Source organism: Ixodes scapularis, unplaced genomic scaffold (assembly GCF_016920785.2).
Source record: "Ixodes scapularis isolate PalLabHiFi unplaced genomic scaffold, ASM1692078v2 PGA_scaffold39__5_contigs__length_11793443, whole genome shotgun sequence".
NCBI lineage: Eukaryota > Metazoa > Arthropoda > Arachnida > Ixodida > Ixodidae > Ixodes > Ixodes scapularis.
Genome location: NW_024609867.1, coordinates 9819827 through 9964005, shown reverse-complemented (window position 1 = coordinate 9964005; position 144179 = coordinate 9819827). Strand labels below are relative to the sequence as shown.

Genomic DNA, 144179 nt, shown 5'->3' with positions numbered 1-144179 from the left:
AAACAACTTACAAAATGATCAGTTAAAATATATATATAAACAAAAAAACAACACGAAGCATTCTGTATAAATATGCATACTTAACGGTTGTACATGTCTGGAATTCAAACAGAAAACAAGCGAAGTTAAAAGATATATAGATATATATACATATATTTACAAAATTTTTACGGGGATTTATTTGCTTGGGTTACCACCCTCAGGCGGAGACACGCATTATCGGATCTGTTTGCAAACAATGCTACTGATGTACCAAACAGGAGTCGCCAGCTATACACCATTCCAATATCGTCAGCCCGGCGTGCGACTTCCTCAGCCCAGCTCCGTTTTCCTCGCTTTGGAATCCGAGAAAATCACGCGCCATGGAGCCTTTCTTTTAACGACGCACGAACGCGCGAAAATCATTCCGAAAACGGCAGCGGCCATAGAGCCTTTCTTTCGACGAGGTAGAGGGGCTTAGAGCGATACACCGGGGGCTCCTGTCTGCACACAGAAGGGTTCCCACCAGGCCGCTGCTATTGGGCGCGTTCAGTAGCGGCTCCCTCAGCTCCGAATGGAGTCACTCGAGTCGGAGTCCCCGGAGCGCCTACTGAACGGCAAAAAAAAACAAAATAAAAACAAAAAAGAACGCGACTCTAAACCTGCTTTTACGCAATTTCTGCTTCCTCCCCTGTGCCACACGGTCTCCGAACAAATTGGAAGCAGACGATGGAGAGCACGATCGCTTTCATTTGACTCCGGTATTGAAGAAGTTTTGACAAGGTCTTTGAAGAAAAAGCGAGTGACTGTACACATCAGCGCTGCTGCTCGAAGCGACGCAACGCGATCGATCCTTTCGCTTGGCGTTCCCAAAGGCCAGCTACTGTTATTAAAACCGACAAAAACGTCGTCAGCACACGCAAAATATAGAGCTCGCCGAATCCTCGCCGCCGGTTGCGTTACTTTTAAACGGCCATACGTTCGTTCTGCCTTTCGGAACGAACTTCCTATAAAATGTATTCGTATGCCCACGGGAAGTTCGGCCGCGTTTGGCGTAAAGGTTTCGTCGGCCGAAGCGAGCGTCAGCCAACGTGTGCTCCGATTTAGCTACGCAAACAAAACATTAATCGGGATGATGTTGTGGGTGAGTGTCCAACCGGCTACCGAATTCGCGTTCATACCCTGCCTTGCTCTGTTCAGAGCGGACAGGACTATAGTCGATATGCACCGGGTTTCCGTGGAACGGCGATCAAGACACGACGTAAAATGAACGTTTACGTTGTTTATTAGCATATTCAAACCAAACAAAATACGGTCCAATGCATTTTCCGAAAAGAGGCTTACTTGGAAAAGAAATTTGAACACGTCATTCGTCTTACCTTGAGCACTTTCTATTAACAAAAGCCAGGAAACCGCACACCCACGACACAACCGACGCACCTTATCCCGCCTGTTTTTTTTTTTTTTTTTTTTTCTCTTTCAGCGTCGGAAATTGTCAGCAGTCAGGAAATAACGTCATCTTTAGCTCTTTTGACTCTACGTGCACCGTCTCCGGACTCGGTGCTCCAGAGCTTGACTACGAAGCCCTGGAGTTACGTGCGCCGGAAGTGACATCTGGCCGTCCAGTGGAAGGAGTCAGTGACTCCTTGACTCCGGGGCCGCTACTGAACGCGCCCATTGCAGGCAAAGGTGACAACTCGTCGCGTTACCAAACAAAACACGTGACGTCACAGAAAAGATAGCAGCGCCCAGGCAAAGTCTGGACCCATCTGGGCGAAGCATTGGCCGGAGTTAGTCAGATAAGTTGTTTGTGGTCGTTGGTCCAAGCGAGTTGATTTCTCATGCGGGAGCCGTCACATGAAGCCGGTCGAAAGCGATTTTAGAATTAGGCATGGACTCTCAGGCATTGTTTTGCGTGCATAACGAGTGCTTACAGTCACTTACAAACTAGCTCACTCTATGTCCCATGAAGAAACCGAAACTTTTCATGTCAGCGCCTTTAAACTACCTTTTTTCAAGCAGAAGACGAAGATTTTTCGCAGGATCGGAACAACGCTCATGGCGGGCATTCTTGGAACTCCCTTGTGTCTACCACGGCGGCAACACGTATTTTCACTAGGCATGAATGGCTTCCCCGACAAGGCGGACGCCCCGGGCTAGCTCCTCAAAGGTTTCAAAAGGGGCGGTTGATTGAGCAGACGTGGTATCTTGGGTGGCACTGTCTTGCGGCTCGAGCTACTCTCTTCGACACGGGTGTATCCGGGTCCGCTCTCTTGAAGATCTCTTTGACACAAAAGTACTCGACTCGACTTTGTCCGGGTGCTGTGTCTTTGCCTCGAGCTTTCAGAGAATCTGTGTCGGGTATCCTGCAGGCAGGAACTGCTCTCGTAGCCTTGTGTGGAGGTCCGCCGGGCTGGTGAAGGGGGCTGCGACCCTAACCAGCACCTGCCACTCGCTTGTAATGCAAGCGGCTAAATGTGATCGACGATGAAGGCTTCCGAAGAGCCGGAGGGACGGTGGTACGTCTGCAGCTCACACATAAAGTCTGCAACGGACTTGACGTCGTCGCACCCGGTGTAGACTGGCACAGCCAAGTGTTAACGGGGCTTTTATATGGGGACTCCTGCTGGCCAGGCGTGAGGGCCAGACGCTGCATCACGGAGGCGCAAGTTTTCGTGACCTTCGCCAAGAGGTTCCTCTGCGGAGATTCTGCCATTTTTTTATCACCTTGCCGTGGCGGCATGACTGCAAACACACCCGAAAACAACACTACCGAGAAAGTAACACGAGCGAGCAATATTTTTCTGCGGTGGCATAACAACCACATGAACACCAGTACAGCCTACGCCACATGACATGGAAGCACGGAATGGTGATTGGAAACGCGGGAAGTGGGGAAAAGACTTACCTCCCTACTGAAAAAAAAATTGGCGCCAATATGAAATTAAAAGGGTTCATACCGGTAACTGTTTAGCCATACCGGTCACCATTTTGTCCAAGGGGTCGCCTCTATAACTCAAAAGGGTCACGCGCATGAGCCATAACGGTCACCTATTTGGGCAAACAGGCCACTCTTTTGGCAAACGGGTCACTCGTCTGGGCAAATGGGCCACCCGTTTGGAAAAAGTTGTCGCACGTTTGCTCAAACCGGTGACCATGTTGCACAAACCGGTGAGCGCCTAACTGTACCGGTTTAATCGAACGTCCCTCCGAAACCCGTTTGATACTGAACGTACTGATCGGCGGCATGGGCACGCCTGTTTCTGCCGTGGGAGCCTGTTTCGAGAAGGCCGGGAGCGCCGGTTCATTGATTTCAAGTCGTCCGCGTAATGCAAGCATTTATATTTATATTTGCATTGCGCTGATGTTTGCTTATACTGCAAGTGCAATAAGCGAATTTTTTTTTTTTTTTTTACTTATCACGCGACGTCGGCAAGCCGATATTTTTGACAGAACTTTAAAACTTTGCTGTTATTTGATGGTTTGCCTGATTTTACTTATTCAGCTCAAATTTCTCTCGCAGAAGACGCAACCGCGTGAAAGAATTATGATTCTGGACTCCGATTCACCTCAAGTCAAGACGCAGCGAATGTAGCGCGCGAACACGTGGCTGCAAGAACATCGAGCATTGCGAGAGCACGCCCGCAGTTGCAGCAGCCAAACTACGTGCTCGCGCTGAGTGCCTTCTTCGCTCGGGCACAAGCCGAGCTTCTGGAAAAAAATTGGGTTGTGTGTATGTTTATACAGCCTACACTCTAAGAAAAAATGGAGGAAAAAAGTAGCAACGGCGCGTCTTCCTCCCTTCTACTGACGCGCCCCCAACCGGACACGAGAAAAGGGGAGGAACGAAACGTTTTTCGCCTTCTCCAGGCAGACGGGAGAAAGCTTTCGCCCTCCCGACTCATCTTCTTTCGGTTTCGTTTTTCGAGCAGGTCGCGCACGTTGTTTAATAAATAGCTGTTGAGTTCATTGAGCTTCAGCGGCAGTGAAGGCCGCCTGTAATTCCGTCTTCTAGTCTAAACGTGCAGAACATTTCGGTTGCAATGACGCTTTTATCACTAATTTTATCAAACGAGCAAACGAAGCCGATAGAAACAGCGAAGTTGCGGAGCAGTGCCAGCAGTGCCACGTACACTGGGGGATGGCCGTCTCCGGATTGCGGGACTCGCGCGCGCGGCGAACCGACGGAACAACAGTCCTACAGTCGCTACAGTAGCGAAACCACGCGGAACGGTGTCGACGATGGAAACCGCAGGAACTGCGTCCAAGACAGGCAGGTTTTGCTGCCGGCTGCCTGGGTGCCTTCCGCGCTGAGTTCGGTTCTGTTTTCCGATGCCGAGTGCAACCGGCGTTCAACGTGGTTCTGTATTTGTGCGTGTCAGCAACATAGCTGCAACATCGTGATGGCAGTGTTGTGGGTTGTGAACAGAAGACTGGAATTATCGCCGATGTGACCGTGTGTTCGCGTATCAGTGGTGTAACAACAAGATGAGATCGTAAACTGTCGGGCATTGATGCCGTTGGTCGGGCCGTGATGAGGGGGCGGGGTGTTGCAGGTTGACATTCCGCTTTACATTAAAAGTTTAATACCACTTGAGGGATTACGTGCAATCGATCAACGTGCGGATAGTCATGTTGGAACGCTGGTTTGAACAGTAGAAGCTCCTATCGCTATCGTACAATGTCCAATATGACTGTCGGAACTGTCTCGTCCCCGAGAGCGATTGCGCTCTGGGGCAAGGACTGAACAGTACGAAATCGTGACGGAAAGTACGTATATTTACAGTATGGAATTTCGGCATTAAAAAACAATAGAAGGTAAAATCGAAAAAAAAAGATGCCCTTTATTTTGCTGTTTAAATATACTACGGTTCCTGGAGAAACTGCCTTCCAAGTGGCGCGCTGGGATGAGCGCTAGACGTTTTTAGGCTCGCCACGGCGTAGCTCCGTACACTGAACACCTGCCGCAAATCGCGGCTTTCACTGCATTCAAGTTGGTCGAAAAGCGATTTCTCAGCATGTGAAGTATCTCTTCCAGCTGAGTGAATATCCGCTTTACAGAGATTAATTCAAGACGGCAATTGCAGCTTTGCGCGAACAGCACAAATAGAAAAACCACTAGAAATATAGGCTACGACGTGCCGTGTGGGGAAACAAACTCATGGCTTCGAACCGCATTATGGCGGCTTGATTTATTGGCTTTCAAATAATTACGGCTTGATCGAGCGTTTACTTTTAATAAGAGATTCATCCCTTGAGCCATTTAAAATACTTTCAGAGGTATGACATTGCTGGAAAAAAATCAACATGCTGGGAATATTTTTTATTGCTTAGGGGGTCACCGAAAAGTTCCGTACGTTCAAAACGACCAGTATAAAAGACGGAAACGCAGAGCACGGGTGTAGTGTCCGGGTTAGTGTGGTGTTCCGTTGTATTGATATCTGTGTGTGTGCCGTGTATGTCCTCAATGTATGTTCACCTAATGCTTGTAATATGTGTAATGTGTGTGTATAGTAGAGGATCCCCAAGCGCAGGAGAGAGCGGCTCTGAAGCGCAGTAGTGGCCTGAAAAGAATAAATTATTTTTTGTAGAACATGAATTGGGCGGTACTTAGCGCCACCTAGCCTAGCTGCTTGCAATTACTCTGCTTGACCCCGCCATCTGGTGGCTAGCGATTTAACCTTTCACGCTACGCGATAAACAGCGGCTTCGAGTTTGTTCTTTCGAGAGCGGCTTTTGGTTTCGCGGATTGAGTTTGCCCTTCTCTGTGTTGTGCGGTTGACGAAGGAATCGTGACTCGAGGAACACCAAAGGTAAGACTCAAAGTGCGCGAACTGGGTATCGGTTGTCTCCGTTTAACATCGCAGTGCTGTCGACGAGAAGACTGAGTAACTTCTTTCGAAACGCAAGTTTCTGTACCTGTGTGGGGAATCTGGCTTCGGAAATAAACACAGTTTGCGGAAAGCTCGTGTGACGCTTTTATTTGCTGCTGCTCTCGTCCCGTACAAGAGACGTAGCGTCCTGGTTAAGCCTTATTGGGCTCGTTTTGCTCGATTCGGGGCCGCCATATTGAGATGCAAGCGACGGAGGAACGTTGCTCCCCTGCTTCAGGGACGAACGTTTCTCCTTTTCTAAAGGAACATAGGTTACAAGACCGTTCCTCCCCTAAGGGAGGACTATCCATACCCTTTTTTCTAAGAGTGTAGAACTTGGTCTGCCTCACAGGGGCGACGAGTCTCCCAGCTGTAGATGAGCAATCTAGCCAGTGCGGTACAACCCCTAGCCTGGGGTCTTTAACGTGCACCACTGGCTGGCGCTATTTCCAGCGTTCGAGCCTGCTGAAAATCGCGAGATTAGCCTGCTTTCCGAGGCTGCAAAGACGTCGTGCTGGAATGCTTGGGTAGAAGGTTCTTGTGTGTCTTGGCAAATACTTTACTAAGGGGAGTACATTCCACTCCTCTCAAATACAATAGCCTCGGCGTGGGCAGATTTTCTGGGCTTGGCGAGAGCCATCTATCGTCAGGTAGGTCTCGGCTATCGAGCGGTAAATGATAATGATGATGATGATGGTTGTTTTACGTACCAAATTTATTATTGTGGAAACGTTCGAGACACGTGCCGCGCGCCACTTCCAGAAAGAATATGGCGTCTAAAATCTAGCTCAGTGCAACGCCAAATACTTTGCTGCGCTGTGCCACCATGATCTTCCCAAGGGTTGCACGTGCCTCGTGCATCGACCCACCTTGCGCTACTTTTGAAACATGGAGGGACTTTAGGTGGAATCGGAGAGGACACCGCTGCGGCCGCCGCGAACATCCACGTGTACATGCGCGTGGACTGACGTGGACCTTCCCTCCGTCAGGGCTAGATTCGGCGCTGTACGGGTTCTGTCTTATGCAAATGAGCGGAGTAGAATGTATTCCCCCTAGTAAATATATGGTCCCGGTATCCTGCGCCCTGACCGCGCCCCCTACCTCCTCTCTGGTCACCTCCGTCACGTGACCCGAGGGGAAGGAGGGCACCACGCTGATAAGCATATCCTCCGAGACCCGAAAGCGCGCGCACTACACTCCAAGAAAAAAGTTGGCCTCAAGGAACTAACCGCAGCATTTGGTCCTCTGAACTCCCAGTTGCTCCCCGAAATGACCATCTGGTTCAAGCTAGGTACCGGTGCGCAAAAGCTGGGGACTAACTGCGCTCGACTGGGACTAACCGATAAGCGTGCGCGAGCAAAAGCAGCCTTTAGTCCTCCTCAGACAGAGTGCATCTGTATGATTTAGTCCCCGAAGGCAAACGGAATGTTCGCCAGGAGGACGGATGATATTTCCCTTGTCTTGAGGATCGGCAAGACTCAGCCCAGCACGGCTTAAAGTGCTGACAAAACTCGGACGAAACCGGCGAAGTTGTTTAATGTGCCACGAACGTACCCTATTGAAAATAATTCTAAAGGGCCCATCAGCCTTGAAGGATTATGGGAGCTCACAGACCTTCAAAACCCTTCAAAAATACCCTTCAGGTATACCCCTCAGAAAAAAACCCTCCAGCCCCATAGCCCTTCAACCCAGACCCCTTAGCCCATCAACCGTTTAGACGCCCAAATGACTGTGAACCATAGACAAAAATTCAGTTCAAAACGTTATTGAAAATTTATTGCGGACATTGAGTTTTACATGCGTATTTAAACTCAAAAAGACGATAAAAACGAACGCTTGTTCACACCCGGGCGCAAGCAGCAGTGGACGAAAGAGATCGCATCAAATAGGAACAACTGACTTCTTTATCGCAACGAAAAATATCTTTCAAAGTACTCACAATGCCGTTTGGTAAATTCCCGATGTACGGCAGTTCAGCTAATAAAACGGAGCAGGTGCACCTCACGTACACATACAGAGTCTCAGTAAGCACGTTTAGCGAAAACCACGAACTCGCGAGCAGATCCCGTCACCGTTGAAAAACTTCCGAGCACAGTCACGGTTTCGTTCATGATGTCGTCGGGGAGGCCTCTTCGGAGTATTTTTCGCTCGCTGGATGCTTCTGAGGCCGGTCGGACGAAGAGGCGGAAGGAACAGGGCGGGACAGCGGCCGTCATCCGCCGTCCCAGGACCCATCGTGCTGTGATCCCGGTGCGCAGGCACTACATCCGGTGGGACGCTGATACCGACTGCCACGCTTGCTGCGATCGAATGCGCTGAACACGATGGCGCTCCAGCGGTGTTGAAAGCGGACAACGCCGAACTGGGGTTCACCTGCGGAACCAAGGAAGAAACGGCACGGATTAAAACAGACCAAGGGGCGAGCCCTCAAAGCAGTGCTTACCTTCTAGGGATGGAGGAAACCGGTGCATTCCAGATCTTCAAGAAACAAACCGCCCGCGAGCGGAAAGAAAATGGCTATAGCGGCCTCCTGACTTCCTCGGCTTCCTCACACCACACTCTCCCTCCGACTATGGGAGAAGCGTGCTGTATTGCGGTATTGCACCCTCTCCCAATTGCCGGGCGGAGAGAAGCGCAGCGTGTGTGTGTGTAGGCGTTGTAAAAGAGGGGGGGGGATTTGAGTTGCCTGTTCGTGTTTTTAACGACGACGAAAAAGAGAGGACTTCCAACTCTGGTGAAAAGCAAAATGGCTTTGTTTATTTTTTTTTCTTTTCGGGACCGTCCCCCGCGGGGAAACCGGCTCCCGGGACGATCGCTGCCGCTTCGCCCTTGGAACCTCCCCAGCGTCTCTGCATTTGGGCAACGCGCTGCTCTCGGCTTGCCCTTTATTATTATTATTATTATTAGTGCAACAAGTAAAGCTTTTTCGCCTCAAAACGCCGCTCGGTCAACAGGCCCGCGTCTTGTCATTCTCCACATGGGGCGATCGAACCCGTAGCCCCCTTGGGGCCCGAACACCCGGCCAGTGACAGACGGGTCGAGGAGCCCAGTTGTGTTCGATAGAAGAGCAGTAATAAAAACTGACTGTACACACATACGATCCACATTCTCCAAATAATTATTTGTTTTCCCTTTGCGAAAAATACGTAGCTATGTTCTAATTTTGCGAAATGTGTTTTCTCCACCTAGGCCGTGGTCCCACAGACATCTTAAGAAGCCTGAAGGTTTTCCCGACCCCATTAGAAAAGTTCTTGACAGGTTTTCAGACATTTCAAGGCATTGTAAAGTAGAATCAGACATTTCAGGAGTGCCTGTGACGGGGCCAACGAACCCACCAGGAAATATCGGTACACCCTTCAAACATCACACAAATTCCTGAAGTCCCCTTCATACCCTTTAAAAAAATTCCTGATGTCCCTTCAGAGCGATTTTCAATAGGGTTCAGATATTACATGGTAGAGCGTCACGCGTTGTGCGAATGCGAGTTAACGAATATGTTAACTTTACTTCACCCACCTATCTTGTCAAAAATGGTCTGTTGACATTTCACAAGTCCCACTCACGTAATTCGCCTTCGCGCAAAAAATGATCATTTATCCAAACGCAACACCTCCAAATACTGACACTTTTTTCTCTTAAATGAAACTTAGGAGTTTGTGGAAGCCGGGCTTTCAACATCGGAGTCTCGCAGTCAGAATAAATGGTCACTTCAATCGCTAAAACTGAGTTACTGAGAACAAGTCGAGCTCGTCTCTGCGTCTCCCCGTAACCAACCTTTCTGGGTAGTCTAATGTCGAACAAAAAACCCCCACCAAACATTGATGCACGGCAAGTTCCACTTTACCAGCTCATTCAGGGGCAGTATCCAGACGTCTTCATGCCATCGTCGTCGCTGTTTAAGATAACATTTCAGATGAACAACGAAGAACAAACCGCGCTCGGAATGTCACCCATGGCGACGCCCTGCTAATACAAAACAAATGCAAACTAAAAAAAAAAAGGCCCCCAAGAAAACTGAAGAGAGAGAGAGAGAAAAATGTACGACACTTGACCAGCGTGTTGAAAATGGCGACCTTCGACCGTCTCCCGTCTTTGGGGAATTGGTGTGTCCGTGTGTCGCGTGAAGTGGGAGGGGGAAAAAGAGATTTTCGGGTGCGCGCCCTTCTCCTTCCCACAAACCCCCGACCCCGCATTCTTGCGTCCTCGCTCGCGCGGGGTGTAGGGCAGAGAGGGTCCGTCGGGAAAATGGGAAGGGGTCTTTGTTTAAAAAGAACCTGTTGTTAGTACAGGCTTCGAAAGAACCTAGAAGCTGAGTTCGACGTGGGCGCGTTGGTAAGGTTGGTGAAGTCGTCTCCTATCATTGCGGGATCCGGCTTGGATTCGTGGTGCTGCAAGACTGCACTTGATCCGTTTTAAAGTCACAAGACAAGGGAACTCGATTAAGGTATGTCAAAATACTTCTGTTTATGGTATATTCATTAACTGCGGCTTCAGGAAGTGTTTTATTTTTAGCGCGTTCTCTAGCTTCCAAAGCGCGCGCCATGCTCTATTGTTTTTGGCACCATGGTTGCTTATTTTGTTATGCAGCACAGAGACCTGATATTCAATAGTATTGAGCAAAACGCCAAATCTACCGATGTTTTTTTTTTGTGTTTTGCACACCCTGGCAGGATCGCTTGACCATAAAGGCCTGTCCACATAAGCAGCAGAGCGCTATCAGCAAAGCGCTGATCTTGCGCTAAGCGCGTGCTGACAGGAGCTTTCACCAGCTTTGTATCGCACCGCCAGAACTGTTGCTCATGGTACACGAAGAGCAGCTCACGACACGGGAGCAGCACTACTTCAGCACTTCGCTGCGTGTAAGAACCGGCCTTAATGGATACATTTATTCGATTGTACAGACTTTCGCGTTGATGGCGGGAGCTCCTTCCGTCAATTTGAAGCATAGTTCGAGCATGCGCACGCTGGGTCTGTAATTCGCAGCGAACCGTCTACTAAAATCTAATATTGCGCTGGTCTGCTGTCAACAGATCGCATGTTAGACACGAGCCATTGTAGCACTTTTGTAGCCTATTGTAATTTTATTATGTGTGCGTTATATCTCATACTTTTGTTGAGCGATCGGGTATTTCACGCTGCCCCTATTGCTAATAATCCAAATTCCTCGCAAACAGACAAGAAGCTGCCGGTGCCCCAATAAACGGTGCCTGGACCACGACCGGTTCGGACAGACATCCCAGTGTTCAAGCCATCGTCGACTCAAGTGCACTCTTTGGAATTTGGCTTTATTGTGGATTCTACCGTTCAGGAACTTCGACTTCAGTCATCCTTGAATGCGGTGTGTATCTACGAGACAATAAAGCTACGTTTAACATGAACTGCACAATTTCGTTTCGAGGATTTGCGGCTCGGGACCAAATGTAAAGGATAAAACTTTAGTCCCAGGGGTCTAAATCCAAGTGCGCAACGTTTAGACCCAGGGGTCCAAGCGCAAGGGCCTAACACTTCGTCCTGGAGGTTCAATTGAAACGGTGTAACAGTTGGTCCCAAAGGACCAAGTGCAAGGGCCTAACAGCTGGTCCTCGAGGTGCAACTGAAACGGTGTAACAGTTAGTCCCAACGGTGCTAGTGTGAGGGACTAACGGACAGGGCGGAACAGTTGCTCCCGTTACAGTTGCTCCCCTAGGGGACTAATGGTGGTGGCAGCGCATTTGGTTCTCCGAGGGACTAAGTCGCGCTCCCATTTTTCTTAGAGTATAGCAGCGGCCTTTTTTTCTCTGCTTGTTGTTTCTTGCACTTCTAACTTCGTTCGTCATGCTTGCTTCGATCTGCCGCCTTACCCCGAGGTCTTATTAGGATGTCTCTCGTAATGTATTCGATGTGCACCAAAGCTATCAGTGTTCGAAAAGTCGTACGCGTATACCGGCAACAAACGATTTTACAAAAAATTCAGGAATTCTTGCGGTTTGTTTGGGTTCGACGAATGACAGGTTGTGCGCCGGATGGTATTTCAACTTCAAGAAGCCCTTAATTCACCTTTTTGAGTTGGTGTGGTTGTCCTGTTTTGACCATGTCGACCTATATCTTAGACTAAATATTTCGAGTCTGCTATTACACTCTTAGAAAAAAGGGTAAGTATAGTCCTCCCTAAAGGGAGGAACGCTCTTGACACATATGTTCCTTCAGAAAAGGAGAAACTTTCGGCCCTCAAGCAGGGGAGGAAAAGTTCCTCCGTGGACTGCATCTCATTATGGCGGCCACGAATCGAGCAAATCGAGCTCGATAAGGCTTAACGAGAACACTAAGTCTATTGTACGGAGCGAGAGGAGCAGCAAATAAAAAGCTAACACGACCTTTCCGCGAACTGTATTTATTTCCGAAGTTTCTTTACCCCTGCAGGTAAAGAAACTTAGGTTTCGAAAGCAAGCAGTCACTCAGTCTTCTCATCGTCAGCACTGCGATGTTCAACGGAGACAACCGGCACCCAGTTCGCGCACTTTATGTCTTACCTTTCCTATTCCTCGAGCCACAATTCCTTCGTCAACCGTTGCGTCAACCGCACATCATGCAGGAGTGAAAATCATTCGCCCGCAAAACCAAAAGCCGCTCTCAAAAAAAAAGTAAATCCGAAGTAACCTCTTGGCTTACCTCAGCACGGTAACACGAAATTATGGCGTAGCCGCGTAGCGTAAAAGGACGTTAAATCGCTTGCCACCAGATGGCAGGGTCAAGCAGAGTAATCGCAAGTAGCTAGGCTAGGTGACGCTAGGTACCGCCCAATTCATGTTTTACAAAAAAAATATTTTATTTTCTTACGCCACAATTGCGTTTCCTTTTCTTCGGGAATCACTAACACATGTAGACATTTTACGCACACTACAACCATTAGGTAAACATATATTGAGCGCTTACACAGGCATCGCACATACAAACATCAATACAACAGCACACTACTCCGATCACTACTCCTGAGCCCTGCGTTTCCGTCTTTTATACTGGTCGTTTTGAACGTACGGAATTTTTCAGTGACTCCCTAAGCAATAAAAAATATTCCGACATGTTAATTTTTTTCCCGCAATGTCATACATCTGAGACTATTTTTAATGGCTCAGGGGATGAATCTCTTATTAAAAAGAAAACGCTTAATCATGCCGTAATTATTTGAAAGCCAATAAATCGAGCCGCTCCAATGTTTGTTCAAAGCCATGAGTTTGTTTTCCCGCACGGCCCTTCGTAGCCAGTATTTATATTGTAGTGTTTGTTTTTCTATCTGTGGTGTTCGCGCACGGCTGCAATTGCCGTCTTGAATTAATCTTTGTAGAGCGGATATTCACTCAGCTGGAAGTGATGCTTCAGGGGCAGAGAAATCGCGTTTCGATCAACTTGAATGCAGTCAAAGCCGCGACTTGCGGGCAAGTGTTAACTGTACGGAGCTACGCCGTAGCGAGCTCGAAAAGTTCTAGCGCTCATCCCACCGCGCCACTTGGAGGGCAGTTTCTACAGGAACCGTAATATATTTAAACAGCAAAAAAAAAGGATAGCGTTTATTTTCGATTTTAGCTGTTTTTTTATGATAAACTTCCATTGTAAATATACGTACTTTCCGTCATACTTTCGTACTGTTCAGTCTTTTCCCCAGAGCGCAATCGCTCTCGGGGTCCGGCAGTCACATTGGCCACTGTACGATAGGAGCTTACCGTTCAGACCAGCGTTCCAACATGACACTCCACACGTCGATCGACTGCACCTAATCCCTGAAGTGGTTTTAAACTATTTAATGTAAAGCGGAATGTCATCCTGCGACACCCCGCCCCCTCCGATCACGGCCCGACCAGCGGCATCAATGCCCGCCAGTTTACGTCGTCTCATCTTGTTGTTACACCACTGATACGCAACCCACGGTCACATCGGCGATAATTCCAGTCTTCTGTTCACAACCCACAACACTGCCATCACGATGTCGCTGACACGCAGAAGCACAGAACCACGTTGACGATGTTGCTGACACGCAGAAATACAAAATCACGTTGAACGCCGGTTGGCACTCGGCACGGGACAACAGAACCGAACTCAGCACGGAAGGCACCCAGGCAGCCGGCAGGAAAACCTGCCTTCCTTGGACGCAGTTCCCGCGATTTCCATAACGTCGAAAACGTCGACACAATTCCTCGTGGTTTCGCGTTTCGCTGCTGTATTTCCGCGTGTGTCCCGCAAATCGGAGACGGCCGTCTTACCCAGTGTATGTAGCTCTGCTGACACTGCTTCGGAACTTCGCTGTTTCTAGCGGCTTCGTAGCTCGTTTGATAAAATTAGTGGTAAAAACGTCAATGCAACCGAAATGTTCTGCACGTTTGGACTAGAAGACGGAATTAAAGGCGACCTTCGCTGCCGCTGAAGCTCAATCAACTCAACATCAATTTATTAAACAACGTGCGCGATGTGCTCAAAAAAACGAAACCGAAAGAAGATGAGTCGGGAGGCCGAAAGCTTTCTCCGGTCTGCCTGGAGAAGGAGGAAAACGTCTCGATGAATAATAAGGACTTTAATTTTACTTTCGTCGGTGTGTGTTTGTTTATGTGTGTTTTAGTAAATAAAAAAAAAAAAAAAACTTTACGAGAAAAAAAAAACAAAAAAAAAACCCCGCTCCTCTGGTGATCGAACCTTTGACCACTTGGTCAGCAGCGCGATGTTTTACCCCGGCGCCAACTGAGCAAGGTGGAACTCGCCCTCCTCCTTTCATCTGAACTGCCGTTCCTCCCTTCTCTGGGCAACTTGTCCGCAACAAGGAGGAACAGTCCGTGTTGCTACCTTTCTCCTCCTTTTTTTTCTTACAGTGTATTTTGGTATGTGCACTGCAACCTATACGCAACCTACTTGTTGGCAACAATTCACTTTTCTTCTACGCGTACTCTTTCAGATTTTCTATAGAATTAGGCAGCGTCTAGTTTTGCGGCAGTCGGGAGAATAGTCTCCCCGAAACTCTACCACTATAGTGTAGAATTACCTAGGTTCTTCTTTGCATTCCGATCTTTTCAGTTTTATAAAAGCTTAGAGTGCCAGCTCACATTTCACTGATCGTTTGCACGTTTGTACTTGTCGACGGAATTGGTTGTAATAAGCATCTAGGATAATTGAAAACAATTGTTTTTGTCTGCTTTCCTGCTCATTTGCAAGCACCTGCGCCAGCACATTTTGTCTATTGGTTTCCTCTATGTTATAAATAGGCTTTTTATTATTTTCGTGACCTCTTAAACCACTTTATGATAACCAACCTTCCAAACAATACCCATTTAGGGCTAGCGAATAATTTAACTAATTATTCGAAGGGCACGTCCGAATGCCTAATCACGTGCCAGGTCGAACGGGCACCCGTATCAAACGGGCAGCCACATAAAATGGGTACCGTATCAAACGGGTAGCGTTTCAAACGGACACCGCATGCAACGAGTACCATTTCAAACGGGTCCTCGTATACCCTAATGACGTTTGATTTAAACATATCGACAAGTTTTCTATCCGTTTGATTAAAACGCGTTGACCAGATTGCCACACGTTTGAATTTCAAATGGTTATCTTCAGAAGGGCTAGAAAAGAAACCAAGCTCCTTAAAATTCCTGCACGTGGGTAGCGTACCACGCTTGGGCGCCGTTGTGTTCGGTTTGCCTTGCTGGATACCCGTCCCGGGGAAATGACATAGAGCCAACGCTTTTGACAAGAAGGAACTACATTTAATTGAACAAGGACGGGACGATAAAAAACACTAACATTGAAACAACATGTACCCTGCGGTGCTTTAGTCCGGGCACCGACTAGTTGTGCGCCGCCTCTGATCAGTTTTATCAAGGCGGCGCGTGCGATGCGCGCGTGGCCGGATCGACTCCACCACCAATGTCTTGTTGTCGGGCAACTCGGCTGCGAAGGCACCAGGGTGCCCACAGAGGCTAAGGGTGAAGTGCGCAGCACCTCCACCAGACTAGATGATGACAGCCGAGAATGGTCTAGAACTTTCCGGAATACTCAAGATTGATAAATCAAAGGACTGAACCAATCAGTCTTGACAATATAACAAACCTGGCAAAAGATAATTTATTTCAACCAGAAAAGAAGCTGCATTGCTTTTAGTGGCATTCTCAACGAATAAGTCCTCTCTTTCGATGTTTTGACGACTTCCGTGGGCGATCGGAACTGAATTAGATGTGGGACTGCTATTCTTGTAATGAGCCACTGCAGACTCACCTCGAATCAACGTGAACAGGAGGGCGCTGCGGTAATACGCGCCCCAATGATACACGCTCAATGAAACGTACCTACTGTTTGCGATTCGCGTGACACGGTGTTGATGAAACATTTCCTTTGACGAAACGCGCGGCAGGCCCGCGAAATCAATACCAACTGAGCACCTGTGCTACGCGAAAGCGCACGTCGACGTCAGAAGAGTTTAAAAAGCAGCATAGCTTCCTTTAGCACGGCACGGGAACTACCAGCTTCAAGGTTGCTCTTCGGTGCACCGCAGAACCAAAGTGAGCCTTCAGTAATTTGAAATTGCCGTAGCTAAAGTGTGTAGCCAAATAAATTGCACACGTTTCACTGCAGGGCTCAGATACAGGTATTCGCATAGTGAACAGAAGCATAAAAACGCCGTGTTCACATTAATCCTAACGATATCCGAATTAGTCCAAAGTCCACCCACGGCCAATTGTCTCTTTCCTGGTAATATCCCAGTAGATCGCCAGCGAAATGTGCATTGTTCCTCCGTATTTCCACGTTATACCTACGTGAAACTCCATGCTTAACTCTGAAATCGCTTTCGACCTGCTTCATGTGACGGCTCCCGCATGAGTAATCAACTCGCTTGGATTAACGACAACACACAACGCATCTGACAAACACCGGTTAATGCTTCGGCCCAGCTGCGTCCAGTCATTGCCTGGGCACTGCTATATTTTCTGTGACGTCACATATTCTGTTTGGTCACGTAACGAGTAGTCACCTTTGCCTGCAGTGGCAGCGGCCTGGTGGGGGTCCCTTCCGTGTGCAGACAGGAGCCCCCGGTCAATCGCTCTAAGCCCCTCTATTTCGTTGGAAAAAAGGCTCCATGGACGCTTCCGTTTTCAGTGTGCATGCGTACGGCACGTGCTTTTCTCGCGCTCCAAAGCGATGAACATGGTGCTGGGCTGAGGAAGTCGCACGCTGCGTTGACGATTAGAACGGTGTATAGCTGGCGTCGCCTGTTTTTTTACATCAGTAGCATTGTTTGCAAACAGATGCGATAATGCGTGTCTCCGCCTGAGGGCGGTAACCGAAGCAAATGAATCACAGTAAAAAAAAACAATTGTAAAAAATATAAATCCATTTCTTTTAACTTCGTATGTTTTCTGTTTGAATTCTAAACATCTACAACCGTTAAGCATGCATTTTTATACAAAACACTTCATGCTGTTTATATATATATATATATATATATTAACTGGGCATTTTGTAAGTTGTTTAAAGTTGGATATGGGACAAAGTTTAAAAGAAATTGTTGCTTTTAAAAAGTAATATTTTGTTTTTAAAATTTGTTCGTTGTTTTTTTACTTAGCTTGATGTAACCATTAAATGCGTATATTCAGACCAAACAACTTTGTGTTTTGCTCTCGAAAACTGAATATATTGCAACATTTTCAACACTGGAATGAACCAAATTACAAAACTATTTTTATCGTTTTTGAAAATATCTTCTTTCTAAATTGTCTTGTCTGCTGTGTAAATTCTAGACTATCTTTAACCACTATGTGTACATTTTTAGATCTACTACATCTATCAGGTTCTTTTAAAGATAATTCTGCTAACGATTCAATATATTCGATTTATATAGGAAGCATAGTAAAAAAAATTATCGAACTTATTTTTCATAAAATTTGTATTCATTACTACTAACACACACACAGGTTTCGCGTTTTCGTGTGGTAATCTGTTTTTTTTAAAAGATAAGTGGATATATGCTTTCTGCGACGTATCTGCACCTAAGAAAAACTCGAAAATGTGTGACAAGACCTATTGCATAATTTTGGAAAACACGTTAACCTACTAAACAAAATATTTATTTCGCAATCTTTTTTAAACCTTTCTAAAAAAAAAAAAAGTGCTTTTAACACTTGGGTGCGGTTTCCCCAGAATTTAGAGGTGTCGCAAAAAAATTAAAGGTACACTTAAAACATATTGAAAAATGTACTTTCCCATCACCAATAACACGATTTGTCTTTTGCACCAAATCCGTGGGTGTCGAATTTAGACCTGGATCGTCCAACGTGGAATGACCCTATAGTTAAACTTTCGACACATTAACATAGCATTGATAGGGTAGATTAGGCCGTGAACAATTTTTTTTGTGTGCCTTCAGCATTACAGTAGCAAGTAGTCACTTAACTCACGACTATGTTCTATCAATCTCGAGGCAGACCGAAAAAAAAAACGAATCTGGGCTGCCTTTGAATAGATATAAAGCATGCTTCATTTAAATAAATTTGTACCTACAGTTTTGTTTTGTGTCCACAAGGAACACAGGTCACACTGAATTGTCCGCGAGGCTACCTTTTCCTTCGAGAAGCACACTCCTCGTCTCGTCTCGATATCTTTTTGGAGCCGGGATACCTTACAAGCGTTTGTGCCACCACGCGCATGTTCCAATGAGCCTTGGCAATTACGCGAGCATCTCCACCACTCTTTTTAACGTGAAACTTTTAGAAGCTAAATTTCAGGTGAAATGAAGCCACCAAATTGTTACCCGAATTTCCTCGCTAAATTTAGCGGGGAAAATGACGTCACGGGTTTTATTATGTTATACCACCTGTACACAAATAGTTTCCCCCCGCTGACTTTAGTGGAAATATGGTCACGTGACTTATGCGCCAATTCAGTTTCTTCGTTAGATTTAGCGGGCAAATTGACGTCACGTGACCTCGACATCGGTTCACTTTCGCCGCTAAGGTCTGCGAGGGTTCGTGCCGATCGACTCTCGACCACGTCTCGAGAAGCGAACGCGGGACTTTGAGGAGTATCTTCGGTGGCCTCTGTCTTTGGTGCCGACACTACACCAAAGCTCCCCATCCATATCACCTCGACGGGGGAAAACAACGACAAATACGCCTACACTAAGCGCGTCAATGCTGATGAGCGACAATGCAATGAGAGTTGATTTGGTGCCGGTCGTCGGTCCAAGGAAAATAATGATTTGCTGACACCGATCATCTGTGTCCACTCCACTAGGTAAACGTTACACAATATTCTAATATTTGAGAGAGAATACCGCTAAATGGCTGAGTGGAGTGGTGCAATGAAATGGACGAAACCCTAGCGCGATCAGCGCCAAGAGCGCGTGCAGTGACACGCTCTTTTTCGGACGAGCCCCCACAGCGGAAATGCCTAACAGGAATGTCTCAGGGTCCGTGCACCACTGAAATCCGGATTCTACCGCTTGCAGGCAGTAGTTCCTGTCCCTCTCGAAGACTGGAAGTCTTGTTTTCCGCCGTTGGTTCTTGCGCTGAGGCTGCGTCATGCAGCGTTCGTCCCACTGGTCACGCCAAGCGCTCGCCTGGCGTCCGGTTGCATGGCCGCCGAAAAGCCAAGTTTGCTTGCTGTCAGCACCGTTCGTGCTGTGCTCCGGACTCGCCGCTCCGTCGCATATGGTAGACGAAAATCCTGGCTTGCTTGAACTGGCAACGTCCGTGTAGTATGCCGGACCCACCGCTCCGTCGGTTGTGGCAGGCGAAAATCCGGGCTTACTTGAACTCGGCGACGTCTGTGCGGTGTTGGAGCTGGCCGCTCATCCCAAGGTTCCGTAGCTGAACTCCCGCTGTCGACTGCGCCAGTCACGGCTTGTGGTTTGGGCGCCGTGGGACCCGGGAAGGCAGGGAGCCAGCCTTTTGGGGGGAAAGCGTTTTATTCCGGTTCAAAGTCGTGCTTGCACCAGCTCCTGCCCACCGCGTTCCTTTTCTCTCCTCGTGCACCGTCTCCAGCCTCGGTCCTTTGGTCGTCACTTCGTCTTTTTCTCGTCGCACCAATCAGCGCACACCACGGGTAACAAAAATATAACAATCACAAAGCCCGATAACCCGTCGGCGATGGCGCGCGCTGAATCCGCTGCCTCGTGCATGCCGCATGCATGACACGGGCACTTCAAAATAAAACATAAAAATAAGCGTTAGGAACGGAATGGCTAGATGGCATCATCCTAATAAAAGCGCACATGAGAGCACTCTACCCTAAACTAAAGGAAGTTGAGGCACCCGGATATTCACTATTGGCATAGCTGTGTGCGCGGCTGCTGAGCGCGTGCTGAAAGCGAGCTTCAGGAGTGCATTTGCAACGTGCATTCCGGACCATCAAGATCGCCGGACTTAGTACGCTAGTAATTTATCTCATTCTCAGCATGCGCCCTAAACATCGCCATAAAATATTGCGCCCTGTGAGTACCCCCTTTAGTAAGATATATAAAGGTGACTATAATAGCTGATGGCTGTGCTGCCGTCTGCGTCTTCCTAAGAACAATCTCACACCGGCACCGGCACCGTTCACTTTTGATTAATGAACTTCTCAGTGAACCTTCTTTCATTCATGAAACCGGGTAGTGATCTTTCCCAAGAGTCTCCAGTTATGTTTTAGGCTATTTTTGTCCGATTGTTTTCAATTTGATTAGCAAAACGATAGTGCACACACTAACGAGGATGGGACCTATCTACTCGCGTCTTACCTTGTCCTCCTAAACTCTTATCAAATTAATTCCAGTTTTAGAGCGCAGCTCTTAGGGGCCCGTCTCCGGCTTGAGCGGCGTCGGCGTCGCCGTCGGCGTAATCGCGCGGTGCATTATGGGTACATTTCCCCGCTAAATCTAGCGGAAAAATTTCCCCACTAGATTTAGCGGACAAATTTCCCCACTAAATCTAGCGGAAAAATTTTCCCCGCTAGTTTAGCGGAAAAATTCCCCGCTATATCTAGCGGAAAAATATTTCTCCGCTAAATTTAGCGGAAAAATTTCTCCGCTAAATTTAGCGGAAAAATTTCTCCGCTAAATCTAGCGGAAAAATTTCTCCGCTAAATTTAGCGGAAAAATTTCTCCGCTAAATCTAGCGGGAAAAATGCCCCGCTAAATCTAGCGGAAAAATTCCCCGCTAAATCTAGCGGAAAAATTTCCCCGCTAAATCTAGCGGAAAAAATTCCGCGCTAAATCCAGCAGAAAAATTTCCCCGCTAGATTTAGCGGAAAAAATTCCCCGCTAAATGTAGCGGAAAATTTTTCTGGGGGGTCACGTGACCCCCCAAGGTCACATGACCCCCCCCCCCCCCGCCACGAGAGCAGGTAATCCTCAGTACCCTTCCCTCCTCCTCCTCAAGAGCTGCGCTCCAATTCGGTGTTACAGGGAGTTGTAAGCGGCTTTCATTTTTTTTTTTTGTCTTCAAGAATTGATTGTTTTGAAAGTGAATAAAAAATTAAAAAATTATTGCTAAATTTTGTTTTCAATGCACTTTTACTAATCATAACTTCACATATGTATCGCTCCACATTTTTGTTTTCAGAAGTCACTTATGAATCGTTCTTTTTTTTTCGACTATACTCGAAGAGCAGTGAATAGGAGGCGCGTCGCCCGGCTGCTACCGAGCGCAGCTGGTGGCCAACCAGGGCAACTTTTGGAAGGCCATGTCATCGAACGATCGGATACTAGCGCTGTGTCCGAGTTCAGAACGGCGATCAGAGCTTCGAGCTCGAGATCGGGTCCCATGATCGCGGAAGCGGACCGTCTCAGAGTTGCAAACATTCCAAATTAGATGGCGCCACTTGTCAGATCAAACTTTATTGCCTCGTGGTATAGCACAATGAGGTCGAATTAGGCCAATGTTCAAAATATAATTTTACTGATGGTAAAAACACTACTTTTTTCAAACTTTGCTTTTTTGTTGTCTTAGTTACACGCTACGTATAGGCTTAAAGCATGTAGTTTTAGACCAGACACCTTTTGGTTTTCGCTTTGAAAACGGAATATTCTATAATATTCTCAAAACTGACAATTAGCAATATTGCGAAAACAGCTTCACTTTTATTAAATATTCTTTTAAATTGTATTTGTTTGTTTTTGTGAATTCTATACTATCTATAACCGTAAAGCGTTTTTAGACCGACCACCTCTAAGTGTTTTATTTCGTTGAATACTGAATATTTTACGTTTGTAAAAACTTTTTTTGAGGAAGCAGTGAACATTGTTTTTGTAAAAATAAGTCATTTAAATGTGGTTTGGTTGTCTTAAGACTAATACACATCAGTTTTAAATATTTATATGATAGAGTGTTTTTATAATATAAGGGGAATCTCAACTTTCTATGACCCCCGCAGGGGGCACCTGTGAAAGCAGGTGTTTGGAGAGTGGCGTCTCCACGGACCCCGAGCCATGCGGGTTCGCCCGCCCACGTCTGGCTGTGCGTGGCCTTCCCATGTCCGGGGAAAAGGGCATCCTGGTGGTTGCGTCGAGCCCGGGGTAGGTTTGGACCCTTCGGGGCCCCCCGGGTGAGGCAATACACCACTTCGGCCCCCGCTTCCCGTAGACGGGGGTCCTGGCTTGGCCCGACCAGGATGATTCAGTCAGTCGCCATATCTTCTACTATCCCCTATTATCTTTCTCTTTTCCCTACTCTTCTTTCATTCATATTCACCATCTTTGGCGGCAAAAGCTAACCTTGGGTGGCGATAGACCCCTTGTCTGGACCCACACTAGGTTATAGTGTCTTGGCAGCACTGATAGCGTAATGTCGTCAGCAAAATCTTTATTGCTAAGGCGCATTACCTATCCCCATGTTGGGCTCCGTGGTGGGTGGTGCGCTACGGACGCCGAACGCCTCCCCATTTTTTATGGGTTCCTAACTAAACCAAAAACCTGAACGGGCCCTGAAAAGGGTCCGGACCGAAGTACACGTTATGAAAGCATTTGCACCCGTGGAGAAGTTTCCTCGATTTGTTGTCATGCATTCTGAAATGGAAAAACCTTTATCCAAGCTATCCCCTTTCCTGGTTTCGAAGACTCTTGAATCTGTAATCGGAAAGAAGTTTAAAGCAAAAAAAATGCCATCTGGAGATCTCCTCATTGAAGTTGTAACCTCTCAACAAAGCTCAGACCTGCTGGCACTCAACTTGATTTCCGACTACAGGGTTACTGTATCACCCCACCGCACTTTGAACACTATTAAAGGCGTAATATCAGAAGATGACCTTGTAGAATCCCCCGAAGATGAAATTGTCGATGGCCTTCGTGACCAAGGAGTCATAGCTGCAAAGCGAATTTCTTTTCGCCGGGACGGTCAAGAGATTAAGACAAAGCATGTCATTCTGACTTTTGAGCTGAGAGCACTCCCAGAATCTGTAGAGTACGGCCGTATGTGCCAAACCCTCAGCGTTGCTTTCACTGCCGGAGGTATGGCCATAGCGCCCAGAGCTGCCGTGGAAAGACAACATGTGCCAAGTGTGGCAAAAATGATCACCCTGCAGTGAATTGCTAAAATCCACCTTCCTGCATCAACTGCAATGAAGCTCACCCTGCTTATTTCCGATCTTGCAAAAAATGGAAAGAAGGAAAAGAAGTTATAACAATCAAAGTGAAAGAGAACATTTCGTTCCCCGAAGCCAGGAAGCGATTCTCCTTCCTGCAGAAAGGGCCTTACTTTTTGGTGGCACGTGCAGGGTGTGTGTTATCAAAGTCTTCGGTAGGAACCCAGGTCGGTCCCAATGACCTGGGGATTCCACCACCTCCCCCTGCCTCAAAAAGATTCGCTCCACGACTACGTTTGTCGTTGGAACCAAAGACACCACTGGTGCCTCCAGACGGTGCAGAGGCGAGGGATGCCTCTGTGCTAATGGCAGGGACACAAGAGGAGAGGTGGCAACAGCAGCCTCAGGGAGAAGGCATTGGTGCCTCCTCCATTCCAAAGGATGGGCCATCGAACGATTTGCATGCCTTGGTTGCTCAGACCCCTCCCAGGAAGAAGGAGGGTATGTTTCGTTTTAAGGCTTTAGGAGAGGCCTCGACATCTAAGGAGGTGCCCGTACCAGCTGCTCCCTCAACTGTTCAGCCTGAGACGCGGATAGAACTTGGTGAACCTCCTCCCCCTCCTTCGGTCCCGCCTGATGGCGTCAGACTTAAAAAGTCATCCCAGAAAAAGCTCAATCCGCGTGTAACCGCACCCAAACCGCCCCAGGGCACCTAGGGCAATTTCCTTTTTTTGTTTTGCTGTTACTTTAAACCATTTTTAACATGAACATGTATAGTTTTACACAGTGGAACTGTAGAAGTCTCCTGCGAAATATTGATGACATTCATTTCTTTCTAGATGAGCTACAGCCCATTGCTGTGTGCTTGCAGGAGACATATATTAACAACACCCATACAAATGTTTTTAATCGTCACCGTGTTTTTAGAAAGGGTCGGGATTCAGACCATTCTTCTGGTGGTGTTGCCATTGTTGTACGGAGTGGCATGGCATGTGTGGAAGTTCCTCTGCGTACAACACTAGAAGCAGTTGCGGTACGTGTTCTTGCCGATGGTCTCATTACGGTTGTGTCCTTGTATTTACCACCTCATTGTCAATTGCATCTTCATGAACTTCAAGGATTAGTTCAGCAACTCCCAACGCCTTTTTTAATTTGTGGTGATTTTAATGCTCACAGTCCCATGTGGGGCAGAAAGCGCCTTGAGTCTCGTGGTGCTGTTGTAGAAAGGTTTTTACTGTCCTCGGACGTATGCCTTTTAAATCAGAAAAAACGAACATTTTATAGTTCCACTCATAATTGCTTCACATCCATCGACCTCTCTATTTCATCACCATCGTTACTTCCCTGTTTTTCTTGGAAGGTTTTAAACAACCCTTTCGGGAGTGATCACTTCCCGGTTGTAATTGATAGCCTCGTTCCTCTGCCGACTATTTTAAGCGAACCCCTAGGTGGAAACTGGACAAAGCCGACTGGGCACTCTTTAAACTTGATGCAGTGCTTGACCCATCAGTTCTAGCAAATTTGTCACCTGAAGAAGCCACAGTGTATGTTACTGAACAAATCATAAGTGCCGCCCAAGACGCCATTCCTCGCACCTCTGAAAATTTACCCAAGAGGTGTAGGCCTTGGTGGAATGATTACTGTGCCACCACAAAGAAAAAGCAGCATAGGGCATGGGATACCTTTCGGAGGCACCCTACTACTTCAAATAGGATAGCATCTAAAAGATTAAAAGCAAAGGCCCGATGGACTAGGAGACAAGCTAAGTTGAAATCCTGGACCAAGTACATTTCCTCCCTAAATAGTTTTGTTTTGGAGAAGGAAGTTTGGGGCAGGTATAAAAAAATCAAAGGGATTACCGTTGCTTTGTTATTCCTCTATTTAGCTCCCCTATTATTTCGCTGAAAGATGTTGCTAATGTGCTTGGAGAGCACTTTGAGAATGTTTGTAGCATTATCGGACGGAATTTAAGCGTTTTAAAGCAAGTGCTAAGTGTCACCGTATACCGATGTCTGGTTGTAGCTCTGAGCCATACAAAACTCCTTTCACAATGCAAGAACTAGAGGTGCCTCTGGGCTCCAAGAAGAGGTCGGCTCCAGGCCCTGATGGAATCTACTATGAAATGCTCCGTCAGTTGTCTCGAGAATCACTGAACACACTACTAGGGTTTTTCAGCTATCTGCGGGAAGAAGCTTACTTTCCTCAAATCTGGAAACAGGCGCATGTAATTTTTTTGCTGCAAGCTGGGAAAGACCCTTCGGACCCACGTAGTTACCGTCCAATCGCGTTAACGAGTTGCCTTGGCAAAACCTTCGAACGCCTCATTAACAGGCGGTTAATGTATATTTTGGAGCATAACCACTTCTTCGCTAATAACCAATGTGGCTTTCGAGAAGGGCGGTCTACTTAGGACCGCATAGTCCGTCTGGAAACAACAATACGTGAAGCTTTCGTAAATAGGCAACATTGTGTCTCTGTTTTCTTCGACCTGGAGAAAGCATATGATACGACATGGCGGTATGGTATCCTTCATGATTTGTATGCTTGTGGTGTGCGTGGTCGCATGTTGCGGTGTATAACCAGTTTTCTCACAGGTCGCTCTTTTCAAGTTCAACTTGGCACCACACTATCCGACCAGTATGTCCAGGAAAATGGTGTTCCGCAAGGAGGTGTGTTGAGTGTCACCTTGTTTGCCGTAAAGTTTAATTCGTTGTCAATGGTAATTCCACCTTCCGTTTCATACTCCCTCTACGTGGATTATATTGCCGCGCGCGCAGCTGGCCAAGTAGGCAGCGCGCGCGTGTCTTAACGGTTATCGCGCTTGCTTTCCGCGTTGGAAGCAAGGGTTCGAATCCTGGCCGCTTAGGTACATTTTTTGTTGACTCTGTAAAGTAATGTTCTGGTAAATTCGAGAACCATGTTGCTTGTTCGAGGTCGGAATGTTCCACACGCCGAACCTTCCACGCCGATTATTCCAGAAGCCCACACGTGTACATAAGGGGCTCCGCGTGGCGATCTGCATTCAGTCTCGCCCCAGCGCTCGATCCTGCGTTTTCGCCGACTTCGACACCCGCGGCGCTCTGTTATTATTCTTTGTACCCCTTTCATTTTTGGCACAAGTTCGCCGCATTAAACGTTTATTTCTTTCTGTTTATTTATTGTTTTTTTGGTCACCACCCGTGACATTTTGCTGGAGGTGCGGGGTAACGCATGCTCGCGCAGCGTTCCCCTCCGACGGCCCCCAGTGCAAGTCCGACGCCAAGCCCACGAAGAACCAACGAAGGCACTACCGAGATCCGGTTCAGTCGTCGCACCCAAGGCCTACACCCGGAATTCGGACTTCTGCCGCCCAGGACCAAGCAGCCAACGAAGCCGACGATGGCCGACCAGTCGCCGACCCCCGCCGCTCCTGCCGTCGTCTACCTGCCCGCCGCTCCCCGTACGCCGACTCCCTTCCACGGCGAGATCCATGAGGATGTCGAAGACTGGATCAAGCACTACGAGCGTGTGGCGCGGCACAACGGATGGACTGCGGAGAGGTGCCTCCAGAACCTCTACTTTTCGCTGGAGGGTACTGCGAGGCATTGGTTCGAGAATCACGAGGCTTCGCTTACGTCGTGGGACATATGTGTGGCCGAGTTGCAGCGGACGTTCGCCACCCTACACCGACGGGAGAAGGCAGAAGATCTCCGAATTCAAACGCAGGGCCCCGAAGAAAGCGTCGCAAGCTTGGTAGAAGATGTCCTCCGCCTGAGCGCCCGTGCCGACCCACGAGCCACAGACGACAAGAAGCTGCGGGTCCTCATGCGCGGGGTGAGAGACAACATCTTTGGAGGCCTCGTGCGCAACCCGCCGGGCACCGTCGAAGCCTTCGTCACCGAGGCGACAAACATCGAGCGCGCCCTCCAAGCGCGCGCTTCCCACTACCAGCGATATCCAAGTGTCGCTGCAACCGCGCTGCTTGGCGGCGAGAACGCTCCTGGTACGGACATCCGGGAAATTATCCGGGAGGTCGTCCGGGAGGAACTCCGCCAGTTGCTGCCAGCCGCAAGTCGTCGAGCGACACTCTCCATTGCCGAGGCTGTGCGCGAGGAAGTACAACGGGCGCTCCAACCAGAGCTTCCCGTCACCACGGTGGCGCCGGAGGAACCGACGTTGAGCTACGCTGCCATAGCCAGACGACCGCCGCAAGCTCCCCGCCAAGCCGCGGCGCCACCCCGAAGAGACGCCCCAACGCCGCAGTATCCCCGACGACAGGAAGATCAGGCGCACGTTCACCCAGACCGACCTGCGCCGAGGAAGACAGACGTCTGGAGGACGGCCGACCGACGCCCGCTGTGTTACCACTGCGGGGAAGCTGACCATGTGTACCGCCGATGCCCATACCGACGACTCGCGCTGCGCGGATTCCACCCAAGCGATCCGCGCCCCGGGTATGGTGAACGCCCTCGGGATATTGACGAGTACTTGCGACGACCCCAGTCCCCCGAGCCTGCGTCCCGCCGAGAGTTCCGATCGCCTTCACCACGACGTCCAGCTTCGCCGATGCACCGACCCCGACGTGAAAGCTTGTCGCCCCTCGCTCCACGCCGGGGAAACTAGGCGCGGCAACCCCTGGAGGTGGAGTTGCCGAAGACGACCGACGCCAAGATCCTCCACGAACGTCGGAGGGCCCCCACTCCAACGCTACCGGAGACCGAAACGACGCTCCTGAAACGGTGTCCAACAACCTAAACGTCATCATCGACGGCCACGACGCATCGGCACTCGTGGACACCGGAGCAGACTACTCAGTCTTGAGTGGGAGGCTCTCCCGCCGCCTTCGAAAAGTCACGACGCCGTGGGATGGACCTCAACTACGAACCGCCGGAGGGCACCTCATCACACCAGTCGGGAGGTGCACTGCTCGCGTCGAGATCCACGGTGAGACGTGCCCTGTGAAGTTCGTCGGTCTGCAAGACTGTTCGAGGGACGTTATCCTTGGAATGGACTTTCTCTGCGAGTATGGCGCCGTCATCGACCTCGCTGCAAACCAGTTGACGCTTCGAAAGCCCGTCGTGCCGTCGGTGGAGATCAACTTGACGTCAACCGCGATCCGAGTTATCGCCGACCATGTGAACCTACCGCCGCGGTCGAGTGTTTTTGTCACCGTTATAACCGACGCAGCCATGCACGGTAAAGCTCTTCTGGAAGGCAGCGTCCAACTGCTCATCGAAAAAGGAATTGGTGTCGCAAGAGGCGTGAAGGATCTCCAAGAAAGACGTACAACGGTTCTTGTGACGAACTTTCGAGAGGAGCCGCAGCACCTAACGAAGGGTACCACCGTGGGCCACATCGAGGAGCTTCAGGCGCCAGCCGTGGTCGCCGCAATCTCCGAGGAAACCTCGTCGCCACAGCAGACGAGCACGACGCCGCCGCCGCTTGACATCGACCCCGAGCTCCCAGCTCCGAAGCGCCGGCAACTGGTTGACCTCCTCGCCGAATACAGTGACTGTTTTGCCAGGACATCGAAAGTTCGCCAAACACCAATGGCGAAACATCGCATTATTACTGACGACGACGCACTCCCTGTCCACCAGTCGCCGTATCGAGTCTCATTAAAGGAAAGGAAAGTGATTCAAGATCAAGTCCAGGAGATGCTCGACGACGACATCATTCAACCCTCAAGAAGTCCATGGGCGTCCCCAGTCGTCCTTGTAAAGAAGAAGGATGGGACCCTGCGGTTCTGCGTGGACTATCGTCGACTGAACGCTGTGACGAAGAAGGACGTCTATCCGCTCCCCCGCATCGACGATACGTTAGACCGACTGCGCCACTCCCGAGATTTTTCGTCGATGGACCTGAAGAGTGGTTACTGGGAGATTGAAGTCGACGAACGTGACCGGGAGAAAACTGCCTTCGTCACTCCCGACGGACTGTACGAATTCAAAGTGATGCCGTTCGGACTTTGTACAGCACCAGCCACCTTCCAGCGCGTCATGGACACCGTGCTGGCAGGTCTGAAATGGCAGAGCTGCCTCGTCTACCTGGGCGATGTCGTGGTATTCTCACGAGATTTCGACGAACACCTCAGACGACTTCGAGCCGTGCTTCAAGCCATCAAGACCGCCGGCCTGTCACTCAAGCCAACAAAGTGTCGGTTCACCTATGGGGAACTAAAGTTTCTCGGCCACGTCGTGAACAACAAAGGTGTTCTACCTGACCCCGAGAAGACCCGCGCCGTAGCTGCATTTGCGCCGCCGTCTGACAAAAAGGCAGTAAGAAGATTTCTCGAACTCTGTGCCTATTACAGGCGCTTTGTTCGAGACTTCGCCAAACTATCCGCACCGCTGACACACCTCACTAAGGACGCCGTAAAGTTCGAGTGGACAGAAGAACACCAAAGGTCATTCGACGAGCTCAAACGAAGACTCCAGACGCCCCCGATTCTTGGCCATTTCGACCAGTTTGCTGAAACCGAGATCCACACCGACGACAGTAACACCGGACTGGGTGCGGTTCTAGTCCAAGTGCAGGACGGTGCAGAGCGAGTTATCGCACACGCAAGTCGGGCGCTGTCTAACGCGGAGACGAACTATTCAACGACTGAAAAGGAGTGCCTTGCTGTCGTCTGGGCAATAACAAAGTTTCGCCCATATTTGTATGAAAGTTCTTTTCGTGTGGTCACAGACCACCACTCGCTCTGCTGGCTGACGAATCTGAAGGACCCCTCCGGACGCCTCGCTCGGTGGAGCCTACGACTGCAGGAGTTCGACATGACCGTGGTGTACAAGTCCGGCCGGAAGCACAATGATTCCGACTGCCTGTCAAGGGCCCCAGTCGAGGCCGGTCCTTCCTGCACCAAAGAGGACGACGATGAGTGTTTCCTCGGCGCTCTGAATGTCAGCGACACGGCTGCACTCCAGCGAGACGACCATGAGCTGCGAGCACTCATCGAGCACCTAGAGTGACAAGGAAGCGCCGTTCCGCGCGCTTTTGTACGAACACTGCCAACCTTCTCCATCCGACAAGGTGTGCTCTACAAGGAGAACTTCAGCGACAACAGCACGGCGTGGCTGTTGGTGGTCCCTTCCAGTCTTCAAGAAGAAATTTTTCAAGCCTGCCACGATGACCCGACGGCGGGACACCTTGGTTACAGCAAGACTCTTGCCAGGATACGTGAAAAGTACTACCGGCCCAAGCTTGCGAAGACACTGCACCGCTACACCCAATCTTGCCACGAGTGTCAACGACGGAAGAAGCCACCGACGAGACCGGCAGGACTTCTTCAGCCTATTGCGCCGCCATCTGCCCCATTTCAGCAAATCGGTATGGATTTACTCGAACCTTTCCCAACCGTCGACGCAAGGAAACCGATGGATCATCGTCGCAACCGATTATCTCACGCGGTACGCCGAGACAAAAGCCCTTCCAGCAGGAACGGCTGTTGAAGTCGCGATGTTTTTCATCGAGTGCATCGTCCTCCGGCACGGCGCTTCCGAGGTACTGATCTCAGACCGTGGATCATCATTCATGGCCCAGCTGACGCAGGAAGTCCTTCGTCTCAGCCACACCAGCCATCGTCGCACCACGGCGTACCACCCGCAGACCAACGGGCTAACGGGGAGACTCAACAAGACCATCGCCGACATGATCTCCATGTACGTCGACGTGGAGCACAGGACATGGGTCGAGGTGTTGCCGTACGTCACATTTGCCTGGAACACGGCCGTACAAGAGACCACCGGAGTGACACCTTTCAACTGGTGCATGGGCGCAAGGTAACGACAATGCTGGACGCTATGTTACCCCACGAACCGGCAGTCGACGCAAGCGACGACGCCCAGGTGGTTGCCCAAAGGGCAGAAGAAGTCCGTCAGCTCGCCAGACTCCGGATTAAGGCTCAACAACGTGTCGACACTGGCCGCTACAACCTTCGTCGTCGGGACGTCCACTTCCAGCCCGGAGAGAGGGTGGGGGCATGGACACCGATCCGCCGCCGTGGTCTCAGCGAGAAACGCCTGAAGCGCTACTTTGGACCCTGCAAAGTGCTTCGTCGACTCGGGGATCTAAACTACGAGGTGGTGCCCGACGGAACACGGACTTCCTCACGCCGCCCTCCACGACCGGAAGTCGTCCACGTCGTGCGACTGAAGCCGTACTACGCTCGATAGGACTGTGGACCTTATGTGTTCCAAATGACTCTTTAGTTTACCGTCCTTTTTATTTGCTTTGTTCTGTTCTTGGGTTGCATCGGGACGATGCACTTTTTTTTAAAGGGGGGAGTAATGCCGCGCGCGCAGCTGGCTAAGTAGGCAGCGCGCGCGTGGCCTAACGGTTATCGCGCTTGCTTTCCGCGTTGGAAGCCAGGGTTCGATTCCTTGCCGCGGAGCTACATTTTTTGAATGGAAAGCGCCGAATAAACAAGGACCAAGAAGGGGACAGAGACGAAGCGCACTCACAACTGAAGGTTTATTGAAAACAACATTGACTATTAATACCGTCTATCAGGGTGTTGGCTCAAAAAGAAAAACTCTTTATCAGTTAAGTGCAGTGACGGCGCACTAATACACAGACTCACCCCTTGCTCTTTTATGCGGAATGCCTCGTGTATTTCTCGCGCTGTTTTGTTTTCGTATCTGCCCAGAACTGTTGTTTTTTCCAATTCCGGGCTACATGGGCACCTATCACAATGCACCGCAAGATTGCCCGACGGGGACTGTTTGACTGACCAGGCATGTTCTCTGGCCCTTTCATTTATGCAACGCCCCGTTTGGCCGACATACGATTTCCCGCAACTCAATGGTATGTTATACACCACTGACGTTGCACACTCCACGTATTGATTAGCGTGTTTCTTTTGACACACCTTACCCTCTCCCTTTTTGTTGTTTATTTTTGAACACAAGTGAGACAGCTTATGCGGCGCTGAAAACACCACTGGCACTTCAAAATGAGCCGCCACTTTTTTTAGATTGTGCGAAAGGTTATGAATATATTCTATTCCATCCCGCATGATAAGCTGTTCCCAGCGGTAAAAAACTGCATTGAAGAAAACGATGAAATATGCTTTAGAAATTCGAGCGGAGTAAGTGTGGAATCTTTTTTAGAGTTACTAGAATGCTATCTTACCTCAACCTTTGTGTCCTTTGGGGATGGCGTTTATGTTCAAAAGCGAGGCATATGTATCGGTTCCCGTGTTGCGCGAGTGCTTTGCGATATATTTTTGGCTGGATGTGATAAGAGAATATGCAATGATATTGATAAAATGGGGAAGTTCACAATCTGTCGGTATGTCGATGATTTCTTGGTGCTTGCCCCTAAGTCCGTTACTGTTACCATGGACTTAATCAGCGATGTGTTGGATTGTTTTAACTTGAATTCACACGGATTGACGTTCACCCATGAAACTATGACGAGGGGAAGGCTTCAGTTTTTGGATTTGAGCCTCAACTTCGAAGGTGACCATGTTTGTTGGAAATATGAGCCGCGAACTAAGAAAGGGGTTCTGCCCTTCAATTCTGCGCAATCCAAACTCGTTAAAAGGGGAACAGCATCGTGCCTAATGAGAGCCTCCCTTGCAAAATCATGCCATGTCGCGGAAGAAAGCTTCCTCACGCAGGTGAATCGTCTAAAACGAGGAGGGTACCCCGATCGCTTCTTGGTGGAAGTAGCGGATAACCTTGTTTCCAAGATGAAAAGAAAAGATGACGATCATATTCCTTCCAGACAACTAACAAGACCGGCGGTGATTCCTTATATTCATAACCTTTCGCACAATCTAAAAAAAGTGGCGGCTCATTTTGAAGTGCCAGTGGTGTTTTCAGCGCCGCATAAGCTGTCTCACTTGTGTTCAAAAATAAACAACAAAAAGGGAGAGGGTAAGGTGTGTCAAAAGAAACACGCTAATCAATACGTGGAGTGTGCAACGTCAGTGGTGTATAACATACCATTGAGTTGCGGGAAATCGTATGTCGGCCAAACGGGGCGTTGCATAAATGAAAGGGCCAGAGAACATGCCTGGTCAGTCAAACAGTCCCCGTCGGGCAATCTTGCGGTGCATTGTGATAGGTGCCCATGTAGCCCGGAATTGGAAAAAACAACAGTTCTGGGCAGATACGAAAACAAAACAGCGCGAGAAATACACGAGGCATTCCGCATAAAAGAGCAAGGGGTGAGTCTGTGTATTAGTGCGCCGTCACTGCACTTAACTGATAAAGAGTTTTTCTTTTTGAGCCAACACCCTGATAGACGGTATTAATAGTCAATGTTGTTTTCAATAAACCTTCAGTTGTGAGTGCGCTTCGTCTCTGTCCCCTTCTTGGTCCTTGTTTATTCGGCGCTTTCCATTCAATGATGTACCAACTAGCCCATTTATCTATTTTACTACATTTTTTGTTGACTCTGTAGAGTAATGTTCTGGTAAATTCGAGAACCATGTTGCTTATTCGAGGTCGGAATGTTCTACACACCGAACCTTCCACGCCGATTATTCCAGAAGCCCACACGTGTACATAAGGGGCTCCGCGTGGCAATCTGCATTCAGTCTCGCCCCAGCACTCGATCCTGCGTTTTCGCCGACTTCGGCGCCCGCGACGCTCTGTTATTATTCTTTGTACCCCTTTCATTTTTGGCACAAGTTCGCCGCATTAAACGTTTATTTCTTTCTGTTGATTTATTGTTTTTTTGGTCACCACCCGTGACAATATTCACATTTTGGTTTCTTCTTGTAATTTGTCAAGCTGTGAGCGGCAACTGCAGCTTACCATCAACAAAATTAGTAAATGGGCTGACGAAAATGGGTTTAAGTTTCCACCTGAGAAGACTATCTGTGTGCCATTTTCTCTGCGTCGGGGGCTGTTTCTAGATCCAGAAATGACGTTAAACAGGGTTCCTATTGGTGTAAAAACAGGGCATACATTTTTGGGCATAACGTTTGATAAATAGTTAAACTTCGTTTCCCACCTGAAGGACCTAAAAAAGAAGTGCCTTAAATAAGCCAATATTCTTAAAGTCTTAGCGCACAAGTCATGGGGATCCGACAGAATATGTCTGCTGCGCCTATACAACTGCCTTATCCGGTCACGTCTAGACTATGGTGCTATAGTTTACGACTCAGCAAGGCCTTCTGCACTGAAAATGTTGGATCCTGCGCATCATCTCGGTTTAAGGCTCGCTACAGGTGCCTTCCGCACATCGCCGATTCCTAGCTTGTACGCTGAATCTAATCAGATGTCACTTGGGCACAGACGACGTTATCTTGCTTTGACTTATGCCTCCAGAATTCTGTCCTATCCAAATCACCCAACTTATGGTTCTTTGCAAACTTATCGGTTTGCTCGTCTTTTCGAAGATAAGACCAGGGTGGTACCGCCTTTAAGCCTTCGCCTTGAGGGCATTTGTACATCTCTTGACCTCACCCTTGACGAGACCGACCTTTTGCAGAAGGGTGAAAATGAAGCTCCGTGGAGTGCGTTGCCCGTCTTTTGTGATTGGTATTTTACTAGATTTAATAAACATGACGTCCCCCCAGTGGTGATTCAGCAAGAATTCTTTGAGGTGCTGAAGAAGTATGGTAACTACTCCCAATTTTATACTGATGGTGCCAAATCCTTTCATTTTGTAGGATCAGCAGTTTACGCTGAAGGATTCAGTAAGGTTCAGCGTCTCAAGGAATGGGCAAGTATTTACACGGCAGAGCTCTATGCAGTGTTGATGGCCTTGGAATATATTCTCACCAGCAAGACGATGAAATCTATTTTATTTGTGGATTCTCAAAGAGTGCTCACCACACTTTGCTCAGTGAAGGGAGGTAAAAATAGACTGGTACAACTTGTCCGACCTAAGGTACAATGTGGTCTCCGGCTTGGCCGAGACATAAAATTTTGCTGGGTGCCTAGCCATATGGGAATGCTAGGAACGAGAGAGCAGACGAATTAGCCACTAGCTAGCTCTAAGCACCTACTGCCAACTACCTCACAGATCCCATTTCAAGACATAAAGCACTTAGCAAAATTATTAGTTTTCAACTATGGCAATCGGAGTGGAGTCTGGAGTGCGAAAACAAACTTCGCAGGATTAAGCCAGCACTTGGTATGTGGGAGAGTGCGTCCCACAAAACCCGCCGCCATGAAGTTTTTTTGTGCCGTCTTAGAATTGGACACTCCTACCTTACCCACAGACATCTGCTCAGGGGGGAGGCCCCACCCCTGTGGGATGACTGTGGGGAGCGTTTAACAATTTCACATATTATGTGGCTGTGCCCAGGGCTTGAGCAAGAACGAAGTACACATTTCCCCGAGCTTTTTTTCGCACCAGATTCCTTCTCACCCGGCGCTGCTATTTGGGAAGACTATTTTAGTACCGTTTGATCGTGTCATAATTACTTAAGAAAAACCGGCTTCCTACTGGAGCTGTAATTTTAATTCTATGTCTTTTAACCTTGTCGTATGAACCCTTTTTTAGATATTTTGTATACGAAAGTCCTGAGTATGTCCCAATCAAACAAGCTTGGCGCTGTATGGCCATAGTAGCTTTGCGCCATAAAGCCCGTAATGAACAACATCAACTTTCTATGACATTTTTATCGCATCTGCCCACTTAAGGACACTCGGAAATGCCTGAGATATTGTACTGGATAATTCAGAAGAATATATTGACCTACTGATAATGTTTATTTCGCAGTCTCGTTTCAAACCTTTTCATATCGTTCCTTACGCCTTGTAATTTCTTTAAAAAAATCGGTGTCGTCGGATATGCAAACAACAAATTGTTATTGCAAAAATATTTGGAAAGAGTACTTTTACATCACCAACAACACGCAGTGTTTTAGAGCGAAATCCTGAGGGTTTAATTTGGGCCTGAAGAGTTTTGCGTACAATCGACCCTATAACCACCAGTCGGCTTGGTCAATTACTTTCCGTGCGTTGTCCCAGTCCAGCCCTCCAGCAGTGTCTACGTTTCTGCAAATGGTGACTGATCAACAAAGCGCCAAGGCGCAATCTGTACAGCAAAGAGGTCATTCAGGATAAGGAATCTTATACAACGGAAGCAGTTAACTTTCTCTGTACAATGCCTCCGAAGAGAGCTTTGCCCCATACATTTAATTGGGCATTTGCACAAAGACCCACGGAGGACGATTGCGCTTCGCGGAATCGCAGGAGCTTTAGGGGAGAGTTCTGCGGTCAGTACTTTAGTTATTTTGTAGGTGACCACTTGGCGTTTGGAGCTCTATTATGGCCTCTTGAATGGCCAGTATTTATTGCACGGGCATTTTCCGTTAGCAACCGTGCCTTAGCCGAATGGTCACAACAAAAGAACGGCCACAAAGTAATAAATGTGAAGGTGCAAATGAGATGGTGTAAATTAAACATGATTCCCAAACCCCGAGACATCAGACAACGCCATAGACACTCAAAAGTATCAGAATGACATTCCAGTAAACAAAAGGACAGGTTTCTGATTGAGAATCGGAGGTTTTTACGGTGCCGTTAATATTCAGATCCCCATCTAAATATACACACTGAATGTTCAGAATGTCAAATTTTCCCCTATTATGTCATCAGTGTAACTCATCATTGTTTGTGAAACTAAAACGCCACCTGCAGGCTGAATCGGGACAAATCATGATGGTTAACTGGGACATATGTGAAAAAAGAGGACATATGGGGTCACATATCAGAATCTAGCACGTTAAATATCCCAGAGAGCGTCAGCAGAGACAGCATATATGTTCCGACGCGAAAAATCAGTATATGTTTCACTGGAACGGTGCAATGTCATAGCGCCTAGCATGGATTAGTTTTGTTATCGAGACATTCAACGAATTCCATATTTTTCTAAACGTTACTTGGGGATTGCGAGAATATGTCCTGTCCATCCCGACTAGAGACAGACCTGGGAGCATCGTTTAACGTTTACTTTGTTCGAGCGCAAACATTTAAATATAAAATTGTGTGCTATCTACGCAAAATAAACGTTTTCGAAACACGTGAGATCCATTTTCGTAGATAGGAAGCAGTACACTCGGAATGGGTTCTAAAATAGCGTTCTCCAATGGCAGCTATACAAAGAGGTAAATTGAGAAAATGTGCGAAAAGCTCTGGGTAGCGGCTGGCATTACCGTTAATTGTTGTGCTGCGCTTCCGCAAAGCTTGGCAGAGAAAGAACGCCACGCAAAGTAGTGTCCAGTTTTCTTTATTTCGTTCCTTTCTTCCGATTCAGCACCAATGCACCCTTCAATCAGCGCACTGCCCGCTCAACACAATTAGAACCACAAAGCGACGGACGTGACAGCACTTTGCAGGAGGGGGGCGCGCCGACGACACACACTAGTGTGTCTCAATTCCAAAGTTCTGATTCTTTCGCTGGAGCCGTAACTTTAGCCTTTTTCGATGGTATTGTTAAACGAGTCGCACGCGACCGCACATTGGTCGGAAGAGAGAAAAAGCTGGAGAACGGGGGGAGTAGAGAATATTTACCATAGAAGGTAATAGATGCGTGCCCGTGGACAAACCGTGACAAGCCACGTAAGGATCGTGTACATTGTTGGGTTTCTTGTTTCTAATTTACATCTTAGCGGCAAATAGCGGAATAAGAATCCGCCGCTTTGGAAATACCTACAAATGAAAACACCACAGCTCTCTTTGCCTTTTAGTTTTTTTTTTTGTCTTGTTTTTTTTTTTTTTCAGTGATAACGCGTGTTAATGGTGAAGTGAATAATGCTCCATTGTTCCATACCTCCGAATAGTTCGCATCGACAAGGGCCAATGATTTCGATTAAAGTTTTTTTTTTATAATTATTTACCAAAACCGCGCTACTAATCAGGCGTAAAAGATTGATCACCTTGAAATACAAAAAAAAAAAAGTTGTCCAGCTCACCGACATAAATCAGGACGCCTAACGTTGACAAATATTCTGAGTTGGAATTTGTGACTCCTGGATATGAATGTTCAGGCATGTTTTCTTGAATAGTAAGACTTTCGTCCCGCAGACATATTTGCATCAGATTACGTCTTGTGTCGTAAGCACTTGCACCACCCGCCTTATATTACAGAGTGACATCTCTGCGATTGATGACATAAGATTTCAGCCTGTCGGTACTGTGTCAGATCTTGCATCCTTCTTCAACTTCATTGTTCTCGTTGATGTCTTGCTTCTTTTTTTCTCAGTAATTATGATGGCGCGTAGCAAAACGCCAAACTCTCCCAAATTACTCCGGGCGCCATATGCTTAGAGTTTCAAGGTGGATACAGCCAAAATGCAGAAGAAATTTCCTCTTTGTATTGTTACGCCGCAGGCATTCAACACGCACAAAAGTCGACACCAATCTTTATCCCTAAATTTATATAATGCACGCAACGAGCCATCGGTCAAGCTTGTGTAGATAAAACAATTATGTTTGTGAACGAGTGACGAACATCTGGTTTAATTGCCATCAACTTCCTCTACATCATCGTGCTTGCATTAGAAAGACCGTAGTTTACTGGTATGTGTATTTATTTTATTTATTCATTTACCCTAAGGGCCCTTTTGGGCATTCCATAGGTGGGAATTCATACAAAAGGAACACGTTGACAGTAGTGATACACAGAAAACAGGAAAAAAAAAAGAAAAAAGAAAGGAAAGCCGCGGCACACAAAAAAGCAGTACATATAACCACAAAGTTCAATTGCTGCATTTCAATGGTAACATTATACAAATACAAAAAGAAAACCAAGGACACACTGCAGAACTATGGCCTATCTGCGACAAGGGGTAAACAGGATTATGTTTTTTTTTGTGAAATGAAAGGAATCAGGGGATTTAAAAAAGCCTGATAATCCTGTCTCACTGCGATATTATACGGTAAGGCGTTTCATTCAGAAACGGCAAGGTTAAAAAGAGAATATGTATAGGTTAGTGCGTGCCAAAATTGGGGTTACTTTGTTGGGGTGGTCTCGCCGTGGGAAGATACGGTTAGCTCGAACAATGTGTGTTTGACGGAAAGGTGTAGAAGAGTGATTTATTTTATTAAATAAAGAAAAACGGGCGATTCGCCTTCTGTTTTTGAGAGATTCTAAATTTAAGGACTCTTTTATACTTGTTATACTACAGGTGGCTGAATAATTGCGTGTCATAAACCAGGATGCTTTATTTTGGAGAGACTCTAATTCATTAACTAGATAGGATTGGTGGGGATTCCAAATAACTGACGCATATTCTATTTTGCTTCTTACAAGGAATGTATATGCCATTAGTTTTGTTTTTGTGTCAGATAAAAACAAGTTTCTTCTCAGGAATCCCAGGGTTTGATTAGCCTTCCGTAATATTATCTCAATATGTAATTTCCAAGATAACACTACTGTGAGGTGAACACCTAAATACTTCAATCATTGCACCTGTTCTATATCTACACCATTAATTTGATAAGTATGCTTGGGAGTGTTGGTTTCTGTAGTGAACGTCATATGTTTCGTTTTATCCGTATTTATCTGCATTTGCCAATCAACACACCATAGTGAAATTTTGTCTCGATCTGCCTGAGGTAATGCGATATCAGAGGGGGAAGATATACTTCGATAGATGACACAGTCGTCTGCAAAAAGTCGGATCGTGGACTGAATTTTTACGTGAATAACATTAATGTATCGTAAGAAAAGGAGTGACCTAACTACTGATCCTTGCGGTACACTAGATTTTACGGCTATTGGGGGGAGAGGTTATGTTATCAATAACGACACACTGATGTCTATTTGAAAGAAAGTCTGAGATCCATTTAATGACACCCGTTTCTATATCAGTATCTGTCAGTTTTTTTATTAACTTTGTATGTGGAACACGAACAGAGGCTTTAGAAAAGTCAATAAAAAGTGTGTCAGTTCCGGGGGAGGAGTGAATGTTTTTATGAAGGTCCATAATTAACTCGAAAAGTTGAAGTTCACAGGAACGTCCCTGTTGAAAGCCATCCTGGTTTGAAAAGAGAAGGTTGTTAGTCACGAGATACTTCATAGTCTGAGAATAAATTATGTGTTCCAGTAATTTACATGAAACGCAAGTAAGAGAGATGGGTCTGTGTTTTTGAGGGAGTTGCGATTGCCAGGTTTGTAAATAGGGATGGCATGGGCCAGTTTCCAATCGTCGGGTAGGGCTCCAGTAGAAAGTGACTTCTGGAAGAGCGCTCCTAAAAGTTTGCTGGATATGTCTTGTTAATTTCAGCAATTTTGTGCGTATTCCGTCCGGACCAGGGCTTGAATTTGTTGGCAGTCGATCTATTGCATAGGCAACTGCCTCACTGGTGATGATAAAAGTGTCCATTTTAGCGGACGTTGAAGATATTTACATATTATTAGTCAAGGGCATTTCATCCGTGAATACGCTACCAAAGAAGGAGTTAAATACCTTTGCTGTCTCCAATGTGCTCAAAACACTACACCCTTCTGAAAAAATAGAAAGGCGTAAATTCTTTGGTTTAGGGTTCACCACAATCCAAAAATTCTTCGGGTTGGTTTTCAAGACGTTAGACAGGTCGCTGTTAAAGAATTTAAATTTGGCTCTCTTGATTTCTTTTTTGCAAGACCCTGAATGTGAACGATAAGACTCCCAGTCGTCCTGGGCGTCCGAACGCTTGGCTTTTGAATAAAGTCTCTTTTTCTTATTTATACACCGTCGCACAGTTGTTGTGAGCCAGGGATTACTGGCACATGGTAAAATATATTTTTTGGGGATACATATCTCGTTCACCTCAATCATTTTATTTCAGAAAGACACCCAGCTGTCATTTACTAATCGGCAATTCAACAAAATAAAAAAATCGAAAGAAAATTCAGACAACATATTTGACGTTTTTTGAAGGTCGGCCCTTGTATAATCAGATATCTGTTTCTTCAGAACGTCACGTCTCTGAACTGGGGTAGTAAAAACACAATGTACCATCTTGTGGTCGCTGACATAATCTAAAACATCAACATCAATAGAATGGGGATGAGTAGTTAGAACTAGATCTAAAATATTGTCGTTACGGGTTGGCTGAGTAACAATTTGTTGAAGCTGAAATCCTTCCATAGTATCTTGAGATTTTATCCATTGCTGTTTGTTTCCACAGAGTTCATCGGCTACTTCCATATTCCAGTTTATACCAGGTAAGTTAAAATCGCCAGTCAGTATGAGGCAGCTAGGGAATCTTGCTTGCACTTGTTCCAGACTTGAGTTTAAGTTTTCCACAAAATCACATCAGCAGCCGGGTGGACGGTAACACACACCAATCAAGCAAGTCCTGAAATTTAACCGCACTTGTCACCCACAACATTTCAAGAGGGCTCGGAATATCAATGCGGGAAGAGATTAGTTCATTTTTAACAGCGATGATAACTCCCACGCCTCGTGACGCACTCCCATCTTTCTTATACAGCCGAAAAGTTCTAGATATACTTAGTTCACAATCGGAGACCTCCTGGGTAAGCCACGTTTCTGTGCCCACATCTACATCAGCTGAACAGGCTTCAATGCTGGAAAGTAAATGATCTTGCTTGGGAAGAATGCTTCGGAAGTTGGCGAGAATAAAAGAAAGCCGTTCTTGAGATTCTATCTTGCCTTTGTTGTTTTTGTTGTAGAAGTAGATCATATTGGCCGGCGAACTTGGAAGATTTAAAACCAGGTGCAGGGGGTAAAGCGTCAGGCTACTGACCGAGAGGTTCTGGGATTGATTGAGAATAGAATAGAATAGAATAGAACAGAATAGAATAGAATAGTTTATTTCAGACATGCATGTGTCGTACATACGTCTTGGAGGCTGCAGCAAAAGAAGACAAAAAAGCCCTCTGACGAGGCCGCCAGCCCCCCCCCCCCCCTTCTTATAGCAGTCAACAGAAACAGCATACAATAATTTAGCAACAAGATATAAATAAACATAGGGATCAGTAAACCTTGCGATCAATATCATCCATATAAACATATGAACATAAGCAATGCGTCACAATAAAACAAAAAATAACGAAACAAAAACAAGGGAAACCTGTATTCATTGACCGTAACATCGTCATTATCAACAAAATCATCCAACGCATGTCTGACATTAACACATCACAACACTTCATAACACCATGAAAGAGAGACGTATTAAGGGCACTATATTTACAATAGGAACACATAAAGGTTGCATTTTTTACAATGATTTAAGGCAGGCGATCGCCTTCAAGGAAATATGTTTTGACTTTTTTCCTTATGGTGGGGATGAGTATATATTGATGCAATTTTAAGAATTCATTCGGGTATTTTTTTTTATGTCGTCATGGTAACCAAGCCGGTTGAGCTTAGATGCTATGCCATCTGCGCACCGCGGAGGTATGCATGGACAAACTGACGTAGGGAGAAACTTCTGAAAATAGGGTGTTACGTTGCAAATGATCATGTATTCAATGCATTGAAAATATTATATTGCTGTATATATCAAGGTTGGGTTGCACAGCTGGCTGTGTAAAAAAAAGTTATTTTTCGCGTCGTCCGTATACGCCACGGGCTGCCGATATCGCATATCGCGTTGCCTCTGCAACGTTCCACAGGAGCCGAAAGCAAAACTGAAGCTCGATTTTTTAAACCTCATAAATAAACATAGGTATCACAGAAAGATGAAACTCTCTGAATGTGACACAGGCCGCCACGATAGATTTGAATAGTTTGACAATATGACGACACCTATATAAAGCCCAAAGATTCTTTTTTTCTTAATGCCGATGTTGATATGTATTTAAAATATCTCCAACGAAAAAATGATAACGTCATCTGTCTTGGTTTCTAAATTTGTATGTAATCCACCCTCTCCCGTTATTTCTTTTTCAACTGGCTTCTTGTTTTTACTTCTTGTTTTACAGCATACTGATATATTGTGCTTTTCTACGGGGTCTAGTAATGCAACTACCGCCCGTCAAAGTATTTCCACTTACTTGTTTATAAAACCCAGGCGTTCTCGGAGTCACTCCGCATGACATTGCAAAGCTGGGTATCTCATCGGAATTGAATACCGGTTGTAGGACTAGGACAGCTCGTACATCACGGGACAATAACCCGCGACAGGTCAGACCCAAACCACGCTCCAGGAGTGAGTGGATAGGACGGACCGGTCAATGGGTTGCCCGCTTCATCGCGATGATGACGGCACTACAAACATGGTTTAGCGTCCGGCGGGTAAGTGGGACTCCCGCCAAACTGCTTTGGGCATTTCGTTTTTGTGCACCAATCGATTTTGTTCCATCTCTTGATGCGACGCGACGAACCAGAAACGGAGCCGGAGAACCTTACATCATAGTTGACATTACCGGGCAGAAAATTGCAGCCCTTTCAGATACGGGTGCCCCAATATCTCTTTTTGGAGACTTTGTAAAACAATCGTGTAGAGACCGTAGTATATCTATGCGATCCTCGCAAAAACCACTGCGCGCCGCATCGAACGAAGTAATATCCGAGAGCAAGGGAGCTCGCTTGCAACTCTCCTATGATGGACGGACATGTCAGCAATACCTTACTTCCCTACCAGGTGTCGCTTGTGGCACCATTCTTCGGAGGGATTTTGTAACAAGAGAGGGGATTATCCTAGACCTCGCAATGGAAGAATACCGGTGTGGCTGGAACTCAACCCCTTTAAGTTTTCCAGTGAGACCTCAGGCAATTCCAGAGCGTCTACCACCAGGCAAAGCACGCCGTTCTGAACAAAATGCAGACGTTTCGCTGATCAACGACGTAGGACAAAATATACATGTAGCCTTCAGTTCATTCTCTGGGACAGATATTCAGCGCGAACGTCTTGCGAAAGTGCTGAAGCTGCTTTCTTACATGTTCACTGAGATTCCCGGGAAGACTAATATACTAGAACATCAAATCAATACCGGGGATGCCCGACCAATTCGATTCAATGCGCGCCCCTTGAGTGTTCATAAAAGAGAGCTGCTTGACCGCGCGTTAGAATAAATGATCAATACCAAAACGGTACGCCCCTCAAACTGTCCGTGGGCCTTTCCTATTGTCCTGGCGCCCAAGAAAGATGGAACAGCGCGTTTATGCGTGGACTCTCGACCTCTTAACGCCGTAACGAGAAGGGATGAATACCTTTTCCCATCGATCTCGTACGTAATGTATGCACTGGGATCGGCAAGTATTTTCACCACTCTTCGACTGTAGTAGAGGGTTTTTCCAGATTCCTGTCGCGAAGGCTGACCCTCCTAAATGGCCTTCATTTGCCGTAGGGGCCTATTTGAATTCGATCGACTTCCTTTTGGCCTGTCTAATTCTCCCGCAAGTTTCCAGAGGGTCAGGGACACCGTCTTGAGGGATAATAAATTTAACTGTGCAATGGCTTGCATGGACGACGTAGCGGCGTTTTCAAAGACCTTGGACGACCACATTACCCATTTTCAGGTTGTTCTGCAGCGGATGAATGATGCAGGACTGACAATTAACCCAAAAAAAGTACATCTGGCTTCAAGTAGGGTAAAGCTTCTTGGATTCGTGGTGGAGCATGCAGAGCTGTCAACCCTACAATGCTGAACATACTACAGGGGATGTCGAAAACACTACAATCGTGTGAAGAAATACAAAAACTGTTTTATTCTCCAAGAACTTGGTTTAGGTAAGAAACATTCCTCAACTAGGGCACGAACACATAATACATTGCACAAAATGTCTTTTTCTTTAGAAGTTGAAGGTTGGGCCAACACTGAGGAAGTTGCAGCTTTTGCTTTTCTTAGGAAGTTGTTGTTGAACATTTGTTCATGGCACTTTCCGGACTGGCTGCACCTCACAACTAACAAGTGTTCAAGGGTCTTTTTTTGACATAGAGGAGCGAAACTGCGTTTGTGCCTTCTTCACTTTGCTGAAAACTCTTTCGCCTGTGCCTGGTTTAACGAAGACGTCAAAGAGCAAAGTTCTTGCTGTTTAACGTCTCCACAACAACCACTGTGAACGGCATGTTGTGCTTGATCAAAAATGCCGTAAAAAGGCATTCTGCCCGGGGAGTGTTGTAATCCGTTGATCGACTAAAGTACCCTCGAAGCTTCTCCTAGGTTTCAACTAATTTTGCAGAGTCCTTGTGCTTTTTTGTATTCAAATGACAGAGACCAGCGTGCGAAATGTTGACATCTCGGGGACACAGACTACCAGATCCGTAGCTTTCGCCCTCACGCGACGTCTTTATAAATGGAAAGTTGGTTGAATAGCTGGGAATAAACACTTGCAAGTATTTTTTCCCGACATCTTGTACCAAAGATGGTTTCAACGGATCATGAGTAAAAGTTCCAGTAACACAAAGCACAACTTTCGCCACAATCCACGTCGCCACAACAAAGGGGATTTCTTAAACAGCATTGGATTAAGATGGATGGATGGATGTTAGCGGCTATACAACCCCTTAGAACACTGACCTCAATGACAATTGCCTCACAACGAGGAGCGGTATAGCTTCCGCGTCCTGGCATACAAGTGAATGTATCAGTGTTGCCAACCCCAACTTGTAAACAGGCGAGAAAAAAAAAATTTTTTTTACTCGGGGTGCGGAAAATCGTAAAAATATTGTTGTTAATAAGATGACCGTAAGAAAGCGCTGGAAAGCGGACACTTTACGATAAAATCGTAAAACTTGGCAGGTATTATGGATTCTTCCATCCACAGGAGGAGAAGTTGAAAGCAATGATAAAATTTCTCACTCCTCAGGACAAAAAGAGTCTACAGTGATATTTTAGCATGGTGGGATTCTAGCGCTAATTTATATCGAACTGTGCCGATTTGGCACGACCTCTTCATGAGCTGCTGGGCCGGGATGTCCCATGGAATTGAACTGCCGCTCACGAGTAAGCCTTTAGAACGCTGGCAGTCGCCATTGCCGATACAGCGTCCCTCAGACTTCCCGATCTGAATGCCACATTTGTGCTACAAACCGACGGCAGCGAGCACGGACTAGGAGTAGTGCTTCTACAGGAACATAATGGGGCCTTATGACCCGTTGCATTTGCGAGCCACATACTGTCGGCAGCGGAGCGTAACCATACCGCCACCGAAAAGGAGTACCTAGCAATAATATTTCCCTAAAGAAGTGCGATATGTACCTTGACGGAGCCACCTTTACAATTCAGACGGACCACCAAGCGTTGACCTGGCTGAAAAATCTTAAAAACCCAGCAGGACGTCTAGGTCGACGGGCTTTCACCTTACAGGGATACAATTTCTCCATTGAGTGTCGGCCTGGCAAATCCAACATTGCGGCGGACGCCTCGTCTCGTGCCCCCCTTCCACCCCAGGAAAAGGAAGAAGCGACGGAGTTGGTCGCTGTTACTAACGAGGAACTTTCCTGGGGTGTAGTCGTGACCCGGGAACAGCTGCTAAGAGCCCAGCGAGCAGACGATCTGTGCCAGCAGATATTTACGCGGTTAAATCAACTCAGTTCAAGGGGACAGGACATGACTGATGCATCCACAGACACCTACGTCCAGAGTAACGATGGCGTTTTACTTCGATGCAGACCTCAAGCAGGTGAGGGTGACCCTACCACGTCGCCATTCCGTGTAGTCGTGTCGAAATTATTACGACGTACTTTTATAAGTTACTTTCATGAAAGTGTCCTGGCAGGTCACAGTGATGGGGAAAAAACACCAAAAGCTCTGCCGAATTGCACCCTTGCCTCGAATGAACCTTGTTGTCTTGCGTTATACCCGCAGCTGCCCTCAATGCCGGACAGCAAAACCCCGAGGCTGGAAGCCCCTGGGTTATATGCAGTAGGTTCAGAGTCATCGTCCTTGGGAAATTGTTGCGCGTGATATCACGGTCCCATTTCCACGCAGCCCAGAAGGCAGCAGGTACCTCCTTGCGGTCACTTAACACTTCTCCAAGTGGGTCGACCTTCATCCCCTGCGTCAACTTACGTCCAAGATGATATGGGACAAACTTCGAGAAACTATTTTCCCGGTTTGGGTATCCTATTGTCCTTTTAACAGACTAGGCCACCTACTACGCCAGCACTGTATTTCCAAATTGTTGTGAGATTCTCGGTTTCCAACATAATTTTACTTCCCCTTATCAGCCCCAGGCCAATATCGCTGAAAGAGTAAATCGCAACCTCCGGGCAATGCTAATTTTGGACTCTAACGAAAACCGCAACTGAGACTCTTATATCCCAGAGATGGCCTTTGCTGCCCGTACCACAGAAAACTGAACCACGGGATTCACACCGGTACGATTGAATTTTGGTCGGGAGCTCAGAGTACCCATGGAAAACAATATAGAGCTTGCGCCAGATGCTCGTCCGCGCCAATCATACATAAGGTTTGCGCAAAGAATCTGCGATAATATTCGAAATACAGTGAAATGGACCGAGGGAATATCAAACTAGCCCAATCACGACAACGAATTCAATATAATAAAGGCCGGAGAAATGTCGAATTTTCTGTTGGAGATCTAGTTCTCCGACGCACTCACCAACTCAGTAACGCCAGCCAAGGATTTTCCGCTTCACTCGCCAAACGAAGGGACGGGCCATTCGTGGTCGAAACGCGAATTACGCGCCTCGCATATCGAATACGGTGCCCCATAATCGGCGCACGCGTTGGACCTGTTAACATCGATCATTTGAAACATTTTATTGAACGTGGCGAAAAGTGTTGAGAGTTCAATAACGTCGTCTCCATCTAGTCTAATTGTGCCTCCTCTTGACCTCGACTATCTGCAGCCATGCCGCCAGACCGACCATGATCATGGTCACTCCCCTCACCCCCGCGGCGGTCCTCTTACCATCGGTCGCGCTCCCCCGGCAGCCGCAGTCTGGGCCATCGGCCGCCTCCTCAGCACCCACGGCGACGCCCCCGAAGCCATGAAGCTGCGACGTGGTGCATCATGGAGCATCACAGCCTCGTGGGGTTCGCTTGCCGCCTGCGCTCGGACCAAGAGCCACAAGTCCCACAAACACTGGCGCCGGCCGACGTCCCAGCCCCATTCCAGGGACGCACCCTGAATGAGTGGTGCGCAGAGGACACACCGTTGACCTACGCCGACGATGAGCGTGCCGGGTTATGCGCACTGTGCCAGGTGCCCGTGATAGCGGGGAGAGTCATCTACACGCGGCCCTCGACACCGAGCGCCGCCAACGACTAGAGAACAATGCATCGGCAGCAACTTGGCCGCTAACATCCGCCGACGTCGAGGCGGCGCTTATCGTCATGTCGAGATTGTGCCCCGAAGAGGCTTAGGGCGCCTTAACAGGCAGCACACGCACACGAAGATGTCATGCTTGACGAGCTTTAATCCGCCTCTTTGCCCCCTCCCTCCTGCCTTATTCAGCAAGCCAACGGCCCCGAACGCGGTATAGGACACCGGACGTGCTCAGACCATACGATTCCGAGGACGCCGGGAGTGCATATCCCAGCGGACAGGCACAGTCGCTACAGAGCCGCAGGAAGAGGAGCGGCCGGCAGAGCCCTTCTCGAGCAGCCAAGCACTTCTCTGCCAACGCCGTAGCGATGAGTGGATCGGGCATCCGAGTGGACGTTAACACCACGACCACAGTGAACGTCTCTCGTTCTAGCGCACGCGTCGAGAGTCCACACTTTTCACTCGAAGCTCAGAGCGCCAAAAGCCAGAATCTGCTTCCACCGTCCTTCCCGCCAGCCGTCGCGCCGCCCCAAGCTCACCCATTCGCACCCTTTCAAAGATTCTTTGCACCCCACGTCAGATACCGTTCGGAGTCCCACTACCATCGTACGGTCCTCCGGACATCTTCGAAAAGCTCAAGACACGCAAGACCGCCATGGGAGCCACCTTGGTCAACATCATACAGTCCGGCGTGGAGCATTTCGACAGCGAAGTCGGCATGTGCGCCCCGGATGCCGAGTCGTACACGCTACTCGCCTGCCTGTTCAACCCGGTGATCGAGGACTACCACGGCGGCTTCAAGGCGACCGACAAGCCCCCGCTCACGGACTTCGAAGACCTCAGCAGCTTGGTGAACGTGGACCCCGACGACCAGTTCGCCATTTCCACCGGGGTGCGCTGCGGACGCTCGTTGCAGGGCTACCCTTTCAACCCGTGCCTGACGGGGGCCCAATACCGCGAGATGGAGGAGAAAGTGAGCTCGACTCTGCGCATGCTGGAGGGCGAGCCGAAGGCCACCTACAACCCACTGACCGGCATAGACAAAAAGACGCAGCAGCAGCTGATCGAGGACCACTTCCTCTTCAATGAGGGCGACCGCTTCCTGCAGGCGGCCATCGCTGATATCAAAACCAAGCGCTCCCCTTCCCCGAAGGGGGAAGGAATGTTTGGGGAACGGAAAAAGACGAGAATAAAGAGGGCAGACAACCGGGGTGCGAGCGGGCACGCGCGGTGGTCGGAGCTTGAACACCGCAAGGACTGCTGTTCGTTTTCTTGTCTCCACAAGTTTTATTCGCCATCCGTGCATTGTAGGCTAAACTCAGATATTGAAGGAAGCACATTGCATCTCAATAATATAAAAATTTTAAACACTTAAGCAGCCCGGAATGTGAAACACTGCGACGCCTGAGGTGGGACGTAAGAGCCGCTAAGGTGTCATTTCGGAGCAGATGGACGGAATGAGCGGTAAAGTTGCAAGCGCGCACCGTAGCGTCTGCATGGGCGGTTCCTACTAAACCGTGTAACAGACCGGACGAAAATTCCATAGTGTTTTGGAACCAATGACGGTGCATTAACTAGCGAGCATTTCGTGAAGCTGTTAAAAATGTTAGTAGGCACAAACTCGTAATGACTTGTGGAAATTGAGGAACACTTCAAAAATGACGCATCCATGTTTGAAATCCTGGGAACGACGAAGTTGCACGTGTATGCATGAAGCGTTCCCTGACGTTGCTGTGGCTGCCTGAACGTCTTACGCGATGTTAGTGGACACAAACTAACACAGCCTTGTGGTCGCTGAAGAACACTTACAAAATAGTGCACTCAGGTTTCAAGCGTGTAGCTCGATCCAATTTCACGCCCGTGTTTTAAGGTTAAAAGCGCAAGGCCAATCATGCACAGAGACACAGAAAAGGAGAAACACACGCCCTGACTTAGAACTCGTTTTGTATTATGTTACTTTTTTGTTCTCGTCATTGGGTTGACTTTCCTAATCTCCATGACCAGCACAATAGCACGAATACAGGAAACACTTCTAAATATGCTTCTGAATCCTCAGCGCAATTGTTAGGGTAAAATTAAGAAAAAAAGTCAGCACACCGCCAAGCTGGTTGTGCAAAAGTCCACCTGAAGAGCTTTGTTACTTGAATCGAGGGGGTAGTTTCTTCTATTACATTCTCATATATAGGACAAACCGGCAGGTGTTGAAACGATGGTTTAAGAAAGAATTTTTACAACGCCTACAAAGTCGTTTCGGGACACCTGGGCATACACTATAAAAATTGTGGATGCGTTCCGAATTTTGAAACAATGTTCTGTAATAGGAAGAAGTCAGGACCCGCTGGCCAGAAAGATAATGGAGGCTCAAAAAATAGTGCTTCTCGCTGACAAGTTTGTTAATAGTCTGTCCTTAACACTGTCTCAAAAAGAGCTGAAATTTTTATCCCTAATATTGAGGTAAGAATTTAGAAGCATATTTAGAAGTGTTTCCTCTATTCGTGCTATTGCGCTGGTCATTGAGATTGCGAGAGTCAACCCATTGACGAGAACAAAGAAGTAACAGACAACAAAACGACTTGTAAGTCATCGCGTGTGTTTGCCCTTTTGTGTGTCGCTGTGTGTGATTGGTCTTGCGCTGTTAACCTTAGAATATGAATCACCCACTCGCCCAAGTTTCCATTTTATCACGCCCGTGGTTTCGCCGGTTTAACACCCACCTAGCTTGTTTAGTCTTGTTGCTCGAGAACCTTTCTGGGCATACTTAGCGAAAAAGCTTCGTTTTTATTATTTCAATCAGTCGTAGTTTCATGTTTGTTTCTGTTTGCCTTCATGGCGTGACGAGACGACATCATGTCACGTGACATCACAACATCACGAGACTCATGGTATCACCTGACGTCATAAAGTGGCGTGGCTTTACTGTGCAACGTGACGTGACATGATAAAATGCCACGTCATGGTATCAGCTTACGCCAGGTAACGGGTGATATGAGGCGCGGCGTGACGACTCCGGCGTGACGTCATGTGGAATCTTTTGGCGGAGGGCCGAAAATGGCCCGCGTCGATATAGAGCGCGGTCGACGGCGCGAAACCCGCGAAGTGTGCCGCTAACTGCTATCGCAGCAAAATGTAATACTGGCGTTTCGTTTTACACAAATATGAACCATTGCTATGTGGGCCTTCATAAAGAATATAATTTATTAAGTAGCTATTTCGGCTGGTGTGTTGTTGTATGAAATGTCTCATCTGGAATTTTTTTTTCCTGCAGAAGGTTTGTTAAATATGTGAAACAATTAAACGTTATCTCACATCCTTGCGCAAAGTTAAAGCTGATCTAGTCTTTCTTTTGCTTGTTTATATTGATTTCTTAAGATAAAACGTAAACTATCAGTACGTTTCTTACATCTTGGCCAATCTGTTGAGATTCCAACATAGTTTGCAAATAAAAAGTGCTCAAACCGACAAGTGCAGGGTTGTATGCTTGCATGCGAACCAGACGGAGAAGTCATGATTTGCCATTTTACAAATCCTCTGCAAGGAAAATGTAACAAACAAAAACGGTGATATCATGCTTGCGTAAACGTCGTACACCAGTGTCTCAGTGTTGGGGATTGATTATTTCAGGTAAAACACAAAATACACATATTCTATCGCTTCCTAAGTTAGCCTTAATCAACCTTCGATTAAAATAGGTTTTCATGGTCCACGGTCCTTCGAGCGAAATTTAACCTTCTCTAGAAATTTAGGTTCTTAAAAAGATCGAAGACGACAAGGCATACCTTAACTTGATATGCTTTGACCCGTCTTGGCTCCAATTAGCCAAACAATGGCCATAGTTTGGCTACACTGCTGGAAGTTTGGCTGTTGTCTGCAATCCATTTGGCCTAAAGCACCAAGAAAGCGGCAGGGTTTTGCGTCATATCTGGCTGTTCGGTTTTTATGTGGAAACTTTGGACCTTTATTCCAAACGGTGTGCCAGATTGAGGCTTCGCTGCTGGTTATTTGGTTCATGTGTTGCAGGGATGGGCAAAATACATGCAAATATGTATCGAAATACAAATACGAAATACTTCGTCAAAAACGTATTTAATTATAAATCTAATAACATTTCCAAAAAAGCATTTAAATACAAGATACAAATACAACCAAATGTATTTGGTCTTCTCCAAATACTTTTCCAAATACATTCCTCAAAATTTGCGTCAGCGACTTCAGGGCACCTGCAATGGGTTTCTGGGTATCTCATTTTAATTTTGTATCGCACACTCGGGAGTTAATGTGCAAGGCTCTAATAACGTAATAGAAATACAATCACAAAAAATTGTAATCAGCTTGGACGTGATAGGTGAAAAAAGTGCAGAGCTTCAAGCAGCTTTTTCAAAGAACCGAGACGACCAAGACGCGTAGCACTAGCCAGAGAATTTTTTATCGTTGGAACTCGCACCAGTTACAAAATTCTGGATGACCCGCGCATTTAGAATGTTCCAGGCAAAAATATGGATGGAAATCAGGCTGGAAAGCATCACAAGTTCTCGCTGGCACTTATTTAGCCAGTCTGCCAGTGAACGTCGACTTCGTCCCTATTCTTGCCCTGGACTAGCACCGTAATCACAAAGTCACTAAACGCTTGTGCTTGATTGAGAGACACTGCATTCAGTGAAGAACCTAGTTTTCTTCCTGCTCTGGACACGTCCTAGGATGAGCAAAATGAGTCGTGGCAATAAATTTGAGGGATGTATTTTTGACCAAAAAATTGTATTTAATTACAATTGTATTTGAAATACCCACGTTTTATTATTTAAATACACACGTAAAACACTTTACCCAATTTGTAATTAAATACAAATGCAAAATACACAAAGTATTTGAAATGCGTATTTCAAATACTTGTATTTGAAATACTGCCCCTCCCTGATGTGTGGCATCTTAAGTTTACTTTCGCAATTGTTCAATTATAAAAAAAGCGACCAAAAAGTCCTAGCAGCACCAGAAAACAGTACCTTGGCACTCACTAACGCCTCGGAGTAAAACTGTAGTAGGCACAAGGTGGGCCCCAGGGATTGCCGAGCTTGTGGCAAGCTAGGCCTTTCCCTAGTACGCTATGGGGTCGAAATTGGAAAAGGCAGCATTTAAAAGTAAGAGAAATCAAGCTGGTAATACAACAAATGATGATGAGGCAGTCATAAACTAATGTCAGTGCACCGGCAAGATCATCGGAAGCGTTTCTTTTTTTTTATATATATATGATAAAAAGTCAGGATTATAAGTTTATAACTACATAAACAACCGAATTTCTGTTTATCCCTTCCGGTTGTGTACGTATATTTACCAGCACGCTCGTTTTAATGTTCTAACTACAGATCGTGTGTGCTTTGAAGACCAAACAAAAACTACTGCTTCACAATGAGTAATCAGGAGCTTCTGACTCCCGTTTTTTTTATTTTTAAGCTATTTGAAGACAAAAAGTCTAAAGCTACAAGTATAGTGACTGTGAGTATCATTCCACTGGTAGCGTACGGCGGCTTCTTGAGATATGCGGGATCGAAGAAAATTGAATTACGTTGATAATATGCCAATAGGTGCGTGCGTGCGTGCGTGCGTGCGCGTGTGTGCGTGCGTGCGTGCGTGCGTGCGTGCCTGCGTGTGTGTGTGTATGTTTGTGTATCTTATCTCTTCGTGTGAGTGTCAGGTGACAACGAAAAACTGCATTGGAAAGTTCTTTGCGTGAAATGTATACCGTAGACTCGAATGATCCTACAGCCAACTTTTTTACATACTTTTTTTGTAATTTGCCCGATATTCTTGTTTTTGCTACCCAACGGAAATAGAAGTCGTCTCCTTTTGACGCTTGCTAACTGTACCCGCCCGTCTTTTGCAATTTCAAGTCATGGGCAACAAAAGCAAAATAAAAAAAGGAGGAATAAGCCAGAGTTGGTTTCAACCGTAACGCCGCCCTCGGTTTCGTCGACTTAACGGCGATGAAAAGATTTTCTCCCTTTTCTCAATATCCTGAAGCGCGAGCTATTCTACTGAGTTCTCCTTACGACACCCAAATGCACAGGCGGTTCTGTCAGAGCTCGTTTACCTTTGCGGGGCATAAAAGAACAGAAATTGCCGCAGGCGGCTGTCAGTGGCAGCAGCCTAAATTTGGCTGAAACTATTTCCACTCGTATTGTGCTCTATCAAAGAGGTAGACGTAAAACAAAGTTGTGAAACGCCAAATAAATCGATTGTTTTCTTTTCGTTCGCAAGAATCAATATCTAGAACATACCACAAACCATATTCTGGCGAACTTAACAAGGAGGGGAAATACGTTTAAAAATACAGTATGCTGAAATAATCCAGCTATATTAAGTTATTTAAATAACTTTGGGAAGCCCTGTAGTATGGGGGACAATAATAAAAAGGAAAGGGTCAATACCACAAAAAAGAGTATGCAGGGGAAAAGAAAAAAATCATCAAGAGGATAAGTTTACGAACGCAAGGTCAAATTATATCTAAAACGTGATTTTACGTAATGGTTTCTTTAATTATGTTGTTTCATGAGCAGCTTTGATGTTCTGGTGAGGACAGCTCTTGGTGACGAGCCCGCCTCGGTGCCGGCTCGTCACCTTCTTCAGGGTGGCTATTTAAAAAAAGAAGCAGCTTCTTTCTTTTTTTCAGCAGGTAAATGAACTGCAGTATCTTTGGTTTTTACGGCGGTTAGTTTTCAACCCAGGTGCGGTACCTTCGTTTTCTTCATAGTTGGTTGTTTACTATCGAGGATCAGCATCTTCGTATTCCTCTATGATCGAGGCCTGTTTCTCTGGTGTCTGTTCTGAGTGTCGTAGTCCACTGACGTATGCCAAGGACAAGGTACCGGTGGATCGATTAGTATATCCTTGCCCTCAGCAAAGAAACAGTAACCGCTATTACGATCTGATCGAGTAAATCAAGCAGCGCCTAAAATAAATCATCACGGCGCTCGTCGAACTTGTGCGTTCGCTAACGTAAGTAACTGCGTTACCGGTAACGCGTTACTTTTTCGGTAACGGGATAACCAATTCGATGCATTCCCAGAATAGTTTTTCATAACGTACTTACGCTACTTTTTTCGAGTAGCGGGTAACGTAGTTACGTTACTTATTACTTGTTCTACCGAAGACCAAAAAAAAGTAAACCTACAACTTTTTTCGTGTTTCTACACTTCGTTTTACGTTACGTCACAGATGCAGACGACGCTACAAGTTGATGGGACCAAATGAGACAGCGTCAGAAGGGCACCATCATGGTGTTCCCCATGTTTCCGCACGTGTTCTTTCATCGCTGAACTAACTATAAATAGAAAAGTTCCAGTGACTTGCGCTTTTGACGTTGTTCGATTGGTCCCTTTAGCACAAAGCGTCAGCGGCATCTAGACTCATGCTAAAACGAAGTATTGGCGCCTAGACGTCAAGTGGATATTGTACTCTTTCCGCATACCTTCAACATTTTGCCTGTCCCTTCTTCACGGAAAAAGTCCCACTTTAGTAGAAAAAAAAAAAACACAACGTCAACACCCTTTGTCCCTACGTCAAAAAACGCTGTCGCAAAAAAAAAAAAAAGCTCTGCCGTTATTGTTAATTTATAAATAAAACATAACACAAAAGTAACGGTCATTTCAATTTATTAACTGTATCGGTAACGCGTTTCTTTTATTTTGAGGTAACGTATGTCGGTAACGCGTTCCTTTATTTTGAAAGTAACGAGTAACCAGACTTGAAAAGTAATCCATTAAATGTAAACTTGTAATCCGTTACTTTTTCGAGTAATTTTGTAATGGCCACGTTACTTTGGTTTCAAAATATTGGTAACAGATAACTTTATTACTTATTACTTTTTTAATATGAGCATAACACAGAAACTGGTGCATTATCAGCGGGTGATTAAGAGGCATAGAGATCAAGTTCAACAAATTTAAATAGAAACCATCGTAAAGAGAAGAATAACAAACAAAAAAAAATTTTCGTCTCACCGCTCACCACAATTACTAGAAAACGTGAAAATACTATATGAAAAACAAAGACCGAGAAGACAATGTCGAGTAGACTTAGCTTCTTTCTAACGCCTTCCCTCAGACTTTTCTTCTGAGAAACCTCTTGGTGTTTAATTGTTTGTGACTTAAACACCACTTGAAAAGCCCCCTTTCAATGGAAGCTTTCGTAGATCGGTTCCTTTCCTCCGCAGCTCCTAGCGGAGGTAGATGATGCTACTGAGCATGCGCACCGCTAGTTCTGTCTGCATAATTCCAGGGATCGTTTCCGGTCACTGTAAGCTAGCGGGGTTGCGGTTGTGGTTGCAGCTTTCGCTGCCTTGTCAGCTTACAGGCAAACCTTGCACCTACAATCTTCCTCTCAAGTAAAAGAATTATTGTTTACAAGGACTACCGTAACTCGGGTGTATGAGAAACGGAAAGTAGTGTTGCAGAACATTTTTTAAAACATCAAAATTGTTTGTACAGTTTTTCTTTACAAGCGTACTGGAAAAGTAACGTGAACGTAATTTGTAACGTAACGAGGAAAGTAATCCGTTACTTTTCAGCGCAAGTTATTTGTAACGGTAATCCAGTATATTTGGGGCTCGGTAGTGTGTAATTGTAATCCATTACATTTATGAAGTAACGGGCACAAGTATGCGAGTAACGTATTTCGTTAGTTTTTTTCCGGGTAACTCCTATGCGGAGCACAAGGTCGTCTGCTTCTTTTGCATGGGTTGTGGTGGCGTGAAAATGCCAACCCCCGATTGGCCCTAATAGATGGATAGTGGATAGACCTCAGGGCGGCTTTCTTTGAGGTCTACCCGCTATCCTTTGTTCTGAACCAATCAGAGCTCGGCGTTCTGACGTCCCCGCAACCCCTGCAAAGGAAGCAGACGAACTTGCGCTCCACATAACACGGGTTGCGAATAGGAAGGGGATGTCACGTTTGTAAATGCGGTAAAACGCCGATGCCACGTCCATATGCTAACAGTGTAGTGCTGCTGTGTATTGCGTACATATTGATGTGGACGCTGCGCATAGCCTGGTCGCACTATCATTCGATATTCTTAGGTGAACCTAAGCGCATTACCGTACATGGATTTATAAAGACGACACCGCGATCACCGACAAATTGGAGGCGAACATTCGCATTTAATTTCAGCTACCTTTTCGCAATTCCAAAATAAGCAACGACACCCACCGGAGCGGAGGTGAAGGAGAGAAGCGGGGAGCTACCGCCGCTACTTCCGAGCAAAGTATGCGGAGAGCCTGTATTACAGTTCTAAGGTTAAAAACGCAATATCAATCACACACACAAAGACACACACTGTATTACAGAGATATTCAACGGCACTCGATTGGGGCTGCGTGATTTATGGGCAGCGTCTGCAATGACCGCTACGAGGACGTTCCGAAATTGCTGATTGTCTGCAACGTCTGCGCCTTTCCGCCTGCTTTCCCCTTCGCCACGCGAAAGCGCAGCGCCTCTGCAGTTGCCACCCATCTCCGAAAGAGGCGTCTGCCATTAATTTGCAAATCTCCCCATGTTTTGAGACGGGCCCCCCTCTTCTATCTCGGCTCTCTAAAGTGTGTAGCAAAAGCTAGTGCGGCCTGCAATCCGAAATGTAAAACAGAGGGAAGGGACTGAATGCAGCCGTTGAAGTTGCAAATACGTCGTTGGAAGGATCTGAAACATTTTAAAGGACTAAACCTACCCACGAATTTACGGATATCTCCCATGCGATTTCGAGAGGTAGGAGCTCAAAGTCGCATTAGCATAAAAATCTAATTTCTTCCCAAGAATGGCAGAGCTTAGAACGGGCTTTGTATAAACTATTTTGAAGGCTTAATGCAAACGCTGTGCCGAATGTGCGTTTCCCATCTTCCCGCTTTGATTCAGGATGTCTGCACCTTTGTCGTCGGGAATTGAACATGGAACTAAACCTCTTGTGAAGCGTGCAGCGTCGCCCTCTAAGTCGAAACGAAACCGGGGACGGAATGTATAAGCATCTGTAGGAGACGACAGACGCGAAGTCGGCCTCGCAAGGAGAGACGAGCAACTGCTCTACCCTCTCGCTCTTTTCGTACTTGTTGCAGGGTAAAGAATAGAAAGCAGGACTTGGCGCAAGGCCTTTGGATATTGTTGCGAGATATTTGTTAGAACCTCGAATTGGGCGAGTTGGTTGTTCATGTTGGTCGATATTTTGCTCCTTTGTGTGTGCATGAAAGCTCGAGAGACAGATTTCGAGTACGCTCCAACGTCGATCAGCAAGATATTTATTTATTATCCCTTCTCATTTCTTTAGTTACCTCTCGTGTAAAAACTAAACAATTAACAATTGATTGACACCAATACGAACATGATTCAAGTCCACAAGAAATAGTTACAGTTACCCACGTAAAAAGCAACAAAGTGAGTTGTTAACCGAGGGATAGACACGTTACGAGCGGCGAGTCGTTAAGAATTACGCAACAGTGACTCAAAGAAGTCGTGGTCTTTGGTGAGAGTCATTTCACTTCCCAGCTCATTCCTGTCGGTCGTGGCCAGGATAAGTGGTGGAATTTCGTACAGAATAGTATACGGAAAGAAAATGTGATCCGACTCTAGAGGCAATTATGACAAGGAAATGGACACCTTGTTAAAGTTATCATGTTTCTATAGCAAAGTGCTCCTCCTTCCGTCAAAATATATGTCCGACTTTAAGCACGCTTCTCCTATAGTGTTTGCATTATGTTTTTAGTTTTAACTACCGCAAGCACTGTGTCTTTTTTTTTTTTTTTGAATTATGAGCGATATTACTTCGTACACAATTTCAGAGTGTAAAGACGTCTCTCCAACACAGGGTACTTGAGTTTGAACCTCGAACTCTTTACTCTCAAGACTATTAACACATTGAAAACGTGTTTTTTTACTTCAAGCAACACATCAGTGTTAATGTTTTATCTAACATTTTTTTTTTTATTATCGACTTAGTATATTGCAATACATTTTCAGCAACTTCGTCCGTAAATGAAAAGGGTATTATTTTGAAACGCATAACACTCTACATCGTGAGTTTTCTTTTTTTTTTTTTAAATACGACGTCTTTTCTACGAGGTTAGTGGAAATTACAGTTGATGTCTAAACTCACCTCCCCCTCCCTTCTGCGCAGAACGCTCTATATTGAAATGACTTACTAGCAGGATTCAAACATCGCATGAAATGCCTTTCATGCGCAGCAGGGCCCCTGTTATCATAGTGGTCTCATTCAATGACACACGAATAATAGCTTACTTCTGAATTACTCCGAAACATGTTTGTGTCAATGTCTGTGGAAAGGGACCCCATACAGTGCAGTAATTCCTTTACTTATTGAAAGCAAGAACCACAAGCGAGGGTTTACCTTCTTCCGGCTCAAGAAAGTTGCGTGCTCACGCAAACTTGCAAACATCCCACTGTCTCTCTTCGGTACTTTTAAAGGAAGTCCTTAGATTAATTGGTTGCATATCTTTGCATCATTCTCAGCAAAGTAAAAATAATGCGATAGTTCGAGGCTCCTTTTATTATTATAATGCAATTAAATGCAAAGACGAAAGCGAGCTGGACAAGAATGACGAAAATAATCCCTGGAGAAGGGGAACAAGAGGGACAAAGGACAAACATACATCTCCAAACACAGCTAGGCGAGTGGTCAGCGACCAAAAAAATCCGCCTGGTCCGGGTATCGAACCCGAGACCTCTCCATTACAGGTGGAGCGCTCTTTGCTCTTTAATTGCATTAAAATTAATCCTTAAATTTGCAAGCTTCACCCTTGTTGGTGTTAGACTGGTGGCAGCTGATAAAACCCGTTTGCTCTACTGACGTCTAACCCGTTATGGTTAGCCTAGTTGGTAGGGCGCTCCACCCGTAATGGAGAGGTCCCGGGTTCGATACCCGGACCAGGCGGATTTTTTCGGTCCCTCACCAGTCACCTAGCTATGTTTGGAGAAATATGTTTGTCCTTTGTCCCTCTTGTTCCCCTTCTCCAGGGATTATTTTCGTCATCCTTTTATTACTTTCTTGTCCTTTGTTCAGAGAAAATATGAAGAGGAAGTTGAATATTCTAAGAACTGCAAGAGTTTGAAAACCGTACCAAGCGATTGCAAAATGAAAATTCAGTTACTCAACACCTCCAACCTAACAAAGCTTTAATTCGATTGTTTTGACGTAACGTAAGAAAAGCCATAGCGAGGACAAAAAAAAAGCAAAAAAAAAAAAAAACGCAACGAACTTGTCCGCACTGAAGCGCTTTATTCTGTCCACAATCTATTAAAAAAAAAAGACAGTTTTGGCCCAATGCTGCAAATGTTTTTTTAATTTTTTTTTAAGTCGAACTAAATTTTTTTTTGCTTTTTTTCAATTATGGTAACTTTTTCCCCGATGTAACAATAATCTGGCTTCCCTCCTGTACAGGGTGTTACGAGTATGTACGTATTTGAAGTTTCGGGACACTCACACAAAAAATGTAGCTTTGCAGTTTCTCCTTAAAACCCAACAGTGGAGTCTTGCCAACAAATGTAACAAGGCAGCTAACCCTGGCAGAATATTCCTATGAAATCCATGCATCGTAAATGTATTTCACTACTGAAATACAAAAAAAAATGTAATGTTTATTTTTAGATAAATCTACACACTCGTGAGTAGTTCTAAAATACTCATTTGTATCGCACGTGACTTGCTCTGATGCGCACATATGCCAGTTTTGAGTTCAACCTTAATTTTTTATTGATTTTTAGTCTTCGCTTTAGTACAATTGTTCTAATTTTACACGACTACCGGATGTAAAATATAACTAAAATAGAGAATTTAAATTCCTCCTTACCCCCGCCTCTTTTTATGTAGTCAATCGCTTAAAGTTCCCAAGTCCTACATAATCTTTACCATTTACGTCCCACCTCTAGGTGTGTTTTGGGCTTTAGACACATTCATGCCTATTTAAACATTAAGATGCAGGTCTTTAATGTTTTTTATCGCCCCTAATCAATATCTCGTTTACTAGAAACTCCCCTTTTCAAAATAACACTTAAGCCCCTCACAGCGCTCCAAACCCCTTCAGCTCATCAAACCTCTGCCGTACTTCAGGCCTTCAAACACGTTCAGCCCATCAGACCCTTCAGCACACCAGACTTTTTGGCCTTTTAGACCCCCTTAGCCCGTCAACCTTTTAAGCGCCCAAGTAACTGTGAACCTTGGACGAAATTGCAGTTTAAAACGTTATTAAATATTTATTTCAGTCTCAGTTTTACATGCATGTTGGAATTCAAAAATACGATAACAACCAACCTTTGCTCAAAGACGGGAACAAGCAGATGGTGAAGAAAGCGATCAGAAGAAATAGGGAGAACTGAATTCTTTGTCGCAAAACAACATATTTCAATGTATTCACAATACCACAGGGTAAAGTCCTTCGATGTACGGTGGCTTAACTAGAAAAACCGAGAAAGTGCACCACACCAACACACACATACACTGCCAGCAGAATTTTTAGGTGAATCGAGGAAGGCGCAACAATCATCTGACGCCGTTTAGAAATCTTGAGCACAGTCACGGTGTCGTCTCCTGCGTCTTTTTCTCTCGTTGTAGAATTCGGAAGCCGGACGGACGATGAGTCGCAACAGGGCACTCAGAGACATTTTCTATCCGCACACCCCGCTGCTCAAAAAGATGGGTTCCACGCACGGGGCGGAAAGCCGACACTGAGCTTTCGTTCGCTGTGCATTTATTTTGCTCACTTTAACGGAGAAAAAACAGGGCGACCAGCTTCTGACAAAGGCTGTATTTCGACTGACTTAAAACAGGCGTTCCACGAACAAACAGCAAAGCGTCCTTATCAAATGTTTCACACGCACCCTCTCTTCCATGTGGGAGAATACTTCGCGAATAAAGAGAGTGCTAGGGGGAAAGGGCGGAAACGAGGAATGCTAAAACTGGAGCGACCTTCAGTACACAATAGGTTCTTTTGTGCGCGGCTCGTTTCCCTTTCGCTGGGACAGCGCCATGACGGAGGGGGACGGAACACGTCTCCTCAATTTCCAAAACGCGCCACGCAACCCGATGCTATATGGCCGAGCGGCTTCCCTAACGGAATATATCCTGAAGTTTCACGCCATCGCTCCTACGGACCCGTTAAAACGTTTTTGAAGGACGCTGCGACTTACGGAAAGGGTGGGGACAGACCCAACAGTTCTCTCAAAAAGCAACGACGTGTTTCTTACACCCTTTAGAAATTCATAAAGATTACGCCAGGCCCATTAGAAGAGTCTGACGGAGAACACAAGCACGTCAAGCATTTCCGATGTGTTTGGCAAAAATTTGAAAAATCCTGATGGGCGGCAAGACGAATTTCAAATAGGGTCCGACACGGTTTTGGGATTGGGTTTGAATATTGATGAGCATATAAGTGTTTTCGGAGCACTTCCGAAATCACACAAGTTCGGCGCATGTCGTTGTTCCTCGTGCAGGTACGGACGACTGAAAGCATTGAAATGGTTACCCACGCTTTTGAATACCTGCAGAAAGTCGCCTGGTTAACGAATTCTACTTTCCTCAGCGTTTCTTTTTCTGAGTTGTAAGACCAATTTGTGCACAGATTCAATCTGACTCCAGTTATTGCGTAAGTGCAATAACTCAATTTTTAGTTTTTAAATAGATTTATCTTTAAACTTAAAACATACTGTCTATATCGCATTAGTAACCGTCTGGATGGACAGACTTCCTGTCTCAATAAATATTAAGAATAATAAAATAATATATAATAATAATGACAATCTCATTCAATCATAAACATGTTACATATGCAGGCCCTCAAAAGCACTGGTGTTCATGTGTGCGGAAATGCCGTCCCGCACACATCTACACCATTCATGAAAGCATCCATAAAAGCAATAGGTAATCAATTTAATAATTATTTTTCAAACCTGCGCACATCAAAACCTCCTAAAAACATATTTCCATTCAGTTTATGCAAAAAAAAGGAATAATAATATTGTATTGTTAAATAAAAAAAAGAAGAAGTGCGGTTTATGCAAGAGGGGCCTATGCATCTCGTATTTGGAAAGCTTCCTGTTCGAACAGTCATGGAAGCCCCGGTATGGTCCGCCTTTCCTCACTGTAATATAAAACCTCCGATTGCCTGCAGCCTTAGAGGTGGTAGAGGCTCGGTGTATTCTAAAAAAATTTGTTTTTTACCATTTAATAAAACAGAATTTACTGTTCAACATTCAAAATTACACAATAACAACTTTTTACAACATTGACCAAGCCCACGTTGTATACTAGGATTCCTTAAACGTTCCTAAAAACCCACACATTTTTTTTTTTTGGTGAAGGCCACTCAATATGTTGTGGTCACTCCTGTCGAAGTAATCTAACCACAAGCCTTTTTTATGCAAAGGGGTTCACATTTCTTGTCAACCGTGTCAAATAATGCAGGCCTGTGAATCTGAGAAAATGAAAACTATATTAATTATCCCTACCAACCCGCTCGTTCTGTACTTGTATATATTAGATTTTGTCTATTTCTATCCTGCGTAGATTGTGCATTTACTTCATTTCTATTCATCTCTACAACACATTTCGTCGCTTTAAATCGGTTTAGGCCTTAAAAAATAAAGACTTACGATTCTATTGGGTTCATCCGTCTCCTGTCTGGCGCTCAGGTGGATAGCAATCATAAAAATGTCGCTGTTAAGTAAACGGGCTCATTTTAAAATCAGAACAAGCTCACGGCACCCTCGTATGAAAGAGCGAGCGCACTTCAAGCGTGGGTGGCGACAGTATCGTCTCTACTTTCGCCGAAAGCGGTTACCCGTGTAAACATAGGGGCGGTACTCTCTCGCGCCAGTGAGCCTTTCAGTCCACCGTAATTGTGTCTCGTCGCTTCAAAAGACACTGCAATGCGGATCTAATCACTGTCGCGGAAACTCCGAACCCTAGGAAACTTGGCACTCTATGCGCGTTGTCTAACGCAAACGAGCTGAGTTAAAGTGAAGTTCGGAGTGTTTGCTTCTTGCTGTGTTCACCGAGGATCCCACGGTTCTTTCTTGTCCTCGCTCCTGTACTGTACGTTCTGCTGCGAACGCCTCTCAACGGCAAAGGTATAGATTGAGCTCCCCAGTCGTTGGTTTTGTACCCGGTGTAGCCTATTTGGGGCTCGCATCTTTGTAATAAAATAGCCTTCTTCAAAATAAGAATAAGGGATATTTCGAAAAACAAAATAAACAACAGTAATGCCACTCGCCCGCTCAAACAAAAAACGCTGGTATTTGGAAAGCTTTCTTTTGTTTCTAGATAAAAAGAGAAAGGGAAAGAAATCCGAGCATTCCCCAACTGCTCATTCGAAAAATTGTCGAATACCACGTTGAAGTCTCGCAGCATATATTAATGTTGGTGGTCTGCGGGCTCGCACTACCCTGCTAAATGCACGTTTGAGAGAATCCCTCGACTGGTCAGTAATGTATAGTTTGGCCAATAAGTATTTACTGCTTTGCGTATTTAGATTATACCTGCCGCCTAAAAGTTTCATATATCCGAAGTAGGTGTAAAATGTAGAGTACAGCCTATCCCATATACTCCACTCAAAATACTGTTTTTCAAGTACGTTTGTTAGTTATTTTTCATCTTGCAAATACAGTTGACTGGGAGTATTTGCTACATCACCTTAATTACATTCCTTTGTATATTGTACTATTCTCTCAATTACATTTTTCTATCTTAAAAAAAAGGTGTCGCAAGAATAATTTACCGCAATAAGAAGGGGCACGCTCCAGCTCAAAGTTGAACCAATTGCGAACGTTAAGAGGAAACAACGAACGCAAAGCAGGAAATAAGCCAGAAACAACAAGGCACACTCAAAATGCAAACAGAGAAACAAACAGAAGGAAAGGGGGCTGGACACCAGAAGAGAAAACGAAGTTTTCTAAGTTTTTTTCTTTTACTCGTTATTGCACCAATTCCCCGCTAAGTATGGAGGGAAACTGAATTTATGTATATACTTCATTTAAGGTCACATGACACCTCGACTTGGCAACTTGACGTCACGTCGTGTGACCGCGTTGAGTAGCGTCAGGTTAGGTGGCGCAGTTTCAAATCCTGATGACAGGTGACGTAACGCCACGTAACACCGTGTGACATATGACCTTCCCTCACGCGAGGTGGTCCTGTTACGTGATCACGTGACCCGCGTCATGGTATCCCGTGACACAGTTAGACGCATTGAGGTCACTTCACCACGCACCGTGACGTCAGGTCATCTGAAGTTACGTAACGTCCGGTCAAGGGACATCAATCTATAAATGATGGCGAGTTTTAGTAGACCGTGCTTCCCCCTCCGCTAGCCCTCCGCTACGAAGAAACCGCGAATGCGCCTGCGCGCCGATGGCCTTGGCTGTAGAGTTTCAGGTAGCGGAGTGGCTGAGCGGAGGGAAACGCGGTCTACTAAAACTCGCTAATATGCACTTAACTTCCCAAAACGGCAGTTTAATATCTTATAATCATTTGTAACGATCTATCCCCAAGTGCTGCATTCCATGCAGGGCGCAGAGTGTTCTTTGTTTTCGATCTAACCAATGAAAACGAATAAATGCAAGCCGAATGTATTTCACAGAATTCATTTTTAACCGAAAAAAAGCCAGCATTTTAGAGCCGTATGTTTGTTCGTGGGGTTTGTTGTGCATGATCTTATTAAGCAATTTGTTATCGAGTCGTCAGCTATGATCTGGGCCACGTTTATGATGCTGGGTTTTGAATAGTATTGGGAGGATAATCATTTATTTATATTTCTGACCGAGGTTCATGATATGTTCAGCAGTCCTTTGAAGATGAGTTTTCAGCTTTTTATTTCTTGATATTCACAACAACATATCACTTGATGATGTATCTTCAAGCGTTCAATTATAGCTGGTGGCGTAGTTCGCACATCGTAACCGGGGTTCGGGTGCACTGGATTTAGCCAGTGTTTGGAAAGGAGGCATCGGTTGTCCTTTGGTGACCACAATTCACTGATCTTAGCAACAGTAGTTGTTGTGTACTCGGACATCCACGCGCTCCGCGCATGAGACTGACGAGCCGAGAAGCACATGCCTTGCGCCGAGGCTCGTGACCTGACAGCTCGTGACCAGATTCTGACCGGCGTCGGCGGTCGAAAAGCGCCGCTCTTCAGAATAAAACCTTCGGGTTTCCACCCTCCTTGTGCTTTGCTTCAGTGGCGACGAGGATGGGCTTCTTCCGCGACGGAACATCACGCTAAGGCAAGAAGAAAGCAAGGATGGGGTCACGCCCGCCCGAGTTCGACGAAACGAAGAGCAGCTGGAGCACGTACCGAATTCGCCTGGAGGCCTACTTTGAAGGCCACGGTGTTACGGATGCGGCGAAGCGTCGAACCCTTCTGGTATCGTCCCTCAGCGACAACGTCGTCCGAATTCTGCAAGGGCGCTGCCAGACGACGTGCGTCAATAGCCTGACCTACGAGGGCGTCGTGAGCTACCTTGAAGAGCACTTCGATCCCCAAGCGAACGAGATTGCTGCCAGCTACGCGTTCTTTTCACGCAAACAAGAAGAAGGAGAGAAGGTTCAAGACTTTGTAGCTGACCTGCTGCGTCTCGCCAAAAATTGCAATTTTGGCGGGAGCCTGGACCGTATGCTGCGGGACAGAATCGCTTGTGGCATGCGGGATGACGAGGCACGACGTTTCTTACTCACGCGTAAGAAATTGAACCTGGAAGAGGCGGAAGAATTTGCAATGTCATCGGAGACAGCCGCCGAGGACGCCCGGGCAATGCGGAAGACTGATTCCGGGGACGGAGCTGGCGGTGTGCATTTTGTTCAAAATCGACGGGGCAATCGGCGTCCTAGCGGACACGGTACCAGCGCCAGCACAGTCAGTCCACGCACGTTTGTTGGAGATGCGACGCACATCATGCAGCGGACGAGTGCCGGCACCGCAGCTCTGTGTGTCACAAGTGTGGCAAGAAGGGGCACTTGGCTAGGGTATGTTCGTCGGGTCGTGCTACTCGGCAAGGAGCGTACGCGCTGAAAGATTCAGATAACGACGAAGACGGCGAGGAAGAGATGCTCCACGCCTTGGTCGCTCACAGTTCGTCTAACCGAGACATCGTGAGACCGATCGAACAAGATTTACTGTGGGAAGACCGGAAGCTGCGAATCCTTGTGGATACGGGATCACCAGTGAGCGTGATACCCAAGAGCGTTTTCAAGAGACATCGCAAGTGGTGGCCTGCGTTGGAAAAGACTCCCCTTCGCTTGTCGTGCTTCCTAGGGCCTCTACCGGTGCTCGGTAGAATTTCCATGAGGGTCCAGCACGGGCAAGTACTGGTGAGGAGCGTTCTGGTCGTTGTAGATTGCGAAGGACCCTTACTGTGTGGCCGGAACACGATTCAAGCGTTCGAAGACGTTGATTCGTCACTGCTAAAAGTGGAAATGCCCTTTCATGTGAACGTGCTGCGCGGAGACGCCCCGGTGCAAAGAATGCTGGAGGAATTTGCTGACGTCTTCGAAAAGAATTTGGGCTGCTGTGAAGGCCCACCCGTGAGCCTACATAAGAAGGAAGGTGCTCTCCCCCGCTTCTGCAAGGCGCGTCCGGTGCCATACGCACTTCGTGAAAAAGTGACGGCAGAAATCAACCGTCTAGTGGCAGATAGGGTGCTCTCCCCGATCCGTCCTTTAGAGTGGGCTACACCAGTTGTGCCGGTGGCGAAGAAGAACGGTGATATAAGGTTGTGCGGCGATTTCAAGCTAACGGTCAACCCTGCTACGCACCTGGAGCAGTATCCACTGCCGAAAATTGACGACATTTTTGCATCACTGTACGGTGGAGAGGTATTCAGCACGCTCGATTTACGCAATGCGTACAATCAGCTTCCCCTCGACGAAGAGGCTCGTAAGATGGCTGTGTTAAACACGCACCAAGGCTTGTACCGCTACAACCGTTTGGCTTTCGGCATCGCGTCCGCCCCAGCCCTATTTCAACGCCGTATCGAGTCACTTCTGCACGACCTTCCACGTGTTAAAGTATATCTGGATGACATCATCGTCGCAGAAAAAGAGAACGATACATCGACACTCCGACAGGTGTTTCAGCGGCTACGGGACAGCGGCCTTAAGTTGAACCAAGCCAAATGCAAGTTCCGAGAGAAGCAGGTGTCGTTTTTGGGACACAAGATTGACGCCCTGGGTCTGCACCCTCAGCGAGACAACCTCGAGGCAGTGACAGCAGCGCCGAGACCGACATCGGTAAGCCAGCTGAAATCCTTCCTGGGGTTAGTCACGTATTATGCCAAATTTTTACCCAACCTGGCAACGACCTTGGCTCCGCTATATCGGCTGTTGGCAAAAGGTGCATCATGGCGGTGGGGACAAGACCAGGAGAGGGCCTTCCAAGAGGCGAAGCGCTCTATGGCTGACGCAAATTTTCTGGTGCATTACGATCCCAGGATCTTCAGAATGGTCACGAATGGTCATTTCTGGTCACGAGCTGTCTGCGTTGAATTCTGGCCTCCGCCAAATGGCGGCGGCCAGAATTCAACGGTGGGCATTGCTTCTCTCAGCATACCATTACGACATCGAGTACCGGAAGGGGCAGCAGAATGGTAATGCCGACGCCCTTAGTCGCTTGCCTTTGCCGAAACAAGGGGACGGCAGCAATAGCGAGCTTATGGGGTATGTGTTGCACAGTCAGCACTTAGACGACCGAACTCTGTCTGCAAAACAGTTGGCGGCCCTGACCACCGAGGACAAGATCCTCCGACAAGTAAAGAGATGGGTTCAAGGCGGGTGGCCACCACATTTGCGCAAAGATCAGCAGACTTTCCAGCCGCACTTTGTCCGAAAGCATGAACTCACGGTGTGCCACGATTTGATCTACTGGGGTCATCGAGTGATTCTCCCGGCAACTGCGAGAGCGTGCCTGCTGAAGGAGCTACACGATACTCATCCCGGGATCTTGGCAGTGAAGAGTCTCGCCCCGACAGTTTTTTGGTACCCGGGCTTAGACCAAGAAATTGAGAGACTTGCAAAGAACTGCCCGCAGTGCGCGCAGTGCTGGCCGATGCCCGCGGCTCAGGCTCCATCAAAGTGGCCAGAAACTAACAAACGCTGGTGCCGTCTGCACATGGATTTCGCCGGTCCTATGGACGGTCACATGGTTTTTGTCCTGGTTGATTCGGACACCAAATGGATGGAGGCTGTCCCAATGAAGACGGCAACAGCGGACACAACCATTGATGTCTTTAGAGGAATCTTCGCTCGCTTCGGCCTCTCTGAAACACTGGTATCGGACAATGGCCCGCAGTTTTCAAGCGCGGCGATGGCACGATTTTTGAAAGAAAACCAGGTGTGTCATCTGACAACCGCACCATATCACCCGCAGTCGAATGGGTTAGCCGAGCGGGCTGTTCGCACTCTTAAAGAAGGCCTAAAGAAAAACGAAGGCGACACTCTACAAAACCGGATTTCCAAGTTTTTATTTCGTTACCGGTGCACTCCTGTCAAGGACGGCAATTCGCCGTCTGAGTTGTTGCTGGGCTACCAACCGAGGACGAGACTAACCAGCTTCTTCCCAAGCCGTCAAGAACCAGAGCACGCCGTGACTTTCCCATCTTCCTCAATCACCAAATCACCACTACTTGCTCCCGGAACGCACGTCTGGTCACGCCAGTATCAACGGGGTCCAAGGTGGCTACCGGGAACGGTAACATCCACGCAAGGGAGACGGATGGTCACGCTGAATACGCCAGATGGACAACAGTGGCGGCACGTGGCCCAGCTGCGGCAGCGACACGCGGAAGAGACGCTGCGAACGCAGCTAGAGGCCAGCCACGCTCAACAGACCGACGGCCCAACGGCGGATGACAAGTTGGCGAAGCAGACAACAACGGAGGTCAGTGCCGGCAGCTCCAGTGACAGATCAGAAACGGACCGAGCAACGAAACCTGTCTTACCTACGCAGCCTGTAGCGGAAGACAGCGCCGGCGATTCCCCTGAGAGGTCCGAAACGGAGCTGGCAGACCTTGTGTTGCCCAGACGGTCAAGGCGAAAGCGACAGCCGCCGGATCGCTTGCATTTTTAAGCCTAGTTCACATGCAGCGATTTTGGCCCTAAAGCGGCGAGATTTCTGCCGTCGCGGCGCTCTGGCCAGCACCAGCAATTCTCCGGCACGAGCGCCGCGACGGCAGAAATCGCGCCGCTTTAGGGCCAAAATCGCTGCATGTGAACTAGGCTTTAGGGGAAAAGAGATGTTGTGTACTCGGACATCCACGCGCTACGCGCATGAGACTGACGAGCCGAGAAGCGCATGCCTTGCGCCGAGGCTCGTGACCAGACAGCTCGTGACCAGATTCTGACCGGCGTCGGCGGTCGAAAAGCGCCGCTCTTCAGAATAAAACCTTCGGGTTTCCACCCTCCCTGTGCTTTGCTTCAGTAGTGATTCAACTCGGCACTTGCCAGTTTTTAGTGTAAATGCACATGAACGGAAGGATTGCATTGCGCATCAGCAGAAAATAGTAAGAAGGTGTTCCCGAAAACAAACAGTTATAAACAAAAGGTGTAATGGTGAAGTAAAGTAGAAATCCCTGGGAACCCTTTTTATTACCATCATACACACCATGCGACATAGGTGCCCAACAACATTCAATATTTTCCCTTATGGTGAGGTTTTGATTTAATTTCATTTACTGATCATAACTGCGTCGTTTTCCTGTATTTGTGCTGTGCACGTTGTATATACAGGGTGTTTCAGAGAACTCAGGACAAATCGCTCCTGCGAAAACTTCTCATCGCAACGAAAAGGTTCGTGGCGTTTTGGTCCTGGGCCAGTGGCCCATTTAGGAAAATTGTCAAAGCCCAGGATAATTAAGTTGTCAATTATTTTTGCGTAATTAACTTTTAGTATTGTGTTTAACGGCATGGTTTAAATTAGAAAATTGCTGAGCATCATCGAAAAACACTAAATCAACAAATTGCAGAACGATAGAAGGCACGCGAAACATTTTATGGTTTTCTGAAAAACCGGCCAAAATCGACGGGTTTTTAAGTTTCGGTCTGCTATCGGAGCGCATCTCAGCCCCGACGGCACCGCGCCCCATGGAGAGATAGTGCAACCAGCCTCTGCTGCGTCGCGCGATGACAACGCAGCAGAGGTTGGTTGCACTATCTCTCCACGGGGCGCGGTGCCGCCGGGGCTGAGATGCGCTCCGATAGCAAACCGAGACTTAAAAACCCGTCAATTTTGTGCGGTTTTTCAAAAAGCCGTAAAATGCTTCGCGTGCGTCCTATCGTTCTGCAATTTCTTGATTTAGTATTTTTCGATGAGGTTGAGCAATTTTGTAATTTAAACCATGCCCTTAAACACAATATTAAAAAGTTGTTTACGCAAAAATATTTAACAACTTAATTATCCCTGACTTTAAAAATTTTCCTAAATGGGCCCCTGGCCCAGGACCAAAACACCACAAGCCTTTTTTGATTGCGATGAGGAGTTTTCGCAGGAGCGATTTGGCCTGCGTTCTCTGAAACACCCTGTATACGAATGAGCCTCCTATCATGACTTCGCTCGTTTTGATGCACTGAATAATGAAGTACTATCATTATATTATATTAGTCTGGTGAGTGTAGAAACTGTTCATATTTAGCCGTCCTACTTCTTTACGCACACTTTGCCATTACTTTAACGTTGCATTCAATACTGTGACATCAAATCACTTGAAACACTGCCGTGACAACACTGTACTGAAAACAACAATTCGTCAATATTCGCTTGGTGTTCACAAAAGAAAGGCAAAAGAGCGTCCACATATGGTCTTGATTTCAATGGAAAGATCCCGAAGACATCACGCAAAACGAACGGTAAACTTTATAATGTATGTATATTTACAAGGTAAAAACAATGAATTATTTTCAAAGTGAAAAAAAAGGGTACGCCGTATTTGAAAGTAATAAAAACCTAGAATGCCAAGCCTTTATTGCAAGAGAGCATATAAAGGTCGTTGACCAATCTTATAAAAAAATTTAAAAAATGAAGACATTTAGGCGTTAGCTTGGCTCCTGCGCATTGGGGGACTGTCTTTTGTTCCCGGAAATTTATTCAAGCACTGTTTAATCGAACGCTCTCTCATCGAAAGGGTACTGTTTCATCGAACGCCGTCATATGAAGTTAATGAATGTCGCTCAAAAACTTTTGTTTTTATACCTATTGTTTTCTGATAAGCCACCTCTGTCGCGCACAATTAAAACATGTGTACGGTGCCTTTTAAGTACACCCTATTGGAAAAACGTACAAGAAACAAACCTGCCGCTTTTACAATTCTGGTATGACACCACCATAATTTCTTGGTATTATGTATGCAGCTAGTTTGGTTCGTCGTTATGCATAACTGGAGATACCGGCACCGCTATCGCTCCGGGTCTGTCTATACTGGCAGCCAGTTTGCTTGCCGATATGATTCCGTGTGGCTGGTATGATTTTGCGTCCGATGACGTAGGCGACCGCCTTCTTTCCAACAAAACGCTTACACCACAGGACCACCGTGATAACTAAATCATACATGCAGAAAGACGACCGACATCTTCCAACAAAAACGTCCATCGTTCACCACCGGTATCGTACATACACCATGTATGTCGAAAAAGAACATAAGCCGCGTTTACATGAATGCGACTTAGTCGCATTGAATCCAGTTGCCGCATTCAATATATGGTCATGTAAACGGCATAATGCGCAAAGCGCATCGCATTTTGGAACGGGAAGGATAATCGCAAGGCGCTCGCTGCGGGAGCGAGTGAACAGCTGAGAACATGGCGGCGGCCAACCTCGTCGGCGGCGCGGAGAGCGGTCCCGCAATTTTTTTTTCCCGAGAACAAACGCAAGCTTTTGTTGCGATCATAAGTAAGCGGAATATAGCGGAGCTGCTCGGTGAGGGCGGCCCCGTCCAAACCTTTGCGAAGTACGACTTGCGCTTCCGAAGGGGTCACAATGACTTCAGTGCAAGCACGAATGACACCGAGAGCTCCGAGCACTGTAGAGCACTGCATGGTAGCGCAGAACGAGCAGCTCCTACTTCGGTGCCGTTCCTGGCTGCGCAAGAGCCTCTCGGACTCGGGGTCCGGTTGGTCCGGTCGCGATCGGCGAGGTCTGGCGCGGCGAAACGCGGAGGCTTCCTCAAAGCGTGCGCACACACGTCGCCTCTCGTTCAGAGTGAACCGGCGGCCCGGCCTGGAGTCCTAAACGCCTTGGTTTTGATGCTTCTTCCGTCTCGCAACTTCTTCCACAGCACCGAAGACAGCGGACACGATCTTTACTTTCACTCAATGCGTCGAAAGGACTCCACGTGCGATGCACCGGAAAACGTGGTGCGGCTGGTGCCGGAACGGAACTGCGGAACTTCGAGCTTTGAGTTAACGTGCACGGCAAGAAACCGATCGTAACACCAAGCCGCGGATACCGCATCGCCGGTCGACTGCGGCAAACGGCCCGTTGCTCGTACTCGGCAAACTCGGCGTCTTTTCGTGGCCCCTCGCGTCCTCGCAACCAGCCACAAACTCACCAGCCCGCAACCGTAGCTACCGTAGCCGGCGTTGGAGAAAACGAAACCGAAACTTAAGGCTCCGCCCAGTGGCTTCGGTGCTTCCGCTGCCGCGGCTTTTCTAACTTCGCGGCTTCCACTTCCGGTCGTCGCGGAGATGGCGAACAATGGTGAAGATAGCGCGATGTGGTTCGTTGGCTCGTTTACGGTTACGGGACAGATGTTTTGCGGTCCGTTTCTACTGCGTCTCTGGTTCTAAACTCGACGGCGCCTCTCATAGTTCAACCAGGTGTGGTGGGCCTGGGTCAGCGCGGTCGGCTCGCCCCGTCCGATCAACGGACCGCCGGCGACTTCCCAGTTCTTTAGGCCTGGGATCCGAAGGCGTCTGTCTCCGTGAAACGGTAAGCGAATCTCGTCCCGTCTTCGTTCTACTTTTAAATTACGTTTGGTGCGCTACAGTGTAAGCATGCGTGCCAAGTGTTCGTGACAATTTTGAACTAGAATAATTGTGCTTCATTGCGGTTTGTCATTTACCGCAAATGTAAATCGAGCAATGAACGAGGAGTAAATCGAGCAATGAACGAGGAGCCATGCTTGAAAACGATGTATGTACGACGTTAACTTCTACCTGTGCGGCTTTAAAGGAAGTCAAGACTGGTTACGGTTGGATGCGAGGCTGGTCCCAATGCAATGTTAAGCACTTAGAGCGCCTTTCTGAACGGCATGTAAGCAATATAGCGATCAACGAGACGAGCGACGGCGAGAAGCTACGAGTGCCGGCGCCGAGCGACGAAGATTTCTCACTCCCGCTGCTTGCGCCGCTCGGTTCTTGGGCTTCTAGAAAACGTCGCTCATCGCCTTGGTCGCTCGCACCAATCGCTTTCATAATGTGTGTATCGTCGCGCGGCCGTGTTTATTCGAATATAAGTCGACCTTTTTTTTTTTTTTTCGGAAATTGTGATTAAAGAATTTCGACACCTGCATTCGCGACCAACTTTTGCAACCCTACCAGAAGCATGAAGCTATCGAGTCACCGAGCCGGCGTTGCCGTAGAGCCGCGCCGCTTCTTGTTTCAAAAAGCTTTTGGTAACCGAAATGGCTCGCCGCCCGCGGTGGCCCGTGCCGCTCCTCGGGCGTCGGATTTCGACATAGCGCCTCTAGCGTTCCCCTTGCTGGGCAACGGGCAAGGAGAGGAACGCGATGCGCCACGCACTTTACCCTCCATCCTTGTAAACGCGCACAAAAAAAGAAAAAAATGGAAAAGTTACTTTTGTTAGTTGCTTGAGGCGGCTCGGCTCGCGTGTTGCTCATGGCGACACGGCGGCTTTGCTTGCGTCTTTGTAGTTTGTCTTCCGCCGCTTCGCACCTTCTTTCGTTTCCTGTCGTCATTTTACAACGGTATCAGTTAAGTATTGCTGCGAATATGCGAGGATGTCTACCCAGCTGAAGAAGCTTCGGACGACGATGACATGTCCAGAAGTTCTGACGGTGATGAAGTTTTTGGCATCGCCCCGTGATTTAGCTGAGAGTGATGTAAATAAAGGTTTGTTTCTTTCTTTTGCCCAAAATTTCCCCTGTTCTTAAAAAAAAAAAAAAAAAAAAAAAAAAAAAGTCCACCTATATTTGAATTATTTCTTTTTTTATTCTCTATGGACCCAGTAAATAGGGTTCGACCTATTTTCGAGTAAATACGGTAACTTTAATTTTTATTTTGGTTTACGTCGGACGCAACTCGAATGCTTGACAGTTACGTTGGGCGTAACTTTAATTTTTATTTCGGGTTCCGTCGGACGTAACGTTAGACACTCCGTTACACTTAAGGAAAATAGGGGCTGCTGGTTCCTCATATAAACCAACCATTTGTGTTTAATTAAAATGCATCACTGACCTCAAAAAAAAAAAAGATACTGCTATCCTAGAGTTTATGCTATAGGAATGTAGCGCTTCAGATAAATTTGTTAATTTTTACTTTTAGTCCCTGCCCCCTCCAGATACCACATCTGGCCTAGCAGTGTTCCGGATCTCCTTCCAAGACCTCAGGCGGGTCGTCATTCAATCCATGAGTCGGCGGCGTCTCATGGGCGTGTTGCTGTTGCTTACTGGATGGTGCTACCGAGGGAAAAGTGGTCATGCTTGGGAACGGCAAGTATGGCCGCCGTAAGTATACATATTGTCTTTACCTTTGCTCGAATCCACTTTTAAGAAATGCTCAGTTCGCATGTGTGCATCTCTCAATGTTTCCACAGTCGGCTGTGTTTTTTTTTTTTTTTTTGAGTGCTCCAACTCTGCTAGCGCTAGTTTCTCTAGATCATGCAAATGGGATGCCACACTAAACCACATATGCTCTCGCAACAAACAGTGCTGTGCAGAAACACAGTGGAATTTACTCTAGCTTTATAATGCAGCACAAAATAGTTGACTCCAAGTATAGCTACTTTTGTGACTCCGTTTAACCAAAAGCTCTGCCGAAACAAACTTGCCGCCTTATAGGTAGTGCAAAAGAACCTCGCGTGCCTAACCTGGAGAAGGGCATTTTTTTTATAGGTCAATTTTTTCTTAAACCAATACCTTCAGCCTCCTTGAAATGTTAACATCATGGGACACACGGAAGAACAGTAAACTCTTTAATGTTGGCGAACCTTTAATTTTCGCGGCCTTTAATTTTGCAGAATTCAGTGGCTGCGATTATGTGCTCTGTGACCGATTCGAGAAGAAATAGGGGCCACGAAGATAAGGGGGTTTTACTGTACATCGGAGGAAAGAGGAAGTCACTTTTGTTTGTATGCAAGAGTAAAACCAACAACAACAATCATGGTGTCGACACTTTGTGAGCCTGTGTCTATTGAATGATATCAATCTTGTTTTAGTTCGTTAAACATTGTTGCCTGTACACTGTGGGATGTCGTCTTCAACACGAGCAGTGGTTTTCCCTGAAGCAGGCAGCATGGACGCGTGCCGCAGTGCAACATAGTTCATTTGCAGGTGGTACCGCAGGTTGAAGGATGGTTGGCACAATATGGGGGAATCACAATTCAATGTTCTACTTGGGCGTAGACAAGATTTGCTTATCCTAAATCATTTTGTCTAAAAATCTGGGATTTGCAATGAATGTACCCGCATGGTTGGAAGGGCCAGACAAGCCTTGTGAGCGCTTCATTTTCTAGCGTCTCAGTCCTGAACCCACTCACGCACCACATGTGTAGATGTTCCGATAGGTGGGACCACTTATTTGGAAAATGGTGAATGGCAACTGTTATCTTTATCAGACTTCTGTATTATGGTCAAAGTTGGACTGCATATTTGCAATACTTTTTCTCACTTAAAAATATGTCATACTAAAATATGTAAAATAGCCGATGACAAAAAGAGAATGGCTGGGCGTCCTCCAGCACGTGCTTGTGCTTTTCACCCCGCTTTGGACAGATGTGCTTGCTCCAGGCTCATGAGGCGCTGAAACGTCATCGAAGGTAGCAGACGGGCTGGTGGTGGAACAACGGAGACTTCTCCCTGCCTTTCTCATGCTGTCAGTGAGCGTGTACCTCTATACTCTAACTTAGCTTAACCTGCACAGAGCTGAAGAGAATAGGCCTGGCGAGTGCCCTTACTGCATATGCATTTGTACAGCTGAGGCACTTTCTGAATCAAGAACATTGTGTATCTTACCTTCAAAAAAACATCATTTTGGGGGTGCAAAAGGAAATGTAAGGCATATCTTTGTATTGTCCTATTACGCATCGCAGGCACGTAGCCAGGGGGAGGCTTATGAGCCCCCCCCCCCCGATATCTTCCATTTTGCATGGGTCCTCCTCTCCCCCCTCCCCCTCATACAGCATTTTGTTATGAGTGGGTCCCCCCTGAAACAAAATCCTGGCTACGTGCCTGACGCATCGACTCCAACTTAATACGGAGTCGACCCACCCTGTTGATAAATTTAATGCCTGCCAGGTAATTTGTTTTGCATTCAGTTAATATATCAGTATTCAGTTAGGTACCCCAAGTCATTAGTCGTTGAGATGCAGTCTCTCTGTAAGTCAGTCATGTTTAACATTCATAAAACTGCTCGTCAAATAATGGCACTGTCGAGGACATGTACTCTGCTCAAGCAATCGCTGTGCACAAGCTGGTCGTGTGGATACAGGCAGCAAACATCCCGGTTGAAACGTCCTTCCTCGCAATGTAGCTCAAGACTAGGTCAAGGCCCCACTCACAAACGTCTATACTTTGCATCTCTTTAAGCTGGACCACTTTTGACACTACAAGCCATTGCAGCAAAAACAGTGTGACACATGATTATAAGCTCGACGTACCATGGCATCCAACTAGAAGGTCACATGGCTTGCAGCTTCTGCCGTGGTTAATTTTAAACTGAGATAGTTTGGAATAATGCTCTCGGTTTGTAGTGTTGCCCGGCACGGTTAACAATTTGGCGATATAGTGCTGCATTGAAAAATCTGCATTCGTGACTGTATCACCTTATGAATGCATACTATCTATTAAACTCTCCATTCTGCAGAGAAATGAAATGCACTTTGCTTCCAATTGCAGCTACTTCTGGAACTTCATGGTATGAAGCACCTTATGGCTGCAAGCTCTGACCGATCTTGTTCTCTGGTCTGCGCAGGCCCATTGCAGGGAGTCACTCCGAGAGGCTCACCAGAGGTTCCTGCCCGTGGTCGTTCTAAATTTTTTTTCTTGTAGGTATGCATCCTTTCTGTCTTTCCCTAATGTACTCGGGCGTTTTCTTTTCACTGTCGCAGATTTGCCTCAAAATTGGTTCAGCACACAAATGGATGCTGTACAACTGTATCCCGCATATTTTGTTCAAGTTAACTTTTCTTTGCGAAAGTTAGATTTTTTTATAAAGGTTAGTCTTTTTTGTTTTTATTTACAAATTTATTTGAGTTTCCATGGGCAACACTAAAACGTTATGCCAAGGGCAAGGCCAAGTTCACTGCTCTAACTTCTTCTCAACTGATTGCAAGAAATTTTGTTAATGTCGTGAAACCTCTTTCCAGCACTTGCTTTGCAGCATGGAAACAAATTATACATGGGACATACTCTTTTTTAGACTGGTTGCTCATTCTGCAGGTCTGCCTTCTATATATGTCGTGCTATTAAAGAGCAGGCGAGTTCGATTGTTGGTTTTGCCATTGCTTTTTTTAGCCGTTGTCTTAATAGTTCTTGTAAATTTAAAAATTTTCCTAAAAAGCAAGTCGGCAAGAATATCTAGTTTGACTAGTTAGCTGAAAATAATGATCTAGTACCCTTTAGTCAGTAAAATAGATAGTGTGTGCCGCTGTTAGTGTCAAGTAGAGATGCACGCTTTTTAGGCACTTTGCGCAGAGTGGTACCCATTTTTATTGGTTAGCCTCTTGGTGCGCCAACTAAACTCTTTCTATCCAGACACCTGCCCTTTGCTTTTATTTGGCAGGCTTTGGCAATAAAATAATATAGTGTTGTTCCTCGGTGGCTTAAAAACCTAAAGAAAGAAGTTTCTTCATGTTTAAACGCAAAGTTTTATAAAGGCAAAAATCAATTAAGCCAGTAGCAGACGACACATAGCCTCAACAGTGCTCCGCGCCAACAGCGTTGCGTCAAAATAGCGGTCGTCTCCTTTTTGCTGCCTGCTCTCTCCCTCCTTCGGCGCTCTCCTCCCTTTCCTCCCCTCCGGCACCTTTGTCACCACACCCACTGGTTAAACTCTCCCACTATACGGCTCTGCATTGCAGTAGTAGTTTTTTTTTTATAGTCTTTAGAGTTAAATGTGAATATTTGACAGAAATCTCCCAGGTTGGGGTGAAAGAGGGTTAAATGAATGCATTTGATCATTCGCCTTAATTCGGTACCCATCATTTCAAGGCCTGTGTGGCCTTGTCCTGGGGTGTGTCTATGACTGTGGCTGTGAAGGAGCAGTTTTTTAATAGGTGCACGTACAAAGTATAAAAACAAAAGGATCTATGTGCTGATCACGAAAGAATATGCTAGCCATTCTAATGTAGCTCTGCCAAGTACTTGATTGTGATTTGTTTTTATTTCCAGCTACTTGGTTGCCTCAAGATCTGAAGATCCTAGTGGCCACAAGCTTGGACTCAATCTTCTTCTGTGGTCCGGCCAGGACCATGGGGGAGGTAATCCCAGCAACAAGAGCATCAAAGTATCTCCCTGCCTGTGACTTTCGATTAGCATCACGACAAGGGAGTCCTCATGCCACCAAGTGTTAGGTATGCTACTCGAAATAAGCATTCTTACCTCTTCTTGAAGTGAAACAGCAAAAGCACTACTAAGCCTAAAATGCAAAAAACATTCAAATCTCGGGTTGGATGAAGTTCCAATTACAAAAAGGCGTCTGCAGACATGATTCACATGTGAACTTAAAGCCCACGGATGTAGGTTCGACAGTCACGGAAATAACTTCCCGCAGATGGCTTCGCTAGTGCTATACACAAACAAATTCTTAAAATAATCATTGTGTTACGTTGGTGTCATCAATCTTATGTACCTACCCCACCCAGCAGTCGGGAGATGTGAAATATAAAAAAATGGGAACTTGCACATTGTCAGGTTTTCAAAGATATAATGAACCGAGCATAGCACGTTCAACTTAAGAAAGCAATTCAGTGCAGGCCTAGTTTTAAGCTTCACATATTTGTTATTGCCCTTCATAATGAAGTAAAAACTGCTTAAGTTGTGGCCCACTACAGGCTTTCTATTAGTGTTAAAAGGTGTTATGGCAGTTTAAACAGCTCGCTCCAAATATTTTCTTGAAATGCATAGGTTTATGGAAATTATTATGTGGATGTTTGCAGACAGTCATGGTGAGACCAATCTTTAGTGCCAAGTGTTCCACTTATTCAGAGTTGGTTGAGTCTGTAAATATTGTAGGTTGCAAATTAAATTTTTATGGTATGCAATGGGCACAATCATCCGTAATGACTAGCTCTACCTAGGGGAACTTTATATGTTTACTACGGCAAGATGGTTTCGCAAAACTAAGTATTTAGTTTATTCAACTCCTGCACTAACCTTATCTCTAGAAACTTTTTATATTCTTTACGATACTGAGTTAGGATTCTGGAAGTAGTTTTTCTAGAACTACGCTCGACATTTCCAGTTGATAATTTTTCTCGCAAAGCATTCGAGAGAGCCAAACCCTGTAATATACGGATGGAATTCCAGAATGATGCGACTGGCAGTTTGAAACATTCGGCACTGTAACAGTAACAATGACATGTCACTTGCCTATGTAATGCTCATTGTCGCAGATCAAACTGCTTTTTCCGTCTGCACTCATTTTCAGTGGACTCATTCAGCGAACTCGCACCCGAGACTGCAGCGCTGGGTTCTGCGAAGTAATTTGCATGAATATAGATGCAACAGGTTTCTTTGAGCGTGCGTCTAACACATATTCTTCATATTGAATCTGCTACTGTATTCATGACCATGTCCTTAATTGTATCCACATTCCAGCTTATTTTTGTTTTGACATTTGAGTTTTCTTCAGTACTTTTCTCAACATCTGTGCTTGTTGGGCCGTACTCAAGACCATACATCTTGTCTTTCACTATTACATCAATATATAAAACTGTTGATGCCGAGTGAGAATTCAAGGTACCGAATCTGTCGTGCGAGTTAAATAAGAACCAATAAAAAGCTCTACAAAGGAAATTTTGTTAAAGGAGGCTGTATAAGCATTAGAATAGCACATGCCATGCTAAAAAAAAATACAAATTCTTGTTAGGTATGCAAGGATGACACTGCTGTACTGTTTCTGATGTGTCACAAAAAAAATCAGTGCCATACAGTGTTCCTTATGGAAGTACAAACTGTCGAATTCAAAGCCCAGAAGTTTTATTCAAGAATGTTCCTCAATACAAATGTATTTAGAGATCTGAGCCACTGACTCATACATGACTATGTGGCGAACATTCATTTTCATGTGCGTTATAGTTTACAAGGTCTAGTCTGCATTGATTTATCGCATTCATGCTGAAACTGGGAGGGGTTCTCTGGGTATGAATAAAGATATAAACATTTCTTAAAATCAAAACATTTGAGAACAGACTACACGGCTCTGCATTGCAGTGGTAGTTTTATTTGTAGTCTTTACAGTTGAATGTGAATATTTGACAGAAGTCTCTCAGGTTGGGGCGAAAGAGGGTTAAATGAATGCATTTGATCATTCGCCTAAATTCGGTACCCATCATTTTAACGCCTACGTGGCCTTGCCCTGGGGGGTGACTATGACTAAAATAAGAGGATCTATGTGCTGATCACGAAAGAATATGCTAGCCATTCTAATGTAGCTCTGCCAAGTACTTGATTGTGATTTGTTTTTATTTTCAGCTACTTGGGTGCCTCAAGATCTGGAGATCCTAGTGGCCACAAACTTGGACTCAATCTTTTTCTGTGGTCTGGCCAGGACCATGGGGGAGATAATCCCAGCAACAAGAGCATCGCAGTATCTCCCTGCCTATGACTTTCGATCAGCGTCACGACAGGGGAGTCCTCGTGCCACCAAGTGTTAGGTATGGCTCTTGAAATAAGCATTTTTCTTACCTATTACTAGAACAGCGAAAGCACTACTAAGCCTAAAATGCAAAAAAACATATTCAAATCTTGGGTTGGATGGAGTTCCAATTACAAAAGGAGTCTGCAGACATGATTAACATGTGAACTTGAAGCCCGCGGATGTAGGTTCGACGGTGTCACAGAAATAACATCCCGCAGATCGCCTTGTTCGTGCTTTACCCAAACAAATTCTTAAAATAATCATTGTGTTTCGTTGGTGTCATCAATCTTATGTCCCTACCACACCCAGCAGTCGGGACATGTGAAATATAAAAAAAACAGGAACTTGCACATTGTCAGCTCTGCAAAGATTGATATAGTAAACAGAGCCTAGCACGTTCAGCTTAAAAAAAAAATTCAGTGCAGGCCTATATTCATGGTTCACATATGTGTAATTGCTCTTCATAATGAAGTGAAAACTGCTTAAGTTGTGGCCCACTACAGGCTTTCTATTAGTGTTAAAAAGTGTGGTAGAAAACATGATTGCGCTTGGAAGATGGGGACATAGGAAGGACAGACACAACAGAGCACTAACATTCAACTGATTTAATTCAAGAACCTCAGCATAGAAACGGACTTTGTCACCGCACCACATCTCAACCAATCCGTTCTGCCACGGACCACAAGTACGCCAACTCCTTATCCGCCAAGTCAATTGACGCCATACTGACACAACTTGTGCCGGAACTATTTATAGTGTCAGCCTCCATAATCTCGCTAACAGTCCTATCTTTGTGCCTCTCAAGAACAGTAGACGAAGCAAATAATTGTTTGCACCCGCAGTCATGACAGTGACACGACAGATCATCACTGCGAGTGCAAACCATTATTTGCTTTGTCTACTGTTCTTGCTAGGCACAAAGATATGACTGTTAGAGAGATTATGGAGGCTGATGCTATAAATAGTTCTGGCACGTGTTGTGTCAGTGTGGCGTCAATTGACTTGGTGGATAAGGAGTTGGCGTACTTGCAATCTGTGGCAGGGCCACGGATTGGTTGAGATGTGGTGCGGTGACGCAGTGTGTTTTTACGCTGAGGTTCTTGAATTAAATCAGTTGAAAGTTAGCACTCGGTGGTGTCTGTCCTTCCTATGTTCCCGTCTTCAAAGCGCAATTATGTTTTCTAACGTACCGTACCAACTTGCCCAACAATCAGCACTTGTTAAAAAGTGCTATTGTGTTTTAAGCAGCTCGCACCAAATATTTTCTTGAAATACATAGGTTCATGAAAATTATTATGTAGATGTTGGCAGACAGTCATGGTGAGACCAATCTTTAATGCCAAGTGGTCCACTTATTCAGAGTTAATTGAGTTTGTAAATATTGTAGGTCGCAAATTAAATTTTTATGGTATGCAATGGGCACAATCATCCGTAATGACTAGCTCTACCTAGGGGAACTTCATACGTTTACTACGGCAAGATGGTTTCAAAAAACAAAGTATTTAGTTTATTGAAGTCCTGCACTAACCTTGTCTTTAGAAACTTTTTATATTCTTTGCGATGCTAAGATAAGATTCTGGAAATTGTTTTTCTAGAACTACTCGAGATATTTCCAGTTCATCATTTTTCTCGCAAAGCATTCGAAAGAGCCAAACCCTGTAATGTACAGAGGGAATTCACAGAATGATGCGACTGACAGTTTGGAACATTCGGCACTGTAACAGTAGTAATGACATGTCACTTATGTAATGCTCATTATCGCAGATCAAACTGCTTTTTCCGTCTACACTCATTTTCAGTAGACTCATCCAGCGAACTCCCACCTGAGACTGCAGCGCCGGGTTCTGCAAAGTAATTTGAATGAATAATGATGCAACAGGTTTCTTTGAGCATGCGTCTAACACATATTCTTTATATTGAATCTGCTAACTGTATTCATGACCATGTCCATAATTGTATCCACATTCCAGCTTATTTTTATTTTGACATTTCAGTTTTCCTCAGTACTTTTCTCAACATCTGTGCTTGTTGAACCATACTCAAGTCCATGCATCTTGTCTTTCGCTATTACATTAATATATAAAACTGTTGATGCCGACTGAGAATTCAAGGTACCGAATCTGTCGTGCGAGTTAAATAAGAACCAATAAAAAGCTCTACAAAAGAAATTTTGTTAAAGGAGGCTGTATGGGCATTAGAATAGCACATGCCATGCTAAAAAAAAAAAAAAAAATACAAATTCTTGTTAGGTATGCAAGGATGACAGTGTTGTGCTGTTTCTGATGTGTCACAAAAAAACAAAAAAAATCAGTGCCATACAGTGTTCCTTATGGAAGTACAAACTGTTGAATTCGAAGCCCAGAAGTTTTATTCAAGAATGTTCCTCAATACAAATGTATTTTGAGATCTGAGCCACTGACTGATACATGACTATGTGGCAAACATTCATTTTCATGTGCATTATAATTTACTAGGTCTAGTCTGCATTGATTTATTGCATTCATGCTGAAACTGGGAGGGGTTCTCTGGGTATGAATAAAGAGATAAACATTTTTTGATATCAAAACATTTGAGAACGGACAAAAGGAAGGATCTGAGAACGGTATCTTAGATTCTCTTCTTTTTCTTAGAGTATATCTAATGTTCACTTTATTTCACCTGATGCATTTAGTTTTTAGCGCAGCTGTTAGCACCCGTTTCCGCGTTTCGCGGCATCACTGTCGGCGTAACCGCCCAACTAAGCTTGGCAGGAAATTGAATTAATGTTGTGGTCATGTGACGTTAATATTTCCGCTAAGTCTAGCTGAGAAACTGAATGTTTTTATGGATGACGTGACACGGTCATGCGACGTCATTTTCCCGCGGAAAAACTGCATTTGTGTTGAGGTCATGTGACATCAATTTCCGCGCTAAATTTATTGGGAAACTTAACCCGCTAAATTTAGTGGGGAAATTTCCCCCTAAATGGGAGGGAGCAGAAGAGGAGGAGGGGGGGGGAAGGAGGTGCACACCCTCCCATCTTCCTCTTCGAGAGCTGTACTGTATTTTCTCATTACAGAGAATTGTAAACGTCTCATATTTCATCTCATGTTTTTTTCAACTTTTATATTGCAGGTGCGCTTGCAGCACAAATCTGGGTTGTGCTGATCCTCTACGCACAAGTTAGGAACTCCTGAGTGACAAGAGTGGGAGTTTGGTCTGACAGCTCAAGGGACACCATTGTTCAGTATTGAATTTTTAATTATCTTCTTTTGAGCAAAGTTAAGCTTTGCTGCATGCAGTTCTTCTAAAAATAAATACCTGCAACCAAATTTACCAGGTCACGACATTTTGCCTCTGCTCTTAGTGCTCCTGGTGAGCCTCAGATAAGAGCTTACTGGTGTGCAAACATCATAATTGTTTGAAACCACTCACTGATGTAGAGACTCATTGACATCCGGCATTCCAATGAAACGCTGGATATCCACAAGTCTTTCTTGAACAATGCAAGCGAGGAAGGAAGCATACAATCATATTGTATTGGGGGACATTCTGCAGAGTGTTGTTTTTGTATATTTTACAGATTTTTAAAAAAAAAGCTGTAAAAGCTACATTTACGCAGTCTGTACATGTGAGTTATATGGCCAGGGCGGCATGGTATAAAAGGCTAATTTGTAATGATCAGTCGGCTTATTACAGAGATGTGCCAGACTTCTTTCAGAAAACTAGATGGAGGTTCATTCTCGCGTGGTTTTATCCCGCGAATCTGAATATCCCGTTCGTTTTCCACAAAGATATAACTAAACGCGAGAAAACACAAAAAAACATCCTACCAATAGTGACATCGTAAGAAGACCTTTCAGCCGCCAAGTGTGTGTCGCTTAAGGGCCGCGCGTCCAGTCGCAAGTTTTCTAGGTATATTCTCCCGCATTGGCACCAGTCGTGACACATTTTCCTGCCCCTTTAAAAAATAGCATGTGCGTGCATAGCTTTCATAGGCGCTGAAGATGCGTGAACAAAGATTTTGAAAGCTGCTCTTGTGACGTCGCTCTCTAGGGAAGTGCTTTCAAAGCGCTTTAAAAATGACTCTATGCAGCCTCGATTAATTAAATTGGCAAATAATTCTGATATTTGAGATTCTGGAGGTCAAATGAAGAAGATTTAAAAGTGTTTTCTCAAATACAAAACCGCTTCAGCCTCTCTCTAAGTATAGTATGTTCCTGAAATTTTTAATCAGTGAAAATAGACCCATGGTTCCAATTAGAAACTTCTAAGCATCATCAAAACACACTAAATCAATTTTCTTTGTGAAGATATAAGACAAGAGCAGCATTTTATGGTGTTCTAAAAAAATGGTCAATTTGGACGCGTTTCCAGACTTTGGTTTCTTACCAGAGCGCATCTTTGCACCTACGGTCCTGCTGCCCGGTGGCCGCAGTGCGAAGCCGCCCCCTCGCCTCCCTCGTAGGATGGAGGGAAGCAAGGCGCACGTGTGTTGCGCGTTTAAGCCCCTGGGGAACAGGACCGTGGGCGCAAAGATGAGCTCTGATAAGAAACTGAAACCTAGAAACTAGTCCAAATAAAGCATTTTTACAGAACGCGTAAAATGCTACCCCTGCATTATATCCTTCTAAAAAGAGTTGATTTTGTGGTTTTCAGTGACTCAGCAAGTTTCCAATAGAAACCATAGTTTCATTTTCACTAATTAAAAAGTTAATTAACAAATTGTATTTAATTATCTGACTGATCGTTACGACTAGGTCCCTATACTACGTACGCCTGGCCATATAACTCGCCTGCACAAATCGCATTAATTTAGCTTTCACAACCTTTCTAAACATATATGTAAAGCTTAAAACTAAATTGCCGTGTACAACAGTGAAAAGGCGAAACCACCATGTTGGAGCCATATGGCTCCAACATGCCGGTATCGCCTTTTCGCTGGTATAGGATGTCCCATATTACGTTATCCATGTATGGTTCCGTCCTTCTACGTGGTTCCGCCATAATCCACTACGCCGGTATAGGACGTCCCATAATACGACACGCTTGTATGGTTCCGCCTACCTGTATCGTTCCGCCGTAATCCACTATACTGGAGCTGCCTTTTCGCTTGTATAGGATGTCCCATATTACGGTTACGCTTGTATGAGCCTTTTCCATCATCTTTCCATCATCGATATTTTCCAACAGGGTAAGCTTTGCTGCATGCAGTTCTTCTAAAAATAAATACCTGCAACCAAATTTACCAGGTCACGACATTTTGCCTCTGCTCTTAGTGCTCCTGGTGAGCCTCGGATAATAGCTTACTTGCGTGCAAACATCATAATTGTTTGAAACCACTCACTGATGTAGAGATTCATTGACATCCAGCATTCCAATGAAACGCTGGATATCCACAAGTCTTTCTTGAACAATGCAAGCGGGAAAGGAACCATACAATCATTGTATTGGGGGACATTCTACAGAGTGTTTTTTTGTATATTTTACAGATTTTTTTAAAAAAAGCCGTAAAAGCTACATTTACGCAGTCTGTACACGTGAGTTATATGGCCAGGGCGGCATAGTATAAAAGGCTAATTTGAAATGATCAGTCGGCTTATTACAGAGATGTGCCAGACTTTTTTCAGAAAACTAGATGGAGGTTCATTCTCGCGTGGTTTTATCCCGCGAATCTGAATATCCCGTTCGTTTTCCACAAAGATATAACTAAACGTGAGAAAACACAAAAAAAACATCCTACCAATAGTGACATCGTAAGAAGACCTTTCAGCCGCCAAGTGTGTGTCGCTTAAGGGCCGCGCGTCCAGTCGCAAGTTTTCTAGGTATATTCTCCCGCATTCGCACCAGTCGTGACACATTTTTCTGCCCCTTTAAAAAATAGCATGTGCGTGCATAGCTTTCATAGGCACTGAAGATGCGTGAACAAAGATTTTGAAAGCTGCTCTTGTGACGTCGCTCTCTAGGGAAGTGCTTTCAAAGCGCTTTAAAAATGACTCTATGCAGCCTTGATTAATTAAATTAGCAAATAATTTTGATATTTGAGATTCTGGAGGTCAAATGAAGAAGATTTAAAAGTGTTTTCTCAAATACAAAACCGCTTCAGCCTCTCTCTAAGTATAGTATGTTCCTGAAATTTTTAATCAGTGAAAATAGACCCATGGTTCCAATTAGAAACTTCTAAGCATCATCAAAACACACTAAATCAATTTTCTTTGTGAAGATATAAGACAAGAGCAGCATTTTATGGTGTTCTAAAAAAATGGTCAATTTGGACGCGTTTCCAGACTTCGGTTTCTTACCAGAGCGCATCTTTGCACCTACGGTCCTGCTGCCCGGTGGCCGCAGTGCGAAGCCGCCCCCTCGCCTCCCTCGTAGGATGGAGGGAAGCAAGGCGCACGTGTGTTGCGCGTCTAAGCCCCTGGGGAACAGGACCGTGGGCGCAAAGATGAGCTCTGATAAGAAACTGAAACCTAGAAACTCGTCCAAATAAAGCATTTTTACAGAACGCGTAAAATGCTACCCCTGCATAATATCCTTCTCAAAAGAGTTGATTTTGTGGTTTTCAGTGACTCAGCAAGTTTCCAATAGAAACCAGTTTCATTTTCACTAATTAAAAAGTTAATTAACAAATTGTATTTAATTATCTGACTGATCGTTACGACTAGGTCCCTATACTACGTACGCCTGGCCATATAACTCGCCTGCACAAATCGCATTAATTTAGCTTTCACGACCTTTCTAAACATATATGTAAAGCTTAAAACTAAATTGCCGTGTACAACAGTGAAAAGGCGAAACCACCATGTTGGAGCCATATTGCTCCAACATGCCGGTATCGCCTTTTCGCTGGTATAGGATGTCCCATATTACGTTATCCATGTATGGTTCCGTACGCCTCCATGGTTCCGCCTTAATCCACTACGCCGGTATAGGATGTCCCATAATACGACACGCTTGTATGGTTCCCCCTACCTGTATCGTTCCGCCGTAATCCACTATACTGGAGCTGCCTTTTCGCCTGTATAGGATGTCCCATATTACGGTTACGCTTGTATGAGCCTTTTCCATCATCTTTCCATCATCGATATTTTCCAACAGGGCATATTTTGCAGGGTAATAACAATTAACATTTACAATTTAAGAGTGATTTTTTTTAAGTACGCGCGTTGTTTTTTGGGAGTAAAAACCATTACTTCTATACCTTCTTCATGGTCCGGAAGGGTATTCATTATTTTGAATATATTGTTTGATTGATTGCGATATGTTTCTTAAGATTGTTAGTTAAAGCAGATTGTGAATGCTGGCCTGAACAGTGCTGAGGCCACGGAAGACTTCGGTGACATGGAGAGTCTTCAAGAGCGAAGTCCATGCTTTAGACATTGTGGCGTACTTGCGTTCTTATATATAATATAAATTGGGTAAGGGTTGATGAATGACGGCTGTTAAAGCTTCTTTGCAGACCACCCGAGGATTCTGGGAAAAGCGGTAGCCGCAAACTTGCACCGCCTGTTGGCCGTCGTATGAGAAGCCGAGCTTGAGTGACTGGAAACATTTCTTTTTAAACTAAGCCACTAATACAGTTGCTCGCTGGGCACCCTAAAAAAGGCAAGATGACCCAACTATATCCACAACTTTAAGGTCATATGAGAAACATATTTGCTTTCGGAAACAATAACCAATATCCCATTGATCACAATATAAAATAGGCGCAGACGTCTGGTCAGCGGCAAACAAATTATGTCACTTTAAAAAACTAACAATACGTACAACTGTTTACGGGTACCGTCTTCAAAATATTCTTTTATTTTCGTTTGTTCTCGAGTTAGACGCGTTTGAAGCTCCTACTTAGGACAGTTTGCGATCGGGAACGAAAACGTATAAGGGTGAATGGTAAGCTGGGCTAGTTGGTAAGTATTATACACGGTTACATTCAGCGAGCAATGTTAGGAAACTGTAGACGGATACAGGTGAATTGCATACGCTTGTACTGCACTACCCTTTGTACCGCACTACGAGAAACAAGTAATGTTATTAGGCTTTTTTGTATTTTTAAAGGGCTCCTGACGTAAAAGACCCGCTAAATCTTGGGGGCAGTGGCCCTCACCTATAGTTATTCACACGAAAAGTAATTCACGTATTTCCTTTGGTAGACCCGCCTATTGTGCAAAGCTCTATCCTTAGATAACAAGGCAGCTTACCGTAAGTTTTGAGCGTGCTGCTGGATTCAGAGTACCGCATGACAATCACGTGCTAGAGGCCGGGCACCTGAAGCAGACTCTTTACAACCCGAATGCACGGCTTTGACGTCACGATACCAGGGTAGCGCTGTTGCCCGCGCGCTGTTCACATCTTGTATGGACTCACACAGATTTGATTTTTCTTTGTATATAGCGTGTTTCTCTATACAACATTGTAAGCGTGGCATTTCAGTTGCGGCCGCCCACGAGCGAGCATCCGCAATTCACACGTGAAGATAGCCTTTAGCAGCCTTGTGTACATTCACAAGTGCGTATCCATTCATGGTGAGGGATATGCCCCTGGCCGCACAACCTGACGGTTTGTAACGTGATGCAGGTGGCGATTTTGTTGGTTACTCCGCCGTCTTAGGGAAGCACATGACGCCTGACTGGCGAGCTTCTTGTTTGATTCGGACAGTTTCCGATACGCCTGTGGAACATTTTGTTGTGTACGTGTATCATGCTCTAGTCTTTCCTTTCTTTGTGTATTGTCTTATTTCACAGATATATTAAAGAAATAAACAAATGCGACAACCAGAAAACAGTTATTATTATGACTGTTGAGCTTGCGCGATATCTAAGATTATTTATGGCCTTGCCCCTCTCGGCCGGCCATAGGTCACTGAATCAAAGCTCTTTTTTATATTGATATTGGAACAATTTTGCTGCTCACGGGTTAAAGAAAAAAAAAACGCGAGCCACCACTATATTGATACGGTTGTGTCGCCTAGATCAGCATTCAGAGTGAGCGTTTCATGATAATGTCGTTGGGTAAAAAGGAGAACCAGTGTTTCAGCCTTTAATATACCGAAGACATGGAGCATTATGACACCGACGTCACAATCTGGCACGCAACCACCTCAATCACCGCGAATATGCGGTCACTTCAATTTATACAAACACCACCCCTGTCGAATTATGCAAATATCATTTGCATGAGGGCTCTAACATTCTACTCTACAGAATTATTGTTGAGCTATAAAACCCGCTAACCATGCGTGACGTGATGAATGAAAACGAATGCGCTGGGGGGGAGGAGGGGGAGGGGCGGGGGGGGAGGGGGGGGGTTTACCGAGCCATTATACTCAGTTAATCATTCTCCTGACTGTGAGGCGGATGCTATAGGCTCGCCGAACCAAAAAACCGCTTCCCTTTCGTCTTTTTACCCCGCTTTTTTCTAGTGGGTATGAGCCTGACAAGGTGATCACGCGGTGAACGATAGTTGTATGACTGCACCAACAAACCCGTAGGTTCCACCCCACGTCAGGTTAGTGGTGAACCGAGTATAGAGCAGGAAAGTCGAGGATAGCTAAATAAAAATGTGTTGCACGTGTAACTTGTGGCGCCTCCACTTTCCGCACTATTTATCGGTTAGTTTAGCGACTGATTTAACGCGTGGCATGTACGGTGCCCCTCAAACTTAACGCCGCCACTCGGTTACACTCGGTTACGCAAATATTGATCTATTGCATGCTACCCAAAGATAAATTGCTCACTGCAGCTGCTCGAATACCTTCCCCTGGTTGGGTTCTTATCGGGGACGCGAATGTTCACCAAGTAGTTCGACCACTAGGTTCAGGAATAGCTCAACAAGTAAATAAATCGGACGATCTAGTGGCGGCTTTAAGTTTGAGGGGCACTGTACATTCAATAGTACTTTCTGGGATGCGGATACCGGCGCTAACCCGTAGTTTAAAAACGGGTGACAGGGTGTCAAGTTGTTATCTGCCGGACGCAGAGCGGATGCCCCGCAGGGCCTTCCCGTCAAATGGCAGTTTAGGTTACAGGGATGTGTCGTGACAAACCGCAAAAGCACTCGATTAATAATCTAAAGGGTCTGGGTACGGTTGTCGCATGACGTGAATGCTTTTTTCCTCCGATGGCCTCCCCCGCCCCTCCCCTACACACACACACACACACACATGCTCAAAAAGATGTCGGTGTGGAGACTCGCAGCCATCCTTCTATTCGGGCTTCACTTTTATTCCGGCTTGAGCAAATGCCGAACGCCAAGCTAATGACCGTTTCAAGTTAAAATATAGTGCCGTCGTACCGCAGGTTCCCGAAATAATGCTGGGGGTCTTCGACGCCACTGGTCCGCATGGCCATTTTCTAGTCACTTTACTATGCGTCTTCTTAACCTATGATAGACTACAGCCTTACCTATGGGCCATCAAATTTAATTATGAGACAGTTAAAACCATTCGGTAGTGCTGTGATTGCCGCAAAAAAGCGGATCCTTAATACTTACGCACACCGAGGCCCCATACCGCGTGGTCTTTAACTGTCTTGTTATAGGAAATTCCAGTTTTTATCTTTGAGTACAGTGCAACGTAAGCTGCTAGGTGGAATAGCTTATTTCCTTACGTCTGGCCACATTGAAATACTTCAGACAAAACCCCTTGATGCATTTTGACATATGCAAGAACTTTATTTTTATCACTTCCACTAAAGTACAATCTGCAACCGGGTAAATATCTTATATTGGTCTAAATTAGCTAGTACTACTACCACCCGACTAATACTTCTAATCCTAATAATACTATAAGATATAATACTATAATAATAATAAAAATGTGAATAAAATTCTCGTTTATATTTAATGTCCACTGTTTCGTTTCTTGTATGGCAGACGGGCCCCATCGGCCGACGCAGGAGCCGACGAAGACAGGACCGCGAAGGCAACGCTTAACTCCTCTCTTACATAAGCGCTTTTATGAGGCCCAGTTTAAGTAAGCAGGGGCACACGGTTCAACTACGAAACCTGCGTTACGTAGAAAGCGTGAGGCAAACGAGGTAGGTGGCGTTGCCCGGATGAAATGTGAACGGGTTAGATTCTTGCGTAGCTGGGCCGTATGCCTGAGGTCAAGCAATCGAAGGCGTGATGGAAGTGGTGCTCGGACGAAGCGCGAACGATCCAGTGTCGCTTGAAATCCGGCACCACCGGTGAAGGTCGAGTGAGCGTAGCCCAAGTACTCAAGCGCGCACTTGGCAAAGAAAAATCATACAACGCAACAAACAATTTCGCAATTCTCACTGCAATATAGTCGAACAAGAGAAGTATCCGATGGCGACTAGTTAGCGGTGCACTTCGTTTTGGGTTACCTCTATTCATTCCACAGGAAGGTACGCTGAGCTTATAACATCTACACACGTAAAAGAAAAATCCGTAGACTGAGCAAATACGTGCGTCCAAAAGCAGGCCTCTCTTCTTCAGAATAACATGGATAGTCTGAGACAGTTCTTGTTTTTGGCTAAATATATTAAACGCGGTACAGGAAGACGAACGTCTAAGAAAGGACTTTCCCGTGGTGTTTTATGTGCCTTATATAGATGTGGAAAGCTTAGAAATGGTTATGCAAATATGATCTTTTATCGAGCTCAGATTCTGCAATGGGACAGATGTTTTCTCAAAATTGCATATACGTGTACTGCACAAACAACGTATATCCGTTTCGAACCCCGCTCTCAGTGGCTCCATAACATATTTTATTGTCATTCAGCCCTATCATTCCAATACACATTGTGGGGATTCCTCTGGTCTCCCTTCACGCTCGGCTGCCTTCGCTGTGAGCTCCGACCTGTTCGTGAGGCGGAGGGCCGCCTGGCTGGGGGGGCCCTCCTCTCACTTTCTCCCGGGGGGACCTTACTCCGTCCCCCCGCTCGGATGCGAATCACTGCCGACAGGCGAGGAGGTTTCGCCTCTTGTATTCCCGCTTTCAGGAAAGGGACTCGTCCGGTGACCGCGAAAGAGATAGGACGTGTGTCGGCGACCTCTCCGATGCTTCCCCGGTCTTGGCTCTCCGAAACACCGCGTCTGGCCAGGTAAGGACCTTTCCTTACCTTGCCGGCGCGGGGGGCATTTTGGATGGGGACATAGTAGTTCATTTTAAGAGTGTTCTAATAAATTCTTTTGGACTCTGTCCTTACTCTGGTACGTGTGTGTTCACTTCCGCTATATTCGAGAGAGTGAGACAAGGTAAACGATCATTAGCACCGACGGAAGTAATTAATCGAACCGACCCGCCGTAATGTAGCCCTAAGCGTTCGTCTATATTGCCGCGGAGATGTGGGGACCGCGCTACTAGGTTTGACGGCTCTTTTGAGATCGCCGCCGCTGTTGAGACAACCCTTTGGTTACTCTATCGGTACCTGTGTTGGTAGCTAGCAAAATCCCACAACTTAAATAGATTTTGTTCAGTATTTGCATTCTTTTGATAGTAAAAATTCCGTAAATATGTTTGCATGTTCAGTGTTGAATATACACCATACACAAAAGGTGTTGTACTGTGACGCATTTGAATATTTATAAACTTATAGTACTGATCTCCCCCCTCTCAGGAAAGACAACTGTCCAAGGCCACTTGTGTGTTTGTTTGTTTTTTTTTTGTTTTTTTTTTTTACTTTGCGGCTACGACAGGTTACGAAAAACATTCCCAGATAATCCATTGACACATTTCGGCAAGCTTGCCTGTGAATTGGCTCGTGACTGCATAGCACGCACATGCACAAGTGCACGCGGTAGGTGATGAATCAGCTTCCGCGTGCTCGAGTTGCCTCTTCCATCATCACCATCACCAAAACGACACTGTCTGGGTACTTTCAAATAATATGATTGGAGTTTTCTTTATTTACTTAGTCGACTGGGTTATTTGTTCTCTTGCGAGCGTGCAGTGGGAATATTTGCAGAAATAGCCGTTGAACCCTGCTGTGAGCCTGCAACGTGTTACCCTCGAACCGCGTCTGAAGTGCAAGTCAAGGTTGGTTGTACGGGGAATCAAAAATTAGGTTGTTGGCTTGTGAGGTACATAACGTAGCGCAAGAAAGATTTTGTTTTTCACTTCCCCAGTTCTGTCTTAACGTCTCCCCTACAACGAATCTATAATTATTATGAAGTTATGTTGTGACAGGTACGCGCAACATTTATTTCAATATTTATAGGGCGTCATAGCAACCCCGTTTGTTTCATTGCCCAATATCTTGAGGAAAAAAAATCGCAATATATATGCACGCTGTACCGACGCCGAAAACAATGATCTGAATAACATGATATCTGGCATTAAATTCTGAAGCGACCTGACATTCGTTTGCAATATTAAAGGGCAACTCCGCTTCATTTTTGATATATAGAAACCTATGAAGCCCTATTCAGTATCATATAGGAAGACACCATGTCAAATATTACGATCTAATTCCGTCTATATATTTAATAAACTCGCCAGAAAACTTTCAAATGAGCCAAGTCGCCGAAATCTGTTAACTCTAGCGTGCGACGTGAGGCGCAATCGTCAGCACAGTCAATGCGACGGAGTTGAAGCGGTTAACGTTGTGCCACTACGTCAGAGGCATGTCTACGTCATTCTCACGTTTTGTTTGTTTTTACTTCTCAGAGCGAAATTGAACGATCACGTCATGAGTTTCTCCTCCCTGTGTTGACTCAACGGCGTCCACGTGATCACCTAACGCGGATGCGCTAGTTTGCGCTGCCCTCCGCGCTTATTCGTCTGTTTTTCTGCTCTCACTCTCCTCTTTCGTCTTCTCCCCTTCCCCCTCTCCCCGGACCATCACCGTCCACGCCATGCGAAGCGATCTGCCCCCGTCGCGTGTCCTTTACCTCGCCCCCACGAACGTCACAAGACCACGTGGTTCGACATGACGTGCCATGACTCTGACGACACGAGACCAATGTTGCCTGACGCAACAAAAGTTTCGGTTTCGATATCAGCTGATGTTTAAATTAAGATTACACAAATAATATTTCACATTTCGCGAATCCGAAGGCGTAGAGCTGCTTAGTAGTGCTTTGTGAAATGGAATCACACTGAGCCTAAATTTTTCAAAATTGAGCGGCAAGTTTAAAATTGGCGTGGCAACGGACATCATTGAACGTAGGAACATAGAAGAAAGAATTCTTTTTTCGGTACTATTAATTATTTTGAAAGTTAAAAGCTAATAAAACTTACAAAAATAAGCAAAAAAAGTTTGCTCAGTGACAGAAAAAGTTTTTTTTTCGACACAGTCGGAAAAGTTAGAGTTGGATCGAGGCTGCTGGTTAATTGGCTGCGGGACAGGCTCATGACCGCCTCGCCGCCCAATTAAAAATCCGTCTATGGAGCCCACCAGCATTTCTGGGATGTTCTGACGTGCCCATCAAAGGTTTTTCGTGTTTTTAAGATGTCCGTCAAAGTTTTCTAAGCAGCCTGACGTACCTTTTAGGAAACCCGTAAAGGGAGTAAGAGACCCGTCATAGCCTTTTGAGAGGCCTGTGGGGTCCGTCCCAATCCTATCCGCGAGACCATGCCATTCATCAAAATTGTTTTAACGGGTTTGTGGTAAAGGTTGCGTGACCGCTCAGTATGTATGGGTCGAGGAAGCCGCTTAGTTAATTTTAAATCGGGCGATGAAGTTGGAAAAGGCGATGAAGTTGGAAAAGGCGTTGAAGTTGGAAAAGGAAACAAGCAATCGTGTGTGTGGGCTCATGGGCCCGTCTGTCCCTGCCTGGGTGTCCCGTAGCAAAGGAGGCGACCGGGGGCCACCGCCCCATGTGTAGAATTGACGAGGCGCCGACCGAGCAGCGTTGATAGGCGAACGTAATCCTGTCTGCTCTGTATAATTGCGAAACGCGACCCGTCCGCGTGAAGGTCCCCCGCGCCCCGCGCCAGCCTAGGCACGGCGAAGGAATGCTGCGCTTTCCTGTCCACAGCGGCTAATTTCGTGCTCAGCCGGCTTCCCCTTAGATGGAGCCGCGCCAGGACATGGGGACGGGGGAACGTCTCCTCAATTTCGAAAACTGCTCGCGCAACCCGACGTCATGATATGACCGAGCGGCCTCCCCGACAGAATATACCCTGAAGGGTCACGTGGTCTCTCCTTCGGGGCTGTTAAAACGTTCTTGATGGATGGTGTGGGTTCACGGAAGGGACTGGGCAGCCCCACACTTCTTTCAAAAGGCTACGACGGCTCTCTTACACCCTTTAGGATTCTTAAAGGTTACACCAGGCATGTTAGAAGACTTACGGTGCTAGGACTTACAGTGCTAGGAGGAAAAGGGCAAAACCCCGGAAAGTTGAAGCTGAAGCGAACTAACGTTTTTTTTTGTTTTTTTTTTCGTGCGCGGAATGTTTTCGTTTCGCTGTGGTCGCGCCAAAACGGTAAGAGACAGGAGAACGTCTCCTCAATTTCCAAAACTCGTGGCGCAACCCGATGCTATACAGGCCTAGCTGCTTCGACGACGGAATTTATCATGAAGGGTCACGCAATCTCTCCTACAGAGCCGATAAAACGTTTTTGATGGGTGCTGTGGTTTTACGGAAAGAAATAGGACGAACCCACCGGTCCCCTTAGTAAGCTATAACGGGTATCTTACACCTTGTAGGAATTCCCAAAGCGCTCGTCCTGTCCAGTTCCTTCCCCTGTCCTTGCAAAAATTCGCGCTGTTCCATTATGAATCCATACCAACTCGCCCAGTTATCCTGTTTACTAATTCCCAAGGATTGCGTCAGGCCCCTTAGAAGAGTGACGGGCATCACATACACACCAAGTATTTTTGTCGTATACGTCAAAACATTTCAGACATCTTGGTGGACATATGGACGGATTTACAAATCGGGTCTGACGCAGTTTTGGGATTTAGTTTTAACATTAACGAGCGTAAACGTGTTTTCGGAGCACTTCTGAAATCACAGAAGTTCGGCAAACATCGTTGTTCTCTGTGACGGTACGGACGATTAAAAGTATCCCAATGATTACCGACGCTTTTGTATACCAGTGGGAAATAACGTTAATAACGAATTCTTCTTCCCTCAACGTCACTTTTGCTGCGTTGTAAGACCAATTTGTGCGCAGGCTCTCTTTTATTCCATATACCGCGTGACAGCAATAATTATATTTTTATTTATATAAATAAATATTTATTTTAAAACGTAATACATATTATGAATAGCGCATTGCTAACATTCTGCATGGACATACTTTTTGTCTCAATAAATAAAGCAACGGTTAAGTAACTTAATCATTAATTTTGCAAATTTGTGTTCGTCTAAGCTTCCTAAACACATTGTCATTCAGATTAGGTACAAAAGAGCTTTACTACATACAATGTTGTTGGAGAGAAAAGAAGACGTGGGGTTTATACAAGAGGAGCCCACGCATCCCGTATTTGCAAAAAAAACCGCTGGTTCAAACAGTCCTGCACGCCTTGGTATAGTCCGACTTTCCTCACCGTTTCATATAAAACCATCGATTGCCTAGAGCCTCACAGGGTGGTGGAGGCTTGGTGTATTTGTTTTTTTACCAATTATTGAAGCATAATTTATTGTTCAACATTCAAAATTATGCAAGGAAACTTTTAGAGCGCAGCTCTTAGGCTCCCGTTACCGGCTTGAGCGGCGTCGCCGTCGGCGTAAAGTAGCGGTGCATGATGGGTAAATTTCCCCGCTAAATTTAGCGAAAAATTTTTCTTACTAAACCTAGCGGAAAAAGTTCCCCGCTAAATCTAGCGGAAAAATTTCCCCACTAAATCTAGCGGAAAATTTTTCCCGCTAAATTTAGCGGAAAAAATTCCCTGCTAGATTTAGCGGGGAAATTTTCTCCTTTAAATTTAGCGGAAAACTTTCAAGGTAAAATTGGCGGGGAAAATTTCCCCGCTAAATGTAGCGGAAAGAATTCTCCGCTAAATTTAGCGGAAAAAGTTTCCCGCTAAATCTAGCGGAAAATTCCCCCGCTAAATCTAGCGGAAAAGATTCCCCGCTTAATTTAGCCCGGAATTTTTTCCGCTAAATTTAGCAGAAAATTTTCTTCTAAATGAGGGCGAGCAGGAGAGGAGGAGGGGCATACCCCTCTCTAAGTACCTTCCCCCCTCCTCCTCAAGAGCTGCGCTCTAATTCGGCGTTAAAGGGAGTTGTAAACGGCTTTCATTTTTTGGAACATTGACCATGCCCATGTTATATACCATGATTCCATAAGCCGAAGAACATAATGCGCCGTGGGTAAGTGGCAATTCAAGGATCTTGTACGTATTCATACATACGTTCCCAAAAGCTCCGAATTAAAAGTAAAAACACTAACATGTTTTGAAGCGAAAGGCACTCAAAATGTTGGGGTGGTCCTTGTCAAAATGGTCGAACCAGAAGCTTTATATATGTAGAGAATCCAGTCCACGGTTCTTCACAACCTCGTCCATTTCTGTAGGCCTACGCACCTCTGAAAATTAAAACTGAGATCATACATTTAGTCCATTCCTCTCTGCTAGTTCTGCGAAAAACGAAAAAGTTTAATTGATTCCCCGTCAAAAGCGTGTTGTTTTTTTTTTTTTTTAAGATGGAGCTTAGTTCTAATATCTAAGGCACCTTTTTTGTTTCTTTTTTTACCCACTGGAACCTTCTTGGCCTGGTTCCAGCAGAGGTCGTAACTTTATATCGGTTGGGGCCATAAAGACTGAAGACTTACGATTCTGTTGGGTTTATGCGTATTCTGCATGGCACACAGGTGGATAGCAATTATCAAATTATCGCTTTTTAGTGAATGGGCTCTGTTTAAAAGCCAAACGACAAGCTCACGGCAACTTCGTCTGAGAGAGAAAGCCCGCTTCAAGCGTGGGTGACGACAGCGTCCTCTCTACTTTCGTCGAAAGCGGTTACCTCTGCAAAGGCAGCGGCGGTTCTTGCTCGCGCCATGGAGCCTTTCAGCCCACCGTAATTCTGTCTCGTCCGTTCAGAAGAGAGGGCAATGCGCATCTAATCACTGTCGCGGAAACACCGAGCGCTAGGAAACTTGGCACTCAATGCTCGTCGCCTAACGCAAACGAGAAGAGCTAAAGCGGATTTCGGTGTGTTTACTCCTTGCTGCGTTCATCGAGAACCCCACAGTTCTTTCTCGTCCTTCCTCCTGTACTGTGCGTTCCGCTGCGGGCGCCTCTCGACTGTGTTGGCGTAGATTGAGCGATAATATGGTAACCTGCAGGCAAGCTGGTGCATCTAAACCATGTTGAATAAACCTGAGAGTGGGGCAAGCAAGGTTTGTTCAACATAGTACATTGAGCGTCCCAGTCGTCGTTTTCGTACCCAACGTAGCCTATTTTAGGTCCGCAACTCAATAATAAAATAGCCTTCTTTAAGAATAAGAATAAGGCATATTCTATCACGAAAAATAAGTATGAACGTCATGCGTTCAAACTAGTGCCCTTCTAGTACCCCTCTTTCCATCCTATGGATATCTGTAGGCAGTTCATGAATCATTTATGGACCGTTGGTTTGCCACAGAACGGCCATAACGGCGATATAGGAATCCCCCCGATACGAAAACGTTTATCATTCCTTCCTATTACCATATGGTTCTGGTGAGTCTATTAAGATCCAAGTACCTCTTTACAGTGTCAGCTATAGATTGGTAGATTAATAACGTGATGCCGGGTAGATGTTTTCGTTAGGTGAAGGGTGGTGTCCGATTTAAATAATTGTTAATTAAGCGCCGGGCATAAATATGTTACATGTCCAACTCCAGGGCATAATCAATGTGGAGCGAACGTTTTCAATGTTACCGAGATAATGCTTACCTGTTGTTATCTTATTTTGTTATCTGTTATCTTATTTTAAATACGATAACAGCGCAACCCTTTAGGGACGGCTAATGCTAGAATTACCGAATGCTCACAGAGCACAGAAACTCCCAGGCTAGAGGTGCCAAAATAGATGCTAAATCTTTTTTCCTTACTGGTGTCACCGCGAGCGTTTAGAAAGCATGTTTTTGCGTAAAAATGAACGGAAAAAGCTATTTTTTATTAACTTTTATTGGAGATTTGTACAAAAAGACCCGAGCGTTATGTTTTCTCAAATCTTTAGTTTACAATGGTTTGGGGCACAATTAATATTGTTTTTAAACAAGCATATTTCACCGCTGGCTTCAGGCAGCGCATCTCGACTCGGGCGCGTCCTAAATTCTGTAGTGATTCGCGGCGCGTCCGCCTGGGAATCGGGGGTTGGCATCCTTGAAACCCTTTCCACCGTATATGTTTCGGCGCCCAAAATGGCCGATTAAAGCCAAAATAGAAAAGTCGTACTGGATGCTATTGAATGCGATACTCCCGAAGGAATACAAGCGAACGTTCAGTTCCCCGAGTTGTCGTTGCGGGACAAATGTCGTTGTTGCGATCGCTATTACAGTTCGGCTCTCCAGTACGGATCGCTGACACCTCTTCAGAGCGGGCTCTATGGCAGTTTCCCAACAGAGTTGTTCTAGTAACGTTAGTCTTTGCTAAACGCGTAGCTATACCCCCGGCATACTGAGTGGCCTCTACGGACCCAGTAGAGACTCCGCGCAGACCCTGTATGGCTTCTTTGCAGACCCCATAAGGACCCTGTGTATACCCTGCATGGCTTCGCTCCGTATCCTGTACGTACTCCCTGTAGACCTTGTATGGGTTTTTGCAGACCCCATAAGGACCTTGCGAAGACCCTATATGGCTTCCCTAGACACGCATATACTCTCTGTAGAACTTGCACTGGTTCTCTGCAGGTACCGCATACCCTCAGGGCAGTCAAGTTTGGTGTGACACGTTGCGCCATCTAGCTCAAAATATTTGCAAAACTGGGAAGGCCCCTTCGCTCGTAGGGCTGTTCACGCATCAATTTGAAAGTATTGATTCGTGCGGTCTTGGTCTTTTATTCCTAACATTGCTTTTGGATGTCGCAGAAAAGCAAACGCCGAAGCTGTAGGCACTGTTGCATACCGGAGTGTCGCAACCCCGAAACCACGGCGGGCGTGAAGCTCCGCAGGTTTCCGTCGAGGCCGTGGAAACTACAACGCCGACGAAAAGGCAAACAGCGCACAGTAAACGGGGACTAAAGGAATTGCAAACAGGACAAGCGCTTGTCCTGTTTGTACTTCCTTTAGTCCCCGTCTACTGTGCGCTGTTAGGCTTTTCGTCAGTATGAACCAACTAACCCACATCGCCACTCTTATTCACTACAACGCCGTCAGAGATGAATGAATGCGGTGAAAGATGTAAAATAAACATGCCGTTCACATCGCCCGACTTGAGAAGGATTTCTAAATGCTCTATTTTACTTGATATTTGGAATTAATGCGCTAGAAGTCCGGCTTTGTCTTTGGATTCGATGACTCTATGGTCAGATCAGTCCTTTGACTCTCTCACTGCTCTCTGCTCCACCGACACATCTTGATTGAACGACGTTTTGTGGACATTTGAGCGTAGTTAACGAAATCCTAAGTGAGGGTTTTCTTCGTTTCGGCGATTGGAGACGGTCTATCGTTTGCACCTTTAGCATGACCGCGTAGCTGCCCAAGATGGTTGCTCAATTTCGACCCGTGTCTGTACGGTTCTAACTTCGTCAACGCTGCGAGATAACAAACTACTCAAGAAAGACAAAAAAAAAAAAAAAGCACTTGCTCTAAGAGAAAGGTTATCCATGCGGTGTTTCTTTCTGTTCTATGAAAAAGTGAACAGCGTATTCAATCGACGAGAACGACCATCAGCTTACGACGAGCAACTGCGTGCGATACCGCCCAAACCACGCCTGCATGCACGAAAGACACATTCCTCGCCATAATCGTTTTCAACACGGCGACGAGGGGACTGGAAACAAGCTGATCACCGAAATGAGGTCAGCTGTTCATGCGGGAAGAATTCACTTGGAAAAAAAGGTCGCTGAGGGTGAGAGGGGAGGGGGCGCTCTTAGTTCTGCTTTTGTAGAGAAGCAAAGCTCGACAAAGTTTTCTTTTGTTATCTTAAATGGGCACTGACACCCCAAAGGACGTATTTTTTTCATTCTCAGAAATGATGCACGATGCAGTCATAGACAGGTGAAAAAATTCGCATCCCGAAAAAAAATATAACCCCGCGCGCGCGCGCGTTTTTTTATTTTTGGCGTTTTCCTCTGCCGCTCCTCGCTTCTTTTGATTCGTGACGTCAAGAATCATGAAATTTAGAAGCTTTGTAGGTGGCATTTCTATAACAATTAATAACGGAAATTGTAAGACGTGTTTTTTTAACGCAGCGGCGAACGCACTACGGCCGTTCTTCTTGAAATACCTAAAATAGTAGTCCGTTGTGATGTCGCGTCCTTGAATGTTATCCTCCCGCGGATAACTTGGCGGCGCTCGAGCAGAGGATCATCGGTGAGTCGCGGAACCGGACGAAGAAACCGGTTTCCCGGTCCGCCCGGTGCTCTTCTCTCCCGCTTCTCGTTTCGGGTCGCGATGGCAATAGGGAGTTTTCGTAGACCGCGCTGCCCCCTCCGCTAAGCGTTCCGCAACGAAGAGGTTGCTACTGCGCCTGCGCGCCGATAGCCTTGACTGTGGAGTTCCCGCTATCGTAGCGGGTTGCGGAGTGCCTTGCGGGACGGCGAAAACGATCTACGAAAACCCCCTAATAGCGCTTTGTTTTGTAGCGTGAAGCGGAAGTGCGAAAGAAACTCGACTCGCAAGAGACCGCGAAATTTGACGTCACTGCGCTGGCGCGGATGGCGCGGGAACTTAAAATTTGGCATTTGGAACTTGTTTTTTTACTTCCCAAATTCAGCATTTCCTAGTCTCGAATTTCGAGGGTAATGTCCCGGCAGTGTTTTCAATCGTTTCGGATAATAAAAAAATGATTTTGATGTGCCAGTGCCCTTTTAAAGAACGGAAACAACGGGAAATTAAAGCTCCTTCTGTCTTTTGTTTTCACTTATATTTGGCCGTAATAGCAGGACGTTCAATTTTATTCCGCCAGCTCCTGTTTTAGGTTGTCTCCACCTATCGAGGAAGGCACTACATATAACTACGCAATGCTAGAAGGCACAACCAGGCACACAAGCATTTCTATATATTAAACGTTTGATAAATATTTAACACATTCGGTAGTATAACGCGCGACAACACAACGCTCGGAGTCGGTAATAACGTAATCTGACCAGGATACGCCGGCGGCGCTGCCGATTTTAGCCATCCCATGTTGCCTCGTTTGGCCACGATGGCGCTGATGATCAACCGATGGTGGCGCTCTCTGGAACCCTGCCCAGATCCTATGGACACCGTATGGAGCCTGTCTAGACAGCTCATAGAGTATGTATGGACTCTTAGGGTGTCTTATTCTAGATACGGTATCGGATAACTTTAAAAATAATAATAATAATAATAATAGTAATAATAACTTTATTCATTACCACAGATACATGTGGTGAATGGGAGGCCAGAGAAAAAGCTGCATGAACGCAGCTTGACGAAGCTCCGGACCCCCCATTCAGCAGCTGCGACACGACACATAAATGTATTTACAATGAACATTTCATTTTTTGTGCATTTATATATGATCATAAGTAACACATGTACGATCAAGATTTAAGAAAAAAACAATTCGAGGATATTATTCTTCGAAAGCTGAATAACATCTATATTCCGAATAAAATAATCATTTAATAACGTAGGTAACGTGTAGCTCATTTCCTGCTTACCATAATTGGTTCTGCATTTGGGAATCTGCCAAGGCTGGCGATGTCTAGATGAGTAATAGTAACTTGTTTTCTTTTAAATCAGCGAGTTCAAAAATTATATCGTTACGTCCATGTTCCGCATACTTATACGAGAGTGTCAGTCGATAATCATGCATTTGATGTCTGTTAAGAATTTTGTAAATTTTAAACAATGGTTGTGTTGGATGTATGTAAGGAACGTTTGCAATTATTCTTACGACCTTTTTCTGGAGTAAATGTATCGCATTTAAATTTGACATGGATGTATTGCCCCACACCAAGTTACAATAGCATAAATGGGAATAGAATAATGAATTGTATAGCACCCTTTTTACACTCGTGGTCACTAGAATGGGACGTCCATAAAACGTTTGTTGGCCAACAGTTCACAGGGCGGCCAAAGAATGACTTCAGGAAGGCAACAGTAGTCGCCGTTTGCTTATAGATGCCTTACGTTCTTCCTAAGGGTGCTGCTCTGTAGAACATTTTCAGTGTCCATACAGATTTTGTAAGGTATATTTTTTTAAAAAAATGTATATATATATAAAGTCACTCGCCCGCTTAAGCAAAAAACGCGTGTATGTGGTACGCTTTTTTTTTTACCACATGAAACGACAAAGTGAAAGAAAAGCCAGTGATTTTTCAGCTGCTCATTCGAGAAACGGTCAAATACCACGTTGCAGCCTCGCAGGATATCTGAAAGGGGCACTCGAGTGATTCTTGGGGAAGCTACTTTTTGGTGCGATGGCGTTAAGGAAGTGTCAGTGAATGAGTATCTTCAGTTTTAGAATGCAGATCCGCCTATTGATCACGCAGGAATAAAATAGGTGCGGACTCTTTTCTGTTCCTGCGCCGACCAATAAAATTATCGTATGTTCGAAAATTTGGCGGCCTTTGTAAAGTTTCGCTAAAGAAACAATTTTCAGTTCATTTAGATATGTTGTGCATAATAAATTCACAAGACGTAAAATAGTTCTAGTTTAGAATACGCTATACTGCAATTATCGTTTCACAAACAAGGGACTACGTTTTCTCCTTGCCTTCCTCCGCGGGGGGTGAATTTCCCCTTCCCTCGGGATGCGCGGAACCGCACGTATCATGAACTCTTTCTCTCCGGGTTTTTGGGAAGTGCGTTTGTGTCTCCAAGCCCGTTCATCCGCGTAAAAGCGCTATCCTTTACTGTGAATTTTCTGTGTTGCTATGACAACCCAGCACGTACTAGAAGGGAAGATCCACCTACTCGTGCGGCGATGTCGTAGCGGCACTCTCAAGACAGCAGAAACGCCCTGCCGTTGTATCCTGCCGAGGACACAAATGCTTAGAAAGCGCCACTACAGTGGTGCTTTCTAAGCATTTGTGTCCTTGAACATCGCCCGGATTTCTTATTTGGCGCATTTCACGCGTGTGCTCAAGTTCAAGCTATTACTGGCGCCTACCGTATAAAGGATGCGAATTTTCACGCGTTTTCATCACCGGAGAAAAGTGATTAGTGTTAGCAATCCTGAGCGCTCGCAACGTCTATCTGATCACGAAATCATATTTCTACGTTGCTATATCGCTGCTAAGATTACATCGTCGTTTATAATCGTATAAAAGGCGTGTGGCGACATTTGTACTATTGGCAAAGTCGTGTATTAGAGTCGTGATCGTCCAAGACGGCGGACTGCATCTTTTTCTTTTCTTTTTTTCATCCACTGTACCCTGCAAGCCTATCATGAAAAAAAGTTAATAAAGCTTTAGGCTGTAGAAAACTGTCTGTCTATATTCTGTTACGGCATTGAGTGCGTCCCCTTTTTAGAGGCGCCGCTCAAACAGCTCACGGCGGCGTAGAAGCGGTCGCCGTGCTGACGACACGCTATGCGCTTGTTGCAGTGGTTGCAGGTGTGTGTACGCGCGGCGCAGAGTGGTCGGTCGCTCCGGTTGCAACGGACCCAGTCGTAGGTAAGCTCGTTGCACTTGTCTGAACCAGCCTTCCCCGTTTTCCCGAGGCGAAAGTCAACGTGGCGACATCGTTTGACATCACGTACCACAGGTTACGCTGCGATGCCAAACATTTGTTTGGTTACGACTTGCCTCAACCGCAAATCGAAGAACGCCCAAAAAGGTCTACGTTTCGTCGTCCTCGGAACCCGAACACAACTCCGAAGCACTGCTATCGTCCACATCGCTCGTCAGAGTGGCGTCATAGGAAATCATCCCCAGGTCGGCTGTCGGCGGAAGAATTTTAACCTCTAACGGCGTCAGGTCCTCGAGCGTAGAAAACTCCGCCATGATCGAAGCTCGAATGACAAAAAAGCTCGGCCGGTGCGGCTACCTCGGGATCGCTGCGCGACGGAACGTTGTTCAAGGCCATTGGCCCGAGATCGTTTTGATATGCGAGCGGTGACCAGTGAGAGTGGTTTCGTTTTCGGCTGGATCCGGAGGTTTGGCGGCCTCTAATTAAATTTTTATTAAAGAAATAATCCCCGTAGGACTATAATTTTTTGGTTTTTAGGGATACATAGGTCGTCTAGATTCAGTTGTCATCATCAAAAGAAGAAACCCAAAAAAACACTTGAGTGCCTTTTAATGCTGGTGGTCTGTGGATTTGCACTTCCCCACTAAATGCAGGATTTAGTGAATTCAAAAACTGCTCAGAAGTATCTAGTTGGGCTGAGATGCATTTACTGCCTTGTGTATTTAGATTATGTCAGCCGCCAAAATATTTGATATCCGAAGTACATCGGAAATGCACACTTCGGACGATCTCTTATATTGTACTGAAGATTCTGTTTCAATTACTTTGAAAGAAATTTTTTGATTTTGCCAATACATCTAACTGAGTAAATATTTGGTACTTAATCTTTATTAGATTCCATCGTATCTTAGTACTCGTTATCTCAATTACATTTTTCAATCTTAAAAAAGAGAAACACGTGTCGGAGACATATTTTACCGGAATAGGAACGGGCAAACCCCAGCTCAAAGTTGAACCGACGGCAAACTTGAAGGGGAAACGACCGAACGCAAAACAGGAAATAAGGCAGAAACGAAAAGGCACACTCAAAATGTAAACAAAGAAACAAACATAAGGAAACGGGGAGTGGACATCAAAAACGAAAACAAATAATTTCCAGTTTTTTTATTTTTTTTATTTTTTACCCTGTACCGCAGCAATGCCCCGCTATGTATAGGAAAAAAATCGAATTTATGTATATATTTCAATTAAGGTCACATGTCACCACAACTTGACCCCTTCAGGTCACGTCGCGTGACCACGTGGTCCGCGTCATGGTATTCCGTGACGCAGCTCGACACCGTGAAGACACGTCACTAGGTACCGTGATGTCAGGTCAACTGAAGTTACGTAATGTCCGCTCAAGTGGCATCAATATATAAAAAAAAATATATTCTTAACTTTCAGGAACGACAGTTTAATATCTTCTAATCAAATTATAACGATCAATTCCCAAATGCTGCATTCCATGCAGTATAAGGAGGATTCTTCGTTTTCAGCTTTAACCAATAAAAAACGGCTAAACGTAAGCCGATTTTTTAAATTCTGTTTTAACCGAAAAAGGTCAGTATTCTAGAGGCGTATATTAGGTGATTGGAGTGACGTCTCGTTGTGTATGCCCTGATGACGCAATTTCTTATCGAGTACTCAGCTGTCTTCGGGATCACACCATGTCATGCTGGGTGTTGAACAGTTTGGGGGGGGGGGGGGGGGGGGGGGAGGGACAAGTATTCAGTCACTTTTGTAACCGAGTTTTATAATGAAGTTCAGCTGTCATTTGAATATGAGGTTTCCACTTTATAATATTTGATATGGCCCACAAATTCTCATGGTATGATGCATTTTCAAGAGCTCAATTCGAGCAGATGGCGGAGTTTGCAGAATGTCACCGGGGTTTCGGTACACTTGATTTACCCAGTGTTTAGAAAGCTTGCATCAGTCGTCCTTTGGTGACCGCATTTCACTAATTTTAGCGATTGTAATCATTCACATAGGCGCCTTGATAGTTTTGAATGTAAATGCACATGAACGGAAGGGTTGCATTCTGCATCAATATAAAATAGTAAGAAGGCGTTCGACAAAACTGACAGTTATAAACAAAGAGTGCCCGTGCAGTAAACTAGAAAACCTTGGAAACTCCCCTTTATTACAAACATAGAAATTATTGCCGACCTGATGACTAGAGGTATTCAAAGTTCCTTCTTTTGTTGAGGGTATGTTTTAATTTCAATTACTGATCATAACCCCATCGTTTTCCGGTATTGTGTTGTGCACGTTGTATACACACGAACGTGCCTCATATCAAGACTTCGAACATTCTGAGACACAGGATAATAAAGTATTATTATTAAATATATTAATATGTGAAGTGTAGAGACTATCCATACTTAGCCGTCCCAACTGTGTTGTCAACGACAGGAGCCGTCGCCACGATTGCGCGAGAACTGCACACGCATGTCGTAACCGGTCCACGCGATGGAGTATCATCAGCGTGTGACGTGCGTTTGGACTCAGAGAAGAAAAAGAAGGAGACTTGAGATGCACGAGTATTGCAGGTAGGTACCCCTCTCGGTAATGGGCGGGTATTGTATTAATAAACCGATTGTTTTTTTTTTGTTTTTTTTTGCTTTTTAGGAAAGAAGAAAACGAAACTTCTGGTTGACTTCAGAAAAGCTCATAAGTCGGATCAAAAGGCCGCGACTTGAGAGGCCGTTCGAATTGAAGCCTACAACCTAAGTAGCGGTCCGCGAACGCTCACTTCGCCCGACATCCTCTACAAGAACTTCGGCCACGAAAATCACAGTGTCGAGAAGACGTAAGCTAACGACTGGAGGACAAGGGCAGGGGACTAAACGACAGGGTGATCGGACGACCACAAATATGTTTAGCCGTGCGGAGGTGTGCGACGAGCATTCCGACCACGACAATCGCCAACACGACAATTTGACAACGAAGGCCAGGGACACCGCAACGTTGAACAACCACGACGTGGCTCCCGACGGTGCAATGTCCGGAGTCTTTGACTTTCAAGTACTCATGGAGGCCGTTATACAAATTGCGGTACACGGGCCCTTGCAAGGGGAGTCACAACTTTTCCAAGATACGCAGTCACTACAACGTCACCTACCAACAGATTCTTCGAGCGTCATGGACGGACAGCTGACTACGACGAGCGCCCAGTTGGCGCCAGTATCTGATTCATGATCGAACACCCCACCTACGGTGGAAGCGTGGCTCAACAAGGTTGACAATCTAGCTGCGGCCTATGAGTGGAGTGATCAACAAACGACCTGCTTTGCTCTCACTAAGCTTCACGGCGTCGCAAAAACATGGTATGACCGTCTGACCTTTGTTCAAAGAACCTGGGACGAGTGGCAAGTGGAGATGAAAAGGCCGTTCCGTCGGCATCTTGCTTTCAACACGTCTTCAGGGGCATGAAGAAAAAAAAAATAGGGCGCCACGAGAAAATCGAAGCGTTCTTTTATGACAAGCTGGCGAAACCACCGCGCTGCAACCGGGATGACGGGACGTGCATCGTGTACCTGATCCCTGGACTAGAAGACGAAGATTTAGTGCGGTCTCTGAGCGTGCGAGATTACGTCCCCCCAGACGAGCTGCCTGGGTGCATAAAGCGACTTTATGAAGGAGTCGATGTGATCAAACAGACCCGTGCCAAAACCCTCCATCAACCGCCGACTGTTCAACGCCTGAATCACGGTTTTGACAACAACGAGCCGACGACCAGGACTCCAACAAAAAGATTCAACGAAAGAGGCCTGCCACTTTGTTTTAAATGCTCGACATACGGACACTTCTTAACTGTATGTGCAAAACCTGAGCGAAAATCAAGATGTACCAAATGTGGGAAATCTAGTCTCGAGAAGAAAGACTGCTCTCCAAAAAGAAACTGCACAGACACGCGCGACAAGCAAGCAGCCGTTCTAACCCAACAAGGTCGACCGGCGCCTTTAGGCAGTTTCCAAGGTACATTGACGGTCGACAAAGCCAAGGACAATGTCTAGGTTTGTGTGGTGCACGGCTCAGTGCAGGTTGTCCCGCTGCTTGTTGGACAGCCTTTTACTGAACGGCCGCATGTTGCTGTGGTACGTCGCATGAACACCCAGCGCATTATCGAAGAGCGTGACACATCTGATGATGAGGACGGGATTTTGGCCAGTCTTAATACACCGGTCTTGGCTCCAGGAAGCGTAAGCGCCTGGGTGAAGGAAGCGGTCGTAATCCCTCCAAGCAAACTCGGAAATATTGCGCTCCGCTCCAGAGAAGAGACACGAAAGACTCACCGAGACATCTTCATTGATTGCAGTATCCACAAATCGCGTGGGAATTACGTCGCCACATTTGTTTTGGGAAAAGACGAACTGGGAGAACTCTACATTTGCGTAACTAACATATCTGTCACGCCGCTCATCGTCGCTAAAAACGAACAGATAGCTCGATAAGCATGGTGCACGGAAGAAGACACAAACATCAACCTCGACGCGTACGTAAACAGCAGCCAAAGAAATCCGAGATCCGTAATGGCAAGATATGACCTAGATGTCGGTCCATCGGTTTCTGACTCCCCCCCCCCCCCCCCAAAAAAAAAAAAAAAAAAAAACACTCGTCACCACAATTAATGACTGTCTCGAGTGTTTCGCCACATCCCTATCGGAATTGGGGTGCACGAAGGCAACAAAAATGAAAATAGTTTTAACAGCAGACACTCTCATGGCGTACCGCCCATACCGTATAGCGTACCCTGAGAGACAGACTGTTCAAGCAATGATCGAAGAACTCTAAAAGACTGGAAATGTAATGGACTCTACTTCTGACTACGTGAGTCCCATATTACTGGTCACAAAAAAGAACGGTGAGAGGCGACCATGTATCGGCTTTCGCGCTCTCAACAAAATCACCAAGAAAAACAGGTATCCACTTCCTCTGATTGATGACCCTCTCGGCAGGCTTCACGACGAATAGTTATTCACTAGCCTGGATCTTGTATCTGGGTATTATCAGGTGCCCATCTCCGAGGACAGCCAAGAGAAGAAAGGCTTCATTACTCCGGATCGACACTAGGAATTGACTCGCATGCCTTTCGGCCTCGTCAACGCAGCAATCGTGTTTCAGCACGTAATAAATACAGCGTTCGGCCCGCTCAAGAACACAAAGGTCATGGCCTATATGAACGGCCTGATGATTCCATCGACTACGTTTGAAGAAGGGTTGGTCGTTCTACGCGAAGTTCCTGAGGCATTAAGAGATGCTGGCCTCACGCTGCGCTTGAAGAAGTGTTCTTCTTTCCACGAAAAGATAAACTATCTGGGGTATGAGATTTTGACTTCGTCCATCAACCCTGACCACGTCAACAAACACCCATGACCTGCACGGATTTCTCGGCATTTGTAGCTATTTTCGACGATTTGTGACCGGATTCGCCACGATAGCGAAACAACTCACCAAGTTACTTTCTAAGGAAGAAGAATGACACAGGACGCCGGATCAAGGAGCCGCATTCCAAAAGCTGCGAAGCAGTCTAATGAGCAAGCCCACACTGGAACTCTACGCACACGGTGCTAAAACAGAGGCACACACAGACGCATCCACGTTCGGTATCGGAGGCGTACTGTTGCAAGAACAAGTAGACAGTCTGATGCATCCGGTCATGCATGTCAGCAGACGCACGACGCGAGAAGACCGCTACCACTCTTACGAGCTCAAGGCGTTATTCGTTGTTTGCACGGTTAAGAAACTTCGGCCGTGCTTGTACGGGATCGAGTTAACGCTCGTAACGGATTGCCACTTACTGCGAACCACGCTGTCTAAGCAAGTTTTTATGCCACGCATAGGAAGGTCGTATCTGAAGGTGCAGAACTATACGTTTGGCGTGGAACATCGACCAGGAAACAAGATGAACCACGTCGACGCGCTCATAAGGGCCCCTGCATAGGACCCCGAAGAAATGGATGTCGCCACGGGCGTCAGCGTTTTCGCTACAGAGCTCTCTGGCAATGACTGGTTGGTGTTGGCCTAAAAGACCGATCCAACGTTACATAGAATCAAAGACTGCTGATAGGGGTCTTCGCAGCGTCTCAAGAACGAGTGTATGCTAGCAGCGGGCAATATTTTCAAGAGGGTCTATGACGACGGAGAAGAGCGTCTGCTTTTGGTTGTGACACGAGGAGCACGTTGGCATGTAGTACCACGATGCCACGATGATGTCGGTTACTTTGCTGTTGAGAATGCCATGGCACTAATCACGAAGAAGTATTGGCGTCCCAGAATGCGTCACTAGGTCAAGCGACACATTGCGTGCTGTCTGGAGGGTTTATACGGACGGTTCCCCCCGGAAAAAAGCAAGGAAAGCGACACAGCATTTAAAAAGGCGCCGTGCTCTTTGACGCAGTTCATAAGGACTCCTTAGGCCCGTTCGTTCACAGCGCCAATGAAAAACGACAGTGGATGGTTTCACGAAGTTTGTTGTCATTCGAGCCATGAGAAGCACCTTGTCAGGCTACGCAAAGAGCTTTTTAAGGGACCTCGTCAGCGTTTTTAGCGCTCCACGATGACTGGTAACCGACCAGGGAACCGCTTTTACCAGCCGACAGTTGGAGCACCATTGTAACCGCTCATTCACACTGGAAGTGGATCCGCGTTCGCAAAGCGGTTGCAAACGCAGTTGTATAAAGATCCAGTACAATTCCACGCGCACTCGATGACATCAAGTGCTCGTGACACTGTACTGGATCTTTATACAACCGCGTTAGCAACCTCTTCGCGAACGCGGATCCGCTTGAAGTGTGAATGAGAGGTTAGTCTACCAAAGTCGCTCGCCTACAAAAATGCCAACTGCACGTCCCAAGCTAACGGGCAAGTCGAGAGGGTTAACTGAATCATAAAACCCTCCAATGTCAGTTTGTCAAAAAGGAGTGAAGGAAAAGACAGGGAAGAATCACTAATTCAAGTCCAATGGGGATCAAACATCACGTTACACCGAGCAACTAAAGTAACCCAACGTCTAGGACGACCTCGAGGACGATATTTAGAATGACGTCTCGGACTACCTCTAGGACAACCCCTAAGATGATTTCATGGACGACCTTTGGGACGACGTCGAGGACGATGTCAAGGACTTCACGTAACGTCAGCTTAAGCTACCGGCGCCTCGGAGCTTACACAACCGGCGCTTACGCGAACAGATCTTACAGAACCGGCGTTTACACGGCCGGTGCTTAGTAGCTTACGCAACCGGACCTAACGCGAACGGAGCTTACACGGCCGGAGCTTACTCAGCCGACGGTTACCAGCTTACGCGACCGGCGCTTTAGCCAAGGGCGCTTGCGCCACAGGCGCCTCAGTCACCGCCGCTTCAGCCACATACGTTTCAGCCGCTATGGCTTCAGCCACGAGCGCTTCAGCCACCATAGCTTCAACCACCATCGCTTCAGTTACGAGCACTACATCCACGGGTGTTAAGTGACCTTGATTTCACGACGTTGACCCATAACACTACCGCTTTAAAATATTAGGTATGTTATATATATCTCTTATGGTTTACATGTGCGGGATATTGATCCCGCACATGTAAACTGAAACAAGTTATGTGGCGTGAGAACTCCCTAGACGTTGATATACTTCACTGAGCTATGTACACATTACCCCAAAAAGTAACTAAATACCGCTACTCGCTCAAAAAGTAACTAAATACGACTATCGTTACCGATCCTCTAGAGGAACACGGTATTCTACTTAAAATGTAGCGACATACCTTTGTGGTTACTTTGACGACCAAACACAAACTGCTTTTGTTTCATGATTTATTGTTTTCCTTTCAGCAATCGATGCACTTAAAGACCGGCCAGCAAGCAGAAAGGAGCAGGCTAACTTTTCGCTATCCTCGATTTTCTCCTCGCCGTTTTTCCCGCAAGAGGAAAGAAAGAAAGAACCCTTCCTTTTTACGTCGCCGTTTAGGATTAGAAACGATTTATTGAGCGGCCAGTTAATAATCGCCACCATCGCTGACTTGCTCAGCGGCGGTGGCGGCAGTGACAGCGGCCTGAGACTAACAGTCTAAACTAACAGACTAAAAAAATCGCCACCGCCGCTGACTTGCTCAGCGGCGGTGGCGGCAGTGACAGCGGCCTGAGACTAACAGCTGTCTTCGAAATTTGCAGTCTTCGCTGAAGCGCCGTACTGTTATCAACGCCAGGAGCAGTTTATCATCATCGCAACGAAGGCCTCAAGTCATTGGTTTACAAGCCTGCACCTGACGTCACCTAGCGCCGTTAAAAGGCGAATTTCTCCGGGATCCAAGCCACTTGCTCAGCGGCGGTGGCGGCAGTGACAGCGGCCTGAGACTAACAGCTGTCTTCGAAATTTGCAGGTTGGTACACTTCGCTGTATACTGCGTTTACGGTTACTGTCCACTCGCCGCCGCCGCTGTTGCTGTTGCTATTGCTATTGTAGCGTTGCGCTGTTCTCTGTCTAGCTTACAATGGCTGATTCCGATTGCCTGGTATGTCTTAAGTCACTCCCTGAAAACGGAGTGTTTTTAACATGCTCGGAATGCGACTACAGTTACCACATCGGCTCGTGTTCTGGTGTTTCTAAGACAACCTAGAAGGCCAAAGGGGATGTCGATAAAAGTAAATGGAAATGCCAAACATGCGAAACTTCGAAAGCTCGCGGGGCCGAGGGTGCCGTAAAGCAGAAACCCGAACAAGCTGCCCTTGAGAAGGTTCTCATGGAAATCAATAAGAAACTAACGGAATTACCAGTAATCAGGTGCAAAGTTGATGAATTGATGTTGGTAAAAGAGACCGTCAACAAGCTGGAACAGTCCGTTCAACATATGTCTGAACAGTACGACGAAGTTCTTAAAGAAATGAAACGCCAACCCACTGAGATTGCAACCCTGAAAAAAAAAAAGTGGAGAAGATCGAGGCTGATAATGCTGGCCAAGAAATTCAGAAACTAAGAATACAAGTCAACAGCATGGAGCAGTACAGTAGGCGACAGAATCTCGAAATACATGGATTGCCACAAACCGACAACGAAAACCTACTGAACAAGATAAACGAGCTAGCTACTGAACTGCAACTACCAGAACTGTCACAAAACGAACTACACTCTTAGAAAAAAGGGTACGGATAGTCCTCCCTTACGGGAGGAACGGTCTTGTAACCTATGTTCCTTTAGAAAGGGAGAAACCTTCGTCCCTGAAGCAGAGGAGCAAAGTTCCTCCGTCGCTTGCATCTCAATATGACGGCCCCGAATTGAGCAAATCGAGCCCAATAAGGCTTAACGAGGACGCCACGTCTCTTGTACGGGACGAGAGCAGCAGCAAATGAAAGCGTAACACGAGCTTTCCGCAAACTGTGTTTATTTCCGAAGCCAGATTCCCCCCACAGGTACAGAAACCTGGGTTTCGAAAGCAGTTACTCAGTCTTCTCGTCGACAGCACTGCGATGTTAAACGGAGACAACCGATACCCACTTACTTCGCGCAATTTGCGTCTTACCTTTGCTGTTCCTCGAGTCACAATTTCTTCGTCAACCGCACATCACGGAGAAGGGCAAACTCACTCCGCGGAACCAAAAGCCGCTCTCGAAAGAACAAACTCGAAGCCGCTGTTTATCGCGTAGCGTGAAATAAGGTTAAATCGCTAGCCACCAGATGGCGGGGTCAAGCAGAGTAATTGCAAGTAGCTAAGCTAGGTGGCGCTAGGTACCGCCCAATTCATGTTCTACAAAAAATAATTTGCTTCTTTCAGGCCACTACTGTGCCTTGAGGATCCTCTACTATACACACATGACACCCATTACACTTATTACAAGCATCAGGTGAACATCCATTAAGCACACGCACTGCACACACAAATATCAATACAACGGAACGCCACACTAACCCGAACACTACACCGGTGCTCTGCGTTTCCGTCTTTTATACTGGTCGTTTTGAACGTGCGGAACTTTCCGGTGACTCCCTAAGCAATAAAAAAAATTCCCAGCATGTTGATTTTTTCCCAGCAATGTCATACCTCTGAGAGTATTTTGAATGGCTCAGGGGTTGAATCTCTTATTAAAAAGTAAACGCTCAATCATGCCGTAATTATTTGAAAGCCAAAAAATCAAGCCGCTCCAATGCGGTTCGAAGCCATGAGTTTGTTTCCCCACACGGCACGTCGTAGCCTGTATTTCTATTTGTTTCTCTATTTCTGCTGTTCGCGCAAAGCTGCAATTGTCGTCTTGAATTAATCTCTGTGGAGCGGATATTCAGTCAGCTGGAAGTGATGCTTCACGGACTGAGAAATTGCTTTTCCATCAACTTAAATGCAGTCAAAGCCGCGACTTGCGGCAGGTGTTAAGTGTACGGAGTAGTACGGAGCTACGCCGTGGCGAGCCCGAAAACTTCTAGCGCTCATCCCAGCGCGCCACGGAGGGCAGTTTCTCCAGCAACCGTAGTATAATTAAACAGCAAAATAGAGGATACCTTCTTTTTTTTTCGATTTTACCTGCTATTGTTTTTAATGCCGAAATTCCATACTGTAAATATACGTACTTAACGTCACGATTTCGTACTGTTCAGTCCTTGCCCCTGAGCGCGATCGCTCTCGGGGACGAGACAATTCCGACAGTCACATTGGCCACTGTACGATAGGAGCTTCTACTGTTTAGACCAGCGTTCCAACATGACTATCCGCACGTTGATCGATTGCACGTAATCCCTCAAGTGGTATTAAACTTTTTAATGTAAAGCGGAATGTCAACCTGCGACACCCCACCCCCTCCGATCACAACCCGACCAGCGGCATCAATGCCCAACAGTTTACGATCTCATCTTCTTGTTACACCACTGATACGCGAACACATGGTCACATCAGCGATAATTCCAGTCTTCTGTTCACAACCCAACACTGCCATCACGATGTTGCAGCTATGTTGCTGACACGCACCAACACAGAACCACGTTGAACGCCGGTTGCACTCGGCATTGGAAAACAGAACCGAACTCAGGGGGGAAGGCACCCAGGCAGCCGGCAGCAAAACCCGCCTGTCTTGGACGTAGTTCCTGCGGTTTCCATAACGTCGAAAACGTCGACACAGTTCCGCGTGCTTTCGCTACTGTAGTCTGTAGTGCTGCAGTGGCTGTAGTTCCGTGCCGCGCGAGTCACGCAATCCGCAGACGGCCATCCCCTAGTGTACGTGGAGCTGCTGGCACTGCTCCGGAACTTCGCTGTTTCTAGCGGCTTCGTTTGCTCGTTTCATAAAATTAGTGATAAAAACGTCAATGCAACCGAAATTTTCTTCACGTTTAGACTAGAAGACGGAATTACAGGCGGGCTTCACTGCCGCTGAAGCTCAATCAACTCAACAGCTATTAATTAAACAACGTGCGCGACCTGCTCGAAAAACGAAACCGAAAGACGATGAGTCGGGAGGGCGAAAGCTTTCACCCGTCTGCCTGGAGAAGGAGAAAAACGTTTCGTTCCTCCCCTTTTCTCGTGTCCGCTTGGGGGCGCGTCGGTAGAAGGGAAGAAGGCGCGCCGTTGCTACTTTTTTCCTCCATTTTTTCTTAGAGTGTAGAAGGCGTTCACAGGCTGTTTTCAAAGCCAGGCAAAACTCCGGCCGTACTCATTCGCTTCGTGTCGCGCATTACACGTGACCAGTGGATGGCAAAAAGGGGTCTTCTAAAGAATATCGAATCCAACGTGTATTTCCTCGATAACCTGACACCGCAGAATAAGAAGTTGCTTTGGCTGATGAGGGTTAAGGCTGAGGAAAAACAGTACCTGTTTGCCTGGCAGAAGAATGGTCTCTTGTTTGTGCGTAAGGCAGCGGGCGAACGCGCAATCGTCATTGAGTGTGAGGCTGATTTAGATAAGATCTGCTGAATCAGTGAAAGTTAGAAGCTTCATTTATTTGTATTTTTGTGATGGCAGAACCACCAGTAACTGTTTATCTTGACAGCACGTCATTTAACTCTGTTGTGCACGATCCTTTTCTGCTTCGAAGTGATAAGATGTCAATCTTTCATATCAACATAAGAAGCTTACAAAATAAATGGTTTGAAATAGAAACAGCCTTGGATTCTTTAGATCACAGATTCGATTTATTGGCATTTACTGAAACGTGGTTTTCGAGTGAACACGACGTAGTCAATTTCGCAGGATATAAATCTGAAGGGGTTTACAGAAGAAATTGCAAGGGAGGAGGGACCTCGCTTTATTTTAAAAATAACCTTGAGTATGTAGTCTTGCCCGAATTTACGCAGATGAGTGACCACTCTGAGTCGGTTGTTGTAAAGTGCCTTGGGTCACTGATTGCTTCAGTTTATCGGCCCCCATCGGCCGCGATATAAATGAATTTTTTGAGTTTGTAAATAAATTTCTAGACTACGTGTCATGTCTCAATTTGCCAATTGTCTTAGTTGGTGACTTCAACATTGATTTGCTTTCATCTACTCGTTCCTGCCGACGTTTTCTTGATGTCATTGAATCTTTTGGTTGCTCAAACGTCATTCATTCACCAACAAGACTAGCGTCTGAAAGTGAAACTTTGATCGACTTGTGTGTTACCAGCTATGACCCAAAGGATGTTGTCTCGGGTATTCTTACATTCGATCTAAGTGATCATTTGACAATATATTGTTTTTTTCCTCTGGTCAAAAAGAAAAAGTGTAAGATCCGTGACCCTCCTGTACTGCGACGCAATTTCGGCGTGAATGCTCTTGCTCTTTTCCGGGACATGATATAAAATACCAGTTTTGATGACGTTTATAATGAAGAAAACCCAAATTCGTGTTACGACATATGTTTGCATAAAATAAAGCACATTTACAATGAAGCGTTTCCTCTTCGACCTATAATAAATCACAAGAAGTCTAGGAAGCCGTTGGTTACTCGCGAGCTGTATAAAAGTATTAATGAACGTAACAAACTCTACGATAAATTTATTCGACTAAGGGACCAGACAATATTAATTAAATATAAACAAATAAGAAATAAATTAAATAAGGACCTCAAGAAAGCACGTGTTGAGTACTATAAAAACAAGTTTGCATCTATTTCGAATGAACCAAAAAAACTTTGGGGTGCAGTAGGAAGTCTAATTGGAAAACACAAGAGTAAGATTCCCGATACATTAACTCTAAATGGTATTGAGTATAACGATGCCTTACTGGCAGACAAATTTAACTCCCATTTCTTAAACGCAGGTGCATCATTGCAGCCACGTGGTCCGAACGAAAGCTTAGACAAATATATTTCATCTGGAGCTGTCGACACTATTTTCTTGGCTCCAAGCAATGAACAAGAAATATATTGAATCCTTAAATCTTCATCTACAAATACCGCAGCTGGAGAGGATGACATCAAGGCTATACCAATTATAGCTGTCGCAGACTTCTTGTGTTTTCCTCTGCAGCATATATGCAATAACGCATTAGCAACGGGCATTTTTCCTGATGGCATGAAAATTGCAAGAGTGGCTGTTCTACACAAAGGAGGCTCCTTTGACAACATTAACAACTATAGGCCTGTTTCTGTACTTCCTTTGTTTTCAAAGGTTCTAGAATTTCTTATAAAGAAACGGTTTTCAAAGTTTCTCAGTGAAAGAAATGCTTTTGCTACTCAGCAATACGGTTTTACGCAGAATAACTCAACTGAAATGGCTCTACTTAGCATGAAAGAAAAAATACATAATAATTTTGAAAACAAACATTTCACTATTGGAATGTTTCTGGATTTTAGAAAGGCCTTTGATCCGATTAAACATAATATTTTGTTCTATAAATTACCGTTTTATGGAATAAGAGGTGTTGCTTTAGATTTAGTTCGTAGCTACTTATCTTGTCGACTACAATATACTAGTCTTAATTGCTACAGGTCCAACATAGAACAAATTTCGTACGGTGTCCCACAAGGGTCTATTTTAGGTCCTCTCTTTTTTATTATTTATATTAATGATATCGTACGTATATCTAGAACTCCTGAAATAGTTTTGTATGCCGACGACACTAGCTTATTTTTCTCTGGCCCATGTCTGCGTGATCTTGAAATTTCTGCTTATACATGGCTGAGCGAGTTATCGTCCTGGCTAGACTCCAATCAGCTTCAGTTAAATGTTACAAAAACTAAATATATAATTTTTAAGCCGCGAAATAAACCGGATGACTGCGAAATTATTTTAAAATTCCAAGACTCTCCGATAGAGCGTGTCACTATCTACAAATTTTTGGGAATTCTTTTCGAAGAAAATTTAAGCTGGACTCCACATGTAAATGAAATTCATGCAAGCATCTCTAGATCTATTGGCATTTTATACAAAATAAGAACACTTGTCCCAGGCTGGTTAAGACGTCAGTTGTATTATTCACTAGTTCATTCCCACCTTCATTACTGTCTACTAGTCTTAGGTTCAACGACTAAGACAAATATTGATAGACTGTTTGTTTTGCAAAAAAAAGCAGTACGTTGTATTGAAAATCTTCAGCGCACCGACCACACAACGCCGTTTTTTCTAAAACATAGCTTCCTTAATATTAGTCAGTTATTCCAGCTTAAACTTTCAATCCACATTTTTAATGAGTTCAATCGTGACCAGTCCACTTTTTTTGACGCATTCCTTTCTAGAAATATACAATACAATCTTCGGTATGACTCTTATAGAATACCTTGGTCAAGGACGAATTACGGACATAGTCAATTAGCGTACTTAATTCCTGATTTCTTAAATAAACATCCGGCCGTAAGAGAAATGATTCATGAATGCGGCTCAAAGCATACCTTTAAAAGAAATATAAAACGGTACCTTCTATCATGTCCTATTGAATGAATGTTTTTAAAAAGTGTTTGTATCCAATGGTTGAGCTTCATTTATTCTAGTGCGTCCGATGTCCCCGAAAATTGTTATGACATGACTACTGTATAAGTTATGTTGTTTTGATCTTTATTTGTGGGCCGTTCTGTTTCCCCGTGGTTTCTGTGTTTATATTACAACGTGTCGTACTATACGCTGAGCAATGTAAACTGGTGATAGGGCCAAGTCAGGCAGAACCCATCTGCCTTTTGCCTTGTGATCCGAGACCTTGTGTCTGAATAAAACCAATTCAATTCAATAATCCCACAAAGAAATGAAGCAGCCGCACCTCCTTTTCTCCCCACTTCCCCCTTCTTGACGGCACCCTTCAGTACAGGCAGTGCCGTTGATGCAACATGTTCGTCAGGGGAGCCATGCGCCTACCTTCACCCACCCGGTTACGCCCCCGCCCATACCTACGCGCAGGGATTGGGGTCAGGAGATGAAAGGAAGAGGCCAGCACGTCGCTCCCATCGCACCGTCTGCTTTCGGCTCAACAGACTATAAATAAACTACAACTTAAGAGCCACATACTCGCATTCTGGCGTGTGCTATGTACATATTCCCCATAAAAAATGAATTATGCGAATGAATTTTGATAAAACTACTGTTTTATGTATAAAAAAGGACTCCTTAAATGTTCTCGTATGAAATAGATGGTGTAGTCTTGCAGCGTTCTAACACTTAAGTATTTTGGTACTACTCTCTAGGGTGACCTCAGCTGAAATATGCACGTTGAAACTGTATGTAATTCAGCACAAGGAAAATATCTAAGAGGGACAAACTCCGATATCGGGACCAACGTTTATGAACCTCTAGTGCGCCCAACATCGGAATATGCATCGGAAGTATGGGATCCCCACGCACAAACTCAAATAAATAAAGTGGAGCGCATTCAAAGGCTGGCAACAAGGATTACCTTTTCTAAGTACGACAGACACGAGTCTGTTTCGGCATTATTGAGGGAAGCCCGATTACTGTCCTTAGCGTCAATACAAAGAATTGCGCAGCTGAAGGTTTTTTTTTTTTTTTGCTTGTTTTATTTTATGCATATCCATATTGACAAGCAAACTTATAACAGATCTCCTGCAAGAGGGTCTCGACGACTAAACAAAGAATTATCAGTTGACACGTGTATGCCCAATATTTATATTTTCAAATATTCTGTTCTTATAAAAACAATTGAAGAATGGAACAGATTACCCCCGAGTGTTTTTTCTGACGCCACTTCTGTAGATGCATTTGAAGAAAAATTGAAAAACTGGTTTGCTCACGAGTAGTTGCACCTGTGAAATTGATTGTTCTATGTGTAATATCTTGTGTCACCTGTATTTCTTTGATGTATTACTGTATTCACTCCTGATAAAAACTGCCAGGGTTGCCAGCATTTGAAATGAAATAAAAAAAAACACCGGCTTATTACTGAGCTATTTCCATTAATATCAACTTACTGAGATCGTCCTATAAAGATAGTCCTTAATCAAATTTACAATTTCTTTGTCGCCTAAGATTTTCGTTAATTTCAAAAGCAGTTTATTATGGAAGACCTTGTCGTCTCACCCTAAGTTAACATACTCTGTCAAACAAAAAATTCGTCATGAGTAGGCATGGCGAAAATGTAGAAAAATAAGTATTTGTATAGTCCGCACTCGTTGCGTATAGAGCAGAAAATACGAGCAAGGCAGGCATTAGTTTCGGGGGCATCGAGAAATGCTCTTGGGATATTTCTTAGATCACCACTCCATACCAAAAACTCGGGTGTAACTTCGAGGCCTAGAGGGGTTGCATCGAACGTAACAGTTTTTCGGGGCCCCATAAAAACGCAAAAGCGTGACTACCCTCTACTCGAAGGCATGAACCACGGAAATGCCCAGCCGATATCAGACTCCGTCGTCGCTCAAAACCTCTCCAGGTTAACTGGCGATGTTTAGATAGGAAATACTGTACCAAGTCAATTGCTACAATCCTTTTCAGCATACAATAGAAAACGCAAAGCTACGGTCACAAGGCAATGAGCTTGACAACATAAATTGAACATATAAAAAGACTATTTCAGGCAGTCTATGGAAATTCCATTAACATTTTAACGACCCTTTCAGCTTGCTCTCCAGGCATGTCGCATCAACAATGTTCAAAAGATCTTGTGTAGACTTCTTTCAGCCAAAATCTATAGATTACAGGCGATAGAAATGCTCTAGAATTAGTGTCACCAAGTCTCAATCGATATTCTGTCGTAGTACTTCTATATAATTTTATAGGGTAGACATGGTAAAACAATAAGGGGCAGTGTGCCAAATAAGTATCGCTTTTTGCAATGCTTTATAGTTGGAGATACAGTTATTTCATGTTTACACATCAAATTGCATGTTGTATCAATTATTGGTTAGAAAAAGCAATATATTTTCGATCTTTTTATCGTCTGGGGTGGTCCTCGTTCAGATGATTGCCTCTCCAGTCTCTGGTATACAATATGGCGGCCAGGCAGTCAACACTAGTGCAGTACTAAAGTTATGAGTGCCTCGTTGCGTGTGTGTTCATGATGTCTGCGTATTTGCACAAGGCGAGCGGCGAGTGCGTGTTTCCATGGATGTATTGCGACACCCTTAAAATTTATTTTCACGATTTCGTTCTTTTTCTGACTGGTAAATTGTGCATTGAAATGGGATGGTAACGTTGTTTGAATCCCTGTCTCTTTTATATCAAATTCTTATACACTAGCTTTTATAGAACGTTTATAAAGAAATGGCCAAAAAGCTATAGACATTGAAAAAAAATGTGAGTATGAGTTTTTTTTTACAATATCTGTAGCCTCAATAAACTATGTTTAGAGTCCTGCATTTCCACGGATCGCCCGCCGATATCCGCAGTAAACTGGCGGAAGCGAATAAAAATGAATCAGAGTTTGCGAATCGCAAATCGGACGCGGATGCCAGGGGCAGCTTGTGCGGTAAGGATACTGAAATCCGCGGGTCTGGATCCACATATTTGCCATAAACGTGTGCGACTGCACAGTGTAGAGTGAATAAGTGAGTGATACTATGAGGAGCATCATAGGATGGTGATGCGGAGGAACAAAATACTCGCTTACATAAAAGAAAATAATCGCTTAGATTTTTCTTGTTGGGGGAAGGGGATGACAACAAAATGACAAGTGTAGTTGCACAGCTTTTGTGTTGTTCTGCTTAAAAAAACGGGCACGTGCTTTACGCAATTCGGAAAATAAACTACGCACTTGACGTAATCCCGATTATTATAAGGATTCTTAAGTTCAAGGAAGACAAATTAAACACGAATTTCAGATACCAAATACTTTTATAGATCTCCGTTCTGACGCGAACGAGTCTCGCCAGGAGAGTCTCGCCAGGAAACTACGAGTGTCATTCTCTGGAACACTCGGTCAGATTCCGGTAAAGTTCGCCGAACGTCAAGAAGTCCAACCAGGCAACCCCACAAACACTGCCCGAGGTCCAACAGGAACTTACCGGATTGGTCCTGCTCGATTTTCTTGGGACGCTGGCAGCAAGAGATACCCTAAGCGATGGTGCAGCGAAACTCAGCGGGGCGAGCAGCCTGCGTAAGACGTCTTCGATCCGACCCGAAGAAACGGCCGAGCGATCCGCACACGTGAGACAGAAGATATCCGACGACGACGTCCGGCCGAGTCCCGATACCGAGTGAGCAACAGGCACCTCCGGCAACACCACCAATCCACTCCGATGCGCTAGGCGACTCACACACGAGTCCCGGGCGCCGGCCCACGACGCACGTGCATGGGAGGTCTCTCCCCCGCTCCTCCTCGGATTTTCCCACTCTCCACCTCTCCTGTTTTCCCCCTCACCCATCCCTAGAAATCCCAACCTCCGTCGCCCAGCAACACCTCCTAGAAGAGAAGGCCGTAGCGCTCTTCTCGTGACGTCACGAAGAAAGGCCATTGTGGGCGCGCGTCGAAGCGAAGGCAACGCGCGTGGATGGACCGCCGTAACGCGCTTTTCGTCACATACGCGTGTCTTATTAGCTAAAATTAAAGCCGCACATAGCAATGGGTCTCGAAAATATTTTATTACGCGGGCAAAATGTTACACCCCTAAATAATCGGTATAAAAGGGTACGAGGTAGGCGTATATGAGAAAACATTGAGTCACGCAACTATTGCTGTAGGAATGCATATTTTACACAGAAATACTTCGACAAAATGGCGAGACACGCAGTGATTAGACACAACAAAACAGATTACAGTTAAAAATTAGATAGACGTAGTCAACGCGGACTCGGTTAGACCAATGTCACTTACGATCATGAAAGCGATGTTATCGCGTGCACTCACTGAATTCTTGCATCATACCCAGGCCACATGGCAAAAGTAATGTGATTTCGATCGAATGAAATTATGGGGTCGATAAATCAGTTTGCGACGCTCGTATATCACTCATTACCGCGAGCTGATTAAGTCCCATATCATGTAATGAAAATATATCAACTTTTTCGCGTGGCAGGGGTACTAAACTTACTATTTTCAGTCAACTATTTACTTCTCCCTATATGGGCTAGAGTTGCCTTAGAACAAAATATCTTATTTTCTAAACAATGATACTATTACCTAATTACAGTTAAAATTCGAGTGTAAACGCGGTAAAGGCAATACAATAACATTAGTATAAATAAACACATAAGCACAAACAATGCACTTTGTATAATCACACAAGCTTGTTATTCACCTTCCAGTTAAAACTAGAATATTACCACGCATATTTACAAACGTCGACGCAAAAGCACATGGATACCGACGAACAAGATGCAATTCTATCACCAAAAACAAAAACAAAAAAATCAACGCGACTGCAACACTTTACTCGCGTCCCACAAGACCAAGAAAGCCCGTAAATAAGTTGTTTCTCACTTGTCGATCGTATCCATACGCCCCACAATATCCGTGACGGAAACATTTAAACACGAACTTTATGTCTCTCTTTGTCGAAAGAGAGGTCTATCGATAATCGACCAGTGCCGTCGTTGGCTAGTTGCCAGTTACTCAAAGCGTAGTAGGATTTGTTTCGCGAATCCATGTCAATACCGTAGCATTAAACAAACACAAAAAACTCCCTGAGACTGCGGTAACGACCAAGAAACGACGGAAAGGATCAAAAGAACCACACACACACACACACACACACACACACACACACACACACACACGCACACACACACACACACAAACACACACACGCGCGCACACGCGCACACACACACACACGCGCGCACACACGCGCACGCACGCACACGCACACACACACGCAGACACGAGTGCAGCGGCAGCAGCGTGGGAGGCTTAACGTCGGCGACCCATCTCTTGCTCGCGTGCGCTTCCTGCGGCAATGACTGGATTTCCTTTCGATTCCCTCCCCTTCTGAAAGTTTTAGCGTTCCTTTTTAGACAGTCAGCAGCTCACACACAACGTAGATTTACCAGAATCGGAACCCGTACGAGGGGAGAAAAAGTCAAACCGGACTGGTTCATTCCAAAAGTGTGGGGATCTGCGGGATTGCACGTACTTCCAAACTTGGTACGGCGTTGTATATTATGTTTATATTATATATATATATATATATTAAATTGTACAATGCTGCGCTTTTAAAACATACAATAATGTCGGATAAACGCTCACGAACACCCCCGCCTCTCGACAACAAAACGTTGTTTTTTACGTCGATGCCCAGAAAGTTTTCTCACGTAGTTGTGCTATGGACTTCCTTCTCCGACATTTTGACGTAACGACTCGGAGCACTACGGCCTTCTCGTCTAGGAGGTGTTGCGCCCAGGCGGCGCCCGTACTTTTTTTTTGGAGCTTGTTCGCTCCCTTGCCCCTTTTTATTTTTCTCTAAACGGAAATATGAGAGATGCTGTCCGTTGCCGCATAGGTTGTCCGCTTTCCGAGTTCTCAGGAGTTTGCGAGCTTCTCTTGCTCAGAAGATGTAAAGTTTGTTTTTCCATCTCGAGGATACGTCGAAACGCGTGGTACAGCGACAATTTGTTCACTGGTCACGAATTGGCTGGGTGGCACTCGTTTCGCCGAATCACATCAAAACACGCCGCAGTAACTTGTTAGTTAGATTTCTTCGCTTATATTTATATTTATTTATTAGTTATATTTATCCTCTCCGGGCATGTCGTATCAATAATTTTCAAAAGATTTTCTGTAGACTTTCTTTCAACCGAACTGTATATATTACAGACGATAGAAATGCTCTAGAATTAGTGTCAGCAAGTCTCAATCAATGTTCTGTCATAGTATTTTTATAAATTTTTTATAGGCTAGACACGGTAAAGCAATAAGGTAACGTGTGCCAAACAAGTATCGCTTTTTGTAATGCTTTATAGTCTGAGATACAGTTATTGCTCCTTTAGATATCAAAGTGCATGTTGTCTAAATTATTGGTTAGAAAATATCAATATATTTTCAATCTTTTTATCGTCTGGGGTAGTCCTCGTTCCGATGATTGCCTCTCAAGTCTCTGGTATACAATATGGCGGCCAGGCAGTCAACACTAGTGCAGTACTAAAGTTATGAGGGCTTTGTTGCGTGTGTACTAATGATGTCTGGGTATTTGCAAAAGGCGAGTGGCGAGTGCGTGTTTCTATGGATGTATTGCGACAAGCTTAAAATTTATTTTCACGATTCAGTTCTTTTTCTAACTGGTAAATCGTTTATTGAAATGGGATGGTACCATGTTTGAATCCCTATCAGTTTTATACGCGATTTCTATACACTAGCTTTTATAGAACCTTTATAAAGAAATGGCCGAAAAGCTATAGAAAGAGAAAAAAAACCGAGTGTGAGCTTTCTTTACGATATCTGTAGCCTCAATAAACTATATTTAGAGTCCAGAATTTCCACGGATTATGAGCTAATATCCGCAGTAAACTGGCGGAAGCGGATAAAAATTAATAAAAGTTTGCGAATTGCGGACCGGATGCGGAGGCCAGGGGCTGAATGTGCGGATAGGATACTGAAATCCCCGTGTCTGGATCCACATTTTTGCCGTAAACGTGTGCGACTGCACAGTGTAGAGTGAATAAGTGAGCGATACTATGAGGATCATCATAGGATGTAATGCGGAGGAACAAAATACTCGCTTATATAAAAGCTGCCAAGCGGTGAGAAAATTCTTTACACGAAGGAAGATTAAATTTTCACCGAAGATCGCTTTACAACGTTTTGTCTTGTCAAAAATGCCGTCCCTAAAAACGGTATAAAAATGCAGGACTATCAGTCGTCCCGGGAAACCTGTTTTTGTTTGGCAGGGAAAGTGCGAAAAATGTTATTTGGGAAAAGAAAACCCAAAATGCACAAGCGGCAAGCAAGTGGCTTCCTGTAGATCTAGGAGACTGAGTTCGATCCTCTGCAGTGGTAGAATTTGTGCAAGCACAAGTTTGCGCGTCTCATTCTTGTAGCGCAGTTTGTGCATGCCACCCCGGCATCAAGAGCACCAACGGAGACAGTTGGCTTTAGCGGGTATGATTTAAGAGAGGCTACCCATTCTGAATTTTTCCATGCTGACAAGAATGTGTTTCTGCTACACAGCTACCTGGACAAATGAAACATTGTGTGCGTCTGCGTTTTCTTTTTCTCGACAGTTGGCACTGAGCTGTTTTTAAAGAATATGGTTCCGAACATGCAGTTAAGAGTTTCTGTTTAAAACCGAAACCGATAGAAGGCCTTGCCATCATCTAATATTGTGATATTTAGCTTGTAATGTACCCGCACCTTACCAATATACACGAGTTCTTTGCTACGGTGAGTAAGCACCTTTCCTGTCCCACTTGTTTATTGCTTGGACTTAGTAAAATGACATAATGTTATTAGTCTGCCTTTTGTTAATTTTTTCTGTCTATGAAATATACGTCTGCTTAAAGTGGGTTTTACAAAGAAAAAATAAAATAAAAATATGAAAAATTTACTTTTTTTTAGCACATCTTTTGGACAGAGTGTCAGTGTCAGTGACTCCCGGAATGATCTCATAACTGCGATCGCCTTTACAACGATGCAAAGCGTCTCCTTGAAGAATGATAGCTTATTTTATAAATACGTTAAAATAAAATACGATAAAATGACTCATACCATATTCTGACATGAAGTCTTCTTTTACGAAGGCAAGCAGACGGCTTATAAGATGCCATCCAGATGAGTTTTTTTTTAATTGTTTAGTTATGCTCATTTTTATGACGCAAAATGAATGCGCGAATGAAGGATCCGTATGTGGTTCCGAATTTTGCAGATGTGGGTCCCATGAGGATAAGGAGCCTGCGAATTCAGATTGAATATAATCATTTATTAACATTGCGGATGCGGTTAGGATGCGGACACGAAGTCTGCGGATGCGGGTTCGATCCGTATGATCCCAATCTGTTATCCGCGCAGGGCTCGATGTAGTTTCTGTACAAATTTGGTAGCAAGTACATAGATATTTTTGAAGGGGTAAAGGCCTTCCCTGGTAAAACCTGAGGTGGTTTTCTTCTCCCCTTTGACCAACCGAGAAGTTTCGTAGCGTTCACCCTCCGCGAAATTATCTTCAACGGTGTAGAGTGTGCAATATAATTATTCTGTTTGTGAAGCAATGCCAGGAACGTTCTGTTTTCCTCTAACTTTGTGCATCCTGAGGTCGTGTCTAAGTCCTCCGTTTTTCTTAAAAGGGATGACTGAACCAGTCGGTCGTGTATTCCATTGTTTTATTGCAAACTCCATAATATAACGGTGGTCTTAAAAAGCGGAAACGGAGCGCGTGCCGACAGTTCGCGCTTCACAAAACGGGATCAATTCTTTCGCAGTACCCACGCCTCCTGCCAGATAACGCGCTCAATCGTTTATAGGACAAGAAAGTTGGGGAGAGGAGGAGATGAGACCGTGCGGTTACGTCAGAACTTCGAACTCTGATGGGAAGGGTAATGCGTGGAGGCAAACGCTCGCTGCCCTTGTCAGCAACTGTCTCTTTTCGATTAGGGTGAGCACGAGCGTATCTTCTACCGCAGGGTCTGGCCCTCGAACTCGGCACCCTGCGCGAGTAGGAGACGGCACTCGTGTTCGCTGTGATCGGAGAGAGACGGTGGGTGGAGAAATAAACAACTAGCCTTGGAGTCTAAGAGAAAAGTAATCAAGTCAACAATACGAAGGAAGGGGGAGATAAATCTGCCCTCGCCGAACTCCCGAATAGATTGGACGCCTCCGGACGGTATGTGGTAGCCATGCTAACCTTGAGAGTGCGGAACAAAACTAGTTGACGCCGGGCGCAGTACACTAAGAGTGTCGTCATTCCTTAGACTCAGCAACGTTCTAATAACCATCTTTAGCTCTTTTTTTTTAAACAAAATAAAATAAGAAAGAAAATGGTTTTGAGGAACGTCTGATTATTAGACCAAATATAAAATTTGACACCAGAAATGGCCGAAAAAAGACTGATCTTATAAACTTAACGGTAACTGTAACATTAACCGAATCGTTATTGCTTTTGGGTTTGAATCTTACAGAATTTCTAGACTGTGGTCATTTTAAAATTTAACGCATTAATACAAAATAAGGTGAGTTAGACGGGTGACGACTTCACCATATGTATATTAGACTAGGCTAGCATCATATGAGGTAATCATCGTGGTATGTTGACTACTCAACGAAATTCATATTCTGAGGAGAGATGTTGGAAATGCAGTATCGAAACCAATTACTCCTAGAGGCCAGGTCATTTTAAATAGTCTGCGAAAATTTAATGCTTTATTAAATATTCATCTTTTATCATTTGCGAGCTGTTTTTTTACGGCCCAGTTAAGCAATTGTGCACAAAAAGAAAGCGACAAGCTCTATTCACACTGACGAATCAAAAAGTAATGCAGTCGTTTAGACCACGTCGTCACTTCTGTCGTCGGCGCACCCACTAAGGTCACGGTACCGATATAGTTAAGACATTATTGAAACGACTGCGCTACTCTTCTAAGCGTCAAGTGCAATGTCTATTTAGGGTAAAAATGCGAAAATTTATTGATTCATTTTTAAAGAACACATACCTTTACGGCAATTTTTAATATAGATCTGGCTTCTAATTGATAACTTTTGTTAATACAGCATTTCTAACATGATATCTAACAGCCAAAATTAAAATATTTATTAAAATATTTGAAATACTTAACCAACTTAGCGTAATGATATTCTCTCACTTTATGTTCGACGAGCTTTATAAATATTAATGATGACAAAACCTTTCTAACTTTCACACTTCTTAGCGCTTTGGAGCTTGTCGAATGAACAAACAAAACCTTTCAGTTCATCTTCTACAACACTCAAAAGAAATATCACGAATTCAGTGACTGCTTGAATTATCGGATACGCCATAAAAGCCGAACCAACCCCCACGCAAAGAACGCCGTCAAGACTTATTAAGTGGTGTATTATATTTAGAAAAAAAAATATAAAAGACCAGGGTCCGTGAGCGGTATGGCCTTTTATTATGATGGCCTTGTGTTGTCGAGTTTGTTAACGCTCAAGATATACTTAGAGGAACAAAAAACATATTTTACAGTGTAAAAAAGACAAGAGACACGCAATTTCAGAGTCCAGCAGTCTTAAAGGCTGCTTATTATGTTTTTTATCTACGGATATACTATATGAAACTTTTAGAAATTAGATTTCACCTGCGTCCGGAGTGCATATCTTCAGTTACAATTCTGCTATTTGCAAACTTTGTCAAATGCATGCTCACATTTACCGGTTTCAATACATCTACCCGCGAGCATCCCCAGATATATCAGTAAAATAGTGCTGTTGGCTAAACACGAATAAAGGAAAACGTGAGCGTGTTCGTACTTTCATTTAGCGTGCACAGATGTACCTCGCAAAGAAACGAAAAAGAAGAAAGAAAAAAACAATGGAAGGCGTGCTCGAAGATTTAGGGCTCCTGAGCTGGCACATCATTAGCGTCGGGAAAAGAAAAAGGCTATTGAAATACAGTCATGCCTCTTTATTATACACTGATTAATAGAAATCATCTTCGAGCCCTCTATAACCCTCTATAAAAACAACATTTTCCAGAACAAACCAGGTAGAGTTATACATTTTGTCCGGTTATTATGAACGACACATTACGTGAAAGTATGGGACGCGCGAAGGTAACCATACTAATGACAGATTATTGGAATTTATGCTGTCCTTCGGTGAAGACTTGCAGAGTTCCTATTACAATAATGTAAGTCGGATGGTGAAATGTTCACTGCCGGTCGGGTACTTGGTTCGGTATACAAAGCCAAAGAGCCGTTTGGCCAAGAATGAAAGTCTCCTCTGATTTAAGTCACAAATAATGTCATTTTTACATTGAAGGCACGAAATAACATGCGCATTATTGTCTAGCTTTAATAAAGGTTTCACAGAAACTGTTTCTGTTTGTTTGCTTAACTTTTATCTTGTTGAGGGAAGGGGATGACAACAACATGAGAAGTGTAGTAGCACAGCTTTTGTATTGTTCTGTTTAAAAAAAAAGCTTAAAAAAACAGGCACCTGCATTACGCAATTTAGAAAATAAACTACGCACGTGACGTAATTTTGATTATTAGACAAATTAAACACGGATTTCAGACACCAAAAGGTTTTATAGATCTCCCTTCTGACGCGAACGAGTCTCGCCAGGAAACTTCGCGTGCCATTCTCTGGAACACTCCGTCAGATTCCGGTAAAGTGCACCAAACGTCAAGAAGTACAACCAGGCAACCCCGCCGAAACTGCAAGAGGTCCAAGAGTAACTTACCGGGTTGGCCCAGTTCAATTTTCGTGGGACGCTGGCAGCAAGAGATACCCGAAGCGATTGTGCAACGAAACTCAGCGGTGCGAGCAGCCTGCGTAAGACGTCTTCGATCGGACCCGAAGAAACGGCCGAGCAATCAGCACAAGTGAGACAGAAGATATCCGACGACGACGTCCGGCCGAGTCCCGATACCGAGTGAGCAACAGGCACCTCCGGCAACACCACCAATTCACACCGATGCGCAAGGCGACTCACACACGAGTCCCGGGCGCCAGCCCACGATGCGCGTGCATGAGAAACCCCGACGGTCTCTCTCCCGGTTTTCCTCCTCCGTTTTTTCCACTCACCACCTCTCCTGTTTTCCCCCTCACCCATCCCTAGAAGTCCCATCTTCTGTCGCCCAGGCGGCGTCCGTACTTTCTTTTTTCTTGGAACTCGTTCGCTCCCTTGCCTCTAAACGGAAAAAAGAGAGATGCTGTCCGTTGCCGGCATAGGTTGCGCCGCTTACCGAGTTCTCAGGAGTTTGCGAGCATCTCGTGCCCAGAAGACGTAAAGGTTGTTTTTTCCATCTCGGGGGCACGTCGAAACGCGTGGTACAGCTACAAAAAATGTAAAATGGCTACGTATTTCTACACTGGTCACGATTTTCGTCGGTGGCAGTCGTTTCACCCAATCACATCACCTCACGCCGCAGTAACCTGATAGTTATATTGATCCGCTCTTGCAAGAAGGCGCGAAGCTCTCGCTCCTGCGCTTATTTTAGCACCTTCGCGGCGACTTTCACGAGCTAGTTGCGTAGAGCAAGAAAACGGTAGAATACAATGTTTTACGTTTGGTACCGTGGCTTTCGCGTTCCATACGCCGGCTTTGAAATGCTGATGTATCATGCTGTCGGGGATTCATCCCGTGATGCCGCAAAGAAAGTGCCTTAAAAGGCAAAATATAGGACACACCTGGTATTGTAATATTGTAATAGAAAATAAACAGTCTGCAACGGCCCAAACTTCTTGCCGCGACACCTTCTGGTGGATTTTCAAATCCTCCGCCATATAGTTTTTCTCGTTCTTGTCCTGAGTAAGCCTCATCTCGCTTTTTAAAACACAGAAATGAGTGCAAGGTCTGGGATCCCCGAGGAAAGAGTGACGGAACGCCAAGGAAATCATTACGATATGTGTAACATCTACAGCTGCATCGGAAAAAAATATTAGCACATGCGACCGGAGGCCGGAGCGGCAAAATCGGGACACGCGCTGCGTAATTGTTTCCGAGCTCGCAGATAGCCAGACTGCCACGCGCGTTCCACCTTTCAAAGCGGGAGTGGCCGGCAGAAAGCAGCCAATCCTAAGGCCTACATTTCGAAAGCTATCTTATAACTCACTGTTCGGCCGAGCGATGCGGCAGTGTGGTTGCGCATGGAAACCGTTTATTATTTTGTAAGGAGTTGTTGTGGGAGTGGTTAGGAGCCGACGAGCCAATCAAACGGCGACAAAAGTGCAACGTCATTGCGCCCATCACCTTTTCATGTGGGTGTGTTTTTGCCTTCTAATTCAACCAAACGCGTAAAGTGTGCCATGATGTTGCGGCATTAGTCCGGCAGTGTGCAGGGATTCCACAGTTACCAACAGAATCTAGTCTTTTGAAACGGTTGTCAGTTTAGGGGAAACAGGAATGAAATATCGCCGCCCACAACATCCGCGAGCAAAAAAAAAAAAAAGAAAAAAAACAACAACAAAAAAACGCCGGTTTACATGCGTAAGCACATTGACGCATCGTTCGAAAAGTAAAGGATAAGATTGCTTTCGAAATGCAGGCTTTAGGATGGGCAGATTTCTGCCGGCCAGCCCTGCTTTGCAACCGAGAGCGTGCTGGCACTCTCGCTATCGGCGTGTTCGGGAACGATAGCGCCGCGTGTCGCCATTTTGCCGCTCCGATCATTGGTGACTTGTGCTAATCTTTTTCCGTTGCAGCTGTACTTCAGAGAGCAATCTTTACTGAAAAAATAACAAAATTAAGAAGAAATAAAGAATACAAAAATCATGACGCACTCCGACTGCAATTGAACCCATAATATCATAATTTCATGATTATTAGTTCTTCTCTCTACCACTGCGCCAAGAGGGGAAACTTGCGGGGATTAAAAAAACCCGTCCCCCTCTCTCTTCGAATGTGAACGTCAAACGTCAGATGCTGGCGCTCAGATTCGCGTTCGAATAGTGAGTAGCGACTCTAATACTTCCAACGAGAGCTCGGTGCCCTGACATCGCAGCGCGCTCTAACCTCCTATTCATTTTTAACTAAAAAAAATATAGGGTACAAACTAATACCTGCGAAGTCCACCAGAAGCATTGCAGAAAACCGCTGAAACACATCTTATGTATACCGACTTTATCCGCAGAGCCGAGAAAAAATATTTTTCTTTATAGCCTAGCTCTGGGCCGCCAATTTTACCAGTCTTATCGCTTTTACGAGATATTTCCCTCTAGCCAATCACTCATTTAACAAAAAAACCTTTGCCTGTTTGGTCATTCAACAAAGTAGACGTGCAAAAGTACAGAGCCTTGATAAATTTCACAATATGCTCTCTCTCGAAACGCCTTTAAGTTGGAACCGCCTTCACACCTATGCCTCTTGAACTTTCTTTTTTTTTTATGTTCTGATACATGCTCTTGTTTTGAAGGAGTTTTAAGAGCACGGTTTGTCTTTGACCGTTTCTTGTCATTACAAGTATTCTGTGCCGTCGAAGAACTCGCGCTTGAGATAAAGCTTGGCCTTCATATACTCTTTTTCGCCTACTTTTAGAATACTTTGTCTTTAGTAAATTCAGTTTGAGACCTGGTCGCCGCAGAGCAGGACGATGGGGACTGTTTTCCGCCTTGCCTGGGCTCTTGGCGGAAGCATCTCAACTCGGCTTGCATGTTGTGCAGCATGGTTGCCTGCTGCTGGGCGTCGTGCTTGTGCTCTCGACGGAGCCGCGCGTTCTAATCCCTGAGCGCGGCAACTTAATTGATCCGTAAAGAACGAGATTCCCACAAGCGCGTCGAGCAGAAGGGCCCGCAGAGAATCGACGCCCGCGTTGAGTATGTAGGGAGAGGAGGGAAGTGACCTCTCACCCTTTTCGGGATGAGCGGCATCAGTGTGTGAGGGCGACACGGAGAGGTGGGAGTGCGAGGCCACGTCGCGGCGGTCACTGGAGGCCATGGTGACGTGGTTAGGGCTAGCACCACCGATGATCTTCTCAGAGCTCGCACAGGTGAAAGAGGGCACGCCAAATTGAAGAAACTCGTGTACGTCGCAGGCCAATATACGCACTTGGTATGCGCACGCAGTCTGCATCCGGAACTCCGCAGATATTGTTGTCGTCCGTAGAAGCAGCGGGAACGGATCAGGCAGGCGTCTTTACTCGGCGGCATCCCGCAGCGAATAATAATAATAATAATAATAATAAGCTTGTATGCAGGACACATTCATGAAAGCATAGAAGAGTGCGGGGCAATCAAAGCGAACAATGGCTTGTTTGATGCCACCCAAAAAACTATGGAAAAAAATTGACATGTCCACGAACAGAGCAGTGTTAAATTTGCCGGACACAGATCAGTAGAACAAACGAGAGAAGTTTGGAATGTACAAAGCTGGGTAATTCATTATGCACATACTACACACATACTAACAACTAGGTACACGTTAGGTGACATTTCAACCGAGTAGGTGAAATCTCAGCATTCTCTTCAGTTGACGCAGTGAATTCGCGTGTAGAATTTCAGAAGGCAGATTATTAAAGAGTTCAGGCACGTAAAATTCGCGTGTATGCCTTCCATATCTTTTTCGGGCAAAAGGTATCTCGAAAGTCTCTTGAAAACGAAGCGAACGAAGAACAACGCTTTTTCTTTTGAATTGATCTGTCCAAAAGTAACGTAAGACAACAGCTCGAATAAAAAGTGTTCGGAGACAGGAAAATTGTAAATGTTGAAAGAGATGAGTTCCATCCGGAAGTTGCACGCCATAAACACTTTTGAAAATATTTTTTTTTTAAATGCAGTCAATTTTCTAATGCCAGAAGCCGGAACAGTTTCCAAATACCGTAACGCCATACCCCAACACACTATATCCAAGATCAGGGGTGACTAGTCTGCGAACTGAGGGAGGCATAAGTAAACTTGTATCATATAGCAGACAGCAAGTACTCTTCAATTTATTTGCAGAGGGACGTGGGTTGAGCATTCTAAGTTAAACCGTAATCGAACAAATTTCCGAAGTACTATACAGATTTAACATAAACTTGCAAGATGCACAGTTTAAGTTATGTAAAAGGAGAGGGAAATCAAGACACACATATTTAAAAGGATTATGAAAACCAATAAGCTTAGTCTTGTTTACGTTAACGTCTAAACTATTTCGCTGAAACCAATCCATGACTTCAGTCGCAGCGCATTGCATTGAGCGGGCAGCATCTTCGAATTGAATATGTCCAGTAACAATTACACCTTGAAAAAAAAAACTGACTAAGTGAAATGACATTGTGTACATCTAGGAATGATGTCAGAGTGTGGAATACATGTTTTTCAAGAAGTTGTGCAATATTGGCAAGCAGAAATGAGGCGGTAATTTTCAGTCTTACTTCCTGCGCCACCATTGAACAAGGGCCGTATAATAGCGGTTTTTAGTTCGTCTGGAATAATGCAACCCATAATAAAGCCGTTCAACATATGAAGAAGTACATGCTTAATAACCTCATAATTTCTGCGAAGATCAGTAACTAAAATGCCGTGATTCCTGGTGATTTTGACGGTTTTAAACTGAAAAACAATGAATAGAGATCTGATTCTATCATAGGCGGAAGGAAAGCGGAGGCTGTTACAACAATTTCGGAAGTCATGAAAGAGTCTCGTGTCGTACCTGAAAAGGTCGCAAAAAAAGAACTGTTCAAATCCCTCACGAGCGTTGAGAGATTTGAGCCAAAGTACCTTTTTAATATATTATCGATTGGATTTAGGGAAGAGTGAACATGAAATTCGTGGACCAGAAGCCACGTTTTGCGCATGTCTAAGCGAAATTCTGAGAACCTTTTACATAAATACCTTCGCTTAGCTGAAGGAATCATCACTGTAACCACATTTCTACAAGTTTTGAAGTTTAATTTAAGCACTGCATTGTTGGGCGCGCGCTTATGCCAAGCCCAAAGTTTTTTTTTTTTTTTCTGTTATTGCTGTCAGTATATTTGCATTCAACCAGTAATGGTCAGGCCGGCGCTTTTAACTTGTATTTCTTTTCTAGAGAAAGTCGTTGGAGAAAGTTGTTCCAGTCAAAGGAATAATAATAATAATAATAATAATAATAACAATAACAATAATAAAGTTCATAAGACAGGAATTCAGAAACACAGTGCAAATACGGGTCTGTCCATGCCACAATGAGCTTGTGGGACAAGACCCGGCAAGTCGGACGACGAAAATATCAAGTGGCTAGTGCAGACAGATGAAGAAATAAACAATAGGTAACATTTCGGCAACGCAAGTGGCACAAAGTACTAGAGGCAGATTTTGGCGAATCGTACTAAATTGTTACATTGGCCAACAATGCTTTTAACTTTCCCCTTGTATCGGCGTTGATGACAATCTCGGAAGTTTATTGAAAACGAAGGGTACGTAATAAGACCGAACTCTTTTGCCGTAACGCGTACCACAAGAGGGGGTGATATATCGTGGTGTGCAGCGAAGACTTCTTTGATGTACAAAGGGCGCTTAAAGTCATTTCTCCAGAAATGTCGCAGCACTACAGTTTGCAAAAAAAGAGGAGAAAAATTTGGCATCTGTAGAAATCCGAAAACATTAATTTCCGGTAAAAAATTCACCTGATATTTTACGCTATTCAACAAAGCATTTAATATACGGTCAATTTTAACTTGCCACAGTTGCGCGCAATTCGCGAACACTGTAATACCGTATCTAACCAAGCTATAGCCAAGGGCATGTGCCATTGACTTGCTAACGAAGAATGTCATGAAACCTCTATGATTAAAAAGTGTTCAATTAACACTCCGAAGTTTCCCACAAACGGACAATAAGTGCGAGTTCCACGACATGTCGGGATCAAATAACACCCCTAAATATTTAACATGATCAAACATACTGGAGATGAGGACACTCGCAGTTAAGGCAACTCGAATAGTGTAATACTACTGGCAAGTGAAAGTTCACTTTTTTTAACGGGTTCCTGAAGCAAACCAATTTTGATTTCGACGCGTTGATTGTAAATAAATTTTTGCCGAACCAGTTTATTATTCGCGTCACGTCATCCTGCAATAGCCGTACGGCACTATCATACCTGGGATGACGAGATACCAGTGCAGTGTCGTCTGCATATTGAAAGATGGCACAACTAGATACTCGGGTGGAAATATTATTCATATAGAGGTTAAAGAGTAACGGTGACAATACAGATCTCTAGGGAACGCCAGCCTTTGTGCTTTTAAAATGCCCGACAGGTACGATTTGGGAGCGATCGATAAAGAAGTTTTCAAGTATATTAAAAAAGGTGCCACGGGAGCCGAAATTATAGTTTCTAAAGGAGCTGTTTGTGGCTAGCCGTATCGAAGGCATTTCATATGTCCAAAAAAAAAGGGGGGGGGGGGGGGGGGGCAAAGAAAAAAAGGTTGTTTTCAAACACGCTATGAATTAAATCAGGAAAGTCTTCTAGCAGAAGCTGTGTTCTTCTTCCTTCCACAAACCCATACCGGCTACGGGAAGCAATGTCAGAGCTATCGATAAAACAAAACATTACGATAAACAGATGTTTTTCAAGTATTTCCCCGATGCATGGCAGGATTGAAATAGGATAATAGTATGCGTGCTTACCGGCCATTCGTCACTTAAAAATCGGTTTAACCAGTGCCGTTTTCAAATCTGCAGGTATGGCACCGGACAACAAAAAACTATTTATCACGCATACACAGATATCTTTCGTAGCGTCAAATTTTCGACACAAATCGCCAACACGGTAGTTGTCAAATCCAGCCGCATTGTTTTTGTTTATACCAAACACAGTGGAGCACAATGTGCAAAGGTCAAGAGACGGAAAAAATGCAGAGGCCGACACTCTGAAGTTACCACTCAAGTTGGCTGACCCATCAAGGTCTCTTGCAGTACCTGACGAAGGCGAAAAAAACTTCTTGGAATCATTTACGACTAATTGCAAGTTCATTCCAAAGTGCCTCCGCAGGGTGTCGATGACTGGCTGTTTCGATGCGCGTCCTCTGAATTAGTTAATGAGGTCCCATGTTTCTCGAGCATTTGACCTTGTTTCAATACACTTTTCCTGGAAATAGCGTCGTTTTGTAGACCTGATAAGCGCGTTTACTCTGCTCCTTCCACATGTAAGTTCTGTCCTTAAACTTGTGTTATTTGGCGCACGTCGAGAAAGCACCCATGACGCTTCCTTGGTTTCAATGGCTACCACAATGTCAGTACTAAACCAAGGCTTGTAGGACCTGTGTCTGAAAGTGAGGTGTTTTTTTTAATCAGTGTAAAATGACTGCCAAGTTTAAACAAAAGCGAGGTACAGACTAGATGGCGTTACGGACTGCAGCAACCCAGCCCAGTCAAACGCAGCAACCAACGCATCAAATTTTACCATATCTGTAATTGTTACAGGCGCAAATTCTGTACTTTTTTTCCTTTTGCTTTCCTGTTGGATGCTGTAGTGACAGCTTATAAAGTAATGGTCTGTGAGCGTTTTTGTAATGACTCCAGATTTCACCAAGACGTCAGGAGCCGTGATATCAATGTGATCAATGCAAGACATCACCAGTCTCCCAGACAGAAATTATTCCCTTGTGGCGAGGCTAAGAGTGCTTTCAATCCCGTATTCGGCCGAAACCGTTAAGTGATCACAAACTATAGACTTGCTGGATTTGAGGGTATCAATGTTAAAGTCTCCAACCAGGCAGAGTAGCCCTTGTGAGCCTAGTTGCGTAAGCAGCACTTCGAGTTCTGCGAGAAAAAGTGAATATTCTCCGAAGGGGGCCTGTACACTGCCAACCGAAATAACATAAAAATTGAACATAAAATTTTAACAGCGATCGATACTGCATTTTGGAAAGACAAGCATGGATTCGCCGGTAACCATTTATCCATGATATATAACGCAATTCCAACCCTCTACGATGATGACGTGTGTAAAAATGTTCTTTATTGCCATTTAAAATAAAGTTATTACATTGCGAAGAGGAGATACCATTTTCGGTAAGAACGAAGATCTTTATTGGTGGATTGTAGTTGTTAACCATGATTTGAAACTCGTCCCAATGCTTGCGAAGGCTTCTAATATTTACATGAATGAGCGTAAGAGAGCTACCAGAAATAGCTCCCAATACCTGATGAAACAAGCTGCATTCAGGAATCTAAAAACATTATGTCATGCCTACACGAGCTTAGCGAGATCCCTAACTGTATTTATGCAAATAATAATAATAATAATATTAATAATAATAATAATAATAATGATAATAATAATAATAATAATATTAATAATAGTAATAACGTTTATTGCTCCAATTTAAGACTACTCGCAATTAATGCAGGTTCGTCAAAGCCATCGAAGGCTTGTGGGACAGAACTTAAGTTGGAGTGGCATCGAGTGAACTGTTATGAACAGAAAAGTTAAGCATCGCAGGAACATCGAGAAAACTATAAGAAAAAAAAGGCTGCAGCATCGCATCGGTATCAAGTGAAGAAAATATCATAAAAAGCTTGAACGTCGCTGTAACAGCAAGTATACAAATGAAAAAAAAATGTCAGCTTTGTCACAGTCTTGAGAAAAGTTCGTGAAGTTTCAGAGGCTGGTCATGCGACACAGAATGTCAAATATTTTACATACAAGCAGTATGTACTCTGGAGCACCAATCAGTATGATCAATTAGCTCTAGTATATAGATATATATCAATCAGTCTTCGGTCCTTTCAAATCACAATAACTTCACAAAGTTAGAAAAAAGAGTGAAAAAATACAATGTGCACCATAAATAAAAAAAAATAAAAAAAGATGTTGCGAAAGAAAAGCAGGGACGTTTGGTGTTTTAAACACAACAAAAACCACGACCAAAAAAAAAAAACACAGGTTTTATATGGGGTTTCGTCTAAGGAAGTATAATGACGTAGAGCTTTCCTTAGTTTCTTTTTTGAAGTGAGGTCTTCAAAGTCGGATGGCAGCGAGTTAAAAATTTTAGGAACATAGTAACATCGCATGTGTTTGCCATAACGTGTATTCAGTCTTGTACACGTTACTAAAAAAAAGTAATCGATTACAATTACTATTACTCTTGGCTAAAAAGTATTCGATTAGATTACTTGATTACTCGACGGCAAACGCAATTGGACATTACTTAAAGAAGTAATCGTTACTTTTCCGATTACTTTATTGTGTGAAGTCTTACATCTTTAGCACTCATAACAATCAAATACTTCCAACCTATATTTCACATTTGCACAAGCATTGAAGAAGAAAAACTGGCTCCCTCTTTGTGGTCGTTGCACCTTCACAATGCGGACAGAAGCATAGAATTCGTTTTAAGACGTTTATTGATGTGGGCGTTCGCCAGTGTGCGTCTGTGTGTGTGGGGGGGGGGGGGGGGAGCGGAGGGGGTTCTAGGTCTTGTTAAGCTTGAGCAAGGGTTGTCACTCAAAGTTTGCGTCGCTCATTTTATTATTCACATATGGATGAGCTCGCATGTTACACAAAAGAGCAGCAGCTCCAGGATTTTAAACGGATCATGTGTAGTATTCATTTGCGGAAGAAATCGCCCCGACCACTTCTCAACTCGAAACATTGCTTGTCACAAAGACCACGTAGGGGAAATGGGAAAATATTTCAACTGCCTTTGTTACATTTTGCATCCTCTTTAGGCATCCTTCGGTTCTGGTTCTCCTACGGGCTGCGAGTAGCTACCCTAAGCAGGATTTTTAATTTTTTTTTTATTTCTGTGTGTGTGTGCGTGAGGGGGCTAGCTTGAACGAAGGACTCACAAAGGTACATTCTGCTTCCTCAGACTTCACCCTGAATGGCCTTTGTCACGCACTGTGGCTGCCCCGGGGCTTCCCACTCCCAGTCCCAGCTCGAAAAAAACAAAAAGAAACATACATTCCACAGAAACTGTACATAGAAAGGGATTGACCTCGTTTCCTACAGCTCCGCAAAAACTTTCTTTTTTCCGCTCGAAAAAAAAAAGCAAATTTTATTTTTGTCATTTTATAAAAAAAGGCGTGTGCCCGGGGGGGGGGGGGGGGTTGTCTGTGCACAAATTGTAACGGTTACAAGTAATTTGATTACTTCAAAAAGTAATCAGATTACTCTTATAATTACTGCC

At 45.3% G+C, this 144179-nt stretch overlaps 1 protein-coding gene, 1 non-coding gene and 2 pseudogenes across 2 annotated transcripts; all 4 read left to right on the top strand.

Moving 5' to 3' along the window:
• The first annotated feature begins 45576 nt into the window (after window positions 1–45576).
• On the top strand, window positions 45577–48600 carry LOC115309438 (annotated as a pseudogene).
• A 215-nt stretch (window positions 48601–48815) lies between these two features.
• LOC120840161 (arginine kinase-like) lies at window positions 48816–110006 on the top strand. Its single transcript, XM_040210553.1, has 3 exons — window positions 48816–48860; window positions 49028–49658; window positions 109912–110006. The coding sequence occupies exons 1-3, from the start codon at window positions 48816–48818 to the stop codon at window positions 110004–110006; spliced, it is 771 nt and encodes a 256-aa protein (XP_040066487.1).
• Trnat-cgu lies at window positions 60294–60367 on the top strand. The gene has a single exon. It is a non-coding gene; the product is annotated as a tRNA-Thr (tRNA).
• A 5893-nt stretch (window positions 110007–115899) lies between the features above and the next one.
• LOC121046574 lies at window positions 115900–119266 on the top strand (annotated as a pseudogene).
• Window positions 119267–144179: the final 24913 nt, after the last annotated feature.

Coding starts and splice junctions, on each gene's coding strand:
- LOC120840161 (XM_040210553.1), top strand. CDS start 48,816: ATGAGTGGATCGGGCATCCGAGTGGACGTTAACACCACGACCACA. Junction 48,861..49,027: donor ACGTTAACACCACGACCACA/GTGAACGTCTCT, acceptor ACCCCACGTCAG/ATACCGTTCGGAGTCCCACT. Junction 49,659..109,911: donor AAAGAGGGCAGACAACCGGG/GTGCGAGCGGGC, acceptor TTCGAATTGAAG/CCTACAACCTAAGTAGCGGT.